The sequence below is a fragment of the Anolis sagrei genome, chromosome 5, assembly GCF_037176765.1.
Source record: "Anolis sagrei isolate rAnoSag1 chromosome 5, rAnoSag1.mat, whole genome shotgun sequence".
NCBI lineage: Eukaryota > Metazoa > Chordata > Lepidosauria > Squamata > Dactyloidae > Anolis > Anolis sagrei.
This window is the reverse complement of record NC_090025.1, coordinates 87523486-87667664: the sequence shown is the minus strand read 5'-3', so window position 1 is coordinate 87667664 and position 144179 is coordinate 87523486.

Genomic DNA, 144179 nt, shown 5'->3' with positions numbered 1-144179 from the left:
ATAGTCATCTGTTAAAAAGCTAGTCAGGTAATTTATTAAGATGAATGCCCGCTTAAGCAAAACTGACAGGTAATACAAAGTTTAAAGGCCCAAATTAAATTAGCATACTTTTCTAAATGCTAACAACCTAACTAGCAGATTATTATATTTCACTGTTCATGATCCAATAATGAAGTGTGCAAATTGTAGAATGAGTGATGTTGCTTGAAGAGAGTGAAGCAGGGAGACAAAAAGAGAAAAATTGAGAGGTTTCATTTCAATGAAAATAATAAAGGAGAAGAGGAAGAGGGAGGAGGAAGAAACCAGCCTAGGGATGTAAAAAGACTGTTAACTCTTTTTAGGACTTCATCACACGCAATAAAATCAGCATTGTATTGTCGAAGGCTTTCATGGTTGGAATCACTAAGTTCTTGTGGGTTTTTTTGGGCTATATGGCCATGTTCTAGAGGCATTTCTCCTGACGTTTCGCCTGCATCTATGGCAAGCATCCTCAGAGGATGCTCAGAGGATCCTCACCTCTGAGGATGCTTGCCATAGATGCAGGCGAAGCGTCAGGAGAAATGCCTCTAGAACATGGCCATATAGCCCGAAAAAACCCACAAAAATCAGCATTTCTACTCATTTAAGAAATGGCTACTGATGGACCCCATAACAATGATGATAATAATAATAATACTTTATTTATACCCCGCCACCATCTCCCCAAGGGGACTCGGAGCATCTTACATGAGGTCAAGCCCAACAACACATCAATAAAACAAAATTAATAAACAAAAACAATACAATTAATATAACTCACATATAAACAATAACATGCAAGGATTTAAAAAACTTATGGCCGGGCCAAATGTAATAGTTTAAAATTTAAAAAATAAATGCTGGGCATGAACAAAGGTAGGATGTATCTGGTAAGAGGGTAAAAAGAAAAGAAGGGAGAGCAACCCACCGAGTAGTTAAAGTGCTTCTGAGGACATTTTGCTGGGAATTATTTCCTTATTCAGGGAAGTCATACTGGAACAGCCACGTTTTCAGCCTTCTCCTAAAGACTGCCAATGTGGGGGCTTGCCTAATATCCCTAGGAAGTGAGTTCCAGAGTCGGGGGGGGGGGGCACCACAGAGAAGGCCCTCTTCTTCGTTCCCACCAATCATGCCTGCGAAGGGGGCAGGAGCGAGAGCAGGGCCTCTCCATTTTTAAAAAAATATTTTTATTGAAGATATATAATAAAAATTACAGGGAAAGTGGAAGAATATTTCCAAGAAGATAGAAAAGTAGGAAAAAATAGAAAAAACATAACAAAAAAAGGGTTAAAAATTGTTGACTTCCGCTCTTCCTTCTTAGGCAGTTCAATCTGACTGAAAATAAACATGTTCTGATCATTTCACACTTGGATTGAATAACCATATTGCAAACTTCTTTTCCTTTATTCCTGTTGTTATCTTTATACGAAGTGTTTATTTAAATTTCATTTTTCATGTAGTCCTCAATTGCCTTCCAAGTTGTTTTTTTTATACCTTTCCTATTATTTTGTCGTAACCAAAATGTAAGTTCGTCCATATCTTTAATTTCTAATATTTTGTCTAACCTTTGTGTCTTAATAGGTATATTTTCCTCTTTCCAGTTTTTGGCGAAAATTATTCTAGCCGCTGTTGAGAGGTATACAAATAGTTTTTCACTGTTATCGTCTTTAAAAAAAGTCAGGTTCAAACATACCAAGTAAATACATTTCTGGTTGCATTGGGTAATTTATATTGAGAATTTTCTTACATTCAGTGTGGATCATTTTCCAATATTCCATGGTTTTTTCACAGGACCACCACATGTGGTAAAAGGATCCTTCCTGTGTCTTACATTTCCAACATTTATTGTCCATGTTCTTATACATCCCTAGCTTTTTTGGTGTTATGTACCATCGATGTAACATTTTTAGCCAATTTTCTTTAAGATCTTTGGCATAGGTGTATTTTAGGTGTTTATTCCAAATTAGCTCCCATTCTTTCAAATGGATTGATCTTCCAATATTTTTTGCCCATTGAATCATTGAATGTTTAACCTCTTCCTTTTCTGTGGACCATTCCAATAGTTTATTGTAAATGACTGTAATGGATTTCTTTTCAGTTCTTAATCTTTTGTCCCAAATGTCCTCTTTTTCATTAAAACCAATTTTATTATCTCTATTGTAATATTCCTTAGTTTGCATATACTGAAACCAGGATACCTATTTAAAGTCTCTCGATATTTCTTCTTGTGTTTTCAGTTCAAAGTAATCTTGTTTTTTATTTAGTGTATTTTTATAAGTAGGCCATTGAATCCATCCCAACAGCAGGGCCTCTCCAGATGATCTAAGAGATCGCGTGAGTTCGTACACAGAAATGCGGTTACGTAGGTATGCAGGTCCCAAACCATTCAGAGCTTTGTAGGTAAGAACCTGCACCCCATCACATGACGCAAGCTTGTACCGTGGGTTCCAGGTATTTTGCCATTTCTCAAGTGTGGTTTTTTTTCCCTACGCTTCCTAAGTTGATTGATAATTGCCTTCTTTTTCAATTCTCCATGTAGAGATGTATAAAACCACCCAATTTAAAATGTGATGGGAATACCCATTTGCCTGCGTGTAAACATAACAATGATGTCATCATAGAGGTAGGAGCTGAGATGGGCAGTATTGATTCCTTTCCTCTGCCATTAGTGTTTTGGGACCAAGGAGGAAGACCCCATTTTATATCTCATTTTAAACATAAAATAAATGGACTTACCTTTTGAATTCAGAACTATCTGTATTTATAAAGAGAAATAGTAATATCCAAAGAAAATAAGAAAGGAGACAGTGGGAGGAGAAATATGTCTGGTGTGATGAGAAGGCACATAGATAATTAGAAAAGTAAGCGGAAAGAGCAAAACAGTGTGACGGGGGTCGGAAAATCATCTGTTTAATTTCAAAATGTGGCATTGTGAAGCTTAAGGGAAAAACAATCATCCCAAATGCTTTGCTTATCCAGTGGAATGAAGTCCTTAGTGATGTGCAGATGAAGAAATCATAAATCTAATTTGGATGACTTTCAAAACACCACAGGCTCATCGGATCCCCACAGGCACGTCCAAGCCATTAAATGCTAATCAAGGTGGTCAGTTGAAACATTCACACCTAGCTCCAGCAGACAAAAGTCCTTTGTCCCACCCTGGTCATTCCACAGATATATAAACCTATTTTCCTACTACCAACAGACCTCACTACCTCTGAGGATGCTTGCCATAGATGCAGGCAAAACTTCAGGAGAAAATGCCTCTAGAACATGGCATATAGCCCGGAAACACCTACAATAACTCTATGATGAGACAGTCTAAAACAGAACAAGAAATGGCAGATTAAATTTACACATCAGATGGCACTCAACAAGTTACTGAGATACAGCAGGGGACATCTACGGGAGCTTTTTGAAAGTGGAGTCCCTTAGATGTGTGGCTAACCTTTCTCCCTCTCTCATTCACTATGTATTCCAAAATCTGAATTCTGAACAGTTCTGGTCCTATGCATTTTGGGTAAAGAAGACTAAACCTGTATTAGAGTGAAAAAGGCAAGGAAAGCAAAATAAATAAATAAATAAAAACCCAGACTCTGCTTGATCATTGCATTCATGCTGATCTGTCACAGACAGTGGCAACTTCTCAAAGTCTCATTATCACCTTATTCACTTGCCAGAAGAAAGGGAGGTTGTCAGTTAACCTGGCAGTCAGACATCATGAATGAAGTGGAGGGAAGATCCTGGACTTGGATTACTCAGTCTTCCTCCTATAATATCAGACTGCTGACTGAGTATATAAAATGTGTTCTTTTTCTGCTCTCAATAATAACCTGTCTCTTATCAGAATTTGAGGGCAAGCTCACTCAACTTGAAACTCTGACCACTAAAGTCTCTAGCTGTTATGCCTGCTGTAGAACATTGCCTACATTCTCATTTTCTCATTTTTTCAAGATTTCAAGTGAGAGCTTGCATGCTGGAATCATGATTATCAAGTAATTCCTAGACAGTGTGATGGAGGAAAACAACAATTGCTATAGCAACAGAACATAGCTCTACTGTTTGTCTGGGTAGTAGGTGTGTTGAGTGTGTGTATTCATGCACAAAACTTTGTGTGCATGTTTAATAGCCAAAGAGATAACTTAACACTTTGAGGCACAAAAAAAGGGAAGGTACGTGCATCGATGATAAAATAAAGTTAACAAATTAATGGTTTTTTTGGTAGATGTTTCCAATTTATGCTGAAATATTTTCCTGATGAAGGAAGCCACTTTAAGCTCCCAAGACACACACATGCTACATGGAAATGTTGATAGTTTATTATTATTATTATTATTATTATTATTTATTTATTTATTTACAGCTTTTATATTCTGCCCTTCTCACCCCGCAGGGGACTCAGGGCGGATTAAAGTGTACACATATATGGCAAACATTCAATGCCAATTTTTGACATACAAACATATACAGACATACACAGAGGCTATTTAACTTTTTTCTGGCCACCAGGGGAGCTGTCGCTTTCATTGTCCATCTGCGATGCTGATGAAGCACTTCCGCATTCCCCACATGCTTCCCCGCTGGAATGCTTTGCTGGAGTCTTCTTTATGGCCTCATAAATCAGTTAATTTAGCCCCCCCCCCCCCACACACTTATTTTCCTACTTGACAGATGCAACTGTCTTTCGGGTTGCAAAGGTTGACAACAGGCTACACACAATTGGTTGGAAACCCACTCCAACCCGGGATGGCTTCGAACTCATGACCTTTTGGTCAGAGTGATCTTAATGCAGCTGACACTCAGCCAGCTGCACCACAATCCCGGTGCTTAACAGTTCATTCACAAGGCAGATGGAAAAAACAATTTAGCTCAAGCATCCTTTATGATGAAAATGGATGATCTTTCTAGTGCATCATTGCATTTCTTGATCATTTGTTTATTTCATGCTTTAGTCCTAGAAAAAGACACGAAGCTATGGAATGTTTGCTGGATATATTCAAATAGCATGGAGGGCGAGCCATAGGTTGATGAAAAAAGAAAACTATATTAATTCAATTTTCTGATATATATATATATATATATATATAGAGAGAGAGAGAGAGAGAGAGAGAGAGTTACATGGAGGGGGTGTTTTTGTAGTTTATCCTTGTTTTGTTTTAAAGTCCCAAAATATTTTAACTTGTCTGTAAGCTTAAATAAATTAGATGCTTTTTCAGTATTTTGTATTCATTCCTGTACACATTTACGACTGCTTCTTACCATTTGGAGGCAAACACTCATCCCATAAATTATTATGTCAACTATTCCTTGCCTCCTTCTCAGGGTGAGATTGCTTGGCTGTCTTAAATTCATAGCAAGCTGTTTTGTGTCACCTTTTCCCAGAACTGGGAGGGCCATCTCCTCTTTTAACAACCTGGAAATGACTGTAAGGGCAATGTGAGTTAAAAAAAAAAAAAGAGTAGGACAAGGCCTTTTTGGCTGTGATGCTATGATTATAGAACAGGAATGGGCAAACTTTCTAACTTGGGGGCCACATGGCGAGCCTGGAGCAGGGTGGGCAGGCCAGGAGGGTTCTCCCCAAGTCTGTTCCTTGCCCTTTCCTCCCCTTCTTCTTCTCTTTTAGGAAAGACAGGAAACATTTAGATCCAAAAAGGGTTGGCCTTGGTCAGGATGAGATGGTGGACGGGAGAGAAAAATTCTGTCTATTAGACCCCCATATTGCCTACTCCTGTTATATATAATCCAAGAATCCTAGACCTGGAAGAAACCTCCAAGGGTCATCCAGTCCAACCCCCTGCCATGCAAGAAGGCACAACCAAAACACTCCTGATAGACAGTCTCTGCGGAAAAGCCTTCAGAGAAGAAGACTCCACCACACTAGAGGCAGCCTATGCCACTCTCGAACAACTCTTACTCTCGGGAAGTTTTTTCTAATCTTTTACTTGAATCTCTTTCCCTGACATTTGAAACCATTGCTCTCTTTGTGACCTGGTCTCTAGAGCAGCAGAAAGTCATTTTTTCTCCTCCTCTTCAATGGGACACAAGGGAAGGAAGAAAGGAAGGAAGGAAGGAAGGAGAAGGGGAGAGAGGAAAGGAGGGAGGAAAGAGTGAAGGAAGGAAGGATGAAAGAGTGGAAGGGAAGGAAGAAGGGATGGAGAAAGAGGGAGGTAAGGAAGGAAGGAGAAAGGAAAGAGAAGGAAGGAAGGAAGGAAGGAAGGAAGGAGAAGGGGAGAGAGTGAAGGAGGGAGGAAAGAGTGAAGGAAGGATGAAAGAGTGGAAGGGAAGGAAGAAGGGATGGAGAAAGAGGGAGGTAAGGAAGGAAGGAGAAAGGAAAGAGAAGGAAGGAAGGAAGGAAGGAAGGAAGGAAGGAAGGAAGGAAGGATAGAATGGTGTGTGAGAGAGAGGGCCTGAGAAAAGAGCCCAAGGGACCGCATCCGGTCCCTGGACCTGGGTTTGCCCATACCTGCTATGGAATGTCCCCTTGGAGATTCAGTTAGTACTAATTTTATTTCTGGTACCAAGCTTTTATGACGGCCTTGGAGACTAGTGTATAATACAACCCCATATCCATGGGAGCAATATTTGTGATTTCACTTAGAATCATAGAATCATAGAATCAAAGAGTTGGAAGAGACCTCATGGGCCATCCAGTCCAACCCCCTGCCAAGAAGCAGGAATATTGCATTCAAATCACCCCTGACAGATGGCCATCCAGCCTCTGTTTAAAAGCTTCCAAAGAAGCTTAGCTACATTTAAAAAAAATGTGTTCTCTAGGCATTTTCTAGATCTTCCAGCACAATTCCACAATATGCTTCCACTGGACGTTGAACCTACAGTAACCCTAGAAATGTTATAGAGATGTTCTCTCTAAGCATTTTCAGAGTCCTCCAGTGTGGTTTGATAGCATATTTCCACTGGTTCATTTCAGTAGGCATCACTATTATCTGTATTTTTTTTGTTTCCACAGAAAATCCAGGAATGTATGCATATGAAGGTTTTAATGTATTTCAAATCCACATGTACACATACATCTAGTTGTCGTTTCAAAAGTGGTGCTAATAGTGGCTTTTAAAGTGGTTTGACTGTACTAATTTTAGTCTGTTTTTAATCTTGTTCAAATAATTTATGTTTTTAGTCTTGAAATGCTTTAAATTGTTTATGTTCTATGCCACTCTGTGAATCTGTGTTAACAGCAGCACAGAAATGCTTAAATAAATAAATACCTGGTGAATTTGCCACCATGGCCTCTGAAGGGCACAAGGACATCTTGTTTATTTATTTATTTTTAAAACGTTTATGAGGGGATGCACTGTGTGCTCTCCCAAACAAGGCCAAAATCTGCAAATCTAGATGAGGTTATTATTTTAAAAAATTTAAAATCCCACACACTGCAGAGTGAAAGATTATCTTGCTTTTTGTGGAGCCACCTATGTATAGAATTGTTAGTTGCAAGATTTAAACATGCTTAATCCTGCCCCTTTTACCCTGCTTATGTATAGTTGTATGGATTGGTTACTTATAGCTGTCAATCAGTACTGTTTGGCTCCACCTCTTCCTGCAGGAGGGGAGTGCTTCCTCTCTTTTTCATTCTGCCATCAGAGTTCCTACCATATGGATGTGAGTAAGAGACTTGACTCTAAAGGACCCTGATTTAAGTTACCTCTTAGCACCAACTCTGAGGTTTTTTACCCTTGGGACTCATGCTTTATGTCCAGATCATCCTGGACAAAATTGAGGAGACCCAAGCGCCTTCAAACTGGTTCTTTTGGCACCAAAGGAAGAACCTGAGTCTTCAAAACATAGGCCATCTGAACTGGAATTGTGGTTTGCAGCATTCACAGCCATTGAGGAAAGAGGAAACTTGGTGAGGCTTCTCAGCTTCAAACCCCTTGGACCCAGGACTAATTGAGACTATAACATATATTTTCCTTCACCCCTCTGAAGTTTCCAGCTCATTGCTTTCAGAAATAACTCTTTGTGATCAATAAAACTTATTTTGAGTTAATTACAGCGTTTTGGATTTTTGAGAATTCCAGTTTCCTATAGGAGGACAAGAAGCAATCCCTTGGGGGAAAGATCCCTCCTTCATTAGGAATAATAGCCCCCAAGCACACTTTTATTGGAAACATCTACATGGAGCACAGAATCTTTTTTAAAGAAAGTAAGAGGGAAAATTTAAACCTCCCTTTCCAGCAAGCAATGATCCTGATTTAAGTTAGGATTGCAATGCGTATGCTAAAGTGAAAAAAAGCAGTGATACATAGTGTTGCAGATAAAATTGCATTGTATGGAGCTAACTATGGCAGCCAGTGTGGTGTAGTGATCTTAGCATTTGAATACGACCCTGAAAACCAGTTCAATTTTCTGCTCAGGCATGGAAACACACTAGGTGACTCACATACTCTCAGGTTCTCAGAAAACTTTGTCCTAGGGTTACCTCAGGGTTGCGATAAGTCAGATACTATTTGTACTTGAAGGTATACAACAACAGCAATGTCAACAACAATCCCCAACTACAATATATCAATTGAATCAATTCTTGAAGTAGGTGAAACCCATTTAATCAATAGGTCTCTATTAGAGACCAACAGGATTTAGGCCTATGTGTTTATAGTGTGTACTTTGAACGGTCAGAAGACAGGAATAATCACAGTTTCATAAGAATTGATGCACTGTGTGAACTGCTTGCCATCATACTATTTATCACTTTCAGTATGTTTGCTCAGGCAACAGTAGAATGAATGGATACCCTCACAGTTGTCACTGATATTGTACACAGACAAATAATCTCCCAGTGGAGTATTGATGTATCCTGCTTTTCAAAGGACAAGTCTTCCTTTCACCAAAGTTTCTAGCCCACTCCTACATAAAAATAATAACAAACATTATTTTTCAAAATATTTTTCACAAAATAGTAAATTTTTTGTACATGTAAATCAATAAAATCCATTCTGATAACTTTTTAATTCATTTTTGAACCAAATGTTGTGTCAGAAAATTGAGAGTGGAACAACTCCATTCCTATCCATACCCTCCCAAACACATTGACTTGGGACCTCATCAGATGGGCAGGAGGAAAGCAGAGGGAACCACCCTCCTTCATTCCCTAACATATTTTCCTGTCTTCTGGGATGGCCTCTCATTCCATGTGGTTTCAATCCTTTCTCCATCTTTTTCCTGCCTCCTCTTCATGTTCTTCAATGCGGAGTCAGGTAACGCCAAAGCCACTCTGGGCAAAACGGGACCCTATAGAGTCCCACCAGAAGTTGCCCTGCATCATGTGATGGGCTTTGTGGGACTCTGTTTTAGCAACATGGAGAAATGAGGAGAAGATGCAGAGAATACTACTGTTGTAGCCTGGCTGCCTACTTAATCCCCTTGTCACCCCAAAACCACACAGATGAACAAGAATAGTAAGTTCATTAAGTAAAGAGTATCTAATATAAAGACAGTTTCAAAATACATCCAGATTTCCAGAAGCTTAACAAAAAGTAATGACCAACTCGGAACAGAAATTCCAAAAATCACTTAAGGCAAAAACAAAAAAAAACAAAACTGCAATCCAATGTTTGTTGCACTATAATTATACCCAAAAGCTTGAAAGCATAAACATGACCATAATCCAAAGGCTTGATACTTGAACTTGATTACCCACAACCACAGGGAACCACCAAAAGGTTAAACAGAGTTAGACAGGGTTACGCAAACACAACAAGGACCAAGTAGCAAGAGCACAATAATCCCAAATAAACAGCTCAAGGGAAGGTCTCAGGGGCTTACATGTCTCTACACTAATGCACAGAACATGGGAAATAAACAAGACTAACTCCAACTTTTAGCACAACGCTATGCTTACGATGTCATAGGCATCACTGAAGGCTGGTGGGATAACTCCTATCGCTGGAATGTAGACATCAAGGGATATAACCTTTTTCACAGAAACAGAACAAAGGGGAGAGGAGGGGGAGTAGTCTTATGTGTCAAAAACAGTTAAGTCGCAGAAGAGATGTAAGACTGCAATCCAGAAAACTAGCTTGAAAGCATCTGGATAAGAATCAAGGGAACTGGGACTCAAAAAGATATTGTTGTGAGTGTCAATTACAGACCTCCGAGCCAGGATGAAAAATTTGATGAAGACTTCTGTCAACAATTGAGCAAATAGGCATAAAGAAGAGATATAGTAATCATGGGCGATTTAAACTATCCTGAGATTTGCTGGAAAACAAACTCGGCCAAGAGCACAAAGTCCAACAAATTCCTCACTTGCCTTGCAGAAAATTTTATGGTCCAGAAGATAGAAGAGGCAACAAGGGGATTGGCTACTCTCGATCTCATCCTAACACACATGGAGGACCAGATTAAAGCAGTTGAAGTGGTCGGATCCTTAGGGGCAAGTGACCATGTGCTCCTGCAGTTTGCAATACGAAGAAAGGCCAAAACTAAGACAAGTCAAACCTGCATTCTGGACTTTAGGAGAGCTGACTTCCAAAATGAAGGAAATACTGAGCGGCATTCTGTGGGTGCCGATACCAAAAGACAAGGGAGTTATGAATGGATGGGAGGTTTTCCAGAGTGAAATACTCAAGACACAATTGCAAATAGTGCCGACAAAGAGAAAAAAATAAAACAAGTGCAAAGAAGCCAGAATAGATGTCCAAAGAACTTCTAACTGGGCTAAGACTCAGAAGAGGCATGCACAAGAAGTGGAAAAGGGGAGAAATCACCAAAGCAGAATAACCAAGTCCTATAGGGAAAAGGTTCTCAAGGCTAAAGCACAAAATGAGATCAGGCTTGCCAGGGACATTAAAAACAATAAAAAGGGCTCATTCGGTAGAAAAAGGAAGAACAAGGAGGCAATAGGGCCTCTGAGAGCAGAAGAATGACTCCTTTGCCTCAATCTTCTCACAAAAAGAAAGCCATCTTCAACCTCAGCAACATGGAGTTGGCTTGTGCTTATGCAGAGTTTTCTGTCATCTTAGTAAGGCAATGTTAGCCTCAGTGTGTAGCATCAAAATTAATTACTTTACCTCTTCATCTGACATTGGCAACCCTTCCCACACACTCAGCTTCTTCTTTTGCATATTATGATTAACACAGCTATACAATTCATCATCTAACTTCCTTTTGTGGTATTTCTTGTCCTTCTTTGGTATTAGCTCAGCAATTACAGAATGCAATGAAGAACGATTACCTGAGGTTATCCATTGATTCAGCTGATTTATTTCGAACTAGCACTCAGATATCACTCTCACCAATACATATTAAATGAGTATTTGGGCTTGGCAGTAATCTTTGAGTTACAGAGACTAGGGGTTTGTCTATACAGACTTAAAAATCACACTTACCTCCCAGGTACTCTGATTGTGTGACACGTGACATCCATGGCTATTTATTTGTAATGTTACTTTGGGCTTTAATCTGCTTCAAAACATCTTGCCTTTTACCCTAAAGTTTACACCAGAAATGACTTGCAGTGTCTCAAGTCGCTCCTGACATGGAAAAAAACCCAAGGTTTTACAGAAAATCCAGACTTTTGTGTTTGTTACCATCCCCTCCAAGCAGCCTTGCATTCCTTTGGAGTTGGAAAGAAGTGGCATGTGGAAAGGATTAGTGGAAGGTGAACATTCCCACAGGGAAGCAGTTCTTTCTTCAGTCCAATTTTTTCAATGCAGGTTCACATGTGTAGATACTTGCATATCATCATCATCATCATCATCATCATCATCATCATCTTTAATTACTTATTAATCGTCCTCCATCCGAGAATTCTCTAGGCGATTTACAGCTAAATTGTAAAAGATAAAATACATACATACAGAAATTAAAAATTAACAGAGATCGAATGCTCTAGTAAAAAGCCAGGTCTTAAGTGCTAGAGTAAAAGGCCCTAAGTCACACATGGCTCTCATATAGGGTGGCAAGGAATTCCATAAGGCAGGGGCAGAAATAGAAAAAGCCCTGTGTCTGGTACTTTCCAAGTGCACTTCATCTAGGACCCGGTATATAGAGTAAGTCACGTTGGGCTGGTCGTTGCGACCTCTGATGATGGGAGAAGGAGAGGCGGTCCCTAAGTACAATGGACCCTGGCCGTAAAGAATTTTAAAGGTCAGAACTAACATCGTATATAGGCACAGTACTCAGTTGGAAGCCAATGTAAATGTTGCAGCACTGGTGTTATATGGCATTTCATGGGTGTTCTTGTGAGTAACCTGGCTGCCACATTTTGAACAATACGGAGCTTTCGGATTGTAGACATCGGAAGGCCAACATACAGGGTGTTGCAATAGTCCAGCCTAGACGTGACCATGGCATGGATGACAGTTGCCAGAGCCTCGTCAGATAGATAGGGTGCCAGTTGCCTCGCTTGTCGTAGATGGAAAAAGACCTGTTTGCTGGCAGCATTGACCTGAGCTTCCATTGTCAGCTGTGACATTGTCAGAACGACACCTAAGCTCTTAACAGTGGTCGATGGAGATAGGGTGGCACCATCGAAGGTGGGCAACGGAGGAGTCAGACCTGCCGGGCAGCCATGCCAGAGAATCTCAGTCTTTGCCGGGTTCACCTTCAGTCTGCTAGCACCTAGCCAGTTCGACAGAGCCTCCAGACATCGGGTGAAATTGTCTGGATATTGTGGTATCAGTTTTGGTGCACTCCAGATTAACAGAAAATACATATATTCAAATGCATAACAAACAAAACAAACAAAAACAAGCCACAAACCAAGTTTTACACAGCCCTACTGAAAGAACTCCCAGGGGCATGGGGCAGTGTGTCTTTTTTGGCTGGCTGGCCACAGTTGGCCAGCATTCCCCCATCCCTCCAGGACTTAATCTTGCCCTTGCTGAAGGAACCCCCAGGGGCATGGGGCAGGGTGCTTGTTTGCCTGCCCAGCCTTCTGCTTGATTTAGTCTCTGGAACAACAGCATATCACCTGTTCCCTTCAATTTTACAATGGTCTTATATAACTTCATGTAAATGTTGGTCGTTGGTTGGTTAAGCAGCAGGCAGTGGAACCCCAAGAGTTGCTGCTGCAAATCTGTAGCCTCCAGCTAGGAAGTGATTTAGTCCTTGGGGCAACTGCAGCCACTGACCTGTAGTGTACCATTCTGCTGTTTAATTCTATGTGAGTTGTTGCTGCTGCTAACTAATCCAAGGTTAACTTGTTCCCAGCACAATTCAAAGTGCTGGTTTTGACCTATAAAACCCTATATGGGTCCGGCCCAGTGTATCTGTCCGAACATATCTCCTTCTATGTCCCACCTTGGAGTTTAAGATCTTCTGGGAAGGTTCTGCTCTCGGCCCCGCCTTTATCACAAGTGAGGCTGATGGGGACAAGGGACAGGGCCTTCTCAGTGGTGGCCCCTCGCCTGTGGAATTCACTCCCCGGGGAAATTAGGTCATCAACATCCCTCCTCTCCTTCAGAAGGAAGCTGAAAACATGGATATGGGACCAGGCCTTTGGGTAATCTGGCAGACTGACAAGATAATTACGATCAGAAATTGGAAAGGACTATGGTAATGCTGAATGGACTTACGAATATCAGAACTCGGTGAACGTTGGCCACTAGATTGGCTTTTAATTGTTGTTGTTTTAATTGATTGTTTTAACTATTGTGGTTATTGCTGTTATGTAATTTATCTGTTGGATTGTTGGCATCAAATTGTGCCGGTTGTAAAACCCCCCTGAGTCCCCCCCTCGGGGGTTGAGAAGGGCGGGGTAGAAGTGCCCGAAATAAATAAATAATAAATAAATAACTTCCTTACCACATCCTGGGTCTGAGGTGTCAGGCGCCAGCCATGGACTCAAGAATCCTCCCTCCCCCAAGCATCTACAAGTGCCTCTTCAGCCATAAGATGAGAGGGACTACCTGGCTGAGGGGAGCTCTGGTGTGAGAAAGGCTCTCAATGGCATTTTTTAAAGGGCTTAAGCATGTCAACCAGCAGAGAGATGGTGTCCCACTTCTGCTTGTCACCAGAGCAGTCACCGTCACGGAGATGCCATGGACGGCCCTCTGCTGCTCCACTATGTGTTCCAGCATCTTGTACTCACGTTCCAGCAGTTGGAAACATCCTGCAGCAGCTTGTGTTGGGGTAGGCCATCTAGGGTGTGCCTATCACACAGCTGTTGGGTTGCCTTGCTGCTCCTGTGGAAATGGCCTGAGATCTTGTGGCAGCGCTCAATCAACTTCCACACCATTGTGATCAATGGCCCAAGGAGATTCGAAACCATGGGGGACTTCTGACTCGCAGGTGTGTGTCAAAAGTCCTTTCGGAAGTCAAAAACTTCCAACTTTATTTCCAACTTCTGCAACTGCCAAATGGAACAGCCTATGCCTAAATGTTTATTTCTTTTTTTAAAAAAAAAACATAGTGCTAACTTTCTACTTTAATTACTCTGGCAACAGTGTATGAAATCATGGGATTTACACTGTGCCGAGGATTCCACTTTGTAGCCCCATTTCTGAAGGTTGGCTCTGCATCTCGTGGTGCCAGAGTGCAGTCTGTTCAGCGCCTTCCAAGTTGCCCAGTCCTCTGTGTGCCCAGGAGGGAGTCTCTCACTGGGTATCAGCCATTGGTTGAGGTGCTGGGTTTGGGCTTGCCACTTTTGGACTCTCGCTTGCTGAGGTGTTCCAGCGAGTGTCTCTGTAGATCTTAGAAAACTATGTCTAGATTTAAGTTGTCGACGTGCTGGCTGATACCCAAACAAGGGATGAGCTGGAGATGTCTCTGCCTTGGTCCTTTCACTATTGGCTGCTACTTCCCGGCGGATGTCAGGTGGTGCAATACTGGCTAAGCAGTGTAATTTCTCCAGTGGTGTAGGAGTGGAATAGGAGTGGTATAATTCTGTGGTGTGAGTGTTCATCAACAATTTATAATCCATATTTAATACATTGTTTGAGAAGGAAAGAACATTCCTTGTTGATCTTCCAAATATGCTGATTAGTGTTTTAACTGTAATTTAGGGGAATCTCTAGTCACTTATGCATATTGCAAAGAGAATGCTTTTAAAAGGATATACAGTATTGATGAAAGTAAATGGCATAAAACATGTTTTGACTAAGAAAAGGCATGAGTTGTTTCCTGTAGGTCCCAAGAAGTGAATGTATACCCATGAGAAATATAGCTGAACTTATGCTATTTCTATTTCTTAAATATATTTTCTGAGGTTGTTGTAGGTTTCTCCGGGCTATATGGCCATGTTCTGGAAGCAATTTTTCTCCTGACGTTTCGCCTGCATCTATGACAAGCATCCTCAGAGGTAATGAGGTCCTCATTACCTCTGAGGATGCTTGCCATAGATGCAGGCGAAACGTCAGGAGAAAAATTGCTTCCAGAACATGGCCATATAGCCCGGAAAAACCTACAACAACCCATGGATTCCGGCCATGAAAGCCTTCGACAATATATTTCCTGAGTTTGAAATTCCAAGTTTGCCTGAAATGTCTGCTTTAAGTGAAATCCTGTGGCAGCTGTATTTAAAATATCAGAGAGATAGATCTTTAAGGCACATCAAAATAACAAACTGAATAAGACCCAGTTTAAAATTAGTAACAGTCTTGACCTCAAAAGAATTGTCCCATACTTTAATTTCTGTGATGTTCAGAAACTTCCACCCAATTTCCAAAATGATATCAATTCATGCTTAGTTTATGTAAGACTCACCAGATGTTCCTTTATCTGAAACATTCCATTTCTAATGGAATGTTTAGAGGGTTTTTTTTTTTTTGGGGGGGGGGGGTTGTTCTTTTCTCTTTTTAGAACATTGTATCTCCAGGGAACACAATGGATGGGAGTAAGGGTTACAAAAATACACTTACTAAGCTACATACACAAATAGGAAGGAAATAACATAACAAGCAAACATCTGGTATTGGGCTAGTAACCTAATAATTTATTATACTAATTGACCTCATGTATAAGTTGAGGGCAGATTTGGCACCAGAATGATGTATTTTGATTCAACCCATGGAAAAGTATAAAACTTAGGGGCATGTAACAAAAAAGGCAAGGAATTTCTGGCAAGGAAACTAGTCCAATGTGGGTTAGGCAAAACTACAGTGAGGTGGATCAGTAATTGGTTAAATGGACGAACCCAGAGGGTGCTCACCAATGCTTCCTCTTCATCCTGGAAAGAAGTGACAAGTGGAGTGCCGCAGGGGTCCGTCCTGGGCCCGGTCCTGTTCAACATCTTTATTAATGACTTAGATGAAAGGTTAGAAGGCAGGATCATCAACTTTGCAGACGATACCAAATTGGGAGGGATAGCCAATACTCCAGAGGACAGGAGAATTCATAACGATCTTGGCAGATTAGAGAGATGGGCCAAAACTAACAAAATGAAGTTCAACAGTGACAAATACAAGATACTCCACTTTGGCAGGAAAAACGAAATGCAAAGATACAAAATGGGGGACAATGCCTGGCTCGAGATCTTGGAGTCCTCGTGGACAACAAGTTAAACATGAGCCAACAATGTGATGTGGCAGCAAAAAAAGCCAATGGGATTTTGGTCTGCATCAATAGGAGCATAGTGTCTAGATCTACAAAACCCTATACGGTTCTGGCCCAGTGTATCTGTCCGAACAGATCTCCCTCTATGTCCCACCCCGGAGCCTAAGATCCTCTGAGGAGGTCCTGCTCTTGACCCCGCCTCTATCACAAGTGAGATTGGCAGGGATGAGGAGCAGGGCCTTCTCAGTGGTGCCCCCCCCCCACCTGTGGAATTCACTCCCCGGGGAAATTAGATCTGCAATATCGCTCCTTTCTTTTAGGAAAAAACTAAAAACATGGATCTGGGACCAGGCATTTGGACAAGCGGGCTGATAAAGAAAGAACTTCGATGATGACTAGGAAATGATTAACGGATTGGATCTATGGAACTCTGGAAAACAAAACGCTGACTATAAGAATGACTTTTATATGATGTTTTAGATGATGTGCTATGTACTGGTTGTTGACTGTTTTAATTGTGATAACTGTTTTAATTACGTTTTTGTATATTATGTGTAATTTGTATAGGCATCGAATTCTGCCTTTTTTGTAAGCCGCCCTGAGTCCCCCTTCAGGGGTTGAGAAGGGCGGGGTAAAAGTACCAGAAATAAATAAAATAAATAAATCTAGGGAAGTCATGCTACCCTTCTATTCTGCCTTGTTTTAGTGTGGTGAAATGTGTTCCACACTGGTCATGCATACTCAGCAGCAGAGTAGCACAGCGCAAGGGCATACTGTATCTGGCTGTGATCCCCAGGTTGTGCCAGTCAGCTTTCGTATGATATTGTTTCTAGCACCCACTTTTTGCTTGATGTTCAGGCAGTGCTTCTTGTAGGCAAGAGCACGGTCCAGAGTGACTCCCAGGTATTTGGGTGCGCTGCAATGCTCCAGTGGGATTCCTTCCCAGGTAATCCTCAGAGCTCGGGATGCTTCTCTGTTCTTGAAATGAAAGGCACATGTCTGTGTTTTAGATGGGTTGGGGATCAGCTGGTTTTCCCTGTAATAGGCAGTAAGAGCAACTGGAGCTTCGGAAAGCTTCTGTTCAACCATCTCAAAGCTCCCTGCTTGAGCAGTAATGGCACGATCATCAGCATAGATGAAGCTCTCCATCCCTTCTGGCAGTGGCTGATCATTTGTGTAAATGTTGAACATGGATGGAGCAAGCACGCTCCCCTGAGGCAGGCCATTCTTCTGTTTCCACCATCTGCTTCTTTGGCCCTAGAACTCAACAAAAAAGCTCCTATTTTGTAACAGGTTTCCTATGAGGCGGGTGAGGTGGTAGTCCTTTGCTGGACTGACATGCAACAAATAAATTTGACTCGTTGCGTATTGTCTGTTGAAGAGAGACAATTCACTGCTAATTAGGGATGGGAAGAATATTTTTAAAATATTGTTTTAAAATGATCAACTAATGTTAAGTGCCAGGAAGAAAGAGAAATCTGGGCTGACAAGAATGTTTGCAGTTTAAGATTTATTCCAAGCATTCTGCTACAAAAAAAAAAGTTTCTGCACAAAATAATCTTGCACAAATTTTGTGCACCATAACTAATGGTGCACACATTTTATGAAATAGGTTCAGGCAGCAGCTAAACATTTTCAAGTTTTTCCTTTACTATAAACAATCCTAGCATATATTATATTATCTATATATGTAAAAATGCTCTGTGCATAATGAGTGCCTTAAAAACAAAAGAACCAATAAATGAAATCACACCAAATTTGGCAACAAAACGTCTCACAACACAAGGAGTGATCATCACTCAAAAAATTATGATTTTGTCATTTGGGAGTTGTAGTTGCTCGGATTTATTTTTCACCTACAATCAAAGAGCATTCTGAACTCCCCCAATGATGGAATTGAACCAAACTTGGCACACAGGACTCCCATGACCAACAAAAAATACTGGAAGGGTTTGTTGGGCATTGATCTTGAGTTTGGGAGTTGTAGTTCACCTACATTCCAAGAGCACTGAGGACACAAACAATGATGGATCTGGACCAAACTTGGCACAAACACTCAATACACCCAAATATGACACAGATTGAGTTTCGGGAAAATAGATCTTGACATTTGGGAGTTGTAGTCACTGGGATTCACAGTTCACCTACAATCAAAGAGCTTTCCGAACCCCACGAACAACAGAATCGGGGCAAACTTCCCACACAGAACAGGAAATACTTAAGGCCATCCAATCCAACTCCCTTCATCAGGGAGCCATCCAGCCATAGATATAGAGAGATAGATGATAGATAGATAGATAGATAGATAGATAGATAGATAGATAGATAGATAGAATTCACACACAGAGAGATATAGTATCATAGATTTGAAAGGGACCCTTACAGAAGGACAATGATATGTTGCATGTTTCAGGGTGTGCAAACCAGGCACACTGACAAAGAAACAGCAAGAAATACTGGTCACGCACAAGCATAAAGAAATTACATATATTAGAAACCAACACTTTCTCATTACTTTATTTTCCAGATCAATAGACTGGGCCACAGCAACGTGTGGCAGGGGACAGCTAGTAATTGTATATTTCCTAAGCCTTTCCTCACTCTTATCCTCTTTCCCTTCTACCCTTGTTTTCTAATAGAGGGATAGAATTCACATTTCTATTTACTTGGCCGACTATTCATCCATTCCTTTTGCTTTTTTAAAGTCCCCATTTCAAAACATTTTATTTATTTATTATTTATTTATTTAGAGTTTTTATAACCGGTCTTCTCGACCTCCGAGGAGGGACTCAGGCCGGCTAACCACATAAGATTCAATACAATAAGAAAAGCATTATAAATCATCAATATAAAATACATTAAAATACAATTCATACAAGTTACAGCAAAAATCAGTTCGTCAGAATGAACCACAAATTCATTGCCATCCACCAGAAAGGTCAGCAGCTATTGACTCAGTCATCATTCTGCAAATGCAGTATCCCAAAGCCATGTTTTTACTAGCTTTCTAAACGTCAGGAGGGAAGAGGCAGATCTAATCTCCATCGGGAGGGAGTTCCAAACCTGAGGGGCCACCACCGAAAAGGGTCCCTCGTCCCCACGAAACGCGATTGCGAAGGTGGTGGGACCAAGAGCAGGGCCCCTCCAGAAGATCTTAACAACCTTGATGGTTCATAGGGGAGAATCTGTTCGGACAGGTAAATAGGGCCAGAGCCATTTAAGGATTTATAGGTCAACACCAGCACTTTGAATTGTGCTTGGAAGCTGATTGGCAGCCAGTGGAGCTGGTGCAACAGAGGAGTAGTATGCTCCCTGTACCCCGCTCCCGTTAGTAGTCTGGCTGCCGCTCGTTGTACTAGTTGTAGCTTCCAGGCAGTCTTCAGAGGCAACCCCACGAAGAGAGCGTTGCAGTAGTCTATACAGGATGTAACCAGAGCATGTACCACTGTGGCCAAGTCAAACTTCCCATTTTGCAGGTTGTGATAGGCTAAACCCAAGACAGGTACTCTAACATCCACATGTGATACTAAAGTGTGAGGATATGGTTTTACCAAATGTCATTCAATGGAATAATGACTCAAAATGAATCCAGCATATGGTCTTATCTAGGATTCCATCCTGAGGATGAGATCTTTTCTAAAACATGACAGTCTAGTAAACCTTTCATTGGAGTCACTGCACTGAAAAATCAATAAAATAATTCTGGTGAACATGTTTTGCATTGAACACTAAACAGCATCTAATTTAAAAATAATCTAGGCCAGCAAATATCCATTTTGCTTGCTGTCATTCATTATGTTCAGTCAATAAAAGTAACTTAATCACAAACAGGAAAGGTTGTGTTTTAAAATGAAAATACCCATTTCCATGTGTTCTGGGTGGAATGTAAAATCAGATACAATTTGTTATTAGAAATTTGTTCATTTCTAGTCTTGTGATGTTTTCTAGTGAAAGGAAAATAATGAGTAAAATCACATGAACACATCAGTAACATCGAAAATTTCATTAAACATATATTTCCAAAATGTGCACAAATGTGGCCATGTGCCCTTTACTGTGCCCACTTTAATAATTGTGCAAAACTACATACAGCTTTCTGCAGCTTTTTTAAAAAAATGCATGGAATTGATACTCTCTAGGAAAATGAAAAGATTATTATTATTATTATTATTATTATTATTAAATTTATTTATACTCCACCTTTTTCCTGATGAGGACTCAAGGTGGGGACTTTAGTCAAGTTTAAAAAGTGCAATACAAAGTTGTAAAACAATTCAATAGTACAATGTGGTAAAAATATTAATCTATATAAATAAATATGTAATGTTCATTTGTGGGATTAACAGAACTCAAAAACCACTGGACGAATTGACACCAAATTTGGACACAAGACACCTAACAACCCAATGTATGTCCTTCACTAAAAAAAAAGATTTTGTCATTTGGGAGTTGTCGTTGCTGGGATTTATAGTTCACCTACAATCAAAGAGCATTCTGAACCCCAGCAACGATGGAATTGAACCAAACTTGGCACACTGTTCTCCCATGACCAACAGAAAATACTGGAAGGGTTTGCTGCGCAGTGTTCTTTGGTTTTGGAGTTGTAGTTGTAGATCACTGTGGACTCAAACAATAATGGATCTGGACCAAACTCTACATGAATACCCAATATGCCCAAAAGTGAACACAGATGAAGTTTGGGGGAAAGAGACCTTGACATTTGGGAGTTGTAGTTACTGGGATTTATAGTTCACCTACAATCAAAGAGCATTCTGAACCACACCAACAAGAGAATTGGGCCAAACTTCCCACAGACAACTCCCATGACCAACAGAAATGCTGCCTTAAGGCCATCCAGTCCAACTCCCTTCACCTGAGCAAGAAAATGTAATCAAAGCCCTCCTGACAAAGAGCCATCCAGCCATAGATATAGGTAGATATATATTATTCACACACACGCAGAGATATATTATCATAGATTTGAAAGGGACTCCTAAAGAAAGACAATGATATGTTGCATGTTTCAGATTAGGCAAACCACATCAACAATGACAAAGAAACAACAAAAAATACTGTTTACCCACAAGCATAAAGACATTACATATATTAGAAAACAACACTTTCTCATTACTTTATTTTCCAGATCACCAGACTGGGTCACAGCAATGCGTGGCAGGGGACAGCTAGTCTATATAAATAAAAATGTAATGTAAACCTGCAACAACCCAATGTAGTGTTCATTTGTGGGATTAACATAACTCAAAAACCATTGGATAAATTGACACCAAACTTGGACACAATACACCTATCAGGCCAATGAATGTCCATCACCCCTAAAAACACATCAAAAAACCCAGCAGAACGGACTTAACCCCCCCCCCCCCCCACCAAATAAACTATATATACATATACACATACGCTCATAAACATATACACATGCACACATGCATACATACACACACACACATATATGTACACAAGCACACACAAATCATAGAATCATAGAATCATAGAGTTGGAAGAGACCTCATGGGCCATCCAGTCCAACCCCCTGCCAAGAAGCAGGAATATTGCATTCAAGTCACCCCTTAATCTATATAAATAAAAATGTAATGTTCATTTGTGGGACTAACAGAACTCACAAATATACACATACATATAGACATGCACACATACATGCACACATACACACACACACACATATATACATATACACATGCATACATACACACATATACATATAGACATACATACACATATATATACAAGCACACACATATACATAATATACATATATACTCATATAAACACAGAAATACACAAATATATACACATATCCCCCTGAAGACGCAGGTTCGCAGCTTGGGTGTGACCCTGGACTCATCGCTGAGCCTGGAACCCCAGGTTTCGGCGGTGACCAGGGGAGCATTTGCACAGCTAAAGCTTGTGCGCCAGCTGCGCCCGTACCTTGGGAAGTCTGACTTGGCCACGGTAGTCCACGCTCTGGTTACATCCCGTTTAGACTACTGCAACGCTCTCTACGTGGGGTTGCCTTTGAAGACAGCTCGGAAGCTCCAACTAGTCCAACGCTCGGCAGCCATGATTTTAACAGGAGCGGAGCGCAGGGAGCATACAACCCCCCTGTTGCGCCAACTCCACTGGCTACCGATCTGCTACCGGACTGAATTCAAAGTGCTGGCGTTGGCCTTTAAAGCCCTAAACGGTTCCGGCCCAAGCTACCTATTTGACCGCATCTCTGCCTATGAACCCACCAGGAGTTTGAGATCTTCCGGGGAGACCCTGCTCTCGATCCCGCCTGCTTCTCAAGCTCGGCTGGCGGGGACGAGAGATAGGGCCTTCTCAGTGGTGGCTCCTCGGCTGTGGAATGCCCTTCCTACGGACATTAGACTAGCACCATCTCTAATGGTATTCCGCAAAAAGGTGAAGACCTGGATGTTTGTGCAGGCGTTTGAGTAATTTAGTGCAATCTGGTAATGGAACATAGGAATGGAACAATGGACGACGAACCTGGACTACGCTTGGATGATGAGAAGATTGGGTACGGTTGTTTTTTGTAATAATTGTGCATTGTAATTGCTTATTGGTAATTTATGGATAATGTGTTAAGTCAATTGTTATATGTTGTATGGAACCACTGCTGTTTCTACTGTTTTTACTGTTTGTGAACCGCCGTGAGTCGCCTTCGGGCTTGAGATACAGCGGTATATAAGCAAAGTAAATAAATAAATAAATAAATAAATAAATGTATACACACATATATACACACATATGCAGACACACATATACACCCATCTATCAATATATTTGTGTATATATTTGTGTATATGTGTATATGTGTGTGTTTGCATAGATAGATAGATAGATAGATAGATAGATAGAGATAGACAGACACAGACAGACAGACAAACAGACATAAACTTTTGAAAAGTTTATTTCAAAAAAGTAAATTTATTTTCAGAAAGTACATACTTCCCTCTATTTTTCGACATAGTTGCCAAGTTTGTTCAAACACTTATCATACCTCTGAACCAATTTTAAAATACCCTCTTGCATTGGACCTGACTGAAACCTGTTTGAGCGCAACAGAGAGTTCCATAAATGACATATCCATAATTATTGCCAATCACCCAGGTGCATACAAAAGTATTCTCAATCATTTCCTCCAGATTTGAAAGTGTGTCATGTGTCTGGGACCCTTGCTCAGTTTCTTGTTGGAAAGTTCTGCATAGAGTAAACCGATTGAATAAAAAACAGACAATTATTGAATTGTGTCAACATACAGCTAAAATCAACTAAATGAATAGCTCTGTTCCAGTCAGGATAGTAACAAATCGGATTTATGACCTTGTGTCCTGAGCTGAGAGAAATGGTAATAAACAACTAGCTGTCCTAATCTGCCCAATACTAATGCTGTCCCTACACTTCTTAGCCGGACTGCTTTTGTACTGAATGCTTCACTTTGATTCTTGTGGGAGTGTGTGTAAATGTGTGAGAATTTTATGTCAAGCTCTGCTTCTTTTCTCTTTGACCGCCCACACACCAAAGGTTTTTATGACACCAAAAATAAAATATCTGCTTGGTCAAGCACAGTCTTTCAGTCCATTAAAAATGTCATCTTGAATCAGAACGGTACAGCATGTGAAACGTAGGATTTTATTAGAATATCAAGCAGTACACTTATCTCAGTGACAAGAATGGCAACTTGATTTAATCCTTACACAGAACCTGTTTTGAATAACAATAAGAAAGTAAATCTGCACAGAGGAACTGGAATTATAGAAGTGAATACTAAATCCATTATTCTGTGGAACCATCAAGCTATTGGCTTAGGTTTTTTGAAAGTATATCATAGAATCATAGAATCAAAGAGTTGGAAGAGACCTCATGGGCCATCCAGTCCATCCCCCTGCCAAGAAGCAGGAATATTGCATTCAAATCACCCCTGAGAGATGGCCATCCAGCCTCTGTTTAAAAGCTTCCAAAGAAGGAGCCTCCACCACACCCCGGGGCAGAGAGTTCCACTGCTGAACGGCTCTTACAGTCCTTAAGTTCTTCCTCATGTTCAAATGGAATCTCCTCTCTTGTAGTTTGAAGCCGTTGTTCCGCGTCCTAGTCTCCAGGGAAGCAGAAAACAAGCTTGCTCCCTCCTCCCTGTGGCTTCCTCTCACATATTTATACATGGCTATCATATCCCCTCTCAGCCTTCTCTTCTTCAGGATAAACATGCCCAGCTCCTTAAGCCGCTCCTCATAGGGCTTGTTCTCCAGACCCTTGATCATTTTAGTCGCTCTCCTCTGGACACATTCCAGCTTGTCAATATCTCTCTTCAATTGTGGTGCCCAGAATTGGACACAATATTCCAGGTGTGGTCTAACCAAAACAGAATAGAGGGGTAGCATGAGTTCCCTAGATCTAGACACTATGCTCCTATTGATGCAGGCCAAAATCCCATTGGCTTTTTTTGCCGCCACATCACATTGTTGGCTCATGTTTAACTTGTTGTCCACGAGGACTCCAAGATCTTTTTCACACGTACTGCTCTCAAGCCAGGCATTGTTCCCCATTCTGTATCTTTGCATTTCGTTTTTCCTGCCAAAGTGGAGTATCTTGGATTTGTCACTGTTGAACGTCATTTTGTTAGCTTTGGCCCATCTCTCTAATCTGTCAAGATCATTTTGAATCCTGCTCCTGTCCTCTGGAGTATTGGCTATCCCTCCCAATTTGGTGTCGTCTGCAAACTTGATGGTCCTGCCTTTTAACCCTTCATCTAAGTCATTAATAAAGATGTTGAACAGGACCGGGCCCAGGACGGAACCCTGCGGCACTCCACTTGTCACTTCTTTCCAAGATGAAGAGGAAGCATTGGTGAGCACCCTCTGGGTTCATCCATTTAACCAATTACAGATCCACCTCACCGTAGTTTTGCCTAGCCCACATTTGACTAGTTTCCTTGCCAGAAGGTCATGAGGGACCTTGTCGAAGGCTTTACTGAAATCCAGGTGGTTAAATTTCAAATTTAGTTAGGTTTGGTTACAGGTTTCATTCAATAGATTTGGATAGGAACTTCTTTCGCATATGTTAGAATGATTCTTATTTTCTTTCTTAAAATTATTTTTATTGAGAATTTCCATCATATAAGTTTGTCCGCCGACCCCCCGAATAACGAGACCACACAAATAACTGGATTGACTATGGGCAACTTTATTAAGTGTTACCTGTTAACTTTGACTTGTCCCAAATTTGGTATGAATTGAACGTTGGTGGCAACGTCCCTATGTGATCTACCCCTCTGCTACCTGGGGTGAAAAACTTGTTCTCTTGAAAACCAAATCCGTATAACCATGTAAATCAATCAATCGGGGAAGCCTCATTCAAGATAACCAAACCCAGACTCCCCTGTAAACTTAGGGCATACGTCTTCACCTCACCTGATGAAAGCCACCTCAGGTGAGTGTTTAGTCAATAGCCTCTGACCCCCGAAGAGTATGCATATCAAATATTTACCTTTCTCTATCTGTTTTCCGCCACAGATTGGGGACAGATGTCAATTTTGTCCGCATCCCCCACCAAGTTCTCCAAAGCTACTCTCAGACCAGCCTGTAAATTGGCCAAAATTAGATCATTCCCCTTATCCAAGAGATGGATACCATCCGCCCGGAACAATTGAGTGTCGTTGAGTGTGATGCCCGTTTGGTGAACATAAAAACCGTTACCTCTGTTCAATTGAACACGCATTGCTCTATTGACCCGCTTGCGGGCCTTTTCCAGCTTGCGAACATTGTCTCCACCGAGCCAACACAGTCATGGAGTGATTGCAGATCACAGGATATACGTGTGAGGCCATGCCTCCCAAATTCTCAAGAAATCATTCCGTGCCTGTAAAAACAAAGCTCTGCCCTTGAGAAGGCCAAAATCATTGCCCCCAAGGTGGATTAACAGCACATCAGGTGCAGGGCCGCCCCCCGGCCTGGAACAACAAAGGGATCAAACCATACCTGTGCAGGTACAACTGTACCAGGAGCTCCAATTTTGTTTGCTTTATATTGAATGTTTGTTGTAGTCCTAAGTTTCAGGGACTCTGCAGATAGGTGGCTTCTTTTGGCTGCAATCATAGGGCAAGCCACCTGTCAATTATAGTTAGGTTCCCTGGTCCTGCCCCCTTTTTTGGCTTTGGTAGGGAAGTGAGCCATTTTGTGTTTAGTTGCAGCCAGGTTAGCCAATGTATGGGATGTGTGTTGCTTCCCCTGTACAAAGGCTTCAACCTTTAAGAATTTCCAGGGTTACAACAGAACCTCCAGGGAAGGAATTCCAGGGTCACAGAAACTCTAACAGAATCTCCAGGGGAGAACAGCTTTAAGAGTCTCCTAAGAACTCCAGGGAAGCCTTCCACAGCCTTGAGAGTTTCCGGGAAGACAGCCTTAAGGTCTAAAGAACTCCAGCTGGAGAACATCCATTGCCTTGCTGGTAGGTCCTCTCAGCGCTCGAGAAGCAGTTCGGCCTGGCAGCGGAACCCACACCAGTGAGGGTTGGATTTTAGTCAGCCTTGGGAGAAGTTAAAAAAGGGGAATTTTCCTTTAAAGAAACGTTGTTGAAGATAGTGCCTGTCCCCTGTGGGCAAGATTGAGAGAACTAATTCTTTATCAAGAAAGCTTTGAAGTACCTGTCTGATTCATTAATAAAAGACTTTGTTGTATTTTTTCAAGCCATATGAAGACTCTTTTGTAGTGGAAACCTCTGAGAACTTCTTCTTAGGCCCCTGGCTTCCTGCTGGGCAAAGGTTACACTTCCTGTATTTAAAGCCAACCAAATACAGGCCCAGCGGCGACAAAACAATACCACCTGAGGCCTCTTTTGCCTCTCCATTCAACAGAAGCGAAGGCATCCAGGACCAGATGCTGGCTGATTTTCTTATTTCATGTCCTCAATAGAGTTGCTCTTGGAGCCCTACACAATTAGCATCTTGTCTTTTCAAGCCATACTAATCATTTCCTACAGTTTATCTTTTCTTTTTAATATATATAATGAAGTTTCTTAGTTTCTGGCAAAGGAATTGCTACTGACTAATTTCTCCATTTCATGGACTTCAATTATTTTTATATGAGTAGTAAAAATAATGTCTAGCTTCAAGAGTTTCACCACATTGTAGCTTTGTTGTACTAAGGATAAAGCTATCAGTCACTAGAAATGCTCTTCAACTTGCTTGTGGTTCGTGTGTCACTAAATAGAGTCAATATTTTGCTACCATTGGTGTATTTTAATGTTTTCTCTAAAGAAGTTCTAGACACAGTATCAAAAATGTCTAGATATTTGGGACAGTATTCTATTAGTGTTGTTTGTTTGTTTGTTGTTGTTGTTGTGTGCCTTTAAGTCATTTCTGACTTTGGGTGATCCAAAGGTGACCCTGTCACAAGGTTTTCTTGGCAACCAGAGGTTTGCCTTTGCCTACCTTTGCATGGGTTTCTATGACTAAGTAAAGATTCAAACCCTAGCCTCCCAGGGTTCCAGTCCAACACGCCACACCAGCTCTCAACATTAGTGACCTACACAATTGAGTAGGAAGCTCTGTGATAACAAAAAATGACACCAAATAGAATTATTCTTGTCAGTGACACAAGGAAAATTCAACTTTATGTCATTTTTTGGTTATTGCAAAAGTTGCTACTCAAGTCCTGTGCAGGTACAGCTGTACCAGGAGCTCCAATTTTGTTTGTTTTGCATTGAATGTTTGTTGTAGTCCTAAGTTTCAGGGACTCTGCAGATAAGTGGCTTCTTTTGGCTGCAATTATAGGGCAAACCACCTGTCAATTATAGTTAGGTTCCCTGGTCCCACCCCCTTTTTGGGTTTTTGGAGGAATAGGAGCCTTTTTGGGTCAGTCCACACAGAGAAGCCTTTCGTGCAGGACATAATACCAAGAGCTCCTGTAGAAAGCTTCGTCTTCTACAGCTTGGCCGGGGAGATATATAGCCAACAGCTTGACCGGGGTTATATAGCCTTACAGCTCCTTTGCTGAAGGACTTCAGTCAGCCATCACGGAAATCTGAATTCTTTTTCCCCTGGAAGTCTACAAAGCTCTGCTTGGTAAGGGTCACTCACGGAAGCCAGAAGCAGTTGGTTCCGGGTGCAGGGGCTCCACGCCAACAGAGGCAAAAACAGACTGCCCAGATTAGAAGTTAAGGATTTCCCCATTAGTTACAGTTATGAAGATAGTGCCTGTTCCCTGTGGACAAGATTGAGAGAGAGCCAATAGACTGTTAAGAAAGCCTGTTTTCCTGTTTGTTTTCATTAATAAAGAACTTTGTTGAACCTTTGAGCAATCTAGAGACTCTGTTTTAAGGAAATCCAAGGGCCTTTAATCTGAGGCAGCCCCCAGCATCCGGCTGGGCATACAGAGTTTATGTCCTGTCTACAGTTTTATGCACAGGCCCAGCGTGCGACAGCACAAGTCCTCCCTCTACACATCAACCAACTCACCTCTCCCAACTTACCATGTTGCTATGAGAGCTACCCCAAGAGACTATTCTATAGTAGGTGAACAGTAGAAAGAACTGCAGAAGCATCTAGTTAATGTAATCATCTGCCAAGACCTCTACAGGGCTCTACTAGATCTCAGTAAAAAAAAAAATGTCCTCAGGCTCTGTCTGTTTGTATCTGCCTATCAGAATATAGCCAATCCTCTCTATGGTCTTCACCAGCCATGAAATAATCATTGGGCAAAACCATTGCATCAAATATAGTGTATTTTGCATTACAAATTATTTCATGAACCTCATTTAGTGGTTCTCTCCTTTTTTCTTAATTCGGCTCAAGTATCCCTTACCCAGAATTCCAAAATCCCAAATCCTTGAAATCTGAAATTGTCCACATGGGTGATGACACTATTGCTTTCTGATGGTTCAATGTATGCATGCTTTGTTTCATGCACAGGATATTAAAAATAATGTGTATTAAATTATTAGACTATGTGTATAAGGTGAACATGAAGCATAAATTAGTTTCATGTTTAGACTTGGATCTCATTCCCAAGATTATGTGTGTAAATGGAAATGCAGCTATTCAAAAATACAAGAAAATCCAAGATTCAAAACTCAAATATTTTTAGTAAGGAATAATCTACTTGTATTATGAAGCTATGACAAAAATGTATACACAAAGTGCTAGCTCTGAATAGCCTATTTCTATGAGGAAGGGGGCTATTTGAAAAAGCAACTATTCACAGCTTGCAGATTTTGTTTGTTTTCTCTGGAAAAGGTGTGAATGCTGGCACGGCACACCTGAGAGGATTCTGGCATTTGTCTTTCCCATGGGATTTCTTGCCTTATCTGTTTTCACAAATTTGTGGATTTAGTGTCTGTATTGTGATTTAGTGTTGGCCGCTGTGACGGTCTGGATGAGGGCGAACAAATTGAAATTGAATCCAGACAAGACAGAGGTACTCCTGGTCAGTCGCAAGGCCGAACAGGGTATAGGGTTACAGCCTGTATTGGATGGGGCCGCACTCCCCCTGAAGACACAGGTTCGCAGCTTGGGTGTGACCCTGGACTCATCGCTGAGCCTGGAACCCCAGGTTCCGGCGGTGACCAGGGGAGCATTTGCACAGCTAAAGCTTGTGCGCCAGCTGCGCCCGTACCTTGGGAAGTCTGACTTGGCCACGGTAGTCCACGCTCTGGTTACATCTCATTTAGACTACTGCAACGCTCTCTACGTGGGGTTGCCTTTGAAGACAGCTCGGAAGCTCCAACTAGTCCAACGCTCGGCAGCCATGATTTTAACAGGAGCGGAGCGCAGGGAGCATACAACCCTCCTGTTGCGCCAACTCCACTGGCTACCGAACTGCTACCGGGCTGAATTCAAAGTGCTGCCGTTGGCCTTTAAAGCCCTAAACGGTTCCGGCCCAAGCTACCTATCTGACCGCATCTCTGCCTATGAACCCACCAGGACTTTGAGATCTTCCAGGGAGACCCTGCTCTCGATCCTGCCTTCTTCTCAAGCTCGGCTGGCGGGGACGAGAGATAGGGCCTTCTCGGTGGTGGCTCCTCGGCTGTGGAACGCCCTTCCTACGGACATTAGACTAACACCATCTCTAATGGTATTCCGCAAAAAGGTGAAGACCTGGATGTTTGTGCAGGCGTTGAGTAATTTAGTACAATCTGGTAATGGAACATAGGAATGGAACAATGGACAACGAACCTGGACTATGCTTGGATGATGAGAAGATTGGGTACGGTTGTTTTTTGTAATAATTGTGCATTGTAATTGCTTAATGGTAATTTATGGATAATGTGTTAAGTCAATTGTTATATGTTGTATGGAACCACTGCTGTTTCTACTGTTTTTACTGTTTGTGAACCTTCGGGCTTGAGATACAGCGGTATGTAAGCAAAGTAAATAAATAAATAAATAAATAAATAAATAAATAAATAAATATAGGATAGAGTTTTATTTTAATCACATTTGTATGCTGCCATTAGATTTTACAATGAAGGGCAGTTTAAATAGATTTTATTTATGCATTTCTTTGTAGAATCATAAAGTTGGAAGAGAGCACAGAGGCCATCCAGTCCAATGCTCTGCCAGACAGTAATAAACAATCAAAGCAGTCCCAACAGATGGCCATTCAGCCTCTGTTAAAAGAAACCTTCAGAGATGGAGAATATACTACACATAGAGGCAGCTCTTACCATCTGGACGTATTCATTCAGTTTATACCCTGCCTTTCTCCTAGTCTGGGAAACAAGAGAGTTTACAATGCTTTAAACTAATTAAAATCTTATTTTACAAAAGTTAAATTCATAAAAAATTAAATCTTCTGCACATGATGCCAGGCCAAGGGACTACAAAGGACTGTGTCAGGTATCTCTTATCCCAAACAGTTCCCTTTTTTTTTGTCGTGTCAGGAGGGACTTGAGAAACTGCAAGTCGCTTCTGGTGTGAGAGAATTGGCCGTCTGCAAGGACATTGCCCAGGGGACGCCCGGATGATTTGATGTTTTTATCATCCTTGTAGGAGGCTTCTCTCATGTCCCCGTATGAGAAGCTGGAGCTGATAGAGGGAGCTCATCCGCCTCTACCCGGATTCGAACCTGCGACCTGTCGGTCTTCAGTCCTGCCGGCACAGGGGTTTAACCCACTGCGCCGCCAGGGGCTCCTATATGCTTGCCATCAAGAAATGGGATTCGGAACACATTTAAAATGTGTATCCATTCCAGCTATAAAGGTATACACTGATTAATATTAATTTCTACAAGAATTAATCAAAGTATTTTTATACTATAACACATATTAATGTTCTGAATGCCAGTTCTATGTGGCAATTGTGGACTTATCTTTCTCTTTTTCCACTCACAATTGGATTGCTGGACCCATTACAATTAGGTAGCATATGTTTCACGACTCGTTTTAGCAATTGTTTCATTATTGCTCAAAAGTGTGAATACTCATATTTTTTTTGTGATGGAAGCACATAATCCAAAATCATGCCATGAAAACGGATTTCAGTGGAAATGAAAATTTGTCATTATTATTCTTTTGCATTGGTTGGAATACTCCTTCAATTGTATTATTCATGTTTCTTGGGTGGTAAGATGAGGGGTTGAGACCCAGATGGCTAAATGATCATAAAACTAGGCATACTCTTTAGGAGACCAGATCAACAATTGGGTCACACCGTTTACAGAAAAACCCCCCACACACATAGATATCTACATAAAAACTCCAACCATCACCCAAGTCAAAAAAGAAGCACCATTAAAGCCTTGGCAGACCGTGCGAAACGAATCTGTGAACCCCACCTTCTCCAAGATGAACTGAACCACCTAAACTGGGCTCTACAGGCCAATGGATACTCCACCTCAGACATCAGAAGAGCTGCAAGACCAAGAACAAGACACGAGAGCAAAGACAAAGATCCACCCAGAGGAAAAGTGTTCTTGCCATACATCAAGGGAACCACTGACCGCATAGGGAAGCTGATGAGGAAACACCACTGTAACGAAGCGTTAATCCCACCGCTTGTCAACAAAAATGTAAAGAAGCAGCGCTAATCTCACTAGATGCCACCAAAAATTATGTGAGGAAGTATTAATCTTCTTTAATGTCACCAATATTCTGTGAGGAACCTTCTTCATAAATATCAATTAAGCTGCCACCAATATGTTTAGAGACGCTGGTTTATGTCTCTGTTTATCCTTAGTTGTGTTGTGAGGTGATTTTGGTAGTGTGGAATGCACCAAGCATAAAAGCAATGGAGGAGGCAGGTTTGAAATACAAAGAGAACAAGTTTTATTGTTAACAGAACGTAATTGTTGCAGTTTTGAGAATTTGAACTTGGCACAAGGCTTGATGTTACAAAATGGCTGGTTTGAGATACATGCTTCTGAATGTTACAAATCTACAAACTCCTTCTTTAGTGAAGTGCTTATACTATTTCAGAGTTCCCTATTGTGAATGTCCACACTGTTTGCCCTATACTCGGAACAAACCACTGATCACCAGTCTTTCCTTACTGGCGATCCTTAAAACCCCCTCTGTTAGATTCTTTAACCTAAGTAATCTAACAAGGTAACACCTTCAGCTCTCTTGCTGAAGAAATATTCACAAATTCTAAGAACTGCTGAATTCTCACAGCTTCACAACAGAGCCCTAACTGGCTCTCCTCTTCCCCGGGTCTCTTCCACCGGACTAAACTACTTTCCCCAGAGTCCTTTCTTGACTCTGCTATTTCCCAGAGCCCTTAACTGGCTCTGCTCTTCTCCGGGTCTCCTCCACCGGACTGGAGCTTAACTGCCACTTTCCAACCTTTACCTCCTTAAGCTCCGCCCACCTCCTCTGAGGCTTTGTCTTGTCATCATGGCAACCTATCCCTCACAGCTAGGCCATGGCAATAAATGTAATACATAAATACAGTTTAAATACAGTATAATAAACACTCTATAATAAACATTTCTCTACACCTTCCCCCCCAGAAAAATATTTTTGCACATTTCTTAATCCTAGAATAGCAAAAATAATCTTACATAACATTTAACAATATATACATATATCAATTCTGAAAGGGAAACACATCACAGTTAAGTACATTTCAACCATACATATATACAAACCTTTAACCTATGGAATCCTTGATAAGGCGTCCGCAACTACATTTCGTTTACCTAAAACATGTTTTATGTCAAATATGAAATCTTGTAAACCCAAACTCCATCTTAATAATTTGTTATTGGTACCTTTTACATTATCTAGCCATCGTAAGGGAGCATGGTCTGTTTGCAAAGTAAATTTCCTACCCCACAAATACGGTTTCAGTTTCTTGACTGACCAGATAATGGCATAGCATTCTTTCTCAATTGTTGACATACTATACTCATTAGAATGCCATTTTTTACTTAAGAACAATAGGGGTCTGTCTTCTCCTTCTACATCCAATTGGCTTAGGACAGCTCCAAGCCCAGTATCTGAAGCATCACACGTCAAAATAAAGGGCTTGTCAAAATCTGGTGCCATTAGGACAGAATCTGAAGTAATAGATTTCTTCAATTGATCCATGGCAGTCTGACAATTTGGAGTCCAAATTACCTGGTTCGGGTTCTTCTTTTTAGTAAGATCCGAAAGAGGGGCTGCCAGATTACTAAAGGATGGGATAAATTTTCGATAGTAACCCGCCAATCCAAGGAATGCCCTAACCTGTTTTTTCGTTTTGGGCACTGGCCACTGGTGTATAACTGCCACTTTAGTAGGATCAGGTCGAATATGACCTCCTCCCACTAAATGTCCTAAATATTTGGTAACCTTATATCCTATCCTACACTTGGAAGCTTTAACGGTTAACCCTGCTTCCCTCAACCTGTTTAGCACCAGATCTAAATGACTAAGGTGATCTCTCCATGAATTACTAAAAATCCCTATATCATCAATATAGGCTACACAGAATGACCCCAGTCCACTCAAAACACTGTCCACTAATCTTTGAAATGTGGCCGGGCTATTTTTTAGGCCAAAAGGGAGGACATAGAATTCAAATAATCGATTTTGGGTCCGGAAAGCGGTCTTGTGACGGTCTTGTGGTGCCATGGGCACTTGCCAAAACCCCTTGGTCAAATCGATGCTACTAATAAAGTTGGCCTTCCCCATCCTTTCCAGTAGATCGTCTAAACGTGGCATAGGATAGGTGTCCGTCTGGGTCACTTTATTTAACCTCCTATAGTCTACACAAAACCTAATTGTTTTGTCAGGCTTCTGCACTAAAACTATAGGTGAAGCCCAAGAGCTAACCGATGGAGCAATAATCCCTAGGTCCAACATTTCCCTAATTTCTTTTTCAATACATTCATTAATTCTCCCCGTAACCCTGTAGGGTGGAGATACAATAGGAGTAGCATCACCGGTGTTTATTCGATGCTGGACTCCTTGGACCTTTCCTGGCAAGTCCGAAAATATGTCCCTATATTTATTTAAAACCTCTACAACCTCTCTTTTCTGAGGTAGGGACAATTCTACATTCACATCTACCCGATCTAAATTCCTGTACTGTTCACGATCACCATCCCAAAAAGAAAAGGGACCGGATTCCTCTTCTGAAACAACAAAACATACATTTGCAGATCTTACAACATAAGGCTTCAACATATTTACATGGACTCTTCTCTCTACATTGGATTGTTCATCAAAAATATCATAGTTTATGTGGTTGTGTCTTCTGATGACCTTCCATGGTCCAGACCAATCCAATTGAAGCTTGTTGGCCTTGTTGGGAGATAAAAATAAAACTTCATCTCCGATGTCGAAGACCTTTGGCTTAGCAGTAGAGTCATAATAGTCTTTCTGTTTCTGCTGAGCCGCAAGCAAATGTTCTTGAGCTATGTCTCTAGCCAGCTGCATTGTTGCTTGAAGATCTCTTAAATACTCCGTCACTGGAACAGGATCCTTCACCGGACTTTCTTCCCAATATTCTCTTAACAGATCTAATGGACCACGAGCTTTCCTTCCATACAGCAATTCAAATGGACTGTAGCCGGTGCTGTCATGAGGGACGGTCCTGTAGGCGAACAGCAGTTGTTGTAACTTGACGTCCCAGTCATAAGGCCTTTCCTGACTGTAAGACTTTATCATTTTGACTAAAGTCTTGTTCATATTCTCAACCAGTCCATTTGTTTGCGGATGATATGCTGTGGAAGTCAGGTGTCTAATTCCACATAACTCCAGCAACTTCGACATAAGCTTGGAAGTAAACTGTGTTCCCAAATCCGAGACCAGTTCTCTGGGATATCCAGTTCTTCCCCAAATGGACAGCAGGGCATTTGCAATTGTAGTTGTTTCGATGTTAGTCAGAGCTACAGCCTCTGGATATCTTGTGGCGTAGTCAATCATGGTTAAAATGTAACGGTAACCACGTCTGCTTGGTTTACAGAGAGGACCTACAATGTCAATGCCTACTCTGTAAAATGGTTCTCCAATTATTGGCATAGGGATCATAGGAGCTTTAACTTTATCCCTTCCAGTGCTCAATCTCTGGCAGATGTCACAAGACTGGCAAAACTCTTTGATCCTCTGGAACATGCCAGGCCAATAAAAGTTTTTAGTGATCCTTTTCGTGGTTTTTCTTATGCCCAAATGTCCACCTTGAGGGTTTTCGTGTGCCACCCTCATCAGCTGTTCTCTAAAACCTTGAGGCACTACAATTTGACTACATGTCACTGATCTTTCTGTCGAGTTTACACTTTTGGATTCTCTATATAAGACACCATTCTTCAGTATAAACTCGGAGGGCTGTTCTTCTGTCAATACTGTGGGGTTTTGAGCTAAAGCAAATAGAGGCTTCAGAGATCCATCGGCTCTCTGTTCCTGCCGAATCTCCTCAACTCCTCCCGTCTTCTTAACAAGCTCAGCCACTGTAGCACTGGCTTCTGGGCTCTCATCCCCATCTTGTTGTATGGCAAAACACAGGGCTTTCTGTTCAGGGCTTTCATTTTTACATTCTTTCTCCCCACACGCCATCTTATAGTATTTAATCTCCTCAGCCAAATCATTTCCAATTAAACATTGGTATGGTATGTCAGGACTGACTGCAAAATCCCACATACCCTTCCATCCTTTATATTCTATTGGCAAGGTCACCACGGGTGTCGGGATCGCGGGACCTAAACCTTTTAATTTTATTTCAGAGGTTGGCTGTTGAAATTTCTGAGGTATTATTTCAGGGTGCGCGATGCATACTTCGGAACCTGTATCTCTGAGTCCTTTCCTGTCTTTGTGATCAATAGAAATGGTTTCTAAGTAGTCCTTAGATGGGCTGCCTGACAGGATGAACAGACATTGTTTCTCTTGAGGCTCTGAGCTTGAACTCTCCTTTGCAACAGTAACCGGTTCTGCCTTTGGTGTTTCTTTCATTTTATTTATAAAGAGGGTTGTTTTCTCTTTCCTTAACAAGGGACATTGATATTTTAAATGATTCCATTCTCCACATTGATAGCACCGTCGTTTTACCTCAGGAGCAGTTGGTCTTATTACACTCTGCCTCCTACAGATGGTGTCTTCTAAGTCAGCACCCTTTTCTTGCTGTGGGCGCTTTTGTTGTGAATAAAATGGCTGCCTGTTTGTTCTTTTGTCCCCTGGCAGATCTTCCCTTTTAAATCCTTCTTTCAAGGTTGTTATTTGATCTGCCATACCCGCTGCCTCTACAATCGTGGATGGCTTGCGATCTTGAATCACCCAACGAATTTCATAAGGAACTAATTGGAAAAATTGTTCCAATTTCAAAAGTTCCCTCAGCTGATGATAATCTTCTACCTCAGACGTCTTTATCCAACTATCGAACAGTTGAGACAATCTAGAGGCCACCTGAGCAAAACTTTGTGTTTTATCTTTCTTCAACGTCCTGAACTTAAATCTATAATATTCCGGAGTCAATCTAAACTCTTGTTGAATCTGTTTCTTAAACAGATCATAGTCTCTATAAGATTCTTCAGGCAACTGTCCATAAATCTGCAAAAGTTTCCCACTTATCTGTGGCCTAAGGTATGTCATCCATTTTTCCTTAGCCACTCCAAAATCACGACAACATCTTTCAAAAGATATTAGGAATTTCTCTGGACAATCCTCCTTGGTATATTTTGGGAATTTCTTCATCAAATCTGGGGTATCCCCTCCAGATCTCCCTTCCTGAACATCACTGGATGTTTGAGACAAAGCCAATCTTTGTTTCTCTAGCTCAAACTCCATTCTCTTCAATTCTAACTCCTGTTCTAATTCTCTCACTCTTTGTCTTTCTTCCATCTCCAGTTCTCTCTCTTTTTGTTTTGCCTCCATCTCCAGTTCTCTCTCTTTTTGTTTTGCCTCCATCTCCAGTTCTCTCTCTCTTTGTCTTTCTTTTGCCTCCATTTCCAATCGTTTCATCTCCAATTTGTACTTAAAAGCCATTTCTGTCATAGGCACTGGCTCTGTCTCTGACCCAGAGCTCGAACTTTCTCCTTGGTCTCCCTCTCTTTCTTCAGCCAGCTTTCTCTGTCGCCTGGTAGCCATTTTTCAGCAACTTTTACCTCACAACTTATTTTAAAATTAAACTTAAGGCACTCGATTAGTTGTTACACGAATCCCGTCGTCTGCCACCAAAAATGTAACGAAGCGTTAATCCCACCGCTTGTCAACAAAAATGTAAAGAAGCAGCGCTAATCTCACTAGATGCCACCAAAAATTATGTGAGGAAGTATTAATCTTCTTTAATGTCACCAATATTCTGTGAGGAACCTTCTTCATAAATATCAATTAAGCTGCCACCAATATGTTTAGAGACGCTGGTTTATGTCTCTGTTTATCCTTAGTTGTGTTGTGAGGTGATTTTGGTAGTGTGGAATGCACCAAGCATAAAAGCAATGGAGGAGGCAGGTTTGAAATACAAAGAGAACAAGTTTTATTGTTAACAGAACGTAATTGTTGCAGTTTTGAGAATTTGAACTTGGCACAAGGCTTGATGTTACAAAATGGCTGGTTTGAGATACATGCTTCTGAATGTTACAAATCTACAAACTCCTTCTTTAGTGAAGTGCTTATACTATTTCAGAGTTCCCTATTGTGAATGTCCACACTGTTTGCCCTATACTCGGAACAAACCACTGATCACCAGTCTTTCCTTACTGGCGATCCTTAAAACCCCCTCTGTTAGATTCTTTAACCTAAGTAATCTAACAAGGTAACACCTTCAGCTCTCTTGCTGAAGAAATATTCACAAATTCTAAGAACTGCTGAATTCTCACAGCTTCACAACAGAGCCCTAACTGGCTCTCCTCTTCCCCGGGTCTCTTCCACCGGACTAAACTACTTTCCCCAGAGTCCTTTCTTGACTCTGCTATTTCCCAGAGCCCTTAACTGGCTCTGCTCTTCTCCGGGTCTCCTCCACCGGACTGGAGCTTAACTGCCACTTTCCAACCTTTACCTCCTTAAGCTCCGCCCACCTCCTCTGAGGCTTTGTCTTGTCATCATGGCAACCTATCCCTCACAGCTAGGCCATGGCAATAAATGTAATACATAAATACAGTTTAAATACAGTATAATAAACACTCTATAATAAACATTTCTCTACAACCACATACAAACTATCTACAGACCCACCAAGAAAATCCAACAAATGCTATGTTCAGCAAAGGACAAGAGGGATCCTCTCACTTCTGCAGGAGTCTACCGTATACCATGCAGCTGTGGACAAGTCTACATCGGGACCACCAAACGTGGCATTACCCAAACACAAATCAAGGAACATGAAAGGCACCGCAGACTACTTCAACCAGAGAAGTCAGCCATAGCAGAGCACCTGATGAACCAACCTGGACCCAGCATATTATTTGAGAACACAGAAATGCTGGACCACTCTCACAACCACCATGTCAGACTACACAGAGAAGCCATTGAAATACAGAAGCGTGTGGACAATTTCAACAGAAAGGAGGAAACCATGAAAATGAACAAATTCTGGCTACCAGTATTAAAAAACTCTAAAACTGCAACAGCACAACAACAGAGAGGAAGCAGACAGGGACATCTAATTACCTCTCAACAAAAGTTTGCTCCAGGCACAGTCAGCCCATTGTATGATAATCAAGGTGGTCAGTTGAAACATTCACACCTAGTTCCAACAGACCTCACTACCTCTGAGGATGCTTGCCATAGATGCAGGCGAAACGTCAGGAGAGAATGCCTCTAGACCATGGCCATATAGCTCGAAAAAAACCTACAACAGTGCTTTAGGAGAGTTTATGAAAAATACACTTAATTTTTTTCCATTGAAAGGCTATTTGAAAATTAAAAACAATTTTGCCACCTGGTGGCTGTGTGTTCTTGAAATAAAGTGTTCCCACATATCCTCCTTTCTAGATTTTTTTTTTAAAAAATTATAAATCTATTTTATCCCAAAGAACAGGAAAAAAAGCTGCTAATTCTTCATCCTTGAGTAAAGATAGCATGCTATTAGTTTTTGGGAGTATAATATTTTTGACCCAAAGGTGGGTTTAGCAGTTCCATTATGTTTAAAAGCTGAATCTTTATAGTTCTTCTGAAAATTTAGAAGGGTGCTGTTGTTCGTAAACCCGAAGGCATCAAATACATTCAAGTTTGGATATTCTTAAAATGCTCTTCTTTCAATTCTCAATAGAAGCTCCCAACCCAACATACTGCCTGCATCTCCATCTCTTCATTCGTTACAAGAGTGGCAGAGGAATGGAATGAAGTCTCCCTTTCTCCTGCCCATCTGTGATAGCTGGCATTCTGTTATAGCAACATGCCAGGCATAAGGGGCTCTGGGAAATCCTGCTTTCCCAGTGTTGTTGCCTTGTGTGAGGCATCACAGATGGTTCTGGGTGACAAGACCTCCCTTCTTCTTTCTACAGCTGCCAGAACAGGAAAAAAAGTTATGCAGGGAAGGGCACTGGAGACAGGTAGATGAAAGTGAATTTTGCTTCTGTCCCACACTGGCTCCAATTTTAATGAAAGTGATGTGGTTCCTTTAAAAAGTCATATCCAAGTGAGCATAATGCATACTAATGCAATTGGTTATTTCCAGAGCTGTTTGCAGAGGTGGCATAACTGATTTCAACTCATCTAGGCATGCAACCTATTCTTTCTGGAACTATCTATTAAATAACTGTTAACATTTGCTGTAGAATTAAGCTGCATCATTCCAACGTGATAAATGAAATGTGACTTCCTGGGTCAGAGAGGGGAACATATTTTGGACACTTCCCTACATAGACAATTCCTCACACAGGGGCAATTTTTGTAATCATGGCATGGTGTGAAATTGGCGAGACACAACTGATATCACACTATGGCGGACTGATGATAGATACTATGATACTTTTGTTACTATGTGATATGGCTCATAGAATCATAGAATCATAGAATCAAAGAGTTGGAAGAAACTTCATGGGCCATCCAGTCCAACCCCCTGCCAAGAAGCAGGAATATTGCATTCAAATCACCCCTGACAGATGGCCATCCAGCCCAGCTCCTTAAGCCGCTCCTCATAGGGCTTGTTCTCCAGACCCTTGATCATTTTAGTCGCCCTCCTCTGGACACATTCCAGCTTGTCAATATTTCTCTTGAATTGTGGTGCCCAGAATTGGACACAATATTCCAGGTGTGGTCTACCCAAAGCGGAATAGGGGGGTAGCATTATTTCCCTAGATCTAGACACTATGCTCCTATTGATGCAGGCCAAAACCCCATTGGCTTTTTTTGCCGCCACATCACATTGTTGGCTCATGTTTAACTTGTTGTCCATGAGGACTCCAAGATCTTTTTCACACGTACTGCTCTCAAGCCAGGCATTGTCCCCCATTCTGTATCCTTGCATTTCGTTTTTTCTGCCTAAGTGGAGTATCTTGCATTTGTCCCTGTTGAACTTCATTTTGTTAGTTTTGGCCCATCTCTCTAATCTGTCAAGATCGTTTTGAATCCTGCTCCTGTCCTCTGGAGTATTGGCTATCCCTCCCAATTTGGTGTCGTCTGCAAACTTGATGATCATGCCTTCTAGCCCTTCATCTAAGTCATTAATAAAAACGTTGAACAGGACCGGGCCCAGGACAGAACCCTGCGGCACTCCACTCGTCACTTCTTTCCAAGATGAAGAGGAAGCATTAGTGAGCACCCTCTGGGTTCGTCCATTTAACCAATTACAGATCCACCTCACCGTAGTTTTGCCTAACCCACATTGGACTAGTTTCCTTGCCAGAAGGTCATGGGGGACCTTGTCGAAGGCCTTACTGAAATCCAGGTACGCTACATCCATGGCATTCCCCGCATCTACCCAGCTTGTAACTCTATCATAAAAAGAGATCAGATTAGTGTGGCATGACTTGTTTTTGATAAATCCATGTTGACTATTAGTGATGACCGCATTTGTTTCTAAGTGTTTGCAGACCACTTCCTTAACAATCTTTTCCAGAATCTTGCCTGGTATCGATGTGAGGCTGACCGGACGGTAGTTGTTTGGGTCATCCTTTTTTCCCTTCTTGAAGATTGGGACCACATTGGCCCTCCTCCAGTCTGCTGGAACTTCTCCCATTCTCCAAGAACTCTCAAAGATGATTGCCAATGGTTCTGAAATGACTTCCACTAGTTCCTTCAATACTCTTGAGTGGGGTGCTGGAACTGACAGAGTGAGCCCCACCTACTCTCCCTGGATTTGAACCACCGGATTGTGTCAGCAGTCCTGCTGGCACAATGGTTTAACCCATTGTACCATTGGGGGCTCCGCTTGATCTAGGAAAAATACAACTCCTGTGAAACAAGAAGGGATTATCACATTAGGATATGAAATATTTGAAATGCAGAAAGCTGAAACGTCTACAAATCCATGAAGTCATTTTTACAACAACAATCTTTACAGCAACAAATGTTTAAAACATAAAATGGCTGTTATTTGGGGCAGGTGGAATCTCAATGGGAACTGAACATACTATGGCCAAAAAATGCAAGTAACATTAGAATGGATGGGTACTGCACTTTGGAACATGGTTTGCATGCCTCCATTGTTTTATAATAATAAATATTTCTTGAGAATTACAAGGAAGGAAAACCAATAAAGAAGTCTATTAAAAGTAGCTTTTCCTTTCAATAGTGCCCTCTCATCTCTTGGATATCATCATCATCATCATTTAATTACTTATTAATCGCCCTCCAGCCGAGAATGCTCCAGGCGATTTACAGCTAAATTACAAAAGATAAAATACATACATACAAAAATTAAAAATTAACAGAGATCGAATGCTCTAGTAAAAAGCCAGGTCTTAAGTGCGAGAGTAAAAGGCCCTAAGTCACGCATGGCTCTCATGTAGAGCGGCAAGGAATTCCACAACGGATTTATTTTCAGAAGAGTTATAGATTCCTTCCAAAATTATTGGTATTCCTCAAAAGCAGTATAAACAGAGAGACTGCAGTGGTTTCTTTGCTTTCTTCCTTTACAGCCGCATCACCTCCAAGAAAGCTGGAGGAATTTGAATTCTATCTGTGAAGAGACTACATACCTCCCCCCCCCCGCCCCCCGCCCAAGAGCCATGGCAATAAACCATACTTCTTAAAACCTTATTGCCATGCTGTGCATTATGAACCACAATATTTAGTTTTAGGCAGATTCACCTCTGAACATTTTCTTTGTCACTAACAGTGCCTAGATTTATTGAAGGAGTCATTTAAGCCAGGTGTTTGCTAGTAATCATATCTAGACATTAAATTGCAAGACTCGTGTGTCAGGTTTAGATGCTGTTGGAAATTACGGCTGAAGATCTGTCAAGATGATCTAAGAGGAGAAATTCTCTTGCAGAATCACTTATAGACACTTCTAAATCAAGATTCACTATGCTTGAATCACCATAGATAAACATCCAGGCAGATCTGGAACCAAGCATCTCCTATTGTTAATGTCCCCCCACCTCCAAGCATGATGCTTTTATTGCCTGCTTTTATATTTCCTATGTACCATCCACACCACAAGCAAAGAGAAAAAGAAGCTCCTGTGTTACCAAAATCTTGTGGTAGGAAACTAGATTTAATAAGACCCAAACCTCTCCAGGCATTATTGATGTAAAGTGAATAGATGACCAAATAACATGCTGGCTCTCTGAATGTATTTCCACATCTTTCTAAACATTGAGATGCTTTTCTGAAATAGAGTGCCCTCTCTATATATTCAGATTTTTCACATGATTCTGAACACTGAGCACTGTCACTATCAGGAGAACAATTAATTAAATAGCAAGGGGCTGCTGGGCATGGTTTCTCTCTTCATAGGTTCACTGTACCCATCATCCTCGCAGGATGTCATTGTAGCATAGGGATCACAACCAGATACAGTGAAGACATCTGCCCTTGCACTGTGCTACTCCGCTGCTGAGTATGCATGCCCAGTGTGGAACACATCTCACCACACTAAAACAGTGGATGTGGCTCTGAATGAGACATGCCACATTATCACGGGGTGTCTGCGCCCTACACCACTGGAGAAATTACACTGTCTAGCCGGTATCGCACCACCTGACATCCGCCGGGAAGTGGCAGCCAATAGTGAAAGGACCAAGGCAGAGACATCTCCAGCTCATCCCCTGTTTGGGTATCAGCCAGCACGTCAACGACTTAAATCCAGACATAGTTTTCTAAGATCTACAGAGACACTCGCTGGAACACCAAAGCAAGCGAGAGTCCAAAAGTGGCAGGCTCAAACCCAGAACCTCAACCAATGGCTGACACCAAATGAGAGACTCCCCCCTGGGCACACAGAGGACTGGGCGACTTGGAAGGCGCTGAACAGACTGCGCTCTGGCACCACGAGATGCAGAGCCAACCTTCAGAAATGGGGCTACAAAGTGGAATCCTCGACATGCGGGTGCGGAGAGGAGCAAACCACAGACCACCTGCTGCAATGCAACCTGAGCCCAGCCACATGCACAATGGAGGACCTTCTTGCAGCAACGCCAGAAGCACTCCAAGTGGCCAGATACTGGTCAAAGGACATTTAATCAACTACCAAACTCACACATTTTGTATTTTCTCTGTTTGTTTGCTTTGTTCTGTTAGAAATGTAATATAATTGACTGGCTGCCTTGACACGAGAAATAAATAGGAATATTTATTTTCACCAAGATGTATTTGGCTAGTGCAACTCCAAATCTTAGAAAATATTATGTCAGAAACTCTGAACAGTGGGAAGGCCAAATGTAAAGTTAAAATGGAAATAATGCTGCGACACGGACGAAAGGTGATAGTGGTGTTTGTGGGAGGGCATACGAGCAGATCTAAAAAATGTAAAGTGCTTTGGAGGACAACGTGCTATGGGATCATTATTCCAGGAAGGCACACTGGAACAACCACATCTTCAAGCGCCTCCTAAAGACTGCCAAGGTTGGGGCCTATCTGATGTCTTTAAGGAGTGAGTTCCAGAGTCGAGGGGCCACCACCGAAAAGGCCCTCTCTCTCGTCCCCACCAATCGCGCCTGCGATGCTGGTGGGATCGAGAGCAGGACCTCCCCGAATGATCGAAGGGATCGTGTGGGTTCGTATACAGAGATGCGGTCACGCAGGTAGGCGGGTCCCAAACCGTTCAGGGCTTTGTAGGTAAGAACCTGCACCTTGAATTGGGTTCGGTAGATGAATGGCAGCCAGTGGAGCTCCTTGAACAGGAGGGTTGACCGCTCCCTATAAGGCGCCCCAGTTAGCAATCTGGCTGCCACCCGTTGGATCATCTGAAGTTTCCGGGCCATTTTCAAGGGCAGCCCCACGTAGTGTGCATTGCAGTAATCCAGTCTAGAGGTGACTAAGGCATGGACCACTTTGGCCAGATCCGCCTTCCCGAGGTACGGTCGCAGTTGGCACATGGGTTTTAGTTGTGCAAAGGCCCTCCCAGCCACCACTGATGCCTGAGCTTCAAACGTAAGTGAAGAATCCAGGAGGACCCCCAAACTGTGGACCTGCGACTTCAGGGGGAGTGCAACCCCATCCAGCACAGGTTGCCACCCTATACCCCGGTCTGGTTTACGATCAACCAAAAGGACCTCTGTCTTGTCGGGAGTAATCTTCAGCTTGTTCGTCCTCATCCAGACAGCCACAGCGGTCAGGCACTCGTCTAGCACTATAAAAATGATTCACCAACAGTGAGGATAGCATTAGTTCAGATTACAATATTGTAACTGCTGAACAGTATGCACACCTCGAGGACCCCTTCCACACAGCTTTATAAAATTCACATTGAACTGTATTATATGGCAGTGTGGACTCAGATAATCTAGTTCATAGCGGATATTGTGAATTGATATTATGACTGTGTGGAAGGGCCCTATCTTTAATGAATGCAAAACGCTGCTTGAATAGGCTTTAGTTAATGTTATAGTGTGTTCTAGCAAGGTGTGCAGTTAAAACCTATGCACAGACATGCCTGTATTGGGATGTTGAAAGCAAATAAAATGATGCTTGTCTTTCAGAAAAGAGCAACTGAGGGCTTATAATAGATATAAGTGAAAAATACATGGGCATTTCCCTGGTAGGATGGGGGCTTTGTTGAAATTTGCTGGCCAATTTGCTAGTAAACCAAAAGATTTTAGTCACAATCTATATAAATAAAAATGTAATGTTCGTTTGTGATATTCACAGAACTCAAAAACCACTGGACGAATTGACACCAAATTTGGACAGCATACACCTAACAACCCAATGTATCTCTTTAACTAAAAAAAAAATGATTTTGTCATTTGGGAGTTGTAGTTACTGGGATTTATAGTTCACCTACAATCAAAGAGCATTCTGAACTCCACCAATGATGGAATTGAACCAAACGTGGCATACAGAACTCCCATGATCAACAGAAAACACTAGAAGGGTTTAGGGGGCATTGAACGTGAGTTTGGGAGTTGTAGTTCAGCTACCTCCAAAGAGCACTGTGGACTCAAACAATGATGGATCTAGACCAAACTTGGCACAAATATTCCATATGCCCAAACATGAACATGGAGATTGGGGAAAATAGACGTTGACATTTGGGAGTTGTCGTTACTGGGATTTATAGTTCGCCTACAATCAAAGAGCATTCTGAACTCCACCAATGATGGAACTGAACCAAACGTGGCATACAGGATTCCCATGATCAACAGAAAACACTAGAAGGGTTTGGTGGACATTAACCTTGAGTTAGGGAGTTGTAGTTCACCCACATCCAGAGAGCACTGTGGACTCAACAATGATGGATCTAGACCAAACTTGGCACAAATATTCCATATGCCCAAACATGAACGTGGAGATTGGGGAAAATAGACGTTGACATTTGGGAGTTGTAGTTACTGGGATTTATAGTTCGCCTACAATCAAAGAGCATTCTGAACCCCACCAATGACAGAATTGGGGCAAATTTCCCACACAAAACCTCGATGACCAACAGAAAATACTTAAGGCCATCCAGTCCAACTCCCTTCATCAGGGCAAGAAAACGTAATCAAAGCCCTCCTGACAAAGAAACATCCAGTCATAGATATAGATATATATGATTCACACACCCCTAAAGAAGGACAATTTGCATGTTGCATGTTCGAGAGTAGGCAAACCAGACAATCTCCACATCAACAATGACAAAGAAACAACAAGAAATACTGTTTACCCAGAAGCATAAAGAAATTACATATATTAGAAACCAACACTGTCTCATTACTTTATTTTCCAGATCACCAGACTGGGCCACAGCAATGCATGGCAGGGGACAGCTAGTATATCATATAAATAGAAAAATAATTACAGATAAACATTCAAATAGCAACTGTCCTTGAAAGAAGCACCTCCCTCTAATTTGTCCTGTTTTGCTGGGTGATGCTCCTTCCTTTTGCCACTAGATAGCAGTATGTGTCTTCAAAGCTTCCAAGATATATTTATTGCCACTTTCCCATTCTACAAATTTGCTTATGAAAACTCTTCTGTAAACAGCTAAAGGAAGATTGGAGAAAACTAGCAATTAAATTAGATGGATTGGCAAAACTGCCACATTGTTATTTCCAGTGTTTGGAGCATTTTGCTGTTCTCCAAGGAAAACGGTGAATCACGTACCATTGTATTGAGGATGCTGAACATGTTAAAGACTAAATCAGTGTTGTTGTTGTTTTAACTGTCTTTAAGTCAATTTCGTCTTATGGTGACCCTATGAATGAAAGACCTTCGAGTTTTGCTTCCAGCAAAAGTCCTATTCAGATTTGCACACTGGAGGTCATGGCTTCTCTGATTCAGCTATCCAGCTGGAATGTAATCTTCCTCTTTTCTTCCAACTTTCTATCAGAAGCGACTTGCAGTTTCCCAAGTCACTCCTGACATGAAAAAAAAATTACCTACCAAGTAGTGACTCCGCTCCTTCCTAGAGGGTCGCTCCCAGTTGGTGAAGCTGGGGGATAACTGCTCGGACCCATGGCCTTTGACATGTAGGGTCCTGCAAGGTTCTATTCTATCCCCCATGCTTAATATCTGCAAGAAACCATTGGGTGAGGTTATCTGGAGTTTTGGAGTTGGATGCCATCTGTACACAGATGACACCCAACTCTACTACTCATTTCCACCAAATTCCAAGGAAGCCTCCCAGACCTTGAACCAATGTCTGACAGCTGTGATGGACTGGATGAAGGCTGATAGGTTGAAGCTTAATCAAGACAAGACAGAAGTCCTCCTGGTCAGTTGCGGGGCTGAGCAGGGTATTGGGTGGCAACCTGTGCTCAATGGGGTTACACTCCCCCTGAAGGCGCATGTCCGTAGCTTGGGGGTCCTCCTGGACCCAACACTGTCGCTTGATGCTCAGGTGTCAGCAGTGTCCAGGAGGGCCTTAGTACAACTCAAACTTGTGCACCAGCTGCGACCATACCTCATGAAGTCTGATTTGGCCATGGTAGTCCATGCCTTGGTTACATCCAAACTGGACTATTGCAATACGCTCTACGTGGGGCTGCCCTTGAAGATGGCCCGGAAGTTTCAACTGGTACAATGGGCAGCAGCCAGGCTCCTTAGTGGAGCAAACTATAGGGAGCATGCAACACCCCTATTAAAACAGCTTCATTGGCTGCTGATAAGTTGCCAATCCAAATTCAAGGTGCAGGTCATGACCTATAAAGCCCTAAACGATTCGGGCCCCACCGATCTCCGTAATCACATCTCCTTCTATGAACAGGCACGAAATCTAAGATCTTCCGGGGAGGTCCTCCTCTCGGTCCCACCTCTGTCATAAGCACGGTTGGTGGGGATGAGAGAGAGGGCCTTCTCGGTGGTGGCCCCCCGCCTCTGGGACGCCCTTCCAAGGGAAATAAGACAGGCCCCATCCCTCCCCTCATAGAATCATAGAATCAAAGAGTTGGAAGAGACCTCATGGGCCATCCAGTCCAACCCCATTCTGCCAAGAAGCAGGAATATTGCATTCAAATCACCCCTGACAGATGGCCATCCAGCATCAGTTTAAAAGCTTCCAAAGAAGGAGCCTCCAGCACACTCCGGGACAGAGAGTTCCACTGCTGAACGGCTCTCACAGTCAGGAAGTTCTTCCTCATGTTTAGATGGAATCTCCTCTCTTGTAGTTTGAAGCCATTGTTCCGCATCATATGGCTATCATATCTCCTCTCAGCCTTCTCTTCTTCAGGCTAAACATGCCTAGCTCCTTAAGCCGCTCCTTATAGTGCTTGTTCTCCAGACCCTTGATCATTTTAATCACCCTCCTCTGAACACATTCCAGCTTGTCAATATCTCTCTTGAATTGTGGTGCCCAGAATGGGACACAATATGCTTATATTGTTTTGTTAATCTTATGGTTATGTTGTTTTTCTTTGTATGTTTTGTGATGTTACCTGGGAACCGCTCCGAGTCCCTCGGGGAGATAGAGCAGTATATAAATAAAGTTTTATTATTATTGTTGTTGTCTTTTCTAGGGTATCATGTCTTCTCAGGGTATGGCTAAACTACAGAAAGTGTGCGATTCACCCAAGGTCATCAGTGGATTTACACACACTCATTCAAGACTTTGCCTTTGTTTTTATGGCAATGTAATCCCGAATGAAACAACTCAGAGACCCAGATAAGCTAAGAATGACTGAAGGAAAACAGTATGACAAAAGGGAAGATACATTTGTATTTTTCCAATTAAATTCAAGTGTTGAACCATTTGCAGAATATGTATTCGCTCAATTCTCACTCCCATCCTCTCAGGCCGGTAAAAAAAACAACACTGTGCAACATCTTGTTCAGAACTCTTCTCAACTTCCTGGAAGCATTCTTTTTTCCTCCTTACACCTTGCAGTTGTGCATTTTGTGGTTCAATTTTTTAATGAGCAAAAATCTTTGCCAAGTGCAAATAAGAGATCACTCATAACATCTTGTATTGGAAGGAAAAGAGGAAGTTATATATTTTGGATCATTGATATTTCTGGTCTCACTAGGAAGAGGGGAAGCAGTGGAGTATCTAAGATTCTTCTTTCACTTTCAATCAATGGACCTGGACCAGCAAAAACCTGCTACAATTGGTCTTTTTCAATAAGCAGAGGACTCCCCTCTAATGCTTCTTTCCAGGTTCTAACACAGTTTAAATAGGTTCTAGGTCAAATACATTGGCCTTCCTTTGTCAGTGATCCGGAAACTGAAGCTGGTGCAAAATGCGGCCGGCCGCCTTCTCGCCGGGGTGCCGGCGAGGTGTCGTATCACCCCAATTCTCCAACAGCTGCACTGGTTACCGATTGAGTATCACATTACTTTCAAGGTGCTGGTAGTAACCTTTAAGGCCTAATATGGTCTGGGACCGGCGTACCTGAGGGCCCGCTTATCCCCCTACCAACCCCAGAGATTACTTCAGTCCGAAGACGAAAATTTTCTTGAAGTCCCCAACATCCGGACTTATCATCTGTCTTCTACTAGGCAGGGGGTATTCTCGATTGTAGCCCCTTATTTATGAAATGCCTTGCCAGTTGAAACACGATCTATCCGAGACCTACCTGCTTTTCGGAAACCCTGTAAAACCTTTCTCTTCCGACAAGTTTTCAATGGGTGAATAACTCGGGACTATGTCTGTTCTTGTTTTATTGTATTTTAAAGTTAATTGTATTGTTTTAATCTACTGCTGTAAATCGCTCTGAGCCAAATTGGGAGTAGCGGTATACAAGTCAAATAAATAAATAAAAGTGGTCTTTATTTAATCCAAATCTCTGTGCCTGGTCTTCTTATCCCATGGTTGCTCAGCAGTGAGGAACTCTGTAATCCCTTCTCTACACATTACTCTGATTGCATTTAAACCTAGTATAGTGGCACAAAAATTGGATAAATATTTTTGAATGTGGTTTCTTTAGGCATGCGTCATTTTTTACATTTATATTCTGCTTTTCCTCCAATGAGTCGAAGCAATGTATGAGATCCTTCTCCTCCTTTTCTTCTTCATTGTTATCCTCAAAATAACACTATAAGGTTGTTCGGATCAGGAGCATGTGACTGGCCCGTCACATCACATTTTGGCTCATGTTTAACTTGTTGTCCACAAGATCTTTTTCACACGTACTGCTCTCGAGCCAGGCATTGTCCCCCATTCTGTATCTTTGCATTTTGTTTTTCCTGCCAAAGTGGAGTATCTTGCATTTGTCCCTGTTGAACTTCATTTTGTTAGTTTTGGCCCATCTCTCTAATCTGTCAAGATCATTTTGAATTCTGCTCCTGTCTTCTGGAGTATTGGCTATTCCTCCTAATTTGGTGTCATCTGCAAACTTGATGATCCTGCCTTCTGGTATAGGGAAAGGTACAAACAAGATATCTAATGTCTAAGCAACCATTCCATCAATCTTTTAAGTTTCCTTGAGGTACACAAGGCCCTTGAAATTGAAAACCTTCATGCTAATCCCCTAAACACCACTAAAACTGATTCTATTTACACTCCCAAGATGGGTGTTATGTTACTGTTAGGAAAAGTCTAGTGAATATGTTAGCCAGCCCAGTCATTTGCCCTTTCAAGATGTTAATCAGAGCTTCAATAGAATTATCTGCCAAGGTTATTCAAGTGTTCCCAAGAACTACCATCACATTAATTAATCTATCACTTCTTCAGAGACTCTGAGTCCCAGTAAAATCCCCAAGACACTGCTCATTCCATAACAACAGATCCTTCACATAGAGATTGCCAAATATCCCATTTCATATAGAACACCAGGTACAGCTGTCATGAATGATTTTTCAATAACTTTGAAGCATAGGTTCTTTTTCTTGAAATTTCCCGTGTGAGAGGGTAGATTGGATTACAAAAAAAGCATTCAGACAAAGAATGACATTGGACATACAGACATACAGATTCTATGCAACTACATTGGATTTACAATTAGAAGGCTAACAAACAAACATAGGGGAATTACATTTTCACTCAACATTCACACCACATGTACACACATTCATCCTCAGGCATTCAAATATTACCATATCCTTTTCTCCCTCCTTTGAGAAGCACCTGTTAGGTCAGACACTGCTTCCCTGCAGCCTGCCAACACATAGTTCCAAACCTGCCATAACTTCAAAATTCCAAAATGCATCCTTTCCCTAAGCACAATGCCAAGGACCAGATCTCTGTTTCCCATACAGCAGAACCTGACTCCCTGCACAAAATCTAAGACTTCAAAAGTGCACTTCTACCTCTTCTCTTGTGAAAGAAGCCCCAAAGTGACCAGAATCATGCTTTCCCATAGCATATTTGACACTCTCAATAGGTACACTATCTTCCTCCTTCCCATGGAGCAGAGCATAGCGGGTGAACAGTGTCTGTCTGTCAGGACCCAGAAGCCTCAAGAATGCCAAACACAATATAAAAGGTCCAAACACAGGTTTATTGAACACAAAAAGGCTTTAGAGACACTTACTTCAGTGTCTCTAACACGAACTAAAAGTCTGTCGCAACCGCTACGCAAAAAACTCAACTTAAATATAATCCGGATTATCCCGGAGTATAATCTGGGATAACAAAAATATACAGCAAACTGCTTGTAATTCAGAATGTTCAAAAGGCACCCAAAAGCAATGTGGGAGCAAGCAAAATCAGAGTCCAAAGTCAGTTCGTAGTCCAGGCACATCCGAAATAACAAGAAGTCCAAAAAGCATAGTCGTTGTCAAAACACGGTCCGGAGTCAAACAGGGAGAGTTGTAGTCAGCACGAAGTATCATCCAGAAGTGACGGAAATACGAAGATCTGTAGTCCAAGGACCCAAGCTTGAGAATAATGGCAGAAACAAAAATACACACCCAAAAAGACACTTTGCCTTCTGCAAAGACCCATTGAAACAAAACCAACTTATATCCTAAAGCTCCTCATCAGAGGATGAACTGCTCCCCACCCTTTCATCATCACTTTCAGCTGCCCCATTCCCTGCAGTTGAGCACTGCCTCCCATCTCTCCACCTTTGCCAGCGTCTGTCAAGACTTAGGTCCTCCCAAGTGTTCCCCGATTGCCACTCTTCTGCAAACCCCTCAAAGTCATCACTGGAGGTAGGCTTAGTACAGATATCCGTTATTTCCTGTACACGGGTCCAGTCCAAATCACCCTCCTCCTCAATGTCACTCCAAGTCCCATCACTCTCTTCAAAACCCATAAAATCTTCATCTTCTGTTGGAGCGCTATGTATATCACGGATATACTTCCTTTGGAGCTCCTCATCAGATTCTTGTTCACAAGTAGCCTGCTTAACTCCCCTGCTTTCTTCTCCTTCCCCCATTTCACAGTCTGAGAAACCCTCGAAGGATTCAGAGTCAGTTGGAACCATGAATATGTCTCTAATCCGCTTTCGCTGCTGCTCCTCCTCCAACACCTGTGCAGCCCTCTTCTCCCTTCTACCGGTAGTAGTAACGTTACTATCACGCTGTACTACAACACTGTCTGTCACACTTCGTGCATTATTAGACTGAGTCTTTTATAGGAATATTCTGCTGATGTAGTCCCAAAGTTGTAAATTAATGATAGACATCTTCCATCCTGGATCCATCTCAGTTTCCTGGCCAGATGTTGATCTTCTTGATTGGTGATAACAAACACAAGGCTTGTGTTGACTTTCTTCTTAGCATAAGGAATGTGGTAAACATTTCTGTTATCACTGTCCCAGTTCTTATCAGTTTCTCATTAGCCACTTTTAATTGTAGTCCAGCAAGCGGGTAGTTAGTCATTGCAGGCCTGGGTCTTTTATTGGTGTCCCCAAAATTATTAGCTCCATCCATACATTCATCTTCCATTCTTCCATTCATTCCCACACATCATATTAAATCCACATTGACCAAATCTGCATATTAAATTTTTGTGACACAGCATGTGTCCTGCAAATCAAATGGAACCAGAAACAATCTAATAGATATGGTTAATCACAGAGGCAGGGAAATCTTAAATCAATCAGAATGGGCATTACTGTGAATTTCCTCAGTAACTGTCATATGTTCCATAGTTGGTGGTGGTTGGTGGTGGTAGACCTGGCAGTTGGTGATGGAAGGGTTAATGTAAGTCTTGGTTCTAAAGGGCTGAGTAGTTTGTTAGTAACAGTTTACAGGTAAAAGCAATTAAGGGTGGAGGTGTGCAGGAGATGGGTTGCAGCTGGGTTTTACTGAATTTAAGGAGCTAACTTTGAGACTTATCTTTGGGAGAAAAGTATTTGTTGCATTTTGGTGGTGGATGTTGTTGGTTTTCCCCCCAGGTCTGTTGGATTTTCGGTGTCCTGACCTGTCTCCTGTAATCTTGGAACCCTGGAACCTTGAACCTTTGGACTGGCTTTTGACTATGGTATACTCTTGATCCCTGGACTCTGTTATTGAACTCTCAGCATTTGACCATTGGACTGGACCCTTTTGACTATGAAGTTATTTTTGCTGTCAGTTTTGTTTATTCTGTAGCTGCGTGCTATCTTTGTGTTTTATATTTTGGACTATAAAAACAGCCAAAAAGTAAGTGCTGTTTTAATTAAACTGTTTGTTAAAACTGGGAGTTTTGATTCATCTCTACTAGGCTTGGGCGGTTTTGTTCGTTAATTTCGTAATTCGTTATCAATTCGTATTTAACTTAGCTTACGATCCAATATTGAGCCATGCAGGACTACTGTGAGGAGTAATTAAAAATCGAAACAATTTTTCCAATTTATTTCGTATTGTTTCGTAATTGTTTCGTAATTGGTTCAAAATTGTTTCGAAATTGTTTCGTAATTGTTTCGTAATTATTTCTGTATGGCTGGTGCAAGTTTTATAGTTGTTGTTTGTTTTATCAATGATAAAAAATAAATTATCACACCAACAGTCAACAACAGAGTGAGAGGGAAGCTTCAGAAGTTCCCCCTGTCCCATTTGGAGGGTTTTTTAGCATATTGCGCAATCGCGTCCGCCATTAACGAATCGATTCGTAATTTTATGAAATTTCGTATATTTCGAACTTTTTTAAAGGAAAATTTCAGAATTCTTTTAAAGAACAAAACGCAAGGGCCCCCCTAAAAACGAAACAAGCTTAGAACCAAATTTTTCCGTTGTTACCCAAGCCTAATCTCTACCTAAACAAGGTAGAGTCCTAGCAACGTGACAGTAACACTAATGAAGAGGGTTTTGCACCACTATATCAAACCAAGAAAGACTATAGGGTAGGCAGGACGGATCAGCTTCCCAGTCCAGGCGTTAAAATCACCATCCCTTTGAATTTTGGATTACCACAAACACACTTTTTTGGTTTGTTTTGTTATGTTTGGGGGTTTTCTTTAGTAAAAAACAAATCCATTGCACATTATAGGAAATGTACGGGAAGCCATTTCACCAAGTTCTTAACCCATCCTGATTTTTTTTCATTGATCATTTTTATATACCGCCACTCCCCGAAGGCTCGGAGCGGTTTACAATATACATATGCGATACATTACATTTAAAATCAAAGAAAAATTTCAATCAACAAGATTCAAATGCCAGCCTAAATAAATAAGTTTTACAAGCTCTATGAAAAGATAGTAAGTGTCGGAGAGCTCGTGTTTCCGCTGGCAAGGCATTCCACAGGTAAGGAGCAACCACTGTGAATGCTCTACGCCTAGTAGACATCAGGTGAAAGGTCCTAAAATTGGGAACTTCAAGGAAATTCTCATTTGCTGAATGGAGCGATCTCAGGGGTTGGTAGGTATGGTGTGGGGTGAGGTTTCTTTCAAAATTTCAGAAGTCATGGCATTTTAAAATTTATCCCACACATCGAGATAGTACAAGGAGTCTCTTTGTCTTAACATTTTTTCTCCTAAAAAAGGAGAGGCTGGTGTGAGAGTATGTTGAATCTTGACAGCTGCATATGATCTATGAGCCACCGTTTGGAGTTGTAGCATATAAACAGAATAACAGTTCCATCCTAAGTGCCCATCTTCAAATACACACACACTTAAACTCATCAGACTTCATAGTGAAGCATTTGGCTGCTATAGGAATAGACAGACCATTGCAATTCCACCTCCCTATCCCCCAGCAATTGTCTGTTTCTATAAAGAGAAACCAGAAAACTTGGAGATGTTTTCCACTCTTGCTCTTACACCATCACACATGGAATGACATTCAGCCAGTTTCTCATGATCCAAGTCAAGTGATCACACTTCAGCAGAATGAAGACATAGGCTGGATTTACACTGTCTTATATCCCAGGATCGGATCCCAGATTATCTGGCAGTGTAGACTCGTATAATCCAGTTCAAAACAAATAATCTTGTATCAGATCCTGGGATATAGGGCAGTTTTTGTTGTTTTGTTGTTTCTGCTGTTTTTGTTTTGGTGTAGATCTGTGTTTTCTTCTCATTTTCTCTCTCTCTGATACAAATAAAAACCTTTCTGTCACGTATAGGAACAGTATATTTTTCATTCACAAGTGTCGAAGACTCAGTATCTCAGAACACTTTCAACAATTGTCAATATATAAATAATCATAGAATCATAGAATCAAAAAACAAGGAGGCGATAGGGCCTCGTCGAGGAGAAGCTGGGGCAATGCTGACAGGGGGTAGGGAAAAGGCAGAACTACTTAATACCTTCTTTGCCTCGGTCTTCTCATAAAAAGAAAGTCATCTTCAACCTCAGCAAGATGGAGTGGATGAAGGATTAGAGGACATCCAACCCCAAATTGGGAAACAAGTCGTCCAGGAATACCGGGCCACTCTAAATGAGTTCAAGTCCCCACGGCCAGATCAACTACACCCAAGAGTACTGAAGGAACTAGCAGAAGTCATTTCGGAACCATTGGCAACCATCTTTCAGAGTTCTTGGAGAACGGGAGAAGTTCCAGCAGACTGGAGGAGAGCCAATGTAATCTCAATCTTCAAGAAGGGAAAAAAGCCTCACGTCGATACCAGGCAAGATTCTGGAAAAGATTGTCAAGGAAGTGGTCTGCAAACACCTAGAAACAAATCCGGTCATCGCTAATAGTTAACATGGATTTATCAAAAACAAGTCATGCCAGACTAATCTGATCTCTTTTTTCGATAGTTACAAGCTGGATAGATGCGGGGAATGCCGTGGATGTACGTACCTGGATTTCAGTAAGGCCTTTGACAAGGTCCCCCATGACCTTCTGGCAAACAAACTAGTCCAATGTGTGCTAGGCAAAACTGGTAAACTGGCTGGGATTTCTGGGAGATGTAGGCCAAAAACATCTGGGGACCCCAGGTTGAGAACCACTGGGTGGGGGGAAGGGAGGGAGGAAAGGAGAAAGGCAAAGAGATAAATCAGGGTAAGATACTACACTTAGGCAGAAAAAACAAAATGCAAAGATACAGAATGGGGGACAATGCCTGGCTCGAGAGCAGTACGTGTGAAAAAGATCTTGGAGTCCTCATGGACAACAATGTGATGTGGCAGCAAAAAAAGCCTATGGGATTTTGGCCTGCATCAATAGGAGCATAGTGTCTAGATCAGGGGTCCTCAAACTTTTTAAACAGAGGGCCAGGTCACAGCCTCTCAAACTGTTGGAGGGCTGTTGGAGGGCCGGATTATAATTTGAAAAAAAATGAATGAATTCCTATGCACACTGCACATATCTTATTTGTAGTGCAAAAAAAACCCCACTTAAAATACAATAATTAAAACAAAGAACAATTTTAATAACTATAAATGTATTAGTATCTCAATGGGAAGTGTGGGCCTGCTTTTGGCTGATGAGATAGGATTGTTGTTGTTGTGCGCTTTCAAGTCATTTAAGACTTAGGTTGACCCAGAGCGAGGGCCGAGTAAATGACCTTGGAGGGCTGCATCTGGCCCCCGGGCCTTAGCTTGAGGACCTCTGGTCTAGATCTAGAGAAGTAATGCTGCCCCTCTATCCTGCTTTGGTTAGACCACATCTGGAATATTGTGTCCAATTCTGGGCACCACAATTCAAGAGAGATATTGACAAGCTGGAATGTGTCCAGAGGAGGGCAACTAAAATGATCAAGGGAGAACAAGCCCTATGAGGAGCAGCTTAAGGAGCTGGGCATGTTTAGCCTGAAGAAGAGATGGATGAGAGGACATATGATAGCCATGTATAAATATGTGAGAGGAAGCCACAGGGAGGAAGGAGCAAGCTTGTTTACTGCTTCCATGGAGATTAGGACAAGGAACAATGGCTTCAAACTACAAGAGAGAAGATTCCATCTGAACATGAGGAAGAACTTCCTGACTGTGAGAGCTGTTCAGCAGTGGAACTCTCTGCCCCGGAGTGTGGTGGACGCTCCTTCTTTGGAAGCTTTTAAACAGAGGCTGGATGCCCATCTGTCAGGGGTGATTTGAATGCAATATTCCTGCTTCTTGGCAGGGGGTTGGACTGGATGGCCCATGAGGTCTCTTCTAACTTCTATGATTCTAGGGCAGTTTGGTCAAAGGAATTGTTTACTGCTTGGTTTTTATGCATGTCCAAACCATTGGCATTGGCTTAAGCCCCTTGCCTCAAGCAGCAGAGTTTTGGAGTTCCATTAAAGCAAGATAATCAATGATTTATTTTGGTATAATATTTTTAACATCAAGAAACACATTGATTACATTTTATTTGGCTTAAGGCAAATAATATCTTAATATCTTAAGATATTAATATCTTAGGCCTTCCCTGTCTAGGAATCAAATGTTCATGGTATGGGCACCTTGACTAATTTCTAGAATGAATCACCGGGATTGTGGCGCAGCTGGCTGAGTGTCAGCTGCATTAAGATCACTCTGACCAAAAAGGTCATGAGCCAGCCCGGGTTGGAGTGGGTTTCCAACCAATTGTGTGTAGCCTGTTGTCGACCTTTGCAACCCGAAAGACAGTTGCATCTGTCAAGTAGGAAAATAAGGTACCACCTTAATGTGTGGGAAGGCTAAATTAACTGATTCATGAGGCCATAAAGAAGACTCCAGCAAAGCATTCCAGCGGGGAAGCATGCGTGGAACCCGGAAGTGCTTCATCAGCGTCGCAGATGGACGATGAAAGCAACAGCTCCCCTGGTGGCCAGAAAAAGTTAAATAGCCCCTGTGTATGTCTGTATATGTTTGTATGTGTTGGGGTTCAGCCTGCATGTGAACCTGAACCTGATTCTCTGATTGCTGAACCTGAACCTGATTCTCTGATTGTATTTCCTGATGCTACTGAACATGTATTTTTCCCTGATGGTAATGAAAATGTTGATTCTGAGGTCAGTGGCTTGGAAAGTGAAACTGTTTCAGATCCAAGCTGTGATAGCTCTCCAGAGGAGTTAACACCTGGCTTCCTTAATGAGGATAGAAAAGGACAGATTTGGAAAAACAGGAGTGAATCACAGAGTCTGCGAAGGTCAAGCAGATTAAGGGAAAAGGAAGCACAGGCTTCAAAGCCTGGAGGTGTGTCACGAAATAGTTTCTTCAGTTTTAAGTGCCTCTCGCCGGGTTGTCTCGTTAGATCAGGCATCGTTTAGACTGAGGCATTACCTTGGCAGATTTCCCTGTTTCCCATGGCCTACATCCCAAGAGGCTTCTAGTGCTCCAAGTACGGTTAGTGGTTTGCTAACAGGTTCCAGGTTCTTACAGTGTTGCTTTTGGATGTTCATGGATATTCCTGACTGCTGAATTTTACAGTGGCTTTTTGACTTTGCATTTTCCTCTATTTTGTAACCATTTTTCATCAATAAAAAGGGATTTTTTTTTCCACAGTCAAGTGTGGTGGATTGTTATCTTATGGTCTCGTTTCCTGCTCTGGTTTGCAACAGTATGTCAAAAATTGACATTGAATGTTTGCCATATATGTGTACACTGCAAATCCACCCTGAGTCCCCTGCGGGGTGAGAAGGGCAGAATATAAAAGCTTTAAATAAATAAATAAATAAATAGCTAAATGTTCATGGTATGGACACCTCGACTCAAGCCTATTCAGAGTGTAACTAGTGTTAATCAAATAAGCCTCTGAATTATAACAGTATATGTAGCTCATTAATTGCTTTCTGCTCATACTCATACTTTGGGAAAAGAGGGAGGAGAGAGAAAACCTGCTTGCCTTCACTAAAAATAGACATGCATTAACTTGGATACTAAAATCTAAGGCTACTGATTTGTGAAGTGATCCAGACCAGCGCTATATTCAGAAAGGTCTTTCTAGGTTATTGTTTCAGATGTTTAGAACTATTGACTGAATGCTATGAGCAACTCCCAAAAGAATATTTGATGGTAGACACATTTGTTCTTTGGTTTGTAAAAATCAACTTTTTAAAGTATGTGGAAAGAATATTCGCCCAAGAAAGCAATAAAAATGCAGAAAAATAAAACCACGTTCCCTTCTAGAGCGGATTTTCTTAGTCACTAAGGCCTTTCATCAGATTTTAAAAACACTATCAGACTTGATATGCATTCTTGGTTTGAAAAGATTCTGATGATGCAGCAGATTTCTAAAGAATTAATTCAAGCTGTACTGTGTGCTGATTCTGCAGACTTCAAAGGGTTCCACCCATCCTCCACCACTTTACTTGGGCATGTTGAAATAATCTCAGAGTCACAGGGAGTGAAAAGACGGAGGTCACCAAGGCTGCTTTCATTTTGAAAGTCACACACTTTGTGTGAAGAACACCAGCCCCTCAGGCATAATTGGGAATCTTCTTAGAGAATGCCTATAATTAATCAAAGTTGGGAATTACTCCATACAAATTCTTTCTTCAACACACCCTGTAAAATAAGGCAAAGTACCTTGTGTTTTGAAATTTCTTTTTTTTTCAAATTTATTTTTTTATTAAGGGTTTAAAGGGAATGGGGAATCAAAAGAAAAAGAAGAGGAGAAAGGAAGTGTGCTGATACAGCTGTACCAGAAGCTCCCACTTTATTTGCCTTGTATTAAGTGTTGTTTGCAGCCCAAGGCTTGGGATTCTGCAGACGGGTGGCTTCCTGTTAAAGTTTGCAGTTATAGGGCAGGCCCCCTGTCCATCACCGTTAAGTTTGGTTCCACCCCCTGTTCAGGACAATTGTGAAGGGAAGGGAGCCATTTTCAGTCAGTCTCAGCAAGGAAGTCAATATACAGGACGTGTACAGACTTTCTCCTGTACAAAGGCTTCAACCCTTAAGACCTCCCGGGGGAGAACAGTCTTAAGAGCATCTAAAGATTCCCAAAGGTTCCCAGGGAAACAGCCTTACAGCCCTGAGGAATTTCAGAGGGAATAACAGCTTTAAACATCAAGAACTCCAGCTAAGTGACTACAGGCCTACTGGTTGGTCCACTCGGTTTTGAGACGCAGATCAACCCGGTAGTGGCGCCCACATCAGTTAGGTTTAGGATCACAGTTAGCCTGGGAGAAGTTTGGAAAGGGATTTTCCTTTAGAGTAAAAGCAACAGTTAGAAGCCACCAGCTGGATGGCCCATGAGGTCTCTTCCAACTCTTTGATTCTATGAGTTGCACAAAGCCTGGAAGCATTTGTTTAACCCTTTGAAGACAAAAGAAGTTTCTGTTGATTGTTCACCAATAAAAGACTTTGTTATATTTCACAAGCCCTCTAGAGACTCTTTATGGTGAAAATCCTTAAGAATTTCTCTTCGGGCCCCCTGACTTCCCACTAGGCTAAAGTTGCACGTCCTGTTTTAAAGGCAATTTGTTTACAGGCCCAGCGGTGACAGAACACTGCTATATAAATATGTATGTAAAATATACATAGCCATGTCTAAAAACAGTTACTCAGACTCACGTTCCCCATTTCATGTTTGTAGAGTTAAGGTCGAAGACAGAACTGAATTCCCAAAATGCTTTCCTCCTGTTAGAGCCATGGCAAGAACAGGTTACCTACATCATGTACTGCTAGGGTTCTAATTTAACCCTCTCCCTTATGTTATAGTTGCCTTCATTCAGGATACTTATTTCCATGAAGAAAATGCAAACATGCTATCTTCCATCTGCTATTGGAAGAATGCCACAAAAAGCTTTGGAGTGCGTTGTTTGATTGGGTGACCAGAGATCTACGAATACTGATAAATAGAAACCACATCCCTGGCCAAGTGACAAGTTTATTTATTTGCCATATTTATATACTGCCCCTCTCAGCCAGCAGGCGACTCGAGGCGGTTCACAAGGCAACAATTCAATGCCCAACAACATCATAAAATAGGTTCTTGTGGGTTTTTTCGGGCTATAGAGCCATGTTCTAGAGGCATTTCTCCTGACGTTTCACCTGCATCTATGGCAAGCATCCTCAGAGGTAGTGAGGTCTGTTGGAATTAGGACAATGGGTTTATATATCTGTGGAATGGCTAGGGTGGGGCAAGGAGCTCTTCCCTGCTGGAGCTAGGTGTGAATGTTTCAACTGATCACCTTCATTAGCATTTGAAGGCCTGCCTGAGCCTGGGAAAATCTCTTGCTGGGAGGTGTTAAAATGTGCCTGGTTGTTTCCTCTCTGTTGTTTTGCTGTTGTAATTTTAGAGTTTTTTTAATACTGGTAGCCAGATTTTGTTCATTTTCATGCTGTCTTCCTTTCTGTTGAAATTGTCCACATGCTTGTGGATTTCAATGGCTTCTCTGTGTAGTCTGACATGGTGGTTGTTGGTGTGGTCCAGCATTTCTGTGTTCTCAAATAATATGCTGTGTCCAGGCTGGTTCATCAGGTGCTCTGCTATGGCTGACTTCTCTGGTTGAAGTAGTCTGCAGGGCCTTTCATGTTCCTTGATGCGTGTCTAGGCAATGCTGCGTTTGGTGGTCCCGATGTAGACTTATCCACAGCTGCATGGTATACGGTAGACTCCTGCAGAAGTGAGAGGATCCCTCTTGTCCTTTGCTGAACGTAGCATTTGTTGGATTTTCTTGGTGGGTTTGTAGATTGTTTGTATGTTGTGTTTCCTCATCAGCTTCCCTATGCGATTAGTGGTTCCCTTGATGTATGGCAGGAACACTTTTCCTCTGGGTGGATCTTCATCTTTACTCTCGTGGCTTGTTCTTGGTCTTGCAGCTCTTCTGATGTCTGAGGTGGAGGATCCATTGGCCTGGAGAGCCCAGTTGAGGTGGTTCAGTTCATCTTGGAGGAGGTGGGGTTCGCAGATTCTTTTTGCACGGTCTGCCAAGGCTTTAATGGTGCTTCTTTTTTGACTTTATGTAGATATCTATTAGGCCTGGGTAACAACGGAAAAATGTGTTTCTAAAATCGATTCGTTTTTGGGGGTTTTTTGCGTTTCGATTTTTAAAAGAATTCCGAAATTTTTCTTTTAAAAAGTTCGATATTTACGAAATTTCGTAAATTACAAAATAATTACAAAACAATTACGAAACAATTACGAATCGATTCGTTAATGGCGTACGCGACCGCGCAATACGCTAAAAAACCTCCAAATGGGACAGGGGGAACTTCTGAAGCTTCCCTCTCCCTCTGTTGTTGACTGTTGGTGTGATATTATAATTTTTTCACTAATTAAACAAAAAACTTTTTTATTGAAAAAGAATACAGGCAATCCAATAAAACAGACAAACTGGTTAATAATTGAAGACTATATTGAAAATAGATTAAGGGACCTATAATTACACAGAAGTGGTATGGAAAATACACAAGGTTGAACATAAAAGGAACAGATTTAAAAAAAAGGGTTTGGACAGAATCAGAGGAAGTCCACATTTTATTTTTATTGCTATTTTTCTTTTTTCTTTTTTATTTCCTTTTTCATTTTTTCAATTTTTATTTTTTAATTTTTCACAGTTTTTTTTTCTTTTTTGGGGGGTGATATGTGAAACTTTTTTTCCCTACTTTTCTATCTTCTTTAAATTATTCTCACTCTTTCGCTGTATTCTTATAATATTTTAATCTCAATAAAAAATTATTTACAAAAACAAAAAACAACTATAAAACTTGCCCCAGACATGCGGAAATAATAACGAAACGACCTCAAACCGATAACGAAACAAATACATAACGAATCCGAAGCATTTACGAAACGAATTAAAAAATTCGTTTCGTTTTTAAGTTGCTCCAGAATGGTTCGTTATCGCTTCGTTATAAAAAAATGAATTTTTAACGAATTACGAATTAACGAAACGAAACCGCCCAGCCCTAATATCTATCTGTGTGTGGGGGTTTTCTGTAGACGGTGTGACCCAATTGTTGATCTGGTTTGCGGATAACTAGGACATCTAGAAAAGGCAGTCTTCCTTCATTTTCTTTTTCCATTGTGAATTGGAAATTTTTTTAAACATTTAAAGTTCAAGACAAAAGTGCAGCCTTCCTCTTTACAACACTGCCTTTCTTCATTTTCTAGATTTCTTCTCCAGCTAACATGTTCCTAAAACATTGGTCACGTGGGTAGACACTTGGCAGAAAAGCATGCCACTGCATTTTACCCCCACTTCCTTCCCTAAGTCGTTCACTTCAGTGCACTGTTTCTAAGCACTTAAGGTTCAGCACGTTAGGACAGATGGCATCTTCAAGGGAGCAAACCGATTCCCTTTGAGTGTTTCTTGTATGAGAACAACCCGTGCTTCAGTTCTTTAATTTTTCCTCCATTTATTTTCTTGTAGTCCCCAAAGGCCTTCTGGCAAATAAGCAAAAGAATGTTTGCTTACTGTGTAGAAAAAAGGCAGGGAAGATGATGGAGCATCTGACTTCTAGTAACTATTCTGTCTAACTTTTCATCAAAAAACTGACGGTGTGTAGCCAGGGTAAGTGCATGGTGTATAGCAATCTAAGCTCTCATTAATTATTTGTTTGCCGTACACTTTCATGGGCATTTGAGTTCTTTTAAAAATGTGCAGCAGGCTTCTCTAATAGCCAGTTGCCCCTGACTTACTTCCTAGAAATAAAAGTTTAGGTTTCACCCAAAACCTGCTAAAGTCATTCCACATCTCCTTTCCCAGTACAGTATATGGAAGATGAATCCCTTCTAGGAACCTTTTGCACCAGAAGCCAGAATTATTGACAAGCTGTCAAAACCAGGTTGTTCACCATGCTTTTCTCGGCCTCAGTATTGATTGAAAGACCCTAACAACTAAGGAACAGAGTTCTAATCATAATTCTAAAACCATTAGGTCACAAGGTCTTGTTGTGTGGAAGAGTGTGAAACTTTGAGCAGAAAAGCTCAAGCATGAAGGCATAGTAAGCCTTTGTCCTCCTTCTATCTACTGGAATTCTGAGGCAGCATTTGTGTTTTCCCCTCTCCATGGAATAACCCTTGACTTAGGTTGTTGTAGGTTTTTCCGGGCTATATGGCCATGTTCTAGAGGCATTTTCTCCTGACATTTTGCCTGCATCTATGGCAAACATCCTCAGAGGTAGTGAGGTCTGTTGGAAGTAGGAAAATGGGTTTATATATCTGTGGAATGACCAGGGTGGGACAAACGACTTGTGTCTGCTGGAGCTAGGTGGACACAAGTGGAACCAACCTGGACACAGCATATTATTTGAGAACACAGAAATGCTGGACCACTCTCACAACCACTATGTCAGACTACACAGAGAAGCCATTGAAATCCACAAGCATGTGGATAATTTCAACAGAAAGGAAGAAACCATAAAAATGAACAAAATCTGGCTACCAGTATTAAAAAACTCAAAAATTACAACAGCAAAACCACAGAGAGTAAACAATCAGACACATCAAATCACTCTCAACAAAAAAACCCCCCCAGGCACTTCCAAGCCATTAAATGCTAATCAAGGTGGTCAATTGAAACATTCACACCTGTTTAGGGTGTTTAAAGGTCAAAACCAACACCTTGAATTGGAAACAAATTGGCAGCCAGTGTAGATGCTGTAGCAAAGGAGTTGTGTGCTCCCTGGGTCTGGTACCAGTCTGCAGTTTGGCTGCAGCTGTTTGCAGTAATCGAAATTTCTGGGCACTCTTCAAAGACAGCCCTACATAGAGCCCATTACAGTAGTCTAGATGGGATATAATCAAGGCATGGACCACCATGGCCAAGACTGGCTTCTCAAGGTACAGGCGCAGATGGCGCACAAGTTTTAATTGTGCAACCTGCCAACTCCTGGGCCTCCAGGGTCAGAGATGAGTCCAGAAGGACCCACAATCTGCAGACCTGAGTCTTCGGGGAGGAGTGTGGCGTTATCCAACACAGGTTGCCTCCCTATACCCTGATCTGCCTTACGACTGACCAGGAGGACCTCTGTCTTGTCTGGATTCAATTTCAATTTGTTTGTCCTCATCCAGCCCATTACAGCTTCAGGGTCTGAGAGGCTTCCTTGGCTTTCAGTGGAAATGAGTAGTAGAGTTGGGTATCATCTGTGTACAGATGGCACCAAACTCCAAAACTTTGGATGATCTCTCCTAGTGGTTTGGGAGGTGGGGAGAAAGCTCGAAAGGTTGGGAGCCATGAGACGAGTGCACACATGAGAGAAGCCAGGAGGGCACTTGGAAGGAAAATAGGAAGGCAAGGAGCAAATGAAAGAGAAAAGCCAGGAGAAGACTTGGAAGGTGGCGATAAAGTAAAGTTACAAGAGAGAAAAGCCAGGAGAGGACTTCTGACATGGGGAACAAGTTGCAGGCAAGAAAGAGTAGCTGTAGCAGGTGCCAAGCCCAGTTTCACCAGGGTAGACAAAGACAACACTTACAAGGAGATTCCATCTGAACATGAGGAAGAACTTCCTGACTGGGAGAGCCGTTCAGCAGTGGAACTCTCTGCCCTGGAGTGTGGTGGAGGCTCCTTCTTTGGAAGCTTTTAAACAGAGGCTGGATGGCCATCTGTCAAGGGTGATTTGAATGCAATGTTCCTGCTTCATGGCAGGGGATTGGACTGGATGGCCCATGAGGTCTCTTCCAACTCTTTGATTCTATGATTCTATGATTCTATGGCTGCCTGCTTCCATCCCAGGGAGGGAAGGCACAAGGCAGTAAGTAATGGGAAACCTCCCCCGTCCCAATGAATGTACCACACACAGCAACTGAGCTTTCAGACAGGTTTCCTTTTAATCACCAGCAGATGATCCCATAGGATTTTTTTGTTTGTGTCTTGTTGACCACGGAAGGAGAAATTACAAGCAGATGTCATTTACCACCATAAAGTTTATAGCACTAAACAAGCACCTGTCTATATAACCATAATTGGCGTTGACAAAATTACCGTCTGCCAGCTGCAGAAGGCCACCTTACTGGGATCTGCACGCATTATTCGCCAATACATCACACAGTCCTAGACACTTGGGAAGTGTCCGACGTGTGATCCAATTCAACAAACACAAATCCACTACAAGTTGTAGTACATAAATCACAAAGGTAAATGTTTTTTCCCCAGCGTATATAATACAATATTAATTCAACAGCCAGTAGAGTATCTGTTGTGGACTCAGCTTGTTCTGTTTCAAATAATAATAATAATAATAATAATAATAATAATAATAATAATAATTTATTTATTATTCGAACTTATATGCCACCACTCCTCTGGGGCTCAGAACGGCATACAAGAACAGGCTAAAATTGAACACAATTCAAAAACAATTTAAAACAATTTAAAAACAGCAATATCAGAGATCAAAGGCCCGTCAAAACAGATATGTAATAATAATAATAAGAGAATTCTTTCTACTAGGAATGCTTGACTTTGATGCTGACAAAAATATGGATAATATTTTTAACTACTTAACTACTGCAGCCAGAATCGTATATGCCCAAAAATGGAGACAGAAGGAAATACCAAAAAGAGAAGACTGGCAGAATAAAATCTTGGAAATAATGAGCATGGATGAACTAACTTATTCTCTGGTTGCTTCTGGTTGCCCTTGCGCTATGCTACTCTGCTGCTGAATATGCATGCCCAGTGTGGAACACATCTCACCACACTAAAACAGTAGATGTGGCTCTTAATGAGACATGCCGCATTATCACAGGGTGTCTGCGCCCCACACCACTGGAGAAATTGCACTGCTTAGCCAGTATTGCACCACCTGACATCCACCGGGAAGTAGCAGCCAATAGTGAAAGGACCAAGGCAGAGACATCTCCAGCTCATCCCCTGTTTGGGTATCAGCCAGCATGTCAACGACTTAAATCAAGACATAGTTTTCTTAGATCTACAGAGACACTCGCTGGAACACCCCAGCAAGCGAGAGTCCAAAAGTGGCAAGCCCAAACCCAGCACCTCAATCCATGGGTGATACCAGATGAGAGACTACCCCCTGGGCACACAGAAGACTGGGCGACTTGGAAGGCGCTGAACAGACTTTGCTCTGGCACCACGAGATGCAGAGCCAATCTTAAGAAATGGGGCTACAGGGTGGAATCCTCGGCATGCGAGTGCAGAGAAGAACAAACCACTGACCACCTGCTGCAATGCAACCTGAGCCCTGCCACATGCACAAGGGAGGACCTTCTTGCGGCAACACCAGAGGCACTCCAAGTGGCCAGATACTGGTCAAAGGACATTTAATCAACTACCAAGTTTGCAAAACCCGTGTGTTTTTTTTTCTTTTTAATCTGTGTGTTTGTTTTGTTCTGTTAGAATTGTAACACAACGGTATGGTTGCTGATGACACGATAAATAAATAACTAACTTATTGGCTATCGCCAAATGAAGAAATTCCAAAGAATCAAACAAACTGGGACTTGGTAAGAAGTTATTTTGAACACCAAAAAATAGAGATAATTTAAGCAAAAGGATGAAAGACGCTAAAGGAAGCTGTTATTAAAATATTTTTCTATACAAACAGACATAAGATCTTCAAAGCAATAGAGGGAAGTCCGATTTTATTTTATTTTTAATATATGTGGGTTTTTTTGTCTACTTTTTATTTATTTTTTACTATTTTTACTTTTTAAGTTTTTCACATCATTCAAATTCCTGTCTCTGCACTTCTTTTTTTTCCTACTTTTCTATCTTCTTAGAAATATTCCCCCACTTTCCATGTAACCCTAAATTTTGCAGAAACAATTAAAAAACGATTTGAAAAAAAATTACACAAACGTTTTCCAATTAAATACATGTTTTCTCTTCAAATACATATTTTCTTTCAGACCCTGTGTCTATAAAACATATTTTCCCCAATTTTAAATGTTGGCATGATCTACTGTTGTTCTTTTCAGCTGAGAAATGTGTATCAAGTACTGGGAAACAAGTACTGGAAAAGTCAATTAAAGGTTTGAGTTCACATACACACAGATTGGATCAGATTGATTCATGTCTGATTTCACAAAATATTGACTCTTCCAGTATCCCTAAAAGTCTAGTTTTCTTGGACCATGGTCACACAACATACCAGTTCTTCTAGGTCACACTGGTTCTGCTAGAATTCAAGACCAGAGAGGAAAAAAGCAACTGAACATCTCAGGGCTGCATCATAGCTCTACTACGGTCACTGTCAAATTTGCCATTCAACAACTAAATTTCAGTGGAGTAAGCCATTGCACAAATCATTTAATCAACTTCCCTTTAAAAGAATGCACATGCAAGGAATTGCCTGTTGTCAAACCAAATGATACTCCCAGGAAGTTTTGAAAGTGCAATTTAAGTTGAAAACAAGGTACAAGTTCTCCATGTGCTGCTTTGAAATAAATTGTGTCCGTCTATATTTCTATGTGTGTGGGAGGTGTTCTGCTGCTACTACAGCACAACCAACATTTGAGGACATTTTGGGAAACACAGTAAGTATACGTGTTCTGTCGCGCGCTGGGCCTGTAAATGATTGTCTTTAAAACAGGACGTGCAACCTTTGCCCAGCGGGAAGCCAGGGGGCCTAAAGAGAAGTTCTCAGAGGTTTCCACCACAAACAGTCTTTAGATGGCTTGAGAAGTACAACAAAGTCTTTTATTACTGAACAATCAAACAGAAACTTCTCTTGTCTTCAGTAAAGTTAAGCAAATGATTCCAAGCTTTTAGGCAACTGGTGAATTTCTAATCTTGCCCACGAAGGACAGGCAACTGTCTTCAATAACTTCTTCTTTAAAGGAAAATCCCCTTTTTAACTTCTCCCAGGCTGAGTGTAATCTAACCCTTACTGATGTGGGCTCCGCTACCGGGTCGAACTGCGTCTCGAACGCCGAGTGGACCAACCAGCAAGGCAGTAGATGTTCTCCAGCTGGAGTTCTTTGGTCTTTAGGGCTGTTTTCCTGGAAATTCTTAAAAGTTGAAGCTTTTGTACAGGGGAAGTTTACACACGTCCTGTATATAGCTTTCCTTGCTGAGACTAACTAAAAAATGGCTCCCTTCCCTTCCCAATTGCCCTGAGCAAGGGGCGAGACCAAAACTTAATGATGATGGACAGTTGGCTTGCCCTATAACTGCAACCAAAAGAAACCACCTATCTGCAGAGTCCCTGAAACCTAGGACTGCAATCAAACCTTTAATACAAAGCAAATAAAATTGGAGGTCCTGGTACAGCTGTACCAGAACAGTACGTATCATCCAATAGGCAAGGTACTGGACTATGAAGAACTTCTGGACTTGTGACTGACATTTGATCATTTCCTTAGTTATAATCTAAACTTCTCCCTGGCTGTTTTTATGCTATTAAATGATATATAGAGAACTGATCATTATTAGGAATGCAAGCATGTATTTTAACACAATGTTATTGCATTTCTACAAATCACTCCTACATTTTCTCCCTGTTCTTTTCTTTTTACTGTATCAGCTTGGGAAACTTCTGTCATTAAAAACTGTATGCATTTTTAATACATTTTCCTAACGTGTTCAATTATTGATGCATTTACCTAAAATACTGTACACTTCCTGCATTGACTGAAGTGTGCTTGTGTTGTATTGTATTGTTGAAGGCTTTCATGGCCGGAATCATTGGTTTGTTGTAGGTTTTTTCGGGCTATATGGCCGTGGTCTAGAGGCATTCTCTCCTGACATTTCGCCTGCATCTATGGCAAGCATCCTCAGAGGTAGTGAGGTCTGTTGGAACTAGGAAAAAGGGTTTATATATCTGTGGAATGACCAGGTTGAGACAAAGGACTCTTGTCTGCTGGAGCCAGGTGTGAATGTTTCAACTGATCACCTTGATTAGCTACCAGTATTTAAAAAAAAAACTCTAAAATTACAACAGCACAACAACAGAGAGGAAACAAACAAGGACATCTAATCACCTCTCAACAAAAGTTTGCTCTAGGCACTGCCGGGCAATCAAATGCTAATCAAGGTGATCATTGTAAAAGCTGGACAATGAATGAGGCTGATAGGAAGAGAATAAACTCATTTGAAAAATGATATTGGAGGAGAGTTCTGTGGATACCATGGCCTGCCAAGAATACAAATAAATGGGTCCAAGAGCAAATCAAGCCAGAAATTTCCCTAGAAGCTATGACTAAACTGTCATGCTTTTGACATTACATGAGAAAACATCACTCAGTAGAAAAGACAATAATGCTCGATGAGGTGGAGGGCAGTAGGAAAAAGGGGAAAGCACAAGAGAATAGGATTTGTAAACTAGGAGTCCAAAAGTAAGGGGTACTATCCAGATTTTAATATATTCAAACAAACAATGATAACCAAAAAATGCATGTTTTGGGGCAGTAAATAAATCCCAAGTTTTATTCTAATGTTTACATGATCTATCCAAGATACTGAAGCCTATTGCAAAAATAAGTTCAGCACCTTAGATGGCTCCTTTAAAGGTCAGATTCATGAGATTCAAGTCCTCAGGGCCAGATCAACTACACCCAAGAGTATTGAAGGAATTAGCGGAAGTCATCTCAGAACCATTGGTAATCATCTTTGAGAGTTCTTGGAGAACGGGAGAAGCTCCAGCAGACTGGAGGAGGGCCAATGTGGTCCCAATCTTCAAGAAGGGAAAAAAGGATGACCCAAACAACTACCGTCCGGTCAGCCTCACGTCGATACCAGGCAAGATTCTGGAAAAGATTATTAAGGAAGTGGTCTGCAAACACTTAGAAACAAATGCAATCATCGCTAATAGTCAACATGGATTTATCAAAAACAAGTCATGCCAGACTAATCTGATCTCTTTTCTCAATAGAGTTACAAGCTGGGTAGATGCGGGGAATGTCGTGGATGTAGCGTACTTGGATTTCAGTAAGGCCTTCAACAAGGTCCCTCATGACCTTCTGGCAAGGAAACTAGTCCAATGTGGGCTATGCAAAACTACGGTGAGGTGGATCAGTAGTTGGTTAAATGGACGAACCCAGAGAGTGCTCACTAATGCTTCCTCTTCATCTTGGAAAGAAGTGACAAGTGGAGTGCCGCAGGGTTCCGTCCTGGGCATGGTCCTGTTCAACATCATTATTAATGACTTAGATGAAGGGCTAGAAGGCATGATCATCAAGTTTGCAGACGACACCAAATTGGGAAGGATAGACAATATTCCAGAGGACAGGAGCAGAATTCAAAACGATCTTGAAAGATTAGAGAGATGGGCCAAAACTAACAAAATGAAGTTCAACAGTGACAAATGCAAGATGCTCCACTTTGGCAGGAAAAATGGAATGCAAAGATACAGAATGGGGGACAATGCCTGGCTTGAGAGCAGTATGTGTGAAAAAGATCTTGGAGTCCTCGTGGACAACAAGTTAAATATGACCCAACAATGTGATGTGGTGGCAAAAAAAAGCCAATGGGAGTTTGGCCTGCATCAATAGGAGCATAGTGTCTAGGTCCAGGGAAGTAATGCTACCTCTCTATTCTGCTTTGGTTAGACCACACCTGGAATATTGTGTCCAATTCTGGGCATCACAATTCAAGAGAGATATTGACAAGCTGGAATGTATCCAGACAAGGGCGACTAAAATGATCAAGGGTCTGGAGAACAAGCCCTATGAGGAGCGACTTAAGGAGCTTGGAATGTTTAGCCTGAAGAAGAGAAGGCTGAGAGGAGATATGATCGCCATGTATAAATATGTGAGAGGAAGCCACAGGGAGGAGGGAGCAAGCTTGTTTTCTGCTTCGTTGGAGACTAGGACACAGAATAATGGCTTCAAACTACAAGAGAGGAGATTCCATCTGAACATGATGAAGAACTTCCTGACTGTGAGAGCCGTTCAGCAGTGGAACTCTCTGGCCCGGAGTGTGGTAGAGGCTCCTTCTTTGGAAGCTTTTAAACAGAGGCTGGATGGCCATCTGTCAGGGGTGCTTTGAATGCAATATTCCTGCTTCTTGGCAGGAGGATGGCCCATGAGGTTTCTTCCAACTCTTTGATTCTATGATTCTATAATTATCCTGCTCATGCTGGAATCACCAGCTGTTACTGAAAGCCAAACAATCCTCAATATATGGAAGAGGAAATGACTTGTCCCTCAAGTATCTTAGAGTATCAAGCTCACATTGCCCCCCCCCCCCACCAATGTGCAAAGAGAAGTTGCTGCTAAATGTGAGAGAAATAAAGTTGAACACTGTGAAAGCCATCCACCACATGGCTACCAGCCTCCTCCGACTAGACTCAAATCAAGGAAAAGCTTTATGAGAACTACATCTCCTCTTGGCATCCCCCCGCCAACAGCAAGGGTATCCCTCTGGGAAACTAGACCAGGAAATCCCAACTGGATGGTCCCCCACGGGGGTCTTCCTCCAGCGGCAAACCAAGAATGGGCAACTTGGTAGTCCCTGAATAGACTCAGAAGCAGAGTGGGCAGATTAAAAAACAACCTGGCAAAATGCCACTACCTAAAAGAATCCCAAACTTTGTGTGACTGTGGAGCAGAACAGACAACTCTGCATCTAGGTTCTTGTGGATTTTTTCGGGCTATAGGGCATTTCTCCTGACGTTTCGCCTGCATCTATGGCAAGCATCCTCAGAGGTAGTGAGGTCTGTTGGAATTAGGACAATGGGTTTATATATCTGTGGAATGGCTGGGGTGGGGCAAAGAGTTCTTCTCTGCTGGAGCTAGGTGTGAATGTTTCAACTGACCACCTTCATTAGCATTTGAAGGCCTGGCCTCTTCCTTTCTGTTGAAATTGTCCACATGCTTGTGGATTTCAATGGCTTCTCTGTGTAGTCTGACATGGTGGTTGTGAGAGTGGTCCAGCATTTCTGTGTTCTCAAATAATATGCTGTGTCCAGGCTGGTTCATCAGGTGCTCTGCTATGGCTGACTTCTCTGGTTGAAGTAGTCTGCAGTGTCTTTCATGTTTCTTGATTCGTGTTTGGGCGCTGCGTTTGGAGACCATGAAAATGAACAAAATCTGGCTACCAGTATTAAAAAACTCTAAAATTACAACAGCAAAACAGCAGAGAGGAAACAACCAGGCACATCTTAACACCTCTCAACAAAAGATTTTCCCAGGCTCAGCCAGGCCTTCAAATGCTTCAAATGCAAACCCACCCCAGCCATTCCACAGATATATAAACTCTTTTCCCTAGTTCCAACAGACCTCACTACCTCTGAGGATGCTTGCCATAGATGCAGGTGAAACGTCAGGAGAAATGCCTCTAGAACATGGCCATATAGCCCGAAAAAACCCACAAGAACCTAGTGATTGCAGCCACGAAAGCCTCCGACAATACATTGAACTCTGCATCTGTATGCTTGTCCACTGTGCCCTGCCTCATGTACAGAGGATGAATTGTTGGAGACTACAGACAATGCCATTGCTGTTGCCCGTTTTTGGTCAAAAGATATTTAGCTGCCTGCGCACCTTCTATTTTTATCAGTTTTTTATTAATTCATAAAATGCTTTTGATACGAAATAAATAAGTATCTTAAAAATTTCCTGTTGGCATTGCGCATAATAATAATAATAATAATAATAATAATAATAATAACAACAACACTTTATTTGTATCCCGCTACCATCTCCCCAAGGGACTCGGTGTGGCTTACATGAGTCCGAGCCCAAATACAACAATACAAGCAATAAAACAACAATACAAGTAATTAAATAAAAAACATAGACAATAAAATATACAACATTATCAATAAGACAGCACACAATTAAAAACAGTGGGAAGGCCAAATGTAAAATTAAAATTGGAAGTGATGCTGGGACATGGTTGAAAAGGTGATAGTGGTGTTTGTGGAAGGGCATACAAGCAGACCTAAAGAAATGTAAAGTGCTTTGGAGGACAAAGTGTTATGGGATCATTATTCTGGGAAGGCACACTGGAACAGCCACGTCTTCAAGCTCCTCCTGAAGACTACCAGAGTTGGGGCCTGTCTGATGTCTTTAGAGAGTGAGTTCCAGAGTCGAGGGGCCACCACCGAAAAGGCCCTCTCTCTCGTCCCCACCAAACGCACCTGCAAGGCTGGTGGGATCGAGAGCAGGGCCTCTCTGGATAATCGGAAGGATCGTGTGGGCTCGTATATGGAGATGCGGTCATGCAGGTTGGCAGGTCCCAAACCGTTCAGGGCTTTGTAGGTAAGAACCTGCACCTTGAATTGTTGGAAAAGGATTATACTTGTTTTTTGAACCATTGTCATCTGGTGGCCCAAGATGAACTTAATTGCATCAATAACTGTAGATGGAATGAATTGTCAAGCTTACTACAAAGAAGCAATAAATCTTCTCAGACTATAGATTTCCTTCAAAAAAAGTGAACAACCTTTTTTTACTCAAAAGGACCATGGTTATCTTCATGAAGGTTGTGATGCAGAGTCCAGTCCCTGAAGACTACTCATGAGGTAATTGGTACACATGAGCAAATGGCCCAGTTAGTAGTATTAAATTTAGGTGTATGGATATGCAAGGGAACAGAGCACACAAGGGAAGATACAGTTCAAAGCAATTCTTCTTTGCAATGCTGAAAAAAAAGGATATTGCTCCCACACGTGCCCAGACAGCAGAATGACGATGAACAGGAAGGCTGAAAATCCCAACATTCTTCAAGCACTCAGAGCTTAGGAAGTGATTAATGAACTTATTGAATCATGTTAAATTTTTTAAGAGAGCTTCAGGCTTCCTCAGCGAAAAGCTTTTAAAAATTGAAGTACTGCATTAGCGTTTTCCCCTTGCTCTGCATATTGCCCTATATTAATGGGAAGAGTTTCCAAACAGGCATTTCATTAACACAATAGCAGTTTGCTCAGGCTGGCTTTTTGAAGAGAGGTGGGGGACGAGAGAGAGAAACCAAACAAGGTGACGATTGCCATGGTGGTTTTGGTTGTAAGAGTGATTTGTTTAATCTAGGTGCTCTTACTGCCTATTACAGAGAAAACCAACTGATCCCTAATCCATCTAAAACACAGACATGTACCTTTCATCTTAAGAACAGACAAGCATCCCGAGCTCTGAGGATCACCTGGGAAGGAATCCCACTGGAGCATAGCAGCGCACCCAAATATCTGGGGGTCACTCTGGACCGTGCTCTGACCTACAAGAAACACTGCCTGAACATCAAGCAAAAAGTGGGTGCTAGAAATAATATCATATGAAAGCTGACTGGCACAACCTGGGGATCACAACCAGACACAGTGAAGACATCCGCCCTTGCTCTATGCTACTCTGCTGTTGAGTACGCATGCCCAGTGTGGAACACATCTCACCACACTAAAACAGTGGATGTGGCTCTTAATGAGACATGCCGCATTATCACAGGGTGTCTGCGCCCTACACCACTGGAGAAATTACACTGCTTAGCCGGTATTGTGGCACAGCTGGCTGAGTGTCAGCTGCATTAAGATCACTCTGACCAAAAGGTCATGAGTTCGAAGCCAGCCTGGGTTGGAGTGGGTTTCCAACCAATTGTGTGTAGCGTGTTGTCAACCTTTGCAACCCGAAAGACAGTTGCATCTGTCAAGTAGGAAAATTAGGTACCACCTTAAAGCGTAGGGAGGCTAAATTAACTGATTTATGAGGCCATAAAAGAAGACTCCAGCAAAAGCATTCCAGCAGGGAATCATGCGGGGAATGCGGAAGTGCTTCATCAGCGTCACAGATGGACTATGAAAGCGACAGCTCCCCTGGCGGCCAGAAAAAGTTAACAGCCTTGGGTTGTGTTGGATTCATCGCTGACGATGGAGGCCCAGATCACTGCCATAAGTAAGCAGGCCTTTTTTCATCTTCGCCAGGCAAGGAAATTGGCATCCTACCTTTCGGTAGAAGCATTGGCAATGATAATCCACGCAACAGTCACCACGAGGTTGGACTATTGCAATGCCTTATATGCCGGCCTTCCGAAGTCAACAACTCAGAAGATTCGGATGGTCCAAAATGCGGCAGCCAGGCTGCTAGCGGGATCATCTATAAGATCCCATATTACACCGATTCTGCAACAACTGCATTGGCTACCAATAGAACATCGGATCTCTTACAAGATACTGATCCTGACATTTAGAGCTCAAAATGGCCAAGGACCTTTATATCTTAGGGACTGCCTCATTCCGTTTCCCCATCAGTGGTCACCTCGATCCACCCAGGAAAATCTCCTCTACATACCGGGTCCTAGGGAGACACATTTGGAAGCTACAAGGCGTAAAGCTTTTTCGACCTATGCTCCAATTCTGTGGAACTCATTGCCTCCATATATTAGAGCAATGTCAGAGTTGCAACCTTTTGTAAAGGCACTCAAGACTTGGCTGTTTGGTTGTGCATTTAAGCAATCGGATCAAATTTTGCCATAGTCACTGCTGAATGTTTTTATGTTGAATGTTTTTATGTTGAATGTTTTATATTGTGTATAAGCTGTTTTAAATTGTAAGTCACTTGGAGCGCTTTGGTGGAGAGCGACTAATTAAGAAATAAAGTGATGATGATGATGATGATGATGATGAAATAGCCTCTGTGTATGTCTGTATATGTTTGTATGTCAAAAATTGGCATTGAATGTTTGCCATATATGTGTACACTGTAATTCACCCTGAGTCCCCTGCGGGGTGAGAAGGGCAGAATATAAAAGCTGTAAATAAATAAATAAATAAATAAATATTGCACCACCCAACATCTGCCGGGAAGTAGCAGCCAATAGAGAAAGGACCAAGGCAGAGACATCTCCAGCTCATCCCTTTTTTGGGTATCAGCCAGCACCTCAACAACTAAAATCAAGAAATAGTTTTCTTAGATCTACAGAGACACTCGCTGGAACACCTCAGCAAGCGAGAGTCCAAAAGTGGCAGGCTCAAACCTAGCACCTCAATCCGTGGGTGATACCAGGTGAGAGACTCCCCCCTGGGCACACAGAAGACTAGGTGACTTGGAAGGCGCTGAACAGACTGCGCTCTGGCACCACGAGAAGCAGAGCCAATCTTAAGAAATGGGGCTACAAAGTTGAATTCACGACATGCGAGTGCGGAGAAGAGCAAACCACTGACCACCTGCTGCAATGCAACCTGAGCCCTGCTACATGCACAATGGAGGACCTTCTTGCGGCAACACCAGAGGCACTCCAAGTGGCCAGATACTGGTCAAAGGACATTTAATCAACTACCAAGTTTGCAAAATCTGTGTTTTTTTTTATCTGTTTGTTTGTTTTGTTCTGTTAGAAGTGTAATACAATGGTATGGTTGCTGATGACACGATAAATAAGTTTGCTCAGGCTGGCTTTTTGAAGAGAGGTGAGGGACAAGAGAGAGAAACCAAACAAGGTGACGATTGCCATGGCAGTTTTGGTTGTAGGAGTGATTTGTTTAATCATGGCTGGAAGATGCCAGATGTTGTATCCTGCTATCCCCAGCTAATTAGACCAAAAGGGGGATTGGTATTTCTCCTTTGAATTAAATGCTTCCTCCCAAGTGAAAAAAAAACCCCTACTCTTTGACAGAGAGAAGAAACATCTGCTCTACAAATATAAGAAAGAGATACTGGTGTCATAAAGGAGGAAAGAAAACATTCCTTGATAGACGAATGCCATGGATGGGTCATGCGTGAAGCAGAGGAGCTGTTAACAACCTAAGCAAAAAAAGAGGGATAAACTATAGAAAAACAACTAGTTTACAAGAAACTTTAAAAAGAAATCCTCACATTACATTCTAAGGCTGTCATGAGAAAGGAGGGGGTAGATGGACTGCCTCCTCCTTCTTGCTGATTGTGAGGACAACTGGGTTGTTGTAGGTTTTTTCAGGCTATATGGTCATGGTCTAGAGCAGTGTTTCTCAACCTGGGGGTCGGGACCCCTTTGGGGGTCACCAGGGGGTGTCAGAGGGGTCGCCAAAGACCATCAGAAAACATAGTATTTTCTGTTGGTCATGGGGGTTCTGTGTAGAAAGTTTGGTCCAATTCTATCGTTGGTGGGGTTCAGAATGCTATTTCATTGTGGATGAACTATAAATCCCAACAACTACAACTCCCAAATGGCAAGGTCTATTTTCTCCAAGTATTTGTGCCAAATTTGATCCAGATCCATCATTGATTGAATCCACAGTGCTCTCTGGATGTAGGTGAACTATAACTCCAAAAACTCAAGGTCAGTGCCCACCAAAACCTTCCAGTATTTTCTGTTAGTCATGGGAGTTCTGTGTAGAAAGTTTGGTTCAAGTCCATTGTTGGCGTAGTTCAGAATGCTCTTTGAATGTAGGTGAACTATAAATCCCAGCAACTACAACTTCCAAATGTCAAGGTCTATTTTCTTTTGGTCATGGGAATTCCGTGTGCCATGTTTGATTCAATTCCATCATTGATGGAGTTCAGAAGGCTCTTTGATTTAAGGTGAACTATAAATCCCAGCAACTCCAGCATTACCAAATGACAAAATCAATCATCCCCAACCCCACCAGTATTCAAATTTTGGGCATATCGAGTATTTGTGCCAAATTTGGTCCAGTGACTGAAAATACATCTTGCATATCAGATATTTACATTACAATTCATAAAAGTAACAAAATTACAGTTATGAAGTAGCAACGAAAATAACGTTATGGTTGGGGGTCACCACAACATGAGGAACTGTACTAAGGGGTCGCGGCATTCGCAAGGTTGAGAATCACTGGTCTAGAGGCATTTTTTTCCTGACGTTTCGCCTGCATCTATGGCAAGCATCCTCAGAGGTAGTGAGGTCTATTGGAAGTAGGAAAATGGGTTTATATATCTGTGGAATGATCAGGGTGGGACAAAAGACTTTTGTCTGCTGGAGCTAGGTGTGAATGTTTCAACTAACCACCTTGATTAGCATTTAATGGCTTGGAAGTGCCTGTGGGAATCTTTTGTTGAGAGGTGATTTGATGTGCCTGATTGTTTACTCTCTGTTGTTTTGCTGTTGTAACTTTGTCCCACCCTGGTCATTCCACAGATATATAAACCCATTTTCCTACTTCCAACAGGCCTCACTACCTCTGAGGATGCTTGCCATAGATGCAGGCGAAACGTCAGGAAAAAAATGCCTCTAGACCATGGCCATATAGCCCGAAAAAACCTACAACAACCCAGTGATTCTGGCCATGAAAGCCTTCGACAATACAGTGAGGACAACTCATTCTGACCTCTGTAGGCATAACCACAATGGATAGTCTCTCACGGGATGCTCTGTGGATGGCAAGAAGAGGCAATGAAAACACGGGTTAGATTCTGATCGGCTCAGGGGAAAAGTGAGAGTATCAGTATCCACATGGACAATGGACCCAAGCTAGATGGTTTCATAAACCATGGATTGCAGTTTCCTACAAACTCCAGAGTTCGCCCAGATTTTGCTTCATCTCCAGAAACATACTCAAAGACTTCCCATGCTGGAACTGGAATTAGTACAGTTTAAAAAAAAAAAAAACTAGCATAGACAATCCCCAAGTCTCTTAATCCAACAACAATTCAAACTATTTTCAGAGGCTTTCATGGCCGGAACCACTGGGTTGTTGTAGGTTTTTTCGGGCGATATGGCTGTGTTCTAGAGACATTCTCTCCTGACGTTTCACCTGCATCTATGGCAAGCATCCTCCGAGGTCGTGAGGTCTGTTGGAACTAGGAAAATTGGGTTTATATATCTGTGGAATGACCAGGGTGGGACAAAGAACTTTTGTCTGTTGGAGCTAGGTGTGAATGTTTCAGCTGACCACCTTGATTAGTATTGGATAGCCTGGCAGTTTTTTGTTGTGGCTTGTTAGTGCCTGGGAGAATCTTTTGTTTAGAGGTGATTAGCTGTCCCTGATTGTTTCCTCTCTGTTGTAATTTTAGAGTTTTTTAATACTGGTAGCCAGATTTTGTTCATTTTCATGGTTTCCTCCTTTCTGCTGAAATTGTCCACATGCTTATGGATTTCAATGGCTTCTCTGTGTAGTCTGACATGGTGGTTGTGAGAGTGGTCCAGCATTTCTGTGTTCTCAAATAAAGTGTTGTGTCCAGGTTGGTTCATCAGGTGCTCTGCTGATTTCTCTGGTTGAAGTAGTCTGCAGTGCCTTTCATGTTCCTTGATTCATGTTTGGGCATTGCTGTGTTTGGTGGTCCCTATGTAGAGTTGTCCACAGCTGCATGGTACATGGTAGACTCCTGCAGAAATGAGAGGATCCCTCTTGTCCTTTGCTGAACGTAGCATTTGTTGGATTTTCTTGGTGGGTCTGTAGATAGTTTGTGTGTTGTGTTTCCTCATCAGTTTCCCTGTGTGGTCAGTGGTTCCCTTGCTGTATGGCAAGAACACTTTTCCTCTGGGTGGATCTTTGTCTTTACTCTCGTGGCTTGTTCCCGGTCTTGCAGCTCTTTGGATGAGGTGGAGTATCCATTGGCCTGTAAAGCCCAGTTTAGGTGGTTCAGCTCATCTTGGTGGAGGTGGGGTTCGCAGATTCTTTTTGCATGGTCTGCCAAGGCTTTAAATGTGCTTCTTTTTTTACTTGGGTGATGGTTGGAGTTTTTATGTAGATTATCTATCTGTGTGTGTGGGCTTTCTGTAAATGGTGTGACCCAATTGTTGATCTGGTTTGCGGATGACTAGGACATCTAGAAAAGGCAGTTTTCCTTCATTTTCTTTTTCCATGGTGAATTGGATGTTTGGGTGGATGCTGTTAAGGTGGTTCAGGAAGCTGTTGAGTTCTTCTTCTAATCACTTCTCAACAAAAGATTCCCCCAGGCACTAAGAAGCTACAACAAAAAACTGCCAGGCCATCAAATGCTAATCAAGGTGGTCAGTTAAAACATTCATACCTAGCTCCAACAGACAAGAGTTCTTTGTCTCACCCTGGTCATTCCACAGATATATAAACCCAATTTTCCTAGTTCCAACAGACCTCACTACCTCTGAGGATGCTTGCCATAGATGCAGGCGAAACATCAGGAGAGAATGCCTCTAGAACATGGCCAAATAGCCCAAAAAAACCTAAAACAACCCAACAATTCAAACTATTTTTATTTATTTATTTCGGTTATTTCTACCCCGCCCTTCTCACCCCGGAGGGGACTCAGGGCGGCTTACAAAGGCACAATTCGATGCCGGCATCAACATAACAGTAGAATAAAAACAATATAGCAGCAATTAAATAATTAACAATCAATTTCTACATTGCAACAATAAAACCAATAAAACCGATTTCACCTAATTAACGCTCAGCGTTGGCCATCTCATAGTCCAAATTTCAATTCCACTTTGTCAGTCCTGTCAGTCCTAGTCCTCTAATTGTCTTTATCTAGTTGTCAGATTGCCCGAAGGCGTGGTCCCACAACCACATTTTTAATTTCCTCCTGAAAAAGAGGAGGGATGTTGAGGACCTAATTTCTACTGGGACTGAGTTCCACAGGTGAGGGGCCACCACTGAGAAGGCCCTGCTCCTCGTCCCCACCAACCTCACTTGTGATAGCAGTGGGGTCGAGAGCAGGACCTCCCCAGATGATCTCAAACTCCGAGGTGGGACGTAGAGGGAGATGCGTTCGGACAGATATGCTGGACCGGAACCGTATAGGGTTTTGTAGGTCAAAACCAGCACCTTGAATTGTGCTCGGAACTGAATCGGCAGCCAGTGGAGCTGACACAACAGGGGTGTGTGTGTGTGTGTGTGAGTGTGTGTGCTCCCACTGTGCTATTCTGTCTTTCACATATCTAGTTTTGCCTTTTCAAAACTCCAGTTTCTAACACACTTGCCTGTGACTGTCTGATTCCAAGATCATTCACATCCATTTCTCCCCTTTTGATAATTCCTCCCCAGGTAGTCACAGGTAAGGGAAAAGCAGGGATTATTTGCCCTATTGGCCTTGCTTTTGGAAAGTGAAGGCTGAGAAAAGGAGGCTTCTGTAAACATAAGGGATGCCTTTGTGATTGACATTCCTCTTGGTGATTCAGCAGTCCACAACATAAAGAATGTATGCTGTACCAGCGTTCCCCCTCCCTATAACTTCTGCAACTTAATTTTGTCCCTGTGAAAGAAGCATTGTTTTTCTCCCGCCTTCCTCTTAGGAAAGTCAGGGTTTTGATGAAAACTTTAATTAATGCACGTGGGAGGCATTTGTCTTGTTAAATGTTAAGATGTCCAAGAGGCCTCCCTTTTAAAACGCCCTGTGGATGCACAGAGGATTGTGGGAGGGAGGTTTTGCAAACTGACTTTCAGCACATTCCTGGTATGCCAATTTGACACTATGCTGCATATATATGTGACCACATCCACAATTAACCACTAATTCATTCTAGCAAACCTAAGAGTCGTATTCCATTTCCTCCCTATTTTCCTTTTTTCAAAACCGAGCTCTTATTTTTTTACCATTTGGGTTGTTGTAGGTTTTTTCGGGCTGTATGGCCATGGTCTAGAGGCATTCTCTCCTGACGTTTCGCCTGCACTTTGGCAAGCATCCTCAGAGGTAGTGAGGTCTGTTGGAACTAGGCAAAAGGGTTTATATATCTGTGGAATGACCAGGGTGAGACAAAGGACTCTTCTCTGCTGGAGCTAGGTGTGAATGTTTCAACTGACCACCTTGATTAGCATACCATGGCCTGACTGCGCCTGGGGCAAACTTTTGTTGGGAGGTAATTAGATGTCCCCTCCTGCTTCCTCTCTGTTGTTGTGCTTTTACAGTTTTAGAGTTTTTTTAATACTGGTAGCCAGATTTTGTTCATTTTCATGGTTTCCTCCTTTCTGTTGAAATTGTCCACATACTTGTGTATTTCAGTGGCTTCCCTGTGTAGTCTGACATGGTGATTGTGAGAGTGGTTCAGCATTTCTGTGTTCTCAAATAAGATGCTGTGTCCAGATATGTGGTTCAGATATGTGGATGACACATTCACCATTTGGATCCACGGAGAAGAAGAACTCAACAGATTCCTGGAACATCTTAACAGCATCCACCCAAACATCCAATTCACCTTGGAAAAAGAAAATGAAGGAAGACTGCCTTTTCTAGATGTCCTAGTCATCCACAAACCAGATCAACAATTGGGTCACACCGTTTACAGAAAACGCCAGCACACAGAGATAGATATCTACATAAAAACTCCAACCATCACCCAAATCAAAAAAGAAGCACCATTAAAGCCTTGGCAGACCGCGCAAAAAGAATCTGCGAACCCCACCTCCTTCAAGATGAACTGAACCACCTCAACTGGGCTCTCCAGGCCAATGGATACTCCACCTCAGACATCAGAAGAGCTGCAAGACCAAGAACATGAGAGTAAAGACGAAGATCCACCCAGAGGAAAAGTGTTCTTGCGATACATCAAGGAAACCACTGACCACATAGGGAAGCTGATGAGGAAACACAACATACAAACCACCTACAGACCCACCAAGAAAATCCAACAAATGCTACGTTCAGCAAAGGACAAGAGGGATCCTCTCACCTCTGCAAGAGTCTACTGTGTACCATGCAGCTGTGGACAAGTCTACATAGGGACCACCAAACGCAGCATTGCCCAAACATGAATCAAGGAACATGAAAGGCACTGCAGACTACTTCAACCAGACAAGTCAACCATAGCAGAGCACCTGATGAACCAACCTGGACACAGCATTTTATTTGAGAACACAGAAATGCTGGACCACTCTCACAACCACCATGTTGGACTACACAGAGAAGCCATTGAAATCCACAAGCATGTGGACAATTTCAACAGAAAGGAGGAAACCATGAAAATGAACAAAATCTGGCTACCAGTATTAAAAAACTCTAAAATTGCAACAGCACAACAACAGAGAGGAAGCAGGCAGGGACATCTAATTACCTCTCAACAAAAGTTTGCCCCAGGCACAATCAGGCCATTGTATGCTAATCAAGGAGGTCAGTTGAAACATTCACACCTAGTTCCAGCAGACAAGAGTCCTTTGTCTCACCCTGGTTATTCCACAGATATATAAACCCTTTTGCCTAGTTCCAACAGACCTCACTACCTCTGAGGATGCTTGCCAAAGTGCAGGCGAAACGTCAGGAGAGAATGCCTCTAGACCATGGCCGTACAGCCCGAAAAAACCTACAACAACCCAGTGATTCTGGCTATGAAAGCCTTCGACAATACATTTTTATCATTTATTCTTCCAAATCTCTGCAGTCCCTCCATTCAAAGGACAAAGTATTTTCTTTAAGGACTTATTACTAGGTACACAAAAGGGGGGGGGGTGAGACCATACAGAATTATATTCCAACATTTTGATGGCAGAGGATAGATTTTCTATAGGATTCAAGGTTGTTTTTTTTTTTAAAGAAATAATAATAATAATCAAGTAAATAAAATCCACCATAAAAATTTCAGATGAAATATGTGAAATTGAAGGTCTCTGACTCATGTATCGATCTGATTTTCATATTTTTTTTGTCAATACTGTAAGTAATCACTGCTCAGAAGGTTTGAAAATGCTGAATAGGCAACTGCTTTGCCGAAATGAGAACTTGAAGGAGGCTAATTCTAGGCTTTGTTTGCTTATATAGTAAAGCTGCAATTTACCCACACTTCATATAAAGGAAATCTCTTTAAATCCATTGAGATTAGTTCCTAATAATCATACATTAAGGATGTATTGTAAGTTTATGATGAATTACTCTAAGTGTCAAAGCAGAAAGCACAAGGGTTCGCTTTCACTTGAGACTTTGTGGAATCTATTCCAACGTAATCAACACAATGCCATGATTTAGCATTACACAAATAATTTCACTTGGCTGTCTTTACAGCTTTCTCTCTTTCTAATTGCATGCTTCACCTGATTAGAAATGCCCTGGTTTTCAGGCAAACATCATTCACTGCTACATCTACACTATAATTTGCAAACATATAATAAACCATCACTCTATATAATAGAAAACAATAGTTTGATGAAACCTAAAAGTTCCAAATCAGCTAGCTGGGTATGTGGACTTTATCACATGAACCCACTATTTCAATACACTATTCCTCCTACCTACCACTAATGGCAGTATGATGCTCTTAAAAGTTTAGCATAAAATAAGTCAGTTCAAATAATGACACAAAAGTTGTGTGTGCAAAGCCGATACACCTCCCCCCTTCAACCAGAGAAATACGCATACACATGTTGTTGGGTTAAATAATGGCCACAACTCATTTATTGATAACAGGAACAAGGGTTGGCAGCCATGCATGGGTCCTGGATCAAGATCGGGCAGCCCGCTGCTGTCCGGTACCGCAAAGTGTCCGGGTGCTGCCGGCACAATACCGGCACCCATGGGACCACCAGACATTCCCCCTTTCTGCTAGGGGGGATACTGCAAGGAAGCAGGGGAGCAGAAGGTGATTTATTGTATATTTCTTTAACCACTGCCACCAACGCGAGGTATAGAATCATAGAATCATAGAATCAAAGAGTTGGAAGAGACCTCATGGGCCATCCAGTCCAACCCCCTGCCAAGAAGCAGGAATATTGCATTCAAATCACCCCTGACAAATGGCCATCCAGCCTCTGCTTAAAAGCTTCCAAAGAAGGAGCCTCCACCACACTCCGGGGCAGAGAGTTCCACTGCTGAACGGCTCTCACAGTCAGGAAGTTCTTCCTCATGTTGAGATGGAATCTCCTCTCTTGTAGTTTGAAGCCATTGTTCCGCGTCCTAGTCTCCAAGGAAGCAGAAAACAAGCTTGCTCCCTCCTCCCTGTGGCTTCCTCTCACATATTTATACATGGCTATCATATCTCCTCTCAGCCTTCTCTTCTTCAGGCTAAACATGCCCAGTTCCCCAAGCCGCTCCTCATAGGGCTTGTTCTCCAGACCCTTGATCATTTTAGTCGCCCTCCTCTGGACACATTCCAGCTTGTCAATATCTCTCTTGAATTGTGGTGCCCAGAATTGGACACAATATTCCAGATGTGGTCTAACCGTATGAGGTTTTACTATGAGATATGGCACATCAGATGCAGTATTGATGGAGATGAAACTGTTTTAACTAAAGATAACAGGTTTATTTGGTAAACAGCATATGGTTGCAAGTTGTAAACTTTCGTATTGAACTTTGGTTTGAATTGCTTTCCACTCTTCCAGGTTACAAGGTATCGTTGACTCTTCCTGAGGTGAAGTTCTTTTTTCAATATAGGTATATTTCAATATAGGTATGTTTCAATATAGGTATAGCTCTCCTATTTGATTTATCCTTGATCAAATGACTCAACAAGCTTATTCTTTAGCCTTAACCTAACTAAAGAAACTGGCTATGTTTCTCCTTACAGCCTTGTTAGACTGAGAAACCTCCAGATTGCTTATTCAGGCATCCCAAAGCCTCAATATTTTACTTCACCCTTCCTTTCACTCTCTAACTGCTCCCCATACGAACTCACTGCTTCCCAGAACACTAACCAACTCCCAACTGACACAAACTGTCAGTTGCTCCACTCTCTCCCCTTGGCTCCTCCCACTTCTCCAACTGCTGCCAGCTTGACTTGGTCACCATGGCAACGCTGACTGGGGTTTTCTTTGAAATAGGCCGCTCCAGTGTTTCTGTAGCTAACCCCCATATATATATATATATATATATATATATATATACAATTTAAAACATGCAAAGTATTAATAACATGCAAAGTATTAATAAAGACTAAAAACCTGGATGTTTGAGCAGGCGTTCGGTTAACTCAGTGCAATAAGTGTAATGATTGAAGGACTGGCAATTTGGACGACGAAACTGGATCGCGTTTTTAGTCAAGAGATGAATTGGATTGTTTATTGATATATGTATTGTGGATTGTGTTTTTATGCTTTTAAACTGTATACTGTTGTTTGTTATAAGTTGTTGTAAACCGTGTTGAGTCGCCGGCTAGGCTGAGAAACGGCGGTATACAAGTATAGCAAATAAATAAATAAATAAATAAATAACTTCCGCACAGATACCATGCCAGATCCAGGGAAAATGCCCCACGCCACAAAAAGGGGGGGGGGTAGCACCCCCTTTGCCACCAACCCTGGAGCCTGCTGAACCGCACCCCCTTTGCCACCAACCCTGGAGCCTGCTCCCAATAAAGGAAGCCCTCAGTGGCAAGCTGGCCATCTCCAAGTCCTTTGCTGTAACCTGGTTCATTCTTGGATGCTTGTGGAGCTGAAAGCCCAGAGTGGTGAAACTCCCTGATCCTGCACACTGTCCTTTCGCATGTGCCGCTGCAACCGAACCATGTCCTCAGCTTGTATCCTCGGCATGTTGACATTTGGCTGCTGTTGTTCCTCGCCTGCTCAACTCTCCGATTCTTCTTTTCTTTCTGCTCGTGGCTGCTCTGTTAGTGGAAGAACAGGGACAACCGGCAGTTCGGGTTCCTTCAAGGAGAAGGCCCGGCCTGATATAAGATGCATAGGCTGAGGCTTTCCAGCGCCCCATAGTTTTTATTACCACCCGTTGCGGCTGTGGTGGCTCCTCCTATCCTGAAGGAGTGCCCACCAAATTCCTCCTGGGGGATCAGCTGGTGCAGGCACAGTGCCTGCTGGGGAGCCTGGGGCAGCCTTATATAAGCTGCCCGCACCAGGGAGGAAGCCAGCTCCGGCCTCTCTTTAAGTGGGGCATGGTCAGTCGGCCATTGGCCATTTGGCTGAGCAGTGGGAAACTTTCCCGCCACCCAAGGGGAGCTTCTGGGAGGAAGAAGCCCCCCTGAGGCAAGAATGGCGGTGGGGGACGCCCTGCACTGCAACTTCCCTGGCCCGGTAAGTTGGACCATGCCTTTAACATTTTTTTTAAAAGCTATATAGATTTACATAACAAAAAGTTACAATAATATCAAATTAGAGCTAAGAAATAGCCTACTCAGGAACTATCCAAAATTGTGTATGAAGCCACAAGATAAATACCCCATTTAAATAAAATTTATAAATTCAGTTTCTCTTTGGTTTATGGGATATACTTTTAAAGTACTGTATATTCTTGTGTATAAGACTTCTTTTTTTAACCCAAGAAAACCTTCTCAAAAGTTGGGGGTAGTCTTATACACGGGAGTTGTCTTATACGCTGGAGTAGCCTTATGCATGGGGGTCATCATATGCGGGAGTAGTCTTATACGGCGGGAGTCATCTTATAGAGCGGGTGCTGAAACTTCGAATCCGGATTGGAGAATCTGTGGTTGCTGCATATTGTGGGGGGAGCTCAAAAATGGCAGTGGTTGCATCCCTGACATATGCAGCAACTGTATGAAAGCATTAAGGGTGATGCTGTACCAGTATGGTAGAAGAAAATCCATTCATCAGGATGCATGGACTTAATGCATTATAGAAAATAGATAACACAATATTGTGAACTTCTGCAATGGAAGAAAAGATATTGAAGACCAATTTGAAAGTTTGAGTGAATAATAAATACCGTAGAACTGAAAACAATTGAATGAAAATCAGGATTTTTTTTACATAGAATCATAGAATCAAAGAGTTGGAAGAGACTTCATGGGCCATCCAGTCCAACCCCCTGCCAAGAAGCAGGAATATTGCAATCAAATCACCCCTGACAGATGGCCATCCAGCCTTTGTTTAAAAGCTTCCAAAGAAGGAGCCTCCACCACACTCCGGGGCAGAGAGTTCCACGGCTCTCACAGTCAGGAAGTTCTTCCTCATGTTCAGATGGAATCACCTTTCTTGTAGTTTGAAGCCATTGTTCTGCGTCCTAGTCTCCAAGGAAGAAGAAAACAAGCTTGCTCCCTCCTCCCTGTGGCTTCCTCTCACATATTTATACATGGCTATCATATATCCCCTCAGCCTTCTCTTCTTCAGGCTAAACATGCCCAGCTCCTTAAGCCGCTCCTCATAGGGCTTGTTCTCCAGACCCTTGATCATTTTAGTCGCCCTCCTCTGGACACATTCCAGCTTGTCAATATCTCTCTTGAATTGTGGTGCCCAGAATTGGACACAATATTCCAAGTGTGGTCTAACCAGAGCAGAATAGAGGGGTAGCATTACTTCCCTAGATCTAGACACTATGCTCCTATTAATGCAGGCCAAAATCCCATTGGCTTTTTTTGCCGCCACATCACATTGTTGGCTCATTTTTAACTTGTTGTCCACGAGGACTCCAAGATCTTTTTCACACATACTGCTCTCGAGCCAGGCATCCCTCATTCTGTATCTTTGCATTTCGTTTTTCCTGCCAAAGTGGAGTATCTTGCATTTGTCACTGTTGAACTTCATTTTGTTAGTTTTGGCCCATCTCTCTAATCTGTCAAGATCGTTTTGAATCCTGCTCCTGTCCTCTGGAGTACTGGCTCTCCTTCCCAATTTGGTGTTGTCTGCAAACTTGATAATCATGCCTTCTAGCCCTTCATCTAGGTCATTAATAAAGATGTTGAACAGGACCGGGCCCAGGACGGAACCCTGCGGCACTCCGCTCGTCACTTCTTTCCAGGATGAAGAGGAAGCATTGGTGAGCACCCTCTGCGTTCGTCCATTTAACTAATTATATATCCACCTCACCGTAGTTTTGCCTAGCCCACATTGGACTTGTTTCCTTGCCAGAAGGTCATGGGGGACCTTGTCGAAGGCCTTACTGAAATCCAGGTACGCTACATCCACATACTAAATCTGACTGTTCTGTATTCTATTTAGCATAGCTACTACTAATAGCTTTCACTGGACATAAGACTTAGTTTAGACCCCCATTCAGTAAGTAAAAAAAAACAGACAAGCTTGGCTTGGTTCAGTTCAGTGTATACAGTTGCATCTCTGCAATCCTTCTCTTTGACAGGAAGTAAATGGCTTACTTCCTTCCCAGGTGCTTTATGTATTCTCTTTTGGCTATCGTCCCCCACTTTATGGTGGAGGCAAGACATAGTTTTTCTTCTACATAAATCAAAACATAGTTTTTTTATAAGGACGTTGCCTAGCAACTCAGTCATTAAAACTACCTGTCTGATTCAGATAGATGAAACATTTTTTTTACTCCCACTGTGTGAGATTCCCCCAGTAGATAATGATCACAAATTTACATTTCCCATCAAAGATATTATCCTAGATTTAAATCCATATGTTGGCTTTGATGAAAAACACTACCAATAATTACGATTGCTAGAATTATTTCTTCCTAGGGACAGTTGGAGCAATGATTACCAAATCAGATATGTTGAGAGAGAGAGAAAAAATCAATGACAAAGTACCAATTTATTTTTCTTCTATCAGATAAAATCAAATTTATTTCCTTAATTGGAAGCCATTCCCATCAAATCTTTCCCTTTATAAGACTAACTGGGGAATGTTACCAAGCTTTTCCCCCCACAAGGACATGCGAGGATGAATTGGCGCAGGACAATTATAATTAGGCTCCTCATCTCTTCACCTTGTTTCAATAGCTGTGAGTGATGATAACTATGTTGCAGCATATTAGAGGGTTTTTGTTTTCTGTATTTGCATTTTCTCTTTTTCCTACCATCGTATACCTCTTGTATAGGATGGTAGGAAAATGCATATTTTCATTTTGGTTGTGAGTTACAACATTTCTATCAACATTATTTTTTAAAAGCAATAACCAAATTTAGTTATTTATGGAAGCTATTACGATTTGGGTAAAAGTTGTAATAATGGTAGTGGTGAAGCATATGTTTTGCATACAGATGATCTCTGGTGATTGGACCAAATTCTCAGACATGTTAGATGACATGATCATATTGGTCGCACCAATCCCTGAGGAATACGAGCACTTCATAAAAACAGTGAAAATCTGCTCACTGGCCTCTATACTGAGAGGCTGCAGAACCAACTACCTTCAGGGCATTACTCCTGAAACAGCTGCCTTGTTGGAAAACTATTACAGGCTCCACAATGAAGACCCATTTAGTGAGCAAACCCTTCAGGCAGCGCAGAGCATGGTGTCCTCCATCTCTGAAGCCAAGAAAGAACAGTGGATCAAGCTGATAACAGAAGTTGACATGGGCAGGAGCAGCCAGAAGGCGTGGAGGCTGCTAAGACGGTTGAACAATGACCCCTCACAAAGTAATACCCATGCCAACATAAAGGCAGACCAGATAGCACACCAATTCTTGAAGAATGGGAAACCCAACCTTGTCACCAAAGTAGGAAAAAAACCAATAGCCAGACAACAAGAGATTGAGAACAACTTTCATGAACCTTTTACATCTACTGAATTGGACATGGCTCTCAATAAATGTAAAAATGGCAAAGCAGCTGGCCTGGATGATCTACGGATGGAACAAATCAAGAACTTTGGTCCAAAAGCAAGATGCTGGCTGCTGGAACTGATGAGCACTGCATCCTGTCAGATCCCCTAAATCTGGAGGAAAGCAAGAGTCATCGCCATCTTGAAACCAGGCAAAGACCGCAATGATCCAAAAAGCTATAGACCAATCTTCCTGTTGTGCCACCTTTACAAAGTTCTGGAGAGACTTATTTTGCATAGAATTATGGGAAAAATAGACCCATGTCTGATTCCACAGCAAGCTGGCTTCAGGAAAGGCAAAAGCTGCACATCACAAGTGCTGAACCTGACTCAGCACATAGAAGATGGCTTTGAAAGGCAGTACATCACAGGAGCTGTCTTCATAGACCTGCCAGCAGCCTATGATACTGTGAACCACCACCTCCTCCTGAGAAAAATGTATAATATCACAAAGGACTCAGGGCGGATCACAATGTACATATACATGGTATAATAAACGCTGATCACCAAAATTATAACAACGCAGCGAGAGTAGTAAGATTTTTAATTATTTATCTATGGACAGGGACTATACATATAAAATAAATCCCAATGCTCTCTGCTCTGCCAAAATTATAATGCCCTCAAAAGGATGAGGGAGTATGGTTGCTGAACCAACTGTATATTTAAAAGTTAGGAACTGGGAACCACTGGAAGTGAGAGACTTAAAAATGCTTCTTCAAATGAATTCCACTGCCACCATTTCAATATTAATCAGACTGAGGTAATATTGATAGTTTGTTCTATAACACACTCTGTGCCACTATAGTTTCTTAGAGATTGATGTGAAGCTAACTTTAGTATTACTTTGACCACAAAGGTATTCACACTCAGGCTGGTATAAGTTGATAAAAATAACAATGTTTATTGAACAGGCTTGAAATATTCAGGTACAAATGCTTAATGGTGCTTAAAATACTGGCATAAAAAGCTTGTGGTTGCGTTAGAGTCAAAATCTTAAAACTTCTGAGTTACAAGTCTTCAAAGTTCCACCACAGAAAATTACTTCAGGAAATGAATCTCTGAAAGTAACTCCCAAAATTGCCCCTTAGGAATCTAGCCAAAAACTCTGAACTAGACTTCCTTAGGAATTGAACAGACAGCAAAGGGGTACTGCTCCACACAGTATTCTAGCTATATTCTCCATAGCTACTCTGAATACTTCACAAAAGACTGACCCAATCTCCTTCACTAAACCCAAACTCGCTCTGACTAACACCAACACTTCTTCTCTCTAACAGCTCCAAACCATATCTGACTAAAAAGGGACCTCAAGCCTCTGTTTAAAAGACACTGTTTTCCCCTTTAGAAAACATAGACTCCGCCCCCATCTTTCTAACCAATCCTAGCCTTCTGATTTTCCCTCTAAGACATGAACACGCCCCGTCAAGGCAAACCTAACTAAGATGGCTTCTCCCTGTTTCCCTTTCCTAAAATGGATGCCATGGCTTTGCCAGGCCCACTCCCTTAGGCTTCAGCCAGCCTGCTAAGGTAAGAGATTCATTACACACATCAAACATTCAATGCCGTTTTTTACATACAAGACATACAAACAGACAGAGGCCATTCAGCAGTTCTTCCACTTTGGATCATCCAAAGTGGCCCCAAGGGGAGCTGTTGCTTGTCCACTATGATGTCGGGCCTTTTTGATCATAGTATTTCCTCTTTGCTCTCTGGTAAGACACTGCCACGGGATCCAGCCAGGTAGAAGGGTGTCAGAAGGGATACAAGGATGAAAGAAAAGATGGAGGAGGGAAAGAAGTGGTAGAAGGAAGAAGGGAAGGTATTGAAGAAAGAAGGGGAGGAAAGGGGGAATGAAAGAAGAGCAACAAGGATGACAGAAGGGTAGTAAGAGGGAAAGAAGAAATTGAAAGGAAAGGACGGAAGAGGGAAATAATGATATGGAAGGGGAAAATAAGGGACATCAAGGGGAAAGAAGAGGGAAAGAGCCAAGGGAAGGAAGGAAGAAGTGAAGGAAGAGAGAAAGGAGGTATAAGAAGGGAAGGGAAGAAAGGTGGAAAGAATCTGAAGGACAGTTGCATCTGTCAAGTAGGAAAAATTAGGTACCAGCTTTAAAAAGTGTGGGGAGGCTAAATTAACTGATTTATGAGGCCATAAAGAAGACTCCAGCAAAGCATTCCAGCGGGGAAGCATGCGGGGAATGCGGAAGTGCTTCATCAGCGTCGCAGATGGACGATGAAAGCGACAGCTCCCCTGGCGGCCAGAAAAAGTTAAATAGCCTCTGTGTATGTCTGTATATGTTTGTATGTCAAAAATTGGCATTGAATGTTTGCCATATATGTGTACACTGCAATCCGCCCTGAGTCCCCTGCAGGGTGAGAAGGGCGGAATATAAAAGCTGTAAATAATAATAAATAATAATAAAGAAAGAAAGGAGGGAAAGGAGAAATAAGGTGGAAAGTGTGGGATGGAGGGGGAGAAGGAGGGAAGAAAAATTTTAAAAAGAGATGGAAGAAGAAGAAAGGAAGAAAAGGGAAAGCAAAAGAAGGGAAGAAAGGTGGAAAAAAGAAGGGAAATGAAAAAGAATTGAAGGGGGAAGGGGAGAAAGAAGAAAAGTAGGGAGAAAGAAGAGAATGGAAGTGAAGGTGGAAAAGAAAGGAAAGGTGAAAGAAGAGAGGGAAGGAGGAAAAGATGGAAAGTTGGGGATGAGAAAGAAGAGAAGGAAGGGGGAAAGAGGGAAAGGAAAGAAGAAAGAACTGAAAGAAGAGGGAAAGAAAGGAGATGAGGAAGAAGAGAAGATAGGGGAAAGCAGGGAATGAAAGGAGAAAGAGGAGAGTGAAGGGGAAAGGGAAGAAAAAAGGACAAAGGGGAGGAAAGAAAAAAGAATAAAGGGGGAAAGCAGGGGAGGAACGGAGAAAAAGAGAGGGAATGGGAAAAGGGGAGAAGAAAAGAGGGGAGGAAAGGAGAAAGAAGAAAAGAAAGGGGAAAGAAATGAGGAGAATTTCTCTCTCTCCAGAGGATGAAGCCAGTGCCCCATTTCCTTCCACTGTCAGGCCAGCTAGCCTTCTCTCAACTTGAGCAAAAGGTAATGGTAGAGCTTTTTGTCAAAAAGGCATTTCGGCTCCTCCCACAAATTGTGTAACCCTTTCATTTTAAAGTGGAGACTAAGGGGATACCATCACATACAGAGGCGGTCCTCGGTAATTTTCAACGGTAAGCAAACAGTATTCTGCCTCCCCCCCCCCCCCCACAACCAATCACTGATATATATTTTCTGTTCGTTGTGGGAGTTCTGTGTGCCATATTTGGTTCAATTCCATCATTGGTGGAGTTCAGAATGCTCTTTGATTGTAGGTGAACTATACATCCCAGTAACTACAACTCGCATATGGCAAGGTCTATTTTCCCCCAAGAGCACCTCAAGAGCACCCCTGGGCAAAATCAACTATACTGCAAATGCTTACTTTGCATAATGGGTTGAGCCGCCCCTGATCACATAACAGAATTGACCATTTTGCCTATCTCTATATGTAATTTGCCAATTAGCTTAGAAAGCATCTGTAAAGATAACCCTTTAAAACACTTTAAAAATGCCAAAATATCTTTACCCTACATTTGAAGCCTACCTCATGTGATGAACACAGTAGGTTGCGGTTTCTTAAGTGGGTGTCTCAGTAGAATTATGTTGGCTTGTGTTCATTGTTACTCCAACTGTGTGCTTCAATTCTATTATTTTTGGTCAGACCTTGAAAAGACTTCAGTTTTCAGTTTTCGTATAAGTAAATATAGTCTTGACTTACCTTGTGTTTGTTTAATAAATCTTATGACTTGTGCGCCAGCTGCGCCCATACCTTGGGAAGCCTGACTTGGCCACGGTAGTCCACACTCTTGTCACATCCCGCCTAGACTACTGCAATGCTCTCTACGTGGGGCTGCCCTTGAAGACGGCCCGGAAGCTTCAATTAGTCCAGCGTGCGGCAGCCATGATTCTAACAGGAGCGGAGTGCAGGGAGCACACAACCCCCCTGTTGCGCCAGCTCCATTGTCTGCCGATTTGCTACTGGGCTCAATTCAAGGTGTTGGCATTGGCCTATAAAGCCCTAAACGGTTCTGGCCCAAGATACATTTCCGACCGCATCTCGGCCTATGAACCCACCAGGACTTTGAGATCTTCCGAGGAGGCCCTGCTCTCGATCCCGCCGGCTTCTCAAGCACGGTTGGCGGTGACGAGAGATAGGGCCTTCTCAGTGGTGTCTGCTCGGCTGTGGAACGCCCTTCCTACAGACATTAGGCTGGCGCCATCTCTCATGGCATTCCGAAGAAAGTTGAAGTCCTGGATGTTTGTGCAGGCGTTTGAGTAATTTAGTGCAATCTGGTAATGGAACATAGGAATGGAACAATGGACGACGAACCTGGACTACGCTTGGATGATGAGAAGATTGGGTACGGTTGTTTTTTGTAATAATTGTGCATTGTAATTGCTTATTGGTAATTTATAGATAATGTGTTAAGTCAATTGTTATATGTTGTATGGAACCACTGCTGTTTCTACTGTTTTTACTGTTTGTGAACTTCTGTGAGTCGCCTTCGGGCTTGAGATACAGCGGTATATAAGCAAAGTAAATAAATAAATAAATAAAATAAAAGACAGAGGGGAGCAGAAGACATTTCCATCTTGTCTTTACTAATAATATAATATAGTATATTGTATATACATATAATATTTATAATATTATAATGTAATACAATATAATACTAGTAATAATAATTCAATATTATAATTATAATTATATATTTAATTACATGTAATATTACTAATAATATTACAATATAATGGTATAGTGCAATATAGTAATATATACTGATATTGTACTTTGCTAATAATATAATATATTGTATGAAAATATATATTGTAAGCCGCTCTGAGTCCCCTTCGGGGTGAGAAGGGCGGCATATAAGCACCGTAAATAAATAAATAAATAAATAAATAAAATTATGAGAGAGCCTCGACATAATGACAGTGAGAACCTTTTGCCTTCTGGCTGTGTTGACTTATATAACCCATTGTCTTCACTATCTGTGTGTGGAAACCAAACTTTGCAACAGCCTCCCTCCCCACATGCTTTTCACCTTTAGTTTTGAAAAGCCAAAGGCACACTTAGTGGTCAATTACTATGTTGGCCTAATGAGATTCCCTTTCCCACACAGTCAGCCTAGCAAAGATAAATGAACCATTTTATTATTCATAAGTGATTTATTGTCTTGCAACTTGTGCGACACCTCCTAATGGGTGGAATTAGGGTTAGGAGAAGGTTATCTAGAATTGCCAGTGGTGTTTGACAGGAAAGCCCATTTGCCCCACCTTTGTCCCTCTAGCACTGGTGGTTTAAAGTGCAATTAATAGCTGTCTAATTAATTAGTCTCTCCATCCACAGTAAAGGAAGTCGGCCCCAAGTTAATATGCTGAACTTTTTAAACAATTGATCCTTGTATATGTTTGCTAAATATTAAGTGGGAGGCTCTTAAGGATTGCCTAGATTTGGCTATTTAAGTCAGTAAAGGAAATGTCATCTTAAAACCCAGTTCAATGGACTTGTGAATGACCATTCATTTTCTCCTTTCTCTACAAGCACACTTGGGCATTCTCAAAACTAATTACTCCGCCACATCAGAGAGTCAAGACTACAGTGAATAACCTGGTCCCCAACATATTTGCCTAGTATGTACCGTATATACTCGAGTATAAGCCGACCCAAATATAAGCCGAGGCACCTAATTTTACCACAAAAAAATAGGGAAAACTTATTGACTCGAGTACAAGCTGGGGTAGAAAATGAAGCAACTAATGGTAAATTTAAAAATAAAAATAGATACCAATAAAATTATATTTTGAGACATCAGTAGATTAAATGTTTCTGAATATTTACTGTATTTCAAAGAAAAACAGTAAACTAGCTCTTTAAGTAGAAAAGGAGAGTCAACAAAAACATGGTATCAACAATAACTTAAGAATAATAGTAATAATAATAATTTATTTGTACTCTGCCCTGTCTCCCCATGGGGACTCAGGGTGGCTTCCAACATAGGCTTAATAATATTAAAATTATTAATAATAACAGAGTTGGAAGGGATCTCTAAAGATCATCTAGTCCAACCCCTTTCATTTTGCCTTCATGCAGGGAAAGTACAATTAAAGCACCCCCAACAGATGATATCCACCCAGGCTTAATATTATTATTATTATTATTAATAATAATAATAATAATAATAATATCAGAGTTGGAAGGGATCTCTAAAGATCATCTTGTCCAACCCCCTTCATCCTGCCTTCATGCAGGGAAAGCACAATTAAAGCACCCCCAACAGATGATATCCACCCAGGCTTAATAATAATAATAATAATAATAATAATAATAGCAGAGTTGAAAGGGATCTCTAAAGATCATCTAGTCCAACCCCTTTCATCCTGTCTTCATGCAGAGAGAGCACAGTTAAAGCACCCCCAACAGATGATATCCACCCAGGCTTAATATTATTATTATTAATAATAATAATAATAATAATAATATCAGAGTTGGAAGGGATCTCTAAAGATCATCTAGTCCAACCCCCTTCATTTTGCCTTCATGCAGGGAAAGTACAATTAAAGCACCCCCAACAGATGATATCCACCCAGGCTTAATATTATTATTAATAATAATAATAATAATAATAATATCAGAGTTGGAAGGGATCTCTAAAGATCATCTAGTCCAACCCCCTTCATTTTGCCTTCATGCAGGGAAAGTACAATTAAAGCACCCCCAACAGATGATATCCACCCAGGCTTAATATTATTATTAATAATAATAATAATAATAATAATAGCAGAGTTGGAAGGGATCTCTAAAGATCATCTTGTCCAACCCCCTTCATCCTGCCTTCATGCAGGGAAAGCACAATTAAAGCACCCCCGACAGATGATATCCACCCAGGCTTAATAATAATAATAATAATAATAATAATAATAATAATAATAGCAGAGTTGGAAGGGATCTCTAAAGATCATCTAGTCCAACCCCTTTCATCCTGTCTTCATGCAGGGAAAGCACAGTTAAAGCACCCCCAACAGATGATATCCACCCAGGCTTAATAATATTATTAATAATAATATCAGAGTTGGAAGGGACTGCTAAAGAACAAGAGCTGTCTGCCTTCCTCCTTCCCTTCTCCCTTCTCTCCTTACTTCTCTCCCTCCCTTCTTTTCCTAACTTCTTTTCCCTTCCTCCCTCTTTCACTTCTTCAACCCCTTCCTACCTTCTTCCTTCCCTCCCTCCATCCCTTCCTCTGTTTCTCCTCCTTCACTTCCTCCTTTCCATCTCCCTTTCCTTTCTTTCCGGGCTCTGGTGAGATGGAGCCCCTGGGCTTCCATCGCAAGGGAGCCCCGCAAGACAAGGAGAAACGGAGGCGCGCTTCCCTCCTTGCTCGTCTTGCCACATGCGCGCCTCCGTTTCTCCTTCTGTCATCGTATGTGCGCCCTCTTCTCTCTGCGCAAACAGGTAGTGCATGTGGCGGCAGAAGAAGAAAAAGAGGTGCGCATGTGGCGAGACAAGCAAGGAGGGAAGCACACCTCAATTTCTCCTTTTTCTCGCGGGGCTCCCATTTCTCCTCTCACCGCACATGCGCCCTCTGCTCTCAGGGTGTGCACATGAGAGCACACTCTGCTCTCTTCTGCTGCCCAGCCTTGTCTTTCCCTCAGCAGCCTCCTTCTCCTCTCAGGGTGTGCACATGGAGGCAGAAGGAGAAACGGAGACACACATCTCCCTTCCTGCTTGTCCTGCCACATGTGGACCTCCATTTCTCCTTCTGCCGCCACACGCAAACCTTGAGAGGAGAAGGAGGCCGCTGACGGAAAGACAAGGTCGGGCGACAGAAGAATGGGTAAAAGCAGCAGCGGCAACGGAGCCTGCCACTACTTGGCTCGAATATAAGCCGAGGGCAGATTTTTCAGCCCCTAAAAAGGGCTGAAAAACTCGGCTTATATTCGAGTATATACGGTAATCCAAAGAATAGAGCAAAATATTCAGTCTGTATTTTATCTGGAAACAAGGTATTACAGGAACACAGAGAATTTAAAACCTTATGGCCGGGCCAGATGTAATAAATTAAATTTTTTAAAATAAACACTGGCCGTGAACAGAGGTAGGATGCACCTAAGCAGGAGGGTTTTAAAAGATAATGTAGGGAGACCAACCCAATGGATATTAAAGTGCTTCTTAGGACAATTGCAGGGAATTAATCAGAGCAGGGCATTGTTTCCTTATTCAGAGAAGGCACACTGGAACAGCCACATTTTCAGACTCCTCCTAAAGACTGTCAATGTGGGGGCTTGTCTGCTATCCTTGGGGAGTGAGTTCCAGAGTCAGGGGGCCACCACAAAGAAGGCCCTCTCCTTCGTCCCCACCAATCGTGCCTGCGAAGGGGGTGGGAGCAAGAGCAGGGCCTCTCCAGATGTTTTATAAGTTAGCAAAAAAACTATAGATTCTTTAATGTCGGCAGAAAATATAGCAAAGCTTTCCGAGGAGAAATCTGGTGCTGAGTGACAGTTGCTATCAGAGGCGGCCCTAGGTAATTTTCAACGGTAAGCAAACAGTATTTTGGCGCAACCCCAACCAATCATTGATATATATTTTCTGTTCGTCGTGGGAGTTCTGTGTGCCATATTTGGTTCAATTCCATCATTGGTGGAGTTCAGAATGCTCTTTGATTGTCGGTGAACTATACATCCCAGTAACTACACTTGCCGCACTTGCTCCCTTGCCTGTCCCACTTTGGGTCCAGAGGCGTGCCTGAAGACCCCGCCGTGTGCACCAAAAGTCACCTCTTCTCCTGACTTTCTCCTCAGCCATTGGGACCAAGAGAGAGAGAGAGAAAGAGGTGGAGATGCCCACCTTTCCTGAAGGTAGGCGCAAAAACAAAGGAGGGAGCGGAGGTGGGAGATACCTCCAGCCGGAGGGGTGCTCTCTCTCTCTCTCTCTCTTAGTCCCAATGGCTGAAGAGAAAGTCAGGAGAAGAGGCGACTTTTGGTGTGCACGCTGGGGTCTTCAGACACGCCTCCGGACCCGAAGCAGGCCAGGCACGGCGGCTCCGACCCTTGGCCCACCCGCGGATTGGGGAGAGGAGAGGAGAGGAGGCGGCTGGAGTGCCGGGGGATTGGGAAAGGGAGCCGGTCATGGGGAAGGGATCGAATGCGGAGAACGATTGAGTGCCGGCTCTGCTCACGCACCCAGTGGCCAGGTGGAGCAGGAATGAGAGGGGCTAGGCGAGGCTCAAGGGCCTGGCCCCTTTGGGAAGAGGATCGCCCGGCAGTGAGGCAAGAAAGCCGAGGCTCCCCCCGGACTGCTAGGGCTGTTGTGAGCTAAGGGGGCGCTCCTCAAGTGGAGGTCGAGGGGCATTTAAAGAGGCGACTCTGCGCCCCTGGCAAAAAAAGGTGTTCTGCGACCGCTTACTTCGCATAATGGACGAGCCGCCCCTGGTTGCTATAAAAGTACAGCAACAGAAATCAATATGGCTTATGTATAACATCAACTTGTCAATGCAGGTGTGCTATAATGTATGTATAACATGTAAACTTCCAGAAAGGTCACTTTTTTGGGGAAAATATCATTCTCAGAATCCACAATACATTGTAGCCAGCTGGATTCTGGACACTAAAAAAGAATGTCTTTTCCAAGTTCTACTCTCTTCCTTCTCCAGATAAATCATGCTATTATTGTAAGTTATCTAATTGGAGTGGTGGAGAGGTGTTGCTGGCAAAATTTCTCAAAGAAAATTCAATAATGCCACTAACTTCACGTAAATGCTGAACTTATTGTTGAGCATGAATTGCTTCGTCTCATTGCAGATGTCTCCATAGTATTCTATTCACTTTGTTCTATTCCCGAGTAGAAATGTTCCCCTTATCTGAGTTGGGAAAACTGAGTATCAGCTTTTCTTCAAAGGCCTAAAAATGTTACTGATCTGCTATTTCATGGGTGCCATTAGCCAGGCTGTATGGGATTGATGAGAAGTAGAGTCCAACAACACGTGAGAAAGTGCACAGATCCATTTTTCAAAACAGGCTCCAGATGATTCAACATTTTTGGCTATGATCACCTGTAATGGCACAAGTGGTGCAGCCATGTTTCTTTCAGCTGCAACAAAACATGCAGCTGCCAAAAATGGCTGCTTTTGATTTGTTTCGGCTACATGTGGAGCATGGGACAGCCCCACACATGCACCGGTTTCCCTGTCAGACTGTGAGCCCTACTGCCTGTCTGAGCCAATCAGAAGAAGGAAGCAATTCATGTGCAACTAGCTACATGTTCTATCTCAATGACTTCGGTGCTTTTAGGATCACTTCGTTTGCTTTTGGACTCGATTGCAATCTTTTTCTTTGGCAATTGAATTTGATGATTTTGTGTAATGTTTTAAAATGATTTTACTGTTTTAATTGTAATTTTATGGTCTATATGTTGTTAGCATAATTTGATGCTTATGTGAGGCCATCCTCCCCCTCTGTTGTTTAACATCTATATGCGACCACTTGCTCAGCTAGTTTGAGGTTTTGGGCTTGAGTGTTACCTGTACACTGATGACACTCAGCTTGTGCTGAAGAAGGAAGGCTGCCCGGACTCTGTACCCAATTGTTTCCATCAGTGCCTCGAGGCCTTTACTGGATGGCTGCATGCCAGCAGGTTGAGGGTGAATCCAGCAAAGACGGAGATCCTATGGCTGGGTCAACCGGGCAGTGGGAATATCAAGCTGCCTACCCTGGATGGCGAGGCGCTACGCTCGTCATCATTGGTAAAGAGTCTGGGAGTCCTTTTGGACCCTCTGCTGACGATGGAGGCCCAGGTCTCCGCCATTAGCAGAACCGCCTTTTTTTCATCTGCGGCAGGCTAGATGGCTGGCCCCCTACTTGTCCAGGGATGACCTAGCTATGGTGATCCAGGCTACTGTCATCTCAAGACTGGACTACTGTAACGCCCTCTACATTGGCCTTCCTCTGTCAGTGATCCGGAAGCTCAAGTTGGTACAAAATGTAGCTGCTCGGCTTCTTGCGGGAATTCCGATGAGATGCCACATAACAGCAATCTTACTACAGCTGCATTGGTTACCAATTGAGCACTGGATCACTTTCAAAGTGATGGTACTCACCTTTAAGGCCTTGCATGGCCTGGGGCCGATGTACCTGAGGGACCGTCTCACTCCCTACCAACCCCAGAGATCCCTCTGTTCTGAGGACCAAGAGCTATTGGAAATTCCCAGTGTCAAGACCTTGTGTCTAACAGCAACCAGAAGCATAGCCTTTACAGCAGTGGCACCATCACTCTGGAATACTCTGACACCTGAAGTCCGTGCCTTGCGGGACTTATCAGCTTTCTGCAGGGCATGTAAGACATATCTGTTTCGACGGGCCTTTGATCTCTGATATTGCTGTTTTTAAATTATTTTAAATTGTTTTTAAATTGTGTTAGATTTTAGCCTGTTCTTGTAAGCTGCTCCGAGCCCCAGGGGAGTGGCGGCATATAAGCTCGAATAATAAATAAATAAATAAGTAAATAAACACAAGCTTATAAATTCCGGCCTGCTGCTTTATAATATTTTTACCGTGTATGAGAGAAAAATAACCTTACACCAAGATCTTCTGTAGAAAATGTGTGCCTGGTTTACAGCTTATCATAAAGATTATGAGTTCCAAATTTAATTTCAAAGATGTGACCATATGTATGTGAATGTTTCCCCGCTCATTTCCAAACAGTTTCCATTTTAAAAAAATACATGTGAATATGGGACAAAATTGCAAATAAAAAAAAATTGAAAATGTTTCAAAACCACCTACCTGATTCTATTACATTAATCTCCGTTTATATCAGAGCCACTCCAAGTGATGCAATTGGAAGATAATTCTCTATACAATTCCCAGCTGCTCTTTTGGTATGTCTGCTTGAACATCTTGCAGTAATTGTGGATATAATGGGAGGGGGCGGGGCGGGGGAGAACGTTCCAAGAGTTCACATTACAAGCTTTTAATTAAGACATAGTTCAGCCAGGCTCACCTAATTAATTAATTGATCAAGCCTCTGGCATAGCCACTTCTCAAATTATTGTTGAGGAGTTTGGGTTTTTTTTTTGTTTTTTTTTTTTTAAATTCAGATGACTCGGTTAATGATTTCTGCACTGCAGATAAAATTAGAATGTGGGAACACGTTTCTACTCTTTGGTGAGAGAAGAGTCAACGGTTATACCATACAGCATATTGACCCTTCGCTTATGTCACCATTGTTTTATGTTATCTAACTACAACCACTGGCTCTTTCTGTGGAATGGAACCCAGCTCATACCATGCCCAACCATCATTATGTTTCACTGGCATAACCAGAAATGAGTTATGTTTCAGATTAGCTTATTTGGAACTGGTGTTACATATTTATTTATTTATTATTCAAACTTATTTATTTATTTATTTATTTACTATTCTTGTATACCGCTGTATCTCAAGCCCGAGGGCGACTCACAGCGGTTTCCAGACAGCAAATAGCAAAGACAATAAAAAACAGCAATAATTAATATGCAGAACAGTTAAATTACACATTTCCATTACTAGCTAATAAACCATCATCAATACACAGTTACCACAATCGCCTCATCATCCAAGCGTGATCCAAATTCGTCGTCCATTGTTCCGTTCCTATGTTCAAATTACCAGAATTGCACTGAATTACTCAAACGCCTGCACAAACATCCAGGTCTTCAACTTTCTATGGAATGTCATGAGAGATGGTGCCAGCCTAACATCTACAGGAAGGGCGTTCCACAGCCGAGGAGCCACCACCGAGAAGGCCCCATCTCTCGCCCCCACCAACCGTGCTTGAGAGGCTGGCGGGATCGAGAGCAGGGCCTCCCCGGAAGATCTCAAAGTCCGGGTGGGTTCATAGGCCGAGATGCGGTCAGATAGGTATCTTGGGCCGGAACCGTTTAGGGCTTTATAGGCCAGTACCAACACCTTGAATTGGGCCCGGTAGCAAATCGGCAGCCAGTGGAGCAGGGGGGTTGTGTGCTCCCTGCGCTCTGCTCCTGTTAGAATCATGGCTGCCATGCGTTGGACTAGTTGCAGCTTCCGGGCCATCTTCAGGGGCAGCCCCACATAGAGAGCGTTGCAGTAGTCTAGGCGGGATGTGACAAGAGCATGTACCACCGTGGCCAAGTCAGACTTCCCAAGATACGGGCGCAGACTTCCCTAGTGCTCGGAGCGGCTTACAAAACAAACTGGAATCTGTCAGGGCCGCAACCATTCAAACTTGGTTCAAATATAAAGAAAGATTCTATACCAAGACCGCCCTCTGGTTCTCCCCAAACGAAGCAAATCAGATAAGAGAGGTTCCCAGAGAAACGTGGCTAACCTACAAGGAATTACTAAAGTGGGATAGACAAGAGATATTTTTAAAAACCCAAGAAGAATTAAAAGTTTATGATCCACTGTTGTCCTGGTCCCAATATTATCAGATTAAAGAGAACTTTAACATTGACAGGAAACGAGGCTTCGAAAATAAGGAATCTTTCTGGGATAAAATACAAAAAACTAATACAAAGTTAATTAGAAAAATTTACCAGCAATTACTCCAATGGACAACAGAGAAAGAACAAGTGAAAGACAACATGGTAAAATGGGCGAATGGGAAGAGATCTGGTCCAAAAAATTAAAATTTACTTACTCAACTGAGATTAAGGAAAATTGGTACAAACCTTTCTACAGGTGGTACCTAACTCCAGAACAACTATCAAAATTCAACAAAAATAGAACGGCTGGGAAGTGCTGGAAGTGCGGGAAAATCAAAGGAGACTTCATACACATGTGGTGGAGATTTAAGAAAGTTAAGACCTTCTGGCACCTAATTTACAAAAAATAGAAACAATTTTACAAGTGAAATTTGATTTCAGACCAGAATATTTTTTGTTAGGTATCACCGACTTCCTCTTGTAAAATAATGCAGATAGGATCTTTTTTTACCTTATAACGGCTGCAAGAATAAAACTGGCCCAGTTTTGGAAATCAAAAGAAATTCCCACAGCAGAACAATGGACATTGAAAGTTCTTGACTTCTACTAACACAAAGAATATACCATAGTAGTAACAGCGTCAACAGAACGGACTGGAACAACTTTCTAGAATACTTTGAAAAAGAAAATAAAGGAAACATCTAAACTTAACAGAAGAAGAGAAGATTTCATACTAGCCTGAAGAAGTTAAACATAGTTATTATAAGGCACTGGCCCTATAATTGAGATATTTTTTTTATATATCCCTGGATAACTTGGAAGTGTATGTCCCTAAAGATGTATACCCCTGCTTCCATGCGCCGGATGGGTGGAGGCGTGCTCGAGCGCAGGATGCATGGTTCTTTTGTATGAGTGTGTGAGTGAGAGAATGATCCCCCCCCCCATTTCCCTCCCTTACCTTCCCCCACCTCCCCACTCTTCCTTTCTTATTCCTACTGTCTATTCCAACTATTGTTCCCCCACTTTTAATGTATTCAAAACTCACAATAAAAAGAATTTTTAAAAAAACAAACTGGAATCTAACACAAATTTAAAAAACAGATCAAAGGTCAAAAGCCTGTTGAAAAAGATATGTCTGATGTTGATAGAATCATAGAATCATGTCCAGCTCTACGTGGGGCTACCCTTGAAGACAGCCCGGAAACTACAACTTGTCCAACATTTTGCAGCCAGATTAATAACTGGGGCGACCTACAGGGAGCGGTCAACCCCCATGTTTAAGGAGCTCCACTGGCTGCTGTTTATTTTCTGGTCCCAATTCAAGGTGCAGGTTATCACCTATAAAGCCCTAAACAGTTTGGGACCCACCTACCTTTGTGTCGACATCTCCCTCCATGAACCACCTCGGGCCCTCTGATCTTTCAGAGAGGCCCTTCTCTCACCCCTGCCAGTTTTTCAAGCTCGTCTAGTGAATACAAGGAAAAGAGCATTTTCTGCTGTGGCTCCCTGACTCTGGAACTCACTGCCTGGAGAAATTAGGAAAGTCCCTTCCCTAGAAATTTTTAAAAAGAACCTTAAAACCTGGCTCTTCTGCTGCGCCTTTGATGAGTAGGTATATAATCCCACATGATTGCTCAGTCCCAAAGTTCTGTCATTGGAGTATACGTCCCCCCACATGGGAAAGCTTGATTCCACAACTCCTGCTATGATGAACCCTCCTCCGTAAATTACCTGCTTCTCTCTTTTATCTCGCTCGAGTTTTTAATTAGTATTAATTAATTTGTCTTTTAATAATTACATGTAGTCCACCCATTGTTACTGTGCTTGTGTATGTTGTAATTTTTATATTGTTATGTATTCATATGTTTTATGTAACTATGTTGTTATTGTTTATTGTTCGCATTTTCGGTTGTGTTTTGGTTTTTCTTTACTGTAATTGTCATTTGGGCTAGGCCTCATGTAAGCCGCTCCGAGTCCCCATCGGGGAGATGGTGGTGGGGTATAAATAAAGATTATTATTATTATTATTATTATTATTATTATTATTATTATTGGAAGAGACCTCGTGGGCCATACCATTAGTGGTATTCAAGAGCTAGAGAAATTAGCTAAGAATACAGATAGTGGAACAGGACCCTGTTTGTGGTCTGTTCTTTGTCCCTGAGGAAGGCTAGGCCAAAGTCTATTGGCTAGGTTCCAGAAAGGGGGAATTTTGTTTGGAATTATTATCAGTGATTAATTTCCTGAGACAATCTCCTGTTTTGTTAACATCAAGATTTGAACCCAGAACCCATCTAAGAATTGTACATCAAAAGTAACCATAAGCTTATGCACCAGTAAGTTACTGAAAACACTATGGATTTGTACCAGAAGTTTAAGCCTGTTAAATAAACGTTTTAGATTTGTTAACACTTTATAACAGCCTCAGTGTGAACATCATTGTGATTTAAACCCTCTAAAGAAAACAAACACTGTTGTAACACGAAAGGGTGTTACTCCACATATAACTCAGTCTCTTGGACCTCACAGCTGCATTCAACACCGTGGACCATGACTTGCTGATTCATCGATTAGCTATGTCAAGAGATTTAGCCCTGAAATGGTTCAGTTCATTCCTCCAGGACTGGAGACAGAGGGTGGAGTGGTTAGGCCAAAGCTCTGAGAGCTCCTGCCTTTGCTGTGGAGTTCCCGAGGGTCCTATCCTCTTATTTAACATCTACGTCCAACCACTTGCTGGACTGGTGCAGAGCTTTGGCATAGAGTCCTACCAGTATGCAGATGATGCCCAGCTACTCTTGCGTCTTGAACCTGGGACAACTGCGATTCCTGAGAACTTTAGGCTGTGTTTGGAAGCAGTGATGAGTTGGCTGCGAGCGAGCAGACTAAAAGTGAATCCTGCTAAAACTGAGATACTCTGGCCTGGCCAGCCACCAGAATTAATCCAGTCTCTGCCTGATTTCGATGGGGAAGCTCTAGTTCCGTCTGCCACTGTTAAAAGCCTTGGGGTTGTGTTGGACTCATCGCTGATGATGGAGGCCCAGATCACTGCCATAAGTAAGCAGGCCTTTTTTCATCTTTGCCAGACAAGGAAATTGGCATCCTACCTTTCAATAGAAGCTTTTGCAATGGTAATCCATGCAACAGTCACCACGAGGTTGGACTATTACAACGTCTTATATGCCAGCCTTCCGAAGTCAACAACCCAGAAGATTCGGATGGTCCAAAATACAGCAGCCAGGCTGCTAGCGGGATCATCTATAAGATCCCATATTACACCGATTCTGCAACAACTGCATTGGCTACCAATAGAACATCGGATCTCTTACAAGATACTGATCCTGACATTTGGAGCTCAAAATGGCCAAGGACCTTTCTATCTTAGGGATCGCCTCATTCCTTTTCTCCATCCGTGGTCACCTCGATTCACCCAGGAAAATCTCCTATACATACCGGGCCCTAAGGAGGTACACCTGGAAGCTACAAGGCGTAGAGCTTTTTCGACCTATGCTCCAATTCTGTGGAACTCATTGCCTCCATACATTAGAGCAATGTTGAAGTTGCAACCTTTTGTAAAGGCACTCAAGACTTGGCTGTTCGGTTGTGCATTTAAGTAATCAGATCTAATTTGGCAAATAGTCACTGATGAATGTTTTTATGTTGAATGTTTTATATTGTGTAAATGCTATTTTAGATTGTAAGTTGCTTGGAGCACCTTGATGGAGAGCGACTAATTAAGAAATAAAGTGAAGTGATGTGAAGTCTGAATACCAAACAATAAGGTGGCAGCAAAAACAATTGAAGAAGCAGTTTCAAGATTTCCCAGGTCCCTTTTTCCTGTTTTAAAAATTCCCCTGCACCTCTATATAACTTGGTTGGCAGCTAGTGGGATTCACTATTTTAAAATCCCCTGTTCCTTTCCCTGATAAGTTCCTTATAAGCGGCAATCGGCTGGTATAGTTTTCCCCAGGTTCCTTATAATTGGTGGTACAGAGGTGCTGATCATTATAGATGCATATTCTTTGCCTTCTCTGTCAGCGCTAATGTGATACCGGCCATAGTTTATACATTACATGATATGAAGACATTAGTTAATCACTCAAATATCACATTTGCGCACATCAAAAGGATTAGATACAGGCTTAGTTGTATTTAGAGAAGAGCTATTGAAATCATTTTGACTAAAATCAGCCATGACCAACCCAATTCACAACTCAGGGATACAAAACTGTAAATGCCTTCTCCCCCACTTATTCCAGATTTGTTCAAGTCACAATACCACTAGCAGAGTATGCCACTTCACTTTTGACATTCCAGAGACTCTCCTGGCTGCAAGCAAATAAAAAAGAAAAGATGCTAATGTAGGTCAAAATTACCTGTGAAAGGCGCCTCCTCTTAGTGTCAAATGGAGAGTTTACATGGAAAAGGTAGAATGGACAGATGCAAAGGAAGACACAGCACATGCACTTTAACACTGTGCAGAAGAGGGAATTTTAACATGTCAAAAATTTCTGACCCTTGGATTAGCAGACACTCTTTTTTATTGCAGTGCTAAACGTACAGGAATCCTGCTGTTCGTTGCATCTGTCACTCTAGATACAGAACATCTAGTGAAGACCTACTCCACCTAAAACTTTTTTCCAGAGTCCACCTGTTCTGTAGTAGAAGCACAGTATTTTGCTCTATTTCCTCCCATTCGCTCTGGTGTTTTATGTACTGAGTCGATCACTTCCTTCATTAAAATTAGTAGATTGTATAGATTGTATATACATATAATATTGATAATAATATTATAATGTATTGCAATATAATACCATAAAAATAATACAATATAATAATATTTATTATATCTATATAAATAAAAATGTAATGTTCGTTTGTGATACCATCAGAACTCAAAAACCACTGGGGGAATTGACACCAAATTTGGACACAAGACACCTAACAACCCAATGTATGTCCTCCACTCAAAAAAATTGATTTTGTCATTTGGGAATTGTCGTTGCTGGGATTTATAGTTTATCTACAATCAAAGAGCTTTATGAACTCCACCAATGATGAAATTGAACCAAACATGGCATACAGGACTTCCGTGACCAACAGAACACACTGGAAGGGTTTGGTGGGCATTGACCTTGGGAGTTGTAGTTCACCTACATCCAGAGAGCACTGTAGACTCAAACAATGATGGATCTGGACCAAACTTGGCATGAATGTTCTATAAGCCCAAATATGGACACAGATGGAGTTTGGGGGACCTTGACATTTGGGAGTTGTAATTGCTGGGATTTAAAGTTCACCTACAATCAAAGAGCATTCTGAACTCCACCAATGATGGAATTGAAGAGTAGGCAAACCAGACACTCTCCACATCAACACTGACAAAAAAACCAACAAGAAATACTGTTTACTCAGAAGCACAAAGGAATTACATATATTAGAAACCAACACTTTCCCATTCCTTTATTTTCCAGATCACCAGACTGGGCCACAGCAACGTGTGGCAGGGGACAGCTAGTATTATATACAAGGTGAGGCAGCATAACTTCGTTTTTTTAAATGTGCGCCATTCAGTCGGTTGAAGACGCAGTGGAGCACTAGTGGTCTCGTTCGAGAGGCGGAAGTATAAAGTTTTGTCCTGACACAGTTCAGTTGCCATCATGCGTTGGAACAGTGAGGAGCGTGCTTTTGCCATTGAGGCCTACTTTTCGAGCGGATTTGGAGTGGCCGGCCCGCTCTCCAAATTTGGCCCCTTGTGATTTTTTTCTATGAGGTTTTTTGAAATCCTGTGTTTATGTGAACCGTCCAAGGATCCTACAAGATTTGAAGACCAACATCCAGGAAGAAATTGCCAACATTACGCCTGCTATGCTGGCAAGAGTCATGAGAAACACCAGAAATCGGTTTACTCAGTATATGGAGAATGGAGAATGGGGGATGTCACCTACCTAATTTGGTCTTCAAAACTACGTAAAACAAAACTTTAGGAATGCACCTACATTATATATATTTTTTAAAAAATCTGATTCATACAATGGGTTTTATTAAGTTTTGAAAAAAGGAAGTTATGCTGCCTCACCCTGTAGTACATGTAATATTACTAATAATAACACAGTATAGTATAATATAGTAATATATAACGGTAGCACATCTAGTTAATCACTAGCAACAATAAATCACTGCCAACTGAAAGGTGGCAAGTTCGAAGCCTGAGTCGGGGTTGAGCTCCCGACTATTAAATAGCCCAGCTTTCTGTTCACCTAAGCAGTACAAAAACAGCTGTGCTGTGAGTAGAGAAATTAGGGACCACTTAAAGTGGGGAGGTTAATTTATGACACCATAAAAATGCCAGAGAGCAAGGAGGAAATACTATGACCAAAAAGGTTGGCGTCATAGTGGATGAAGCGATAGCTCTCCCTGTGACCAGAGTCGAGCAGCCTCCAGGATCTGAAGTGGAAGAACTGCTGAATGACCTCTATCTGTCTGTGTGTCTTGTATGTCAAAAACGGCATTGAATGTTTGCCATGTATGTGTGCATTGTGATCCGCCCTGAGTCCCCTTCAGGGTGAAAAGGGCGGAATATAAATACTGTAAATAAATAATAAATAATAATAGATAACTCTGGATTATTCATATTCAATTCCTCTTTTCCTAGACCAAATTAAAAATAAAAATAACAACTTAGAAGCATTTCAAATTTCTATGCCAACTAAAGAAGCAGATGAATGATAGGCCTGTGGGATCAATAGTCATCCTGGCCATAAAGGACGTTACATTAGGATTTGCAGCTCAGGCTTTCATTATTGGTTTTTAATGTAACCTACATTATGTTGTCTGCTCAACAAGATTTCTTGCAGCAATAAACTGCAGTATCTGGCAGGGTAGATGTTCTGTAGACCCTGATATACAGTACAGCAATATTAAGCTTTATGAGAATAGGTCCCATGTGATCCAGCAAGATATTTTCTAATTTTGAAAATATTAATTAAACTCAACTTGGGATCAATTCAGAGTTGAGAGAAGTTCAGTTTGGCTGCTATTGTCGCTTTTCTTTCTTTGCTACGGGGAGTGTAGTCTTAGATCTTTCAGTCTGAAAAAACTTCTGAAATGAAGGACTTAGATGCTAGGAGAAATAATTTGAAAATTGTAACTACTTCTCTCTTTTATCAAGTGAAGTTGCAGTCCCGACAGACTCATTAGAGGAGTCCCCCAAGGTGCAATTCTCTCCCCTCTTCTCTTCAGCATCTATGTTAGACGCCTTGCTAGTTTGGCTCGGAGTTTCAGCCTGGACTGCTACCAATATGCGGACGATACTCCACTTTGGCAGAAAAAATGAAATGCAAAGATACAGAATGGGTGACGCCTGGCTCGAGAGCAGTACGTGTGAAAAAGATCTTGGAGTCCTTGTGGACAACAAGTTAAACATGAGCCAACAATGTGATGTGGCGGCAAAAAAAGCCAATGGGATTTTGGCCTGCATCAATAGGAGCATAGTGTCTAGATCTAAGGAAGTAATGCTACCCCTCTATTCTGCTTTGGTTTGACCACACCTGGAATATTGTGTCCAATTCTGGGCACCACAATTCAAGAGAGATATTGACAAACTGGAATGTGTCCAGAGGAGGGCGACTAAAATTATCAAGGGTCTGGAGAACAAGTCGTATGAGGAGCGGCTTAGGGAACTGGGCATGTTTAGCCTGAAGAAGAGAAGGCTGAGAGGAGATATGATAGCCATGTATAAATATGTGAGAGGAAGCCACAGGGAGGAGGGAGCAAGCTTGTTTTCTGCTTCCTTGGAGACTAGGACGCGGAACAATGGCTTCAAACTACAAGAGAGGAGATTCCATCTGAACATTAGGAAGAACTTCCTGACTGTGAGAGCCGTTCAGCAGTGGAACTCTCTGCCCCGGAGTGTGGTGGAGGCTCCTTCTTTGGAAGCTTTTAAGCAGAGGCTGGATGGCCATTTGTTAGGGGTGATTTGAATGCAATATTCCTGCTTCTTGGCAGGGGGTTGGACTGGATGGCCCATGAGGTCTCTTCCAACTCTTTGATTCTATGATTCTATGATACCCAACTCCTTTTGCGCCTGGAGCCTGGAGCAATGTCAATTCCAGACAATTTCACCCTATGTCTGGAAGCTCTGTCGAACTGGCTACGTGCTAGCAGACTGAAGGTGAACCCAGTGACGACTGAGATTCTCTGGCATGGCCACCCAGCAGGTCTGACTCATCCGTTACCGACCTTCGATGGTGCTGCCCTATCTCCATCGACCACTGTTAAGAGCTTAGGTGTCGTCCTGGATTCGCAGCTGACAATGGAAGCTCAGGTCACTGCTGCCAGCAAACAGGCATTTTTCCATCTATGACAAGCGAGGCAACTGGCACCCTACCTATCTGACGAGGCTCTGGCAACTGTCATCCATGCCACGGTCACGTCTAGGCCGGACTATTGCAACGCCCTGTATGTTGGCCTTCCGATGTCTACGACCCGAAAGCCCCGTATTGTTCAGAATGCGGCAGCCAGGTTACTCACAAGATCACCCATGAAATGCCATATAACACCAGTGCTGCAACATTTACATTGGCTTCCAACTGAATACCGTGCCTGTATAAGATGTTAGTTCTGACCTTTAAAATTCTTTACGGCCAGGGTCCATCGTACCTTAGGGACCGCCTCTCCTTCTACCATCATTGGAGGCCACAAAGACCAGCACAACGTGACTTACTCTATATACCGGATCCTAGAGAAGTGCACTTGGAAAGTACCAGACGCAGAACTTTTTCTATTTCTGCCCCTGCCTTATGGAATTCCTTGCCGCCCTATATGAGAGCCATGCGTGACTTAGGGCCTTTTACTCTAGCACTTAAGACCTGGCTTTTTACTAGAGCATTCGATCTCTGTTAATTTTAAAATTCTGTATGTATGTACTTTATCTTTTACAATTTAGCTGTAAATCACCTAGAGCATTCTCTGATGGAGGGCAATTAATAAGCTATTAAATATGATGATGATGATGATGATATTCACTAACGTTTTCTTCCTCTATCTTTATGCACCAACTTGCTGAAACACAATCATTTCTAAGTCCCATTGATTTTTATACCTTCTTACTCAGATCATTGAAAAGTCTGAGCTGTTTTGTGGTCTTAGGGAAGTAATTATAACAAGAAATATTGGCTGAATTGCATAGGTTAATGTTAAGCAAAGAAGGTGGAATGAATCAAACATGACACTTGATTAAGGAAGTGTGAAGGAACCAGATTTATTTATTTGTTCAGAAAACGTCATGCAACTAGAAGAAAGCATAAAAGAGCGCCAGTGACCTGTTGTCCACGTAGAAGGAAATATTACTTCATCCCATTACTTCAAGAGAAGTCCCAGCTCTGTTTCTGATCAGATAATGGACCATACCTTTGATTTTTATTTGCAATTGCTGTATATGAAGATTAAGAGAGAGAGAAAGTCACCAGATCTTTTTGTCCATAGAGTGGTTTATAGTTTATAAATATTTAGATCCAGGTTTAGTCATAGAGAATGAAGATCCACTGATATTAGAGTGGGTGAGAAAACTACTCCAACGCTGTCAGGAAGCCCGATGCAACCATGTGAAAACACTGCCCAGGTCATCCTGACATGAAGAGAGGCCATGCTGGAGAGAAGGGGAAGGATGGGAAGGAATTGGGGGATGTTACAAAGATAGGAGCATCTGGAGTGTTTTGGGAATTGAAAGTCTAGACTGCGGGTATGCAACCAGCTGGGGGAGATAGATAGATAGATAGATAGATAGATAGATAGATATTAGATAAATAGATAGATAGATAGATAGATAGATAGATATTTCTAGATGTATACCAGGGGTAAAGAGAAGATAATTTCTTGAATGCTGGCAAGTAAATAAAGACTTTTTTCCCTGTGAGCGTGTCTTAATTCCAAAAGTTTCCGGAATCTGACATTAAGTCAATTATCACTTTTAATCAATTTTCCTTGTAGGTAAGAGCACGGTCCAGAGTGACTCTGAGGTATTTGGGTGCGCTGCAATGCTCCAGTGGGATTCCTTCCCAGGTGATCCTCAGAGCTCGGGATGCTTGTCTGTTTTTGAGATGAAAAGCACATGTCTGTATTTTAGATGGTTAGGGATCAGCTTGTTTCCCCTGTAATAGGCAGTAAGAGCACCTGGAGCTTCGGGGAGCTTCTGTTCTACCATCTCAAAGCTCCCTGCCCTTGTACTATGCTACTCTCCTGCTGAGTACGCATGCCCAGTGTGGAACACATCTCACCACACTAAAACAGAGGATGTGGCTCTTAATGAGACATGCCGCATTATCACAGGGTGTCTGCGCCCTACACCACTGGAGAAATTACACTGCTTAGCCGGTATTGCACCACCTGACATCCGCCGGGAAGTAGCAGCCAATAGTGAAAGGGCCAAGGCAGAGACATCTCCAGCTCATCCCCTGTTTGGGTATCAGCCAGCACGTCAACGACTTAAATCTAGAAATAGTTTTCTAAGATCTACAGAGACACTCGCTGGAACACCTCAGCAAGTCTAAAAGTGGCAGGCTCAAACCCAGAACCTCAACCAATGGCTGATACCAAATGAGAGACTCCCCCCTGGGCACACAGAAGACTGGGCGACTTGGAAGACACTGAACAGACTGCGCTCTGGCACCACAAGATACAGAGCCAACCTCAAGAAATGGGGCCACAAAGTGAAATCCACGATATGCGAGAGTGGAGAAGAGCAAACCACTGACCACCTGCTGCAATGCAACCTGAGCCCTGCCACATGCACAATGGAGGACCTTCTTGCAGCAACACCAGAAGCACTCCAAGTGGCCAGATACTGGTCAAAAGACATTTAATCAACTACCAAGTTTGCAAATTTTCTTCTTTGTCTGTTTGTTTGCTTGTTTTGTTCTGTTAGAAATGTAATACAATTGACTGGTTGCCCTGACACGACAAATAAATAAATATCAATTTTCCTGTGTCCACTTACTTACTTTTATTTTTAGAAGTCCTTAGTATCTGTAAAACTCTTCTTCAGCAACATCTCTTGTCATTTTTTTTTGTCGTGTCAGGAGCGACTTGAGAAGATGTTTTATCATCCTTGTGGGAGGCTTCTCTCATGTCACCGCATGAGGAGCTGGAGCTGATAGAGGGAGCTCTCCACGGATTCGAACCTGCGGTCTTCAGTCCTTCTGGCACAAGAGTTTTACCCATTACACCACCAGGGGCTCCTTTCCAAGTGTTTGCTAGCTTCTGTTAGTAGTATGATATAATCTGCATATCTTAAATTGTTGGTGTTCCCTCCTCAAAGTAAGTACCACACAGTTAAACAGGAATAACACTTTCAGACCATGAACAGAAAAAAAAATCAAATTTTGTTACATAGTGTAATTTGTGTTGCTCCAGCCACTCTTCACCATCCTCCCAGTGCCAAATGCTACTAAAAAACAGAGGACAAGAAAAAAAAGGCAATCCTTCATCATAGATTGTGTTAAATGAGGAATATCTTTTTACTAGAATATCTGTTGGGGTTCAGCCTCTGTGTGACCCTATACCTGATTCTTTGATTGTATTTCCTGATGCCAATGTATATGTCAATGTTGATTCTGAGGCCAATGTAGATGTTAATACTGATGATGGGTTGAATAGTGAAAATCCCACACCTTGGAAAGTGAAAGCCAAAGTTCCCATGAGAACAGTCATTCCGAACCAAGCGGAGAAGTTTCACTCCCTTGCAGAAATGTTTCACTCCCTTTTTCTCCCAGCCTTAGTTCCCCAGAGAATCTGACACTTGGTCAGCCTAATGAGGGAAGGAGGGGGCAGATTTGGCAGAGCAGGGGAAAAGCACAAAGTTTACGGAGGTCAGAAAGATTGAGAGAAATGCAAACAAAAACTTCAGGCGTGTCTCGTAATAGATTTCTCTCCTTTAAGAGTGCCGGGTCTGAAGCAGCCTTCAGACCAGGCATCGTTCCAGTTCCAAGTGTATGCCTGTGGAGGCCTCCTGATTCAAGTGGTTGGGTTTCTTGTAGTTTCTCAAGTTATACCAGGTGCCGTTACCTGGGAGCTAGCGGATTTCATGATTCATCAAGGGTAAATCATTGTTTGCTGTGTTTTTTTGGGGGGGACTTGTTCATGGACATTGCTTGTTGCTGTTTTGCTATGGTTTTTACTTACTTCGGATTCTTCCACTGCTTTGCATTCAACGTTTTTCAATAAAAAGGATTGTATTCCTGCAGTCAAGTGTGGTGGATTGTTGTCAAGAGGGTCCAGTTTCCTGCTCTGGGTCACAACAATATCATTAGGGCATTTTCCCCATTTATTTGCTGACATGTTGGACAGGGGATGGAGAAATAACATGTTAAATGACAATGAATGTCAGCAGTTCAACCAAACAAGTGCACTGAAAAAGATATTGGAATTTTTTGTGGATACATTTTGTTATTATTTGAAATAAAGAATACATGAAAGAATATCCGATAACCATCAAGTCACTATTATCTATAAACCTGATGTTGGTTAATGTCAGTACACCTTTTTGTGTTCATTCATGGTAGCTCAGTTGAGGTTCGTGATGGCTTCTTTGTAACTTTGACCCTGGAAACACCGTGTGCTGCTATCTGATGAACAGAAATAGTCACTAAATAGGAATCTACTGCTCAAGCAGCACAAAGGCAGGTCAGTGCTTGGCACTATAGAAATGTCTCTCATCCAAGATTCAAAGGATGGGGCTGACTCACACAGCTCACATGGCTGCTGCTCTCTGTTGTTTCCCACAGAGGTGACATCAAGGAAAATCCAGTATTTCACTGAGCTTGGGGCAAGAAAAAAATGTGTGATATGCTTTATAAGCTTGCCAAAAGGAGGAGGTAATCTTCACAAAAAAACCTAAAACTACTCTGATAAATGTAAACTCAAATTAGTCCTCCTCGAATTATTTTTCTTTCTTAGATTTTTCTACACCTTTCCATGGGTCTCCTCATAAGCCTAAATATTGCCATGGAAGGAGTAAAGAATGCACAGCAAACAGATGTTCCTGGATTGCACCTTTCGTTATCAGGGCTTTGCTATCTGAAGATGCAATCCAACAACAGCTGGGTGGCTACATGTTCCCAATTTCTGGCTTAAAGCTTTGCCTTAGGAACACAGCTGGTTCAAACACAGAGGGAAAGATGGAAGCTTTTTTCTCCTCATCTCACTCCAACATACTAGCTCAATGGGAGATGTTACTTTTCCAAAGTTTAGAAGAAAGATATATACTGTGGTCTACAATGTTCAAACAATCTGAAAGATTGTATTCTCCCATGTAAGATTGTCTGGGATCTGAAATCTCAAGCCCCTTCCACATTTGGTGGAAATATGAGAGTCTAGCTGCCTTCCCTGTTGTCCATCTGAAACCAGGCAAATATTTCTTTATTTAGGTTCTTATGGGTATTTTCGGGCTATAGGGCAATGTTCTAGAGGCATTTCTCCTGACATTTCGCCTGCATCTATGGCAAGCATCAGTTGAAACATTCACACCTAGCTCCAGCAGAGAAGAGCTCTTTGCCCCACCCCAGCCATTCCACAGATATATAAACCCATTGTCCTAATTCCAACAGACCTCACTACCTCTGAGGATGCTTGCCATAGATGCAGACGAAACGTCAGGAGAAATGCCTCTAGAACATGGCCCTATAGCCCGGAAAAAAACCCACAAGAACTTAGTGATTCCAGCCATGAAAGCCGTCGACAATACATTTCTTTATATTTTTTTGGTCTTGTTAGTCCAGCCCTGCATTGCCGTAATTCTCACAAACATTTCTCTCAATTCAATTTTCCCATTTTATTTTAGCAATACAGGTAGAGGATTCCAGATCAACTACACCCAAGAGTACTGAAGGAACTAGCGGAAGTAATTTCGGAATCATTGGCAATAATATTTGAGAGTTCTTGGAGAACAGGAGAAGTTCCAGCAGACTGGAGGGGGGGCAATGTGGTCCCAATCTTCAAGAAGGGAAAAAAGGATGACCCAAACAATTACCGTCTGGTCAGCCTCACGTCAATACCAGGCAAGATTCTGGAAAAGATTGTTAAGGAAGTGGTCTGCAAACACTTAGAAACAAATGCGGTCATCACTAATAGTCAACGTGGATCTATCAAAAACAAGTCATGTCAGACTAATATGGTCTCTTTTTTCGATAGAGTTACAAGCTGGATAGATGCAGGGAATGCCGTGGATGTAGCGTACCTGGATTTCAGTAAGGCCTTCGAGGTCCCTCATGATCTTCTGGCAAACAAACTAGTCCAATGTGGGTTAGGAAAAACTACAGTGAGTTGGATCAGTAATTGGTTAAATGGATGAACCCAGAGGGTGCTCACCAATGCTTCCTCTTCATCCTGGAAAGAAGTGACGAGCGGAGTGCCGCAGGGTTCCGTCCTGGGCCCGATCCTGTTCAACATCTTTATTAATGACTTAGATGAAGGGCTAGAAGGCATGATCATCAAGTGCTAGAAATGTGAAATTCAAGAGGACTCTTCCTACCATGTTCTGTTGGATGTGCAGCAAAGCAAAAGAATATTAAAAAGCAATTCAAGAAACATCTCAAAATCCTAAATATAAAAATAGAAATGAAACCAGAATATTTTTTACTAGGAATAATGGACATAAATAATGGACAAAAAAACAAGGATAGACTGTTCAATTACTTTACAACAGCGGGAAGAATAGTCTATGCAAGATGTTGGAGAACAAAAGAAATAACCTCAGTACATCATTGGCTAATAAACGTGATGGAAATTATGGATATGGACAAATTGACAAAATACCAAGGGAGACCTAATAAAGAATGGATTGGCAATTGTTTAAAGATGGTATGACTCAAGAGAAAGCACTAGATTGTTCTATAGTCTGAAAATATAGAACAATCTAGTGCTTGAAAGAAATTATCCTGGAAAGGATGGAACGAAAAGAAGATGCAAATTGGCAAAAAAAAAAGGGGGGGGGGAAAGGAAGAAGAAGAAGAGGAAGAAGAAGAAGAAAAGGGACTGAGAATACATATAACCACTATGAAGAAGATCAGAAGTCAATAGACTCCCCCCCCCCCCCCATTCCCTTTTCCTGGCACCTACCCCTTTCCTTGTTTTCCTCCCCCCCCCCCAATTTCCTTTTCCCTTCCTTCCTAGAACCCAATGATTCCCTCACCTTACCCACCCTTATCCCATACTGTTTCTTTTTAATATAGTGTTAAAAGTATTACCTAATATAATTAAATTTAAGAATTATGTATGATTCATATATACCTTTCTCAAAGATGGTTCTGAGCATTGGTTGATGGATTTCACCTGAAGTGAATGGCAATTGGTTTAGAAGCAAAGGTTGTTTTTTTAAAAAAAAAAGAAAGTAAAATAAAATGAATTCCATTAAGCATTTCCAGGCATTCCTGGAAGCTATGATTAAAAAACCCCCACAATGTGCATGCATGTGTATATATACCTGTATGTATACTAGACACTATATACACTACCTCTGACAGAAATTGCTTAGTCCAACAAGCCAAATTGGAAAGGCTAGGATGAGGAAGTGTTCTGTGCAGATGCAGCTATTTTCATGGATAGTATTAAAAAGATATTCACTGAAGGGGCTAATCTGCACCTTGAAATGACCCAATTCAAGGTGCAGGTTCTTACCTACAAAGCTTTGAACGGTTTGGGACCCACCTACCTGCGTGACTGCATTTCTGTATACGAACCCACACAATCTCTTCGATCATCTGGAGAGGCCCTGCTTGCGATCCCACCTGCATCGCAGGTGCGACTGGTGGGGACGAGAAAGAGGGCCTTTTCGGTGGTGTCCCCTCGACTCTGGAACTCACTTCCTAGGGACATCAGGCATGCCCCAACTCTGGTAGTCTTTAGGAGGAGTTTGGAGACCGGGATTGTGGAGCACCGGGATTGTGGCACAGCTGGCTCAGTGTCAGCTGCATTAAGATCACTTTGACCAAAAGGTCATGAGTTCGAAGCCAGCCCGGACTGGAGTGGGTTTCCAACCAATTGTGTGTAGCCTGTTGTCGACCTTTGCAACCCGAAAGACAGTTGCATCTGTCAAGTAGGAAAATTAGGTGCCACCTTAAAAGTGTGAGGAGGCTAAATTAACTGATTTATGAGGCCATAAAGAAGACTCCAGCAAAGCATTCCAGTGGGGAAGCATGCGAGGAATGCAGAAGTGCTTCATCAGCATTGCAGATGAACGATGAAAGCAACAGCTCCCCTGGTGGCCAGAAAAAGTTAAATAGCCTCTGTGTATGTCTGTATATGTTTGTATGTCAAAAATTGGCATTGAATGTTTGCCATATATGTGTACCCTGAGTCACCTGTGAGGTGAGAAGGGTGGAATATAAAAGCTGTAAATAAATAAATTGTTCCAGTGTGCCTTCCCAGAATAATGATTCCATAGCACTTTGTCCTCCAAAGCACTTTACATTGTTTTAGGTCTGCTTGTATGTTTTCCACAAATGCCCCATCACTTTTTCGCCCATGTTCCAGCATTATTCTCAATTTTAATTCTACATTTGGCCTTCCCTTAGTTTTAACTGTGTGTTGTCTTATTGTTATGTTTCGTTATTTTATTGTCTATGTTTTTATTTTAATTGCTTGTATTGTTGTTATTATTGCTTGTATTGTTGTTTCTGGGCTCAGCCTCATGTAAGCCGCACCGAGTCCCTTGGGAGATGGTAGCGGGGTATAAATAAAGCTTTATTATTATTATTATTATTATTATTATTATTATTATTATTATCTTGGAGAACATGACACATGGCTTGTAAACTTTTCTTTAAAATGCTTTGGATTCTTCACTCTCCTTTCTTTTTGGTGGGACTACGCCTGAAATGCGGAGCCCCCGGTGCTGCAGTGGGTTAAAGCTCTGAGCTTGTTGACCGAAAGGTTGCAAGTTCGATTCCGGGGAGCAGTGTGAGCTTCCGCTGTCATCCCTAGCTTCTGCCAACCTAGCAGTTCGAAAACATGCAAATGTGAATAGATCAATAGTAGGCCTGGGCGGTTTGGTTTCGTTAATTCGTAATTCGTTAATAATTCATTAATTTTTCCAATTACAAAACGATAACGAACCATTCTGGAGCAATAATTAAAAAAACGAATTTTTAAACACGTTTTGTAAATGCTTCGTATTTCGTTATTGTATTCGTTTCGTTATTGTTTTGAGGTCGTTTCGTTATTATTTCCGCATGTCTGGGCCAGTTTTATGGTTTAATTAGTGAAAAAAAATTATAATATCACACCAACAGTCAAGAACAGAGGGAGAGGGAAGCTTCAGAAGTTTTTGGAGGTTTTTTAGCGTATTTCGCGGTCGCGTCCGCCATTAACGAATCGATTCATTATTGTTTCGGAAATCAATTCGTTAATTTTTTACCATTTACGAAATTTCGTAAATATCGAACTTTTTAAAAGGAAAAATTTGTAATTATTTTAAATATCGAAACAAAAAAACCCCCCAAATACAAATCGATTTTAGAAACAAATTTTTGCGTTGTTACCCAGGCCTAATCAATAGGTACTGCTGTGGCGTGAAGGTAACGGTGCTCCATGCAGTCATGCTGGTCACATGACCTTGGAGGTGTCTATGGACAATGCCGGCTCGTCGGCTTAGAAATGGAGATGAGCACCAACCCCCAGAGTCGGACATGACTGGACTTAATGTCAGGGGACAACCTTTACCTTTTTTTACGCCTAAAATGCACACAGTTTATAAATCATATTGAGTGGGAAATGGATGAGAAGGGAAAGACAATATATCTCTGGCTGTTAAATTCATGACCCAAAGTTCACATAATGCATTGTTACTTGTTTATCACTAAACTGTTTGGATGCTTCTTTGTATATTAATATCATATATGGGTCAGAGTAGTGGGGATTTTATGAAGTCCAAAGCAGAACGTTGTGCTTGCAAATACTTACTGCTTATGTGCTTCCTTCTTTGAGGATTTATGCTTCTTTAGTAACTTAAAAAAAAGATTTTTCAAAACATCAAACAAGGAGTAGAACAGCTTAAATAATCTAAATTGAATTCAGGGAGGAAGCTGGACATCATAAAATTAAATATGTGTGGGAGAGAGGGAGAAACCAGAGGAGAGTCCAGGTGTTTGCTTAAATCTATATCTTTAGCTAGATCTACATCTACATCTACGAAACATAGAAGGAGCCAGTGTGATGTATATCGCTTTGAGTATTGGACTAGGGTTGTGGGAGGCCTCGGTTAGATTGCAATTCATTCTTTTTCAGTCTAAAGGGAAGATAATGGCATACCTCCTCTCAATAAATCTGGTTGAAAACAGGACCTGGACCCATGGGGTGAATGTTAATGTGGAGAAGGGTATGCTTTTGCTGGTTCCAACTACTGGCAGTTCCAACTAAACTTTCAGCCAATCATCAGCCAGGAATGGATGAACCTTTCAACCAATGGGTCTGCGGATCCTGAAACCACCCAATTATCACAGTTTTCCACAACTTTCAACGTCTGCAAATTCCTGTAAAGTATCTGTGCCAGTATCGCTAGGGGATGTCCCCAACATTTGCTTTGATCATTGGCAAATAAAGATCTCTCTTTCTATCTTCATCTCTTCATTGGATTTTTGTGGTGACAATCGTGTTAGCAATTTGAATCAACCTTTCCTTTACTCCAAGTTCACTTCACTTCACTTTATTTCTTAATTAGTCGCTCTCCACCAAGGTGCTCCGAGCAACTTACAGTCTAAAATAGCATTTACACGATATAAAAACATTCAACATAAAAACATTCAACAGTGACTATTTGGCAAATTAGATCTGATTACTTAAATGCACAACCAAACAGCCAAGTTTTGAGTGCCTTTACAAAAGGTCGCAACTCCGATATTGTTCTAATGTATGGAGGCAATGAGTTCCACAGAATTGGAGCATAGGTCAAAAAAGCTCTACGCCTTGTAGCTTCCAGGTGTACCTCCCTAGGGCCCGGTATGTATAAGAGATTTTCCTGGGTGGATCGAGGTGACCACTGATGGAGAAAAGATATAAAGGTCCTTGGCCATTTTGAGCTCTAAATGTTAGGGTCAGTATCTTGTAAGAGATCCGATGTTCTATAGGTAGCCAATGCATCTGGAATATTGTGTCCAGTTCTGGGCACCACAATTCAAGAGATATATTGACAAGCTGGAATGTGTCCAGAGGAGGGCGACTAAAATGATAAAAGGTCTGGAGAACAAGCCCTATGAGGAGCGGCTTAAGGAGCTGGGCATGTTTAGCCTGAAGAAGAGAAGGCTGAGAGGGGATATGATAGCCATGTATAAATATGTGAGAGGAAGCCACAGGGAGGAGGGAGCAAGCTTGTTTTCTGCTTCCCTGGAGACTAGGACATGGAACAATGGCTTCAAACTACAAGAGAGGAGATTCCATCTGAACATGAGGAAGAACTTCCTGACTGTGAAAGCCGTTCAGCAGTGGAACTCTCTGCCCTGGAGTGTGGTGGAGGCTCCTTCTTTGGAGGCTTTTAAACAGAGGGTGGATGGCCATCTGTCAGGGGTGATTTGAATGCAATATTCCTGCTTCTTGGCAGGGGGTTGGACTGGATGGCCCATGAGGTCACTTCCAACTCTTTGATTCTATGATTCTATGATTCTATGAATGCAGTTGTTGCAGAATCGGTGTAATATGGGATCTTCTAGATGATCCCGCTAGCAGCCTGGCCGCTGCATTTTGGACCATCCGAATCTTCTGGGTTGTTGACTTTGGAAGGCTGGCATATAAGGCGTTGCAATAGTCCAGCCTCGTGGTGACTGTTGCATGGATTACTGTTGCCAATGCTTCTACCGAAATGTAGGATGCCAATTTCCTTGCCTATCGAAGATGAAAAAAGACCTGCTTACTTATGGCAATGATCTGGGCCTCCATCGTCAGCGATGAGTCCAACACAACCCCAAGGCTTTTAACAGTGGCAGACGGAACCAGAGCTTCCCCATCGAAATCAGGCAGAGACTGGATTAATTCTGGCGGCTGGCCAGGCCAGAGGATCTTCATTTTTGCAGGATTCACTTTTAGTCTGCTCGCTCGCAGCCAACTCATCACTGCTTCCAAACACAGCCTAAAGCTCTCAGGAATCACGGTTGTCCCAGGTTCGAGACGCAAGAGTAGCTGGGTATCATCTGCATACTGGTAGCACTCTATGCCAAAAGCTCCACACCAGTCCAGCAAGTGGCCGGACGTAGATGTTGATTCTTTCTGTTCTTCTTCCTTCTTCTTCCTTCTATCAGATTTCTGACATTTGCCCTTGAAAACATTATTTCAAGGTTGAGAATGGGGTGGAGGGGGTGGGGAGAGAAATCCATCCTCTCTGCAGTGACTCTCAAGTGTTTCTTGAAGAGCTGTCAAGTTACTGCAATGTCTAGAAAGAATGAAATATATCACACATTTCTGTCTGCTGTGTTCATTGAGAAGCCAAGGCCCATTTTGTATACTTAGCTCTGTATATGTCGTTGCGACCTCATCGGAGGTCGCAACGACCAGCCCAATGCAACTCACACTATATACCGAGTCCTAGATGAAGTGCACTTGGAAAGTACCAGACGCAGGGCTTTTTCTATTTCTGCCCCTGCCTTGTGGAATTCCTTGCCGCCCTATATGAGAGCCATGCATGACTTAGGGCCTTTTACTCTAGCACTTAAGACCTGGCTTTTCACTAGCGCATTTGATCTATGGTAATCATTAATTTCTGTATGTATGTATTTTTATCTTTTACAATTTAGCTTGTAAATTGCCTAGAGCATCTCAGATGGAGGGCGATTAATAAGTAATTAAAGATTATGGTGATGATGGTGATATGGCAATGATTTTGCAAGTTGGAAAAATTAGTTGCAGGATACAAGACATTGACCCTATGACCACCTTGTTGAGTTTGGAGAATGTTCTTCCCCCTCTGCCTGGTGTAATGGTTGTAAAACCCTTTTCTTCTGATTGGTATTTCTGCAAATCTGATCGTTAATCACCTGGAATTTGTGCTAACATGTCCAGTTCCTGTGGTTCTCCTGCATATTTCACAGATCAGGTGGCTGAGTACCTGTCCAAACACATTTCCTCCTATGAAGCAACTAGGACATTAAGATCATCTGGGGAGGCCCTGTTCTCTATCCCGCCTGAGTCACAAATATGTTTGGTGGGGATGAGAGACAAGGCCTTCTCAGTGCTGACCCCTCAGCTATGGAATGCCCTTCCTAGAGACATTAGATTGATCCCCTCTCTTTTAGCATTCCGGAGGAAAGTCAAGACCTGGCTGTTTGAGCAAGCGTTTGAAAAGGAAGTATAACAGACATAGGAATATGGAACAATTGGATGATGAGACTGGACCTTGATTTTAACTAGGAGACATTAATAATCTATGTTTTATTGACCTTGTTATGATTGTATATTTATGTTAATGTTTTAAATGTTTTATGATGTTGCTGGGCATTGAATTTTGCCTCTGCAAACCGCCTTGAATCTCCCGTGGGCTGAGAAAGGCAGTATACAAATATAGTAAACTAGCTGTCCCCTGCCACGCGTTGCTGTGGCCCAGTCTGTTGATCTGGCAAATAAAGTAATGAGAAAGTGTTGGTTTCTAATATATGTAATTTATTTCTGCTTGTGGGTAAACAGTATCTCTTCCTGTTTCTTTGTCAGTGTTGATGTCGACAGTGCCTGGTTTGCCCACCCTGGAACATGGAACATATAGTTGTCCTTCTTTAAGGGTCCCTTTCAAATCTATGATACTATATCTCTGTGTGTGAATCATATCTATTAGGCCTGGGTAACAACGGAAAAATTTGTTTCTAAAATCGATTTGTATTTGGGGTTTTTTTTGTTTCGATATTTAAAATAATTACAAAATTTTCCTTTTAAAAAGTTTGATATTTACGAAATTTCGTAAATGGTAAAAAATTAATGAATCGATTTCTGAAACAATAACGAATCGATTCGTTAATGGCGGACGCGACCGCGAAATACGCTAAAAAACCTCCAAAACCTTCTGAAGCTTCCCTCTCCCTCTGTTGTTGACTGTTGGTGTGATATTATAATTTTTTTTCACTAATTAAACCATAAAACTGGCCCAGACATGCGGAAATAATAACGAAACGACCTCAAAACAATAACGAAACGAATACAATATCGAAATACGAAGCATTTACAAAACGTTTTTGAAAATTCGTTTTTTTTAATAATTGCTCCAGAATGGTTCGTTATCTTTTTGTAATTGAAAAAAATTAACGAATTATTAACGAATTACGAATTAACGAAACGAAACCGCCCAGTCCTAATATCTATCTATCTATCTATCTATCTATTAGGGCTGGGCAGTTTCGTTCGTTAATTTCGTAATTCGTTATTAATTCGTTATTTTTTTTATAACGAAGCGATATTGAACCATTCAGGAGCAACTAAAAAACGAAATGAATTTTTTCAATTGGTTTCGTAATTGTTTCGTAATTGTTTTGAAATCGATTCGTAATTGATTCGAAATCGTTTCGTTATTATTTCCGCATGTCTGGTGCAAGTTTTATAGTCGTTGTTTGTTTTCTCAGTGAAAAAAAAAATTATCACACCCACAGTCAACAACAGAGGGAGAGGGAAGCTTCCTGTCCCATTTGGAGGTTTTTTTAGCGTATTGCGCGATCGCACCCGCCATTAACGAATCGATTCGTAATTGTTTCGAAATCGATTCGTAATTGATTCGTAATTTACAAAATTTCGTAAATATCGAAATTTTTTAAAGGAAAATTTCGGAATTAATTTAAAAATCAAAACGCAAAAACCCCCTAAAAACGAATCGAGTTTAGAAACAATTTTTTCTGTGGTTGCTCAGCCCTACTATCTATCTATTAGGGCTGGGCGGTTTCGTTTCGTAATTTCATAATTCGTTAAAAATTCGTTATTTTTTTTTATAACGAAACGATTTTGAACCATTCAGGAGCATCTAAAAAATGAAACAAATTTTTCAATTCGTTTCGTAATTGCTTTGTATTCGTTTTGTATTTGTTTCGAAATCGTTTCGAAATCGTTTCGTTATTATTTCCGCATGTCTGGGGCAAGTTTTATAGCTGTTGTTTCTTTAATCAGTGAAAAAAAATATAAATATTACACCAACAGTCAACAACAGAGGGAGAGGGAAGCTTCAAAAGTTCTCCCTGTCCCATATGGAGGTTTTTTAGTGTATTGTGCGGTCGCATCCGCCATTAATGAATCGATTCGTATTCGTTTCGAAATCGTTTCGTAATTGTTTCGTAATTTACGAAATTTCGTAAATATTGAACTTTTTTAAAGAAAAATTTCGGAATTCTTTTAAATATCGAAACGCAAAAACCCCCAAAAAACGAATCGAGTTTAGAAACAAATTTTTCCGTGGTTGCCCAGCCCTACTATCTATCTATCTATGTCTATGGCTGGATGGGTCTTTGTGAGGAGGACTTTGATTACATTTTCTTGCCCTGATGAAGGGAGCTGGATTGGATGGTCTCAAGTATTTTCTGTTGGTCATGGGGGTTCTGTGTGGGAAGTTTGCCCTGATTCTGTCGTTTGTGGGGTTCAGAATGCTCTTTGATTGCAGGTGAACCATAAATCCCAGTAACTAAAACTCCCAAATGTCTAGACAATGCTCTAGGCAATTTCCAATCTCCCAAATGTCAAGGTCTAAGTTTTGTAAGGTTCAGGAAGAACTTTTGTCTCATTTCCAGTCTTTGCATCTTTACTTTTTGGAAAGATGCATAGAATGAAAAGGAGACAAAAGTTCTTCCTTAACCTTCCAAAACTTGCAGAAAATAGGTCTAATTATTCAACTTGGAAGAAGAGATTGAAGCTACTTCTGGATTCAAAGCAAACACACCAAACCATAGAAGCAATGAACATTAGATCTAGCACCAAATCCCTATGCAAACATTAAGATGAAGAATTGTACTTGCATCTCTCAACATAATGTATGGCAGAGTTTAGTACGTACACCAAGAAGAAGAAATAATGGTCTAAAATATAATGAACAATTACTATTATATTATCAAGAATCAGATACTTAGAAATCAATTTTGAAAGTTAACACAAACTTTGGTTCCCATTGCTTTATACTATGCAGTATGTCCCTAGACTATAAACAATAATCCTTAATAGAATTTATGTTATTTACATTAAGCTTCAACTCACTATGAAGCCTATCTCATAGTGTAAAATATTAATAACTTTGTCTTCCTACATCCGATCGGTAAATTTATTTTAAGAAGTATACAATGTCAAACAGTGCGGAAAATGCAGGGATTTAGATTTCTCCTGATTATTTTCCCTTCATCAGAATTGTTTATGCATTGATAGTGTCTAGCTGTTCTGCTATATCCCAGATAGATTTCCCAAAAGGGGTAATGATATTTATTCTTTTTCATTACTCATTTAGTGATGACACCTGTTCTTATCTTCTGGCAGGAGAAAAACTATGCTTATATAAAACTTGAACAGAATAAAGACACTCACTTTTGGATGGGGTGCCTCCCAGAATATCCTCTTTTAGCAATGGTTAAATGTTTACAATCTGATTGAACACAAGCATAAAAAACCCAAATCCATATTTTACTCATCTACTTAATTACACATACATAAAGGTGAAATCCCATTGACTAATTCTCTTTCTTTCTTTCTTTCTTTCTTTTGTATTAACTTTTTATTGAATTATTAGGGCTGGGCGGTTTCGTTTCGTAATTTCGTAATTTGTTAAAAATTCGTTATTTTTTTTGATAACGAAGCGATATTGAACCATTCAGGAGCAACTAAAAAACGAAACGAATTTTTCCAATTCATTTCGTAATTGTTTCAGAATTGATTCGTTATTGATTCGTTATTGATTTGTTATTGATTCGTTATTATTTCCGCATGTCTGGTGCAAGTTTTAGGGTTGCTGTTTGTTTTCTCAGTGAAAAAAAATATAATTATCACACCAACAGTCAACAACAGAGGGAGAGGGAAGCTTCAGAAGTTTTTTTAGCGTATTGCACGATCGCGGCCGCCATTAACGAATCGATTCGTAATCGATTCGTAATTGTTTCGTAATTGTTTTATTATTTCCGAAATTTCGTAAATATCGAACTTTTTTAAAGGAAAATTTCAGAATTCTTTTAAATAACGAAACGCAAAAAAACCATAAAAACGAATCAAGTTTAGAAACAAACTTTTCCGTGTTTGGACAGCCCTATGAATTATAACATAGGTAAGTAAAGGATAGAACATCGAAAGAGTGAGAACAATTATTTCAATTATCTACCTTTCAAAACCTATTTTACCAGGTAAGCATCAGCTTATCAAGTGGTATGTTCTGCTGGATAAAGTTTCTAACCCATTCCCACCAGTGAGTAAGTCTATGAGAAGGAATTGCAACAAGACCTCTGCCTCAGTTAAAGGTGGGAGGTAGCTTCAAATAGCATTCATTTGTTTCCCAATAACCAACAGAAGAGACTGAAGATTTTTGGGGGGAGGGGGGTTTGTTACAATCATAACAACAGCATCATAACAATCAATCCCTTGGAACAGTAAAAACAGAGTAGTTATGGATGTTTATCTCTAAATTATGCATCTGTAACCAGGCCTGTAGCGAGGGGGTGGTTTTAGGGGTTCAACCCCCCCCCCCTCGAAATGTTTCAGATGTTTTAAAAACCTGGTTTACTCATGAATTTTAACTGGTTAACCAAATCCCCATTCTAAGTCTAGGAGATGCAAAAAATTAAGAGTCCCTCCAGAACTGTAAGCACTATCTCAAGCAAATATTGACAATTTATTCACACTGTCATTACTTGCAGCAATAGCCGATGTAGTGAAGCAACCAAGTTGGGTGTGTGTGTGTTGAATGCTCTCATTAAGGAGGCCAGACTTGGTGGAGGTGGTTGACAGGGGTGGAGCTGCAGGCTATTGAAGGCTATTGAAGGCTGCTCTGCCCCCTGCTGTGCTCTTTGCTTCAGCATGAGCTAGGAGGCAGGTTTCAACCCCACCCCACCCCCAAAATTTTCAACCCTCCCCGAAATTTTTCACCCCCCCCCCAAAATTTTCAACTCCCCCCCCCCCTCAAATTGTCAACCCTTCCCAAAAAAATTTTCTGGCTACGGCCCTGTCTGTAACTGTAATACACAATTTCCCCCCACCAAAAATGTCAACAAGGTCTCAGTAATTAGAAGATATGTAAGAGTGTCAGGGATGGCTGGAGAAATTATCAATAAGATGGGTTGTCCTCACTTCCAACCCTAACAATATCTAAATAAACCCTAATCTGAACTCTTTTTTCGATAGAGTTACAAGCTGGATAGATGCGGGGAATGCCGTTGATGTAGCGTACCTGGATTTTAGTAAGGCCTTCGACAAGGTCCCTCATGACCTTCTGGCAAACAAAATAGTCCAATGTGGGCTAGGCAAAACTAGGGTGAGGTGGATCTGTAATTGGTTAAATGGACAAACCCAGAAGATGCTCACCAATGCTTCCTCTTCATCCTGGAAAGAAGTGACGAGTGGAGTGCCGCAGGGTTCTGTCCTGGGCCCGGTCCTGTTCAACATCTTTATTAATGACTTAGATGAAGGCTTAGAAGGCATGAGCATCAAGTTTGCAGATGACACCAAATTGGGAGGGAGAGCCAATACTCCAGAGGACAGGAGCAGGATTCAAAACGATCTTGACAGATTAGAGAGATGGGCCAAAACTAGTAAAATGAAGTTCAACAGTGACAAATGCAAGATACTCCACTTTGGTAGGAAAAAAACGAAATGCAGAGATACAGAATGGGGGACAATGCCTGGCTCGAGAGCAGTACGTGTGAAAAAGATCTTGGAGTCCTCGTGGACAACAAGTTAAACATGAGCCAACAATGTGAGGTGGCGGCAAAAAAAGCCAATGGGATTTTGGCCTGCATCAATAGGAGCATAGTGTCTAGATCTAAGGAAGTAATGCTACCCCTCTATTCCGCTTTGGTTAGACCACACCTGGAATACTGTGTCCAATTCTGGGCACCACAATTGAAGAGAGATATTGACAAGCTGGAATGTGTCCAGAGGAGGGCGACTAAAATGATAATGACTGTGAAAGCCCTTCAGCAGTGGAACTCTCTGCCCCGGAGTGTGGTGGAGGCTCCTTCTTTGGAAGCTTTTAAACGGAGGCTGGATGGCCATCTGTCAGGGGTGATTTGAATGCAATATTCCTGCTTCTTGGCAGGGGGTTGGACTGGATGGCCCATGAGGTCTCTTCCAACTCTTTGATTCTATGATTCTATAAGAGGGAAGTCTGGATTTGGGAGCAGCAGGAGAAAAAGCCTAGTGAATTTTGCAGAAGACACATTGATGGAATGACCTTGTGTGATCCGCCCCAATCTTCTGCATGCAGGTGCTGTCTTTGATAAATGATACCTGTAAATCAGGGCTAATGTTGTTCAGTCCCATCCGACATGTAGGGTGTAAGTGCTCCTGATGAACTTTAGAAATGCCAGCCAGCAGGTGCATTTGGTGCCTATTAACATTCATAGATTTTATTATAAATCCTGAAACAAAGAAATTTAGCTTAATGGAAATGTTGACCACACTGCGAACACCTTATTAAAGTCATGCCTCTCTCTGTGTTATCACTGTCACTGCTCACTGAAGAAGAACATTGCTGTGATACATTAACTGACAAAGAAAGATTTAACACAAATTGTGTATAACTTGAAGGTAAATATTGCAAATTCCCTATTACTCAGTATGTCATTACGATGCACTCCAGCCCAACAATAATTCTTTTCTTCCAGGTTTCCAAAAGATGCTTAAAATAAGCTGAAACTTTCAAACCAAAACTATTTATCATGTTCTCCATGTTATGTGTTATAATTTTCCACATCTTATATCCCTGTCTTTCCTGACAGAAATCCTTCCAATGAGCCTTAAGAGAATAGAACAATAAACTCACATATTACAATATCTGCAATGTACACATTTTAACACCCCCCCCCCCATCTTCATGCCCTCCCTTTCCTCATGCATGCCTCTTAGAATCATAGAAACATAGAGTTGGAAGAGACCTCATGGGCCATCCAGTCCAACCCCCTGCCAAGAAGCAGGAATATTGCATTCAAATCACCCCCGACAGATGGCCATCCAGCCTCTGTTTAAAAGCTTCCAAAGAAGGAGCCTCCACCACACCCTGGGTCAGAGAGTTCCACTGCTGAATGGCTCTCACAATCAGGAAGTTCTTCCTCATGTTCATATGGAATCTCCTCTCTTGTAGTTTGAAGCCATTGTTTCGTGTCCTAGTCTCCAGCGAAGCAGAAAACAAGCTTGCTCCCTCCTCCCTGTGGCTTCCTCTCATATATTTATACATGGCTATCATATCTCCTCCCAGCCTTCTCTTCTTCAGGTTAAACATGCCCAGCTCCTTAAGCCGCTCCTCATAGGGCTTGTTCTCCAGACCCTTGATCATTTTAGTCGCCCTCCTCTGGACACATTCCAGCTTGTCAATATCTCTCTTGAATTGTGGTACCCAGAATTGGACACAATATTCCAGGTGTGGTCTAACCAAAGCAGAATAGAGGGGTAGCATTACTTCCCTAGATCTAGACACTATGCTCCTATTGATGCAGGCCAAAATTCCATTGGCTTTTTTTGCCGCCACATCACATTGTTGGCTCATGTTTAACTTGTTGTCCACGAGGACTCCAAGATCTTTTTCACACGTACTGCTCTCGAGCCAGGCATTGTCCCCCATTCTGCATCTTTGCATTTCGTTTTTCCTGCCAAAGTGGAGTATCTTGCATTTGTCACTGTTGAACTTCATTTTGTTAATTTTGACCCATCTCTCTAACCTGTCAAGATCGTTTTGAATCCTGCTCCTGTCCTCTGGACTATTGGCTATCCCTCCCAATTTGGTGTAATCTGCAAACTTGATGATCATGCCTTCTAACCCTTCATCTAAGTCATTAATAAAGATGTTGAACAGGACCGGGCCCAGGACGGAACCCTGCAGCACTCCACTCGTCACTTCTTTCCAGGATGAAGAGGAAGCATTAGTGAGCACTCTCTGTGTTCGTCCACTTAACCAATTACAGATCCACCTCACCGTAGTTTTGCCTAGCCCACATTGGACTAGTTTCCTTGCCAGAAGGTCATGGGGGACCTTGTCGAAGGCCTTACTGAAATCCAGGTACGCTACATCCACGGCATATCCCGCATCTACCCAGCTTGTAACTCTATCGAAAAAAGAGATCAGATTAGTCTGGCATGACTTGTTTTTGATAAATCCATGTTGACTATTAGCAATGACCGCATTTGTTTCTAAGTGTTTAACACCTCGCTGCAAAGATCCCATTTCATTTTACCTTTTTAAAATGTAGCACAGTCATATTGATATTCATTTTTCTAGAGGCTATAGCAGGAGAAAATCACAGAACCATTCAGCTTTCTTCTGTTTTATCAACACACAGCAAATTATTCATCAATGCCCTGGGAGTAGAGGCTTCATAACTTTCCTGGTCATTAATAAACGTTGCCTATTCATCCTACCCATGCACTTCCAATAACAGATCCACAAAACATGCTTTGAGAGCTCTCATTTATTTTTAATTGTGTATTGCCACCATCTGAATCTGAATACATTTCAGAAATAGTTTTAAAATTGAGAAGGATCAGACCTTTTCATATAAGAAGCTTTCAAGAAATACCAGGCACAGTACTCCACAGGGGCCAGGAACCAATGGTAGAGTACATGATTTGCATGCAGAAAGTCTCATGTTAATTTTCCACCATCTCCGGAGGGCAAGATGGAGGTAGCAGCGGATCTCTGAGGCTCCAGAGACCGATACTCTTCCTGACGGGCCTGGAGAAGAAACAATCTCCCCAACACCGACGGACAAGGTTGGGTTGGCGATAATCCCGCAGTGGGCACAGGTGGGAAGGCGGGAGCCGTAGGGAACCCCACCAACTCACTAACCCACCAGCGACGAGACCCAAGGAAGAGGACGCCGACCTAAGGGGAAACGGCAAGCAGCCTACCGCCCTCATACATTCAAGAGAGTAACAATAACAACAATAGAAACTAAAGAAAGATAAAGGAAACAGGGAAAGAAGGAAGAAAGATAGCAAATAATGAGAGTGGCAACCTGAAGAAAACCCAGAAAGACTGAGAGAGAAAGATAAGAAATTGCACCTACCTCGCATAAGGACTCAGAAGCAAGGCCAAGAGAACGGAGGACGCCAGGGAAAGCTTGCGGAGGATGAAGAAGCGAGAGGCGGAGGCGAAAGGAGCGGTGAGCGGAGCCGAGAGGTCGGAGCGCTACAGACGCGGTATACCGCCCGGAGGAAGAAAGGCCCGGCCAGAAGTAGGAGGACGAGAGCCGGAGGAGCCCGGTGGGAAGAGAAAGCGGCGAGGCGAGAGTGGGAAAGAGGGAAAGAAACGCCGTGGCATCGATAAACCGCATTGCCGCAAAGCTGCAAAGCCGCAAAGCCGCGAGGAAAGTAGGAGAAGCTGCAAAAACGCCGCAAAACGCCGCAAAACGCCATAAAACCTCACCGCAAGTATTGAGAAACCTTTGGGAGAACTCTCCTAACACTGAGGTGAGCGCTAAACACAATTTTAGAGAACGAGAACCCTGGACGGCCATGGAAAGGGGAAATAAAACAGCAAAACAACAAAACAAGAAGTAACCAGACAACAACCAGGTAAAGTGCTCGGCCAAAGTGCTTATACCTAATTTGTTTCCCCCATTGTATTTATATTATGTGAACAAACATGTTATATACTATTAAAACTGCTTAATGTTTAGACAACTGTTACAAGCACTATAAATAGAGTGTTGTAGAGTAAGGTAGAGTATTGTATTGTATTGTACTATATTGTAGAGTTTCACGAAAACCCATCACATTAAGTTGCATAACAGAATATTAGAAACATCCAATCAAAAGACCAGCTGTAAATACAATAGAAGTATTTCACAAGTAATTTTAATTTAAGTTAAATTAACCTACCACCATTGTAATATATTGACTCCCTTCTGGAACATATCGTTTTTTACATTGACTTCCATTTGAGAACAATATACATCTATAAACGCAAATTAAACTTAAACATACGAAAGGGTGATTTACCCCCTTTGGAGAATCACAGACAATGGAGAAGAATATCACTACCAAACTAGGGAAAGGAATAACAGCAAGAAGAAACTCCCTCCAGGGGGAGCCCACACCTAAAGAACCTAAAGAACCCACAGCCAAAGACATCATGGCAGAACTAACCAAGATAGTAGAAACACAAGAAAAAATGCAAGAAGCGCAGGAGAAAATACAAAAATCTCAAGAGAAACTGGAAAAATTGGAAACCAAACTCCAAAAAATGCTCAAAGAGGAGATGGGAAAAATGAGAGAGGAAATCAAGGAAGAAATCACAACCATCAAAACAGACATGAACTCAATCCAAAAAGAGGTTAATGACATGAAAAAAGACAATGAAATACAGAAAAAATCGACGGACAAGACAAGCAAAAGGCTGGACAAAATGGAGGAATTAACATCTAAAATGAAGAGAATACAAGAAACAATGGAATTGAGGGAAACAGAATACCAAATCCGGATTAGAAATATTGAAGAAAGAGAGCAAGAAAACATAAGAAGCATAGTAACAGAATTAACCGCAAAACTACTAGAAATAACCTGTGAGGAGATGGATAAAAATATCGATCGGGTCTACCGTGTACAAACGACCTACGCCAAGAAGAATGGCACACCAAGAGACACTGTAGTACACCTGTCAAGGAGGTGTCTGAGAGACCAAATCCTAGCTAAGAACACAAAAGAATTGTCAACATTCAAAGGAAGGAAAGTGACAATATTAAGAGAGGTGCCAGCATTTGTGATGAGTAAAAGAAAACAATATTATTTTCTAACGGACGAACTAAAGAAACGGCAAATCAAGTTCCGCTGGGAAAAATATGAAGGAGTAATGGTCACGTATGGAGATGAAAAATACTGGATCACATCAGTTGACAAGGCAAAAAACTTCTATAGGAAGATCAGGAAAAAAGAGCAAGAACAAGATCGAGATAAGAGACATCAAGAAAGTGGAGCGACTTCCAAAGAATTCGAGGAAACAGAGGAGGAAGAGATGGAGCTCACAGGAATGTCTGATCCAGCTAAGGAGAGAGGAAAAGGGGAAAAGAGAGCCAGACATACGTCACCAGAAGACTACGCCAAACAAATACACAAAAACAAAGGCACAAAGGACTTAATTGATTTAATACCCGATGATGAAAATAAGAATTGTATCTAATAATGTGAATGGGCTTAACAGCCCTAATAAAAAGAAACTAATATTCAACCAACTTAAGAGTCTGAAATGTGATTTAATTGCACTCCAAGAGACGCATATAATGCAAAAACATGTGACCCATCTGGAGAATAAACAATTAGGGAAACTATTCTATTCATGTTCTCCCAAAAAGAAAAAAGGAGTAGCAATGTATATAAAAGACCAGTACAACCCAGAGCTAGCCTTCAGAGATGAAGAAGGCAGAGTAGTCGCAGCCAAGCTCAAAGTGAGGAATCTCGACATACTTATTTGTAATATCTACGCCCCAAATGGAGCAAAATCTACTTTCGTAAAATACTTAAGGAAGAAAATAATAGAACATACATATAATAACCTAATAATAATAGGAGATTTTAACGGGGTAGTAGACTGCAAAATGGACAAATCCAAAAAAAAAAGGAAGAGGGGGAGACCCCAAAGGGGGGAGGTTACCACTAAATTTCCTACACCTGCAACAAGAATTCCAGCTAAAAGATACCTGGAGGATAAAAAACCCCGAAATGAAGGACTATACGTTCTATTCCAATAGACACGACACATGGTCCAGAATAGATATGTGCTGGGCATCCAACAGCATAACAGCAAAAACCACCAAAGCAGAAATATTGCCAAGGATACACACGGACCATTGCCCATTAAAGATCGAAATGCAAATAAATCACCAACACAGAATATGGAGACTAGATGATTCATTAATAAAGTCAGAGGAAGACATAAAGCATAACAAAGAAATACTACAAGAGTTCTTCGATAATAATCTCAATAAGGGAACGAAGTTAGAAATGGTTTGGGAAGCAAGCAAAGCATTCATGCGAGGCCATTTCATACAACAGGGAGCAATAAGAAACAAGAAAAGAAGAGAAAAGCTAACAAATCTGGAACAAAAGCTGAAAGAAAAAGAAGACACACTCAAGAAAAGGCAAGGAAACAAAAAAATAAAATTGGAAATAGAGATAATCAAAAAGAAAATAGAGTCAACACAAATAGATGAAATGGCCAGAAAAATGAACTACCTTAGAGCACAACACTTCGCGAAGGCGAACAAACCAGGGAAGTACCTAGCAAAAAAACTAGCTAAGAGAAGGCAACAAAGATTTATAACCCAAATTAAGGAAGGAAATAAAAATTATACCAAAGAGAAGGACATCGTTGAGCAATTCAGAAAATTCTATCAAGAGCTCTACAAAAAAGACATGACATCTAAAGAAGACATAACAGCATTCCTCTCTAAACAAAACATCTTAAGAATCTCCGATTCAGAAAGGGAATATATGAACAAACCGGTAGACGAAGAGGAAGTACTAAGATGCATAAATAAATTAGCGGCCAATAAGACACCAGGTCCAGACGGACTTACAGCCCAATATTATAAGGCCTTCAAGAAAGAAATAGTCACTCAACTAAAAGAAATAATGAACAACATCTTGGGAGGAGACGAAATGCCGGAGACTTGGCACGAAGCGAATATAACAATTATTCACAAAGAAAACACAGAACCCACAAATTTAAAAAACTACCGACCCATTTCTCTCCTAAATTATGATTACAAGATTTTCACAAGTCTACTGGCAGAGAGATTCAAGAAACTATTACAAGAGAGAATAAAAGAAGACCAGAGGGGATTTCTCCCAAATAGGCAAATGAGGGACAATATAAGGATAGTGATAGACATTATCGAAATATATGAGAAAAACCCACAAAAAAACATAGGTTTACTTTTCCTAGATGCGGAAAAGGCTTTTGACCACACGAATTGGGATTTCATTTCAGCAGTACTAACTGAAATGGACATTGGATACTCCATCCAAAATGCCGTAAGAGCCATACACACAAAACAAACTGCGACAATAACAGTTAATGGATTACAATCGGACAGGATAAAAATACAGAAAGGGGTAAGACAGGGATGTCCCCTATCTCCCCTCTTATTTATATTGGTGCTGGAAATCCTATTAGAAGGACTTAGGGAAGATAAAGATCTTAAAGGCCTGAAGATCCAATCGGAGGAATACAAGGTCTTAGCTTTCGCCGACGACCTAGTATGTATAATAGAAAACCCGGAACAAAACACCGCCAAATGGATAGAAAAGATAGAAAGCTTTGGAAAGCTGGCGGGTTTTAAAATAAACAAAAACAAAACCAAAATGCTAACAAAAAATGTAAATAAGGAAGGGAAAGAAAAAATCTACAAAGATACAGGAATAGAGACAACTAAAAAAATCAAATACCTGGGTATTGTGATCTCCCCATCCAACAGACACCTCTTCAAAGAAAATTATGAAAAAGTTTGGGAAGAGATTAAAAAAAAACTAAAAAATTGGAAATATCTCAGTTTATCCTTATTAGGGAAAATAGCAGTGGTCAAAATGAGTGTGCTGCCAAAACTCATATTCTTGTTTCAGATGATCCCAATTATTAAAACTGGATTATGTTTTAAAAAATGGAATAAAGACATCTCAAATTTCATCTGGGATGGGAAGAAACATAGAATTAAATTTCAAAACCTCACAGACGCAAAACAAAGAGGCGGTCTGGCGTTACCAGACCTACAAACTTACTATGAAGCGTCCGTCTTATCATGGACTAAAATATGGGCTACTCTTGACCAGAAAAAAATTTTAACCCTCGAAGGATACAACATCAGAAGGGGATGGCACGCATACCTATGGTATGAAAAAGCGACCATCGAAAGAAATTTTACAAATCATTATATAAGATCTTCTCTATTAAAAACATGGACAAAATATAAAAACTTCTTTTATAAAAAAACGCCTGCTTGGATATTGCCAGTGGAGGCACACCACAAGAGAGAAATCCCCAGAAAAAAGTGGACCAACTATAAGCAGTTGCTCATAAAGATCAATGGTGAGTGGCAACTAAGACCCCTAGAAGAATTGAAAGAAATAGACAGCGGAATGACTTGGCTCCATTACCTACAAGTCAAAGAACAATTTAAGATCGACTCAAAAATTGGTTTCAATGAAACAGATACATGTTGGGATACTATTATGAAAAAAGACAAACAACTAATAAAAATACTGTATAAGAAACTACTAGAATGGAAAAATGAGAAGGAACTGATAAAGGAAAACATGACCAAATGGGCTAAAGACATCGGCCACTCAATACTGCTTAGTGATTGGGAGCAAGTTTGGAGAAACAAAGTGGAATTCACAAAGGCTACTAATATAACTGAGAATTGGTAAAAGATTTTCTACAGATGGCACTTAACACCAGCCCAACTAGCTAAATTCAACAAAAAGAATGACGGACTCTGTTGGAAATGCAAAAAAGAAATTGGAACTTATTACCATCAGTTCTGGCTATGCAGAGAAATTAAAAAATTCTGGCAAATGGTCCATAAGCACACTCAAAACATAACTCATACAAAATTTGACATGAAACCGGAACTCTACCTCTTGAACATAACAAACATAAATTTTAATAAGGACCAAGAAAGAATATTCCTCTACTTAGCAGCAGCAGCAAGAATTCTGATTGCAAAAAAATGGAAAGATAAAGAAATCCCAACTAGCGAGGAGTGGATTGAAAAGATCATGGACTTTAAGAACCTAGACAAACTCTCACAAACTCTAGAAAAGGATGACAAAACCAAACAAACAAATTGGAATTATTTGGAAGAGTATCTCAAGAAACAAATTAAACTAGATATATAAGGTGCTACAGCAGAAGCAAAATTAAAAATCCAGAAGAAGAAAGAAAATTCGCAGATAAATTGAACCTTCCCTGCAGACTGAACGGGAGTCAGATGACCTTCCCCCCCCCTTTTTTTTCTTTTTCCCCCCCTCCCCTTTTTACCTTTAGACCTTCCTTTCCTACCTCCCTCCCCCTCTTCCCTCCTTACACACACAAAGTAAGCCTCTCGGCGTACTTTCTTTTATCCTTTCCTTTTTCCCACCCTTTCTATCCAGTATATTGTTCCCACACTTTCATTGTAAAAATTTATAAAATAAATAAATAAATAAAAAATTTCCACCATCTCCAAGTACAGATAGAAGATAATTACTGTTGTGAATGATTTAACTATGAGATAACATTTGTTGTTATCTCATAAAAAGATGTAAGATTGCAACAAAGGGCTTGTCTTTTTCTCTCTGTGGAAGCATACACACAGAGAAAGCTCTTAGGACCTTATCACACACACTGAAAAAAATGTATGTTTAATGTATTGTCGAAGGTTTCATGGCCAGAATCACTGGGTTGTTGTAGGTTTTTCCAGGCTATATGGCCATGTTCTGGAGGCATTTTCTCCTGACTTTTCGCCTGCATCTATGGCAAGCATCCTCAGAGGTAGTGAGGTCTGTTGGAAGTAGGAAAATGGGTTTATATATCTGTGGAATTTCCAGGGTGGGACAAAGGACTTTTGTCTGCTGGAGCTAGGTGTGAATGTTTCAACTGACCACCTTGATTAGCATTTAATGGCCAAATATTGGAAAAAGTAACAGATTCCTATTATTGATGAATGGATGGATAAGGTTAAAGAAATAAGAGATATGGACGAATTAACTTTTTTGATGAGAAAGAATACCGGAAAATCGGTAAAAAGGACGGATTGGACCCTTTTCTATGACTATGAAAAAAAAAACCAGGAAAATACTAGAGGCTAAGAATACACAAGTTTGATTTAGAAGTACTTAGAGAAGATCCCGAGGCTGGAGTGGAAGTCATTTTAGAATGGTTTGTGTTTTTGTTTTTCTGGACCTTTTTCATTTTTATTTTTATTTTTATTTTTGGTCATTTTGGCCCCCTCCATTTTTTTAATTTTTTTATTTATTTTTTCTCTTCTTTTTAAATAGGTGATGGGGTTTCTTACTTTTCTATCTTCTTTATTATTGTTCTCCCTCTTTCCCTGTGTTGGTGTTTTAAAATGTTTAATAAAAAATATTTGAAAAAAAAGTATTTAATGGCTTGGAAGTGCCTGGGGGGAATCTTTTGTTGAGAGTGATTTGATGTGCCTGACTGTTTACTCTCTGTTGTTTTGCTGTTGTAATTTTTGAGGTTTTTTTAATACTGGTAGCCAGAATTTGTTCATTTTCATGGTTTCTTCCTTTCTGTTGAAATTGTCCACATGCTTGTGGATTTCAATGGCTTCTCTGTGTAGTCTGACATGGTGGTTGTGAGAGTGGTCCAGCATTTCTGTGTTCTCAAATAATATGCTGTGTCCAGGTTGGTTCATCAGGTGCTCTGCTATGGTTGACTTCTCTGGTTGAAGTTGTCTGCAGTGCCTTTCATGTTCCTTGATTCGTGTTTGGGCAATGCTGCGTTTGGTGGTCCCTATGTAGACTTGTCCACAGCTGCATGGAATACAACTCCAGCCCAGTTTACCTGTCTGAACGGATTCTCCCCTATGAACCATCAAGGCGGGGGGGGGGGGGCTGTTCTCGGTCCCACCATCCTCACAATCACGGTTGGTGGGGACGAGGGACAGGGCCTTCTCAGTGGTGGCTCCCCGGCTTTGGAACTCCCTCCCACTAGAGATCAGATCTGCCCCCTCCCTCCTGATGTTCAGGAAACTATTAAAGACCTGGCTCTGGAATGTGGCATTTGAGGACTGAACGATAACCTCCTTCCTTGGGCTGAACTGTGATGAACTGTGACTACGAATATGACTATGACTATGACTGGATTGACGATTTGACTTAGATAATTGTGATGATAATGTTTTATTGTATTTTAGTGTACTATTTTAATATGTAATGACTTTGCACTTTGTGGTACTTATTAGGCCTGGGTAACAACGGAAAAATTTGTTTCTAAAATCGATTCGTTTTTTGGGGTTTTTTGCGTTTTGTTATTTAAAATAATTACAAAATTTTCCTTTTAAAAAGTTCGATATTTACGAAATTTCATAAATGGTAAAAAATTAACGAATCAATTTCCGAAACAATAACAAATCGGTTCGTTAATGGCGGACGCGACCGCGAAATATGCTAAAAACCTCCAAAAACTTCTGAAGCTTCCCTCTCCCTCTGTTCTTGACTGTTGGTGTGATATTATAATTTTTTTTCACTAATTAAACCATAAAACTGGCCCAGACATGCGGAAATAATAATGAAACGACCTCAGAACAATAACGAAACGAATACAATAATGAAATACGAAGCATTTACAAAACGTATTTAAAAATTCGTTTTTTTAATAATTGCTCCAGAATGGTTCGTTATCGTTTTGTAA